The sequence below is a fragment of the Mesoplodon densirostris genome, chromosome 15 (genome assembly GCF_025265405.1).
Source record: "Mesoplodon densirostris isolate mMesDen1 chromosome 15, mMesDen1 primary haplotype, whole genome shotgun sequence".
Classification (NCBI taxonomy): domain Eukaryota; kingdom Metazoa; phylum Chordata; class Mammalia; order Artiodactyla; family Ziphiidae; genus Mesoplodon; species Mesoplodon densirostris.
This window is the reverse complement of record NC_082675.1, coordinates 28,360,013-28,502,808: the sequence shown is the minus strand read 5'-3', so window position 1 is coordinate 28,502,808 and position 142,796 is coordinate 28,360,013. Positions and strand designations below refer to the sequence as shown.

General features: G+C 45.2%; 1 protein-coding gene, 1 long non-coding RNA gene, 1 other non-coding gene and 1 pseudogene across 14 annotated transcripts; 2 read left to right on the top strand and 2 right to left on the bottom strand.

Moving 5' to 3' along the window:
- The first annotated feature begins 36,477 nt into the window (after positions 1 to 36,477).
- On the top strand, positions 36,478 to 36,599 carry LOC132503359 (U2 spliceosomal RNA; annotated as a pseudogene).
- A 2,134-nt stretch (positions 36,600 to 38,733) lies between these two features.
- Positions 38,734 to 42,942, bottom strand: LOC132503022 (uncharacterized). The gene is made up of 3 exons (XR_009534546.1): positions 42,687 to 42,942; positions 42,349 to 42,607; positions 38,734 to 39,754 (listed from the first exon to the last, which is right to left on the bottom strand). It is a non-coding gene; the product is annotated as an uncharacterized LOC132503022 (long non-coding RNA).
- Positions 42,943 to 43,135: 193 nt separating this feature from the next.
- CEP192 (centrosomal protein 192) lies at positions 43,136 to 138,811 on the top strand. 12 transcript variants are annotated; one of them, XM_060119547.1, is made up of 44 exons: positions 43,136 to 43,228; positions 43,510 to 43,678; positions 49,240 to 49,410; positions 50,089 to 50,214; positions 58,994 to 59,169; positions 61,708 to 61,757; positions 63,926 to 64,046; positions 65,537 to 65,685; positions 69,532 to 69,892; positions 70,315 to 70,458; positions 73,845 to 73,909; positions 75,109 to 75,318; positions 77,721 to 77,844; positions 78,453 to 78,571; positions 84,856 to 85,684; positions 85,772 to 85,898; positions 91,730 to 91,901; positions 92,937 to 93,813; positions 94,767 to 94,915; positions 96,349 to 96,579; positions 97,946 to 98,071; positions 98,264 to 98,407; positions 98,511 to 98,574; positions 98,996 to 99,135; positions 99,235 to 99,327; positions 99,870 to 99,988; positions 100,899 to 101,075; positions 102,523 to 102,613; positions 102,782 to 102,958; positions 105,797 to 106,057; positions 106,315 to 106,430; positions 107,952 to 108,061; positions 110,731 to 110,881; positions 115,017 to 115,192; positions 115,801 to 115,924; positions 117,363 to 117,468; positions 118,136 to 118,340; positions 120,603 to 120,682; positions 121,555 to 121,650; positions 128,518 to 128,637; positions 129,017 to 129,138; positions 130,587 to 130,713; positions 131,168 to 131,226; positions 138,415 to 138,811. In XM_060119547.1, the coding sequence occupies exons 3-44, from the start codon at positions 49,244 to 49,246 to the stop codon at positions 138,551 to 138,553; spliced, it is 7,320 nt and encodes a 2,439-aa protein (XP_059975530.1). In that variant the 5' UTR covers positions 43,136 to 43,228; positions 43,510 to 43,678; positions 49,240 to 49,243; the 3' UTR covers positions 138,554 to 138,811. The 12 variants fall into 12 exon arrangements, with proteins under 12 accessions (XP_059975530.1, XP_059975529.1, XP_059975528.1 ...); XM_060119546.1 differs by having other exon boundaries at positions 130,584 to 130,713; XM_060119545.1 differs by having other exon boundaries at positions 96,349 to 96,585.
- TRNAV-UAC (transfer RNA valine (anticodon UAC)) lies at positions 104,095 to 104,167 on the bottom strand. Its single transcript has one exon. It is a non-coding gene; the product is annotated as a tRNA-Val (tRNA).
- Positions 138,812 to 142,796: the final 3,985 nt, after the last annotated feature.

The following is a 142,796-nucleotide window of genomic DNA, read 5'->3' as shown; positions in this document are numbered from 1 at the left end:
GTGACTCAGTTATACACATGTATAGTCTTTTTCATATTATTTTCCATTATGGTTTATCACAGGATATTGAATATAGTTCCCTGTGCTATACAGTAGGACCTTGATTTTTATCCATCCTATGTACCATAGTTTCCACCTTCTAATCCCAAACCCCCAATCCTTCCCTCCCTCACCCTCCCCTTGTCAACCGTAAGTCCTTTCTCTGTATCTGTGAGTCTGTTTTTGTCTCCTAGATATGTTCATTTGCACTTGTGCCTCCCTCAGAGGGACAAGAGGCGCCGCAAACTGGAAGTCTTGTAATCTTTTATAATTAAAATTAATGTTGGCTTCTTTCCTCTGCAAATAGTTCCCTTTCATCTTTCTTTGTTGGAAAAGGGAAGAGATGTATTCATGGAGTCCTTCTGCTTTTTTTAAAGCAGAATGTCACAGATTGCTCCAGGAGATGTCACATCCTAGAATTAAAGCTTTCCTTGTTTGACCCATTCCAGAAAGTTTGATGCCAAGCCCATACTCTTTTTTTTTTTTTTTTTTTTTTTTTTTTTTGCTGTACGCGGGCCTCTCACCGCTGTGGCCTCTCCCATTGCGGAGCACAGGCTCCGGACACACAGGCCCCGTAGCCATGGCTCGCGGGCCCAGCCGCTCCGCGGCACGTGGGATCCTCCGGGATCGGGGCACGAACCCGCGTCCCCTGCATCGGCAGGCGGACTCTCAACCACTGCGCCACCAGGGAGGCCCCCAAGCCCATACTCTTTAGGGGAGATATGTATGTAGGTGATTTGCCTAGGACTCTAAAAGTAAAAAAGTAGAAAATAAAAAAGAGATTTGCTGCATTAGAAAAGACTACTGTGTAGAGTGCGGGCTCCTGTTGTACACTCGGGATGACCTGGCCCCCTCCAAGTCAGAGGTGGGTGAGAAGTAGCAATTCCAACAGACAAGGATGATCCTCCCTATTTATCCCTACCTTGGGCTCATTTTATCCTGGGCTGCATCACTTAAACTCGAAACCCACTTTTACTATTCAGGGGTCAGTCCTTGTAGCCATCACATTGTGCTATTCTCCACACCCTATGCGTGGGTCCACAGGAAACTGTAAACAGGTCTGGCTTTCCACGTCACCACTCACACAAGCCAGTGCTTTTCCACACTTGATCTACAGATCACAGACACGTGAGGATTATGCAAAAGAACAAGAACAAAGCTTTATTATAAGTTATGAAGACAACACAAGGGTATCCCCTTGTTCCAGGACTGAAGGGGACGAGGCTAGGGCCTCTTGTTTACTGTCCTGAGGACTCTGACCGCTGGGACCATCCACCTTTGGGGGGAAGACTGCAGGCCGGGGGTGGGAATGGAATGCTGTATCTCTGGGTTCCCAGTTTGCTCCAGGATTACAGAGGTTAGGGCTAAGACATCCGTTTCACATCGAAACAGGGTCCACACGAGGCCCAGCCTGGGAGGACCCTCCCCGAACTTCTTGGCTCAGGCCAACTTTCTCCTCTTACACCCCAAGGTAATAATGAATCTCGGCCTGGAGGAGAATGACTTGGTCGATGGCCCAGTGGTCTTATGTCCAGCCAAGGGCCTTGCCCTAACAGCAAGGCGGCACCTTGCTGTGCCCACTGCGGAGGTGAGGCTGCTAGGAGTAGAGGCCGGAACCAACACGCCCCTAAAGGCAGCCTTGGCTGGGCATGGGCTGGGCCCTCCGCTGGAAGTAGGGGGGCCCTGCCTGGGTGTGCCCCCAGGGATGTGACTTAAGATGGGGGCAGTAGTGTCTTCAAACCGAAGCTTATTCTTATTGCTGGGTCCCGTGGTCACCATGGGGGTAGCTCTGGTGAGGAGAGGGCCCCGGAGTTCAGGCCCACGCTTCCCCCATTGCTGTGTGTGGTGCCAGGGGAGGGGGGCCCTGGTTCCTGCCGTAATTCTGAGAGCTGAAAAGATGCAGCTCAGATCTTGGGCAGCCGCTCTGCACCCAGCTGGGTGCTGGCATGGGTGCCCACGGTGGAATTTGTGGATGAAGCACCCCCAGAAGATGCTTCTGCGCGGCTGCGCTTAGCTGGGGGTGCTGGAGCACAGGCGAAGGCTGGAGCCTGCCGTTTCAAATGGGTGCCCACGGGGGAATTTGTGGATGAAGCACCCCCAGAAGATGCTTCTGCGCGGCTGCGCTTAGCTGGAGGTGCTGGAGCACAGGCGAAGGCTGGAGCCTGCCGTTTCAAATGGGTGCCCACGGGGGAATTTGTGGATGAAGCACCCCCAGAAGATGCTTCTGCGCGGCTGCGCTTAGCTGGGGGTGCTGGAGCCCAGGCGAAGGCTGGAGCCTGCCGTTTCAAATGGGTGCCCACGGGGGAATTTGTGGATGAAGCACCCCCAGAAGATGCTTCTGCGTGGCTGCGCTTAGCTGGGGGTGCTGGAGCACAGGCGAAGGCTGGAGCTTGCCGTTTCAAATACAGGGTTCCTCGCTGCTGCCAATCAGGCCCCCCAGAGATGGAGCAGGGAAGGGAAGCCGCAGCAGCGGCAGGAGCGGGCCAGTCAGGAGCCAGGCTTCCGAGGATGCGCCGGAGCGCTGCTTCCTTCTCCGCGTCTAGGTCTTCGGCGGTGACCCGGAAACCCAGCTGAGGGGGTGAGGGCAGCCTCAGAGGCTCCCCTCGCCTGTGCGGCAGCAGAGGAAACCTGCGTTTTGGGGGCCTGGAACTGTCAGATGTGGGGGAGCAGTTCCTCCAGGCCGGTTTCTGCCCTCTTGTTGCCTCTGCATCCTTGTCAGGCTGGCTTTTCCTCTGGGAAACCACCGGAGCTGCAGAGGGCGACGGAGGGCCCTCCTCGCTCCCTTTCTTTGAGGACTTCTGGGGCAGCCCTTGCGGTATGGCGGGACCCCTCCTACTGTTCATGGGCGGGAAACCTCGGGTGGAGCTATACGAGCTCGTGATGGCGTTTCTTTTAGGGCAGGAGCTCATACAGGAGGTGTGGCGTGTCCTGTTGGAACTGTCTTCTGCCCTCTTGGCGTGGAGGTTTCTCTGCAGAGGTCCAGGCCTGGGCACGAATAAAGTGACCCCCAGGGGCCTAAATGCAGATCGTGTGCCCCCGGTGCCATCGGGGCCGCTTCTCTGGTCGTTGTTCCCCCCTATGACTGTGGGGACGTCCTCCTGCTTGGCCATCCCTTTCCCGCTCTCTCCCAGGGCCCTCAACGCCGTCTGCTCTGTGCTGCAGTTTGGGACACAGCTGGGTGTCGTGGGCGGCACTGGCTGCCCCCGCGCCACACTGACAGTGTCTGTGTCCACTGAGGACACTGAGCTACGGAACATCATGGAGATGAGAGCACCCATCACCGCCTTCTTCCGATGGCCTCGGCTGCAGGTGGTCCTTATGGACCCCCAGAAAGGAGCGCAGGGCCTGCGGGATGGTAGAATGGGGTCTCAGAGACTCTGTGGCAAAGCCCAGATGCAGAGTCACTGGACACTTGTGGGCTGGCCTGCGAGTGGATAGCTGGCCATAGACAGCTGGGTGACCCGGGCCGGCCACGGGAAGTCTGTGGGCGCGGGGAGCGGGCTGGGGGCAGCCGAGCCCTCCTGGCAGGTGCTGGTCCCCCAGTGCCCGGGGCGGGGGTGAGGGGCAGGGCCTACCTAAGTAACAGCCCGTAGGGGACTTGGGTGAGATCGGTCCCTGGATAAGAGGCTGGGCGCCGAGCACTCTCCTTCAGCTGCCAAGTCGGCCAAAAGCAGAGTGCGCACTGTTTGGCCTGTTGCTGGTATTTATAGCCCTGCAACCTGTGAGCGAACAATGGGCTTGCGTTTGCGGGACGCAATAAAGAGGTTAGCGAGGGGTGGCGCATGCGCAGAGCACACGTCACGCCCTGGGGCGCACAGGTGAGGATACGCGCCTGGACCGTCTAGCGCTTCTGAATCTCCCGGGGTCTGAGGGCTGGAGGTGTTTGCCTTGAGGGTGATGAGCTTCCTGGCAGGACAGCTGGCCCTTCTCCCCTGGCCTGGCCCCAGTGCTGTCGGGGGAACTAACCGTACTGGACGGGGTCCCTGCCCAGCAAAGTGGAGCAAGGTTGCTGGCTGTGCAGCTCCCACAAGAGGCGGCAGCTTTGGCAGCAGCGCCTCTGCGTCCTCCTGCCCTTTCCCCTGGCGGCACTGGAGGGGAGAGCCGCTAAGAACGGAAGTGCCCACACCACCCAGATCCTGCTGGGGTGACACCTGAAGTGGTGGCCAGGGCTGGCTGAGAGGGCCATACTTACCATATGACCCCAAAGCCCACTCCTAGGCAATTAACCAAGAGAAAATCCTTTCACAAAACACGTATGTGAATGTTTTAGCTATCTTGTCCACAATTCCTAAATATAGGACTATTGAGGTGATCCAATTTTCTTGAGTTTGTCATTTTTTAATTGTTCTTGGAATAACACTATGTATACGTCCTGTTTCACAGTCTAGAGTTAATATTTTACCAATTCAATAAAATCCAGAAGCCTTACATCCATATAGATTCTTTTACCTTCCACTCTTTGTTATAGCTGTCATATGGGTCACCTTTCTATGACTTGAACGCCACCCTCTGAGACTGTGGTATCCTTCTTTCATACGTATACAGGGAATTCCCTGGCGGTCCAGTGGTTAGGACTCAGCACTTTCACTGCTGGGGCCCCGGGTTCAGTCCCTGGTAGGGGAACTAAGATCCCGCAAGCCACGCAGGTGCGGCCAACAAAATAAAAAAATAAAATAAAAAAATCATACATATATAAAATAATGTAAGAGGATCGCTTTTCCAGATACGTGCCGTTGTTGTTGCCCTTCCTTTGTTCCTGAAGTTGCAAGCTAGCTTCTTTCTTGTGTCATTTCACTTCAGCCTGAAGAAGTTCCTTTCATGTAATATTTTTAGAGCAATTTGTCTGGTGATGAATTCTCTTAGTTTTCTCTCATCTCCATCAGCCTTCGTTTTGGCTTTTGTTTGGCTTTCAGTCTTTAAGGATATCCCTGCTTTAAGGATATAATATCCTGGTTTGGTCTTTTCCTTTAATACTTTAAAGATGTTATTCCATTCTTTTCTGGTCTCTATGTTTTCTGATGAGAAACCACAGTCCTTCCAGTTGACATTCTGTGATGTATAACAGGTCGTTTTCTTTTGTCTTTTCACTTTCTTAATGGTGTCCTTTGAATCACAACAGTTTTACATTTTAGTGATGTGTCATTTATGCATAAGGGAGTCTTACTGGCTGGGAATTATTTAGACATTCAATCACATCCTCCTCAGTATTTTGGTTCTATAAATTAAAAGCTAAATGTGAAAGGGTTAGGGAAAGATTTGAATTCGTTCATTGCAAACTTTGCTATAGATGCTAAAGAACTCGTCAGGGACATGTCATTCCCCTGTTCAAATATATCTATATTTTTTCTTATTTACAACGTTGTGTTTAATTTCTGCTGTACAGCAAAGTGACTCAGTTATACACATGTATAGTCTTTTTCATATTATTTTCCATTATGGTTTATCACAGGATATTGAATATAGTTCCCTGTGCTATACAGTAGGACCTTGATTTTTATCCATCCTATGTACCATAGTTTCCACCTTCTAATCCCAAACCCCCAATCCTTCCCTCCCTCACCCTCCCCTTGTCAACCGTAAGTCCTTTCTCTGTATCTGTGAGTCTGTTTTTGTCTCCTAGATATGTTCATTTGCACTTGTGCCTCCCTCAGAGGGACAAGAGGCGCCGCAAACTGGAAGTCTTGTAATCTTTTATAATTAAAATTAATGTTGGCTTCTTTCCTCTGCAAATAGTTCCCTTTCATCTTTCTTTGTTGGAAAAGGGAAGAGATGTATTCATGGAGTCCTTCTGCTTTTTTTAAAGCAGAATGTCACAGATTGCTCCAGGAGATGTCACATCCTAGAATTAAAGCTTTCCTTGTTTGACCCATTCCAGAAAGTTTGATGCCAAGCCCATACTCTTTTTTTTTTTTTTTTTTTTGCTGTACGCGGGCCTCTCACCGCTGTGGCCTCTCCCATTGCGGAGCACAGGCTCCGGACACACAGGCCCCGTAGCCATGGCTCGCGGGCCCAGCCGCTCCGCGGCACGTGGGATCCTCCGGGATCGGGGCACGAACCCGCGTCCCCTGCATCGGCAGGCGGACTCTCAACCACTGCGCCACCAGGGAGGCCCCCAAGCCCATACTCTTTAGGGGAGATATGTATGTAGGTGATTTGCCTAGGACTCTAAAAGTAAAAAAGTAGAAAATAAAAAAGAGATTTGCTGCATTAGAAAAGACTACTGTGTAGAGTGCGGGCTCCTGTTGTACACTCGGGATGACCTGGCCCCCTCCAAGTCAGAGGTGGGTGAGAAGTAGCAATTCCAACAGACAAGGATGATCCTCCCTATTTATCCCTACCTTGGGCTCATTTTATCCTGGGCTGCATCACTTAAACTCGAAACCCACTTTTACTATTCAGGGGTCAGTCCTTGTAGCCATCACATTGTGCTATTCTCCACACCCTATGCGTGGGTCCACAGGAAACTGTAAACAGGTCTGGCTTTCCACGTCACCACTCACACAAGCCAGTGCTTTTCCACACTTGATCTACAGATCACAGACACGTGAGGATTATGCAAAAGAACAAGAACAAAGCTTTATTATAAGTTATGAAGACAACACAAGGGTATCCCCTTGTTCCAGGACTGAAGGGGACGAGGCTAGGGCCTCTTGTTTACTGTCCTGAGGACTCTGACCGCTGGGACCATCCACCTTTGGGGGGAAGACTGCAGGCCGGGGGTGGGAATGGAATGCTGTATCTCTGGGTTCCCAGTTTGCTCCAGGATTACAGAGGTTAGGGCTAAGACATCCGTTTCACATCGAAACAGGGTCCACACGAGGCCCAGCCTGGGAGGACCCTCCCCGAACTTCTTGGCTCAGGCCAACTTTCTCCTCTTACACCCCAAGGTAATAATGAATCTCGGCCTGGAGGAGAATGACTTGGTCGATGGCCCAGTGGTCTTATGTCCAGCCAAGGGCCTTGCCCTAACAGCAAGGCGGCACCTTGCTGTGCCCACTGCGGAGGTGAGGCTGCTAGGAGTAGAGGCCGGAACCAACACGCCCCTAAAGGCAGCCTTGGCTGGGCATGGGCTGGGCCCTCCGCTGGAAGTAGGGGGGCCCTGCCTGGGTGTGCCCCCAGGGATGTGACTTAAGATGGGGGCAGTAGTGTCTTCAAACCGAAGCTTATTCTTATTGCTGGGTCCCGTGGTCACCATGGGGGTAGCTCTGGTGAGGAGAGGGCCCCGGAGTTCAGGCCCACGCTTCCCCCATTGCTGTGTGTGGTGCCAGGGGAGGGGGGCCCTGGTTCCTGCCGTAATTCTGAGAGCTGAAAAGATGCAGCTCAGATCTTGGGCAGCCGCTCTGCACCCAGCTGGGTGCTGGCATGGGTGCCCACGGTGGAATTTGTGGATGAAGCACCCCCAGAAGATGCTTCTGCGCGGCTGCGCTTAGCTGGGGGTGCTGGAGCACAGGCGAAGGCTGGAGCCTGCCGTTTCAAATGGGTGCCCACGGGGGAATTTGTGGATGAAGCACCCCCAGAAGATGCTTCTGCGCGGCTGCGCTTAGCTGGAGGTGCTGGAGCACAGGCGAAGGCTGGAGCCTGCCGTTTCAAATGGGTGCCCACGGGGGAATTTGTGGATGAAGCACCCCCAGAAGATGCTTCTGCGCGGCTGCGCTTAGCTGGGGGTGCTGGAGCCCAGGCGAAGGCTGGAGCCTGCCGTTTCAAATGGGTGCCCACGGGGGAATTTGTGGATGAAGCACCCCCAGAAGATGCTTCTGCGTGGCTGCGCTTAGCTGGGGGTGCTGGAGCACAGGCGAAGGCTGGAGCTTGCCGTTTCAAATACAGGGTTCCTCGCTGCTGCCAATCAGGCCCCCCAGAGATGGAGCAGGGAAGGGAAGCCGCAGCAGCGGCAGGAGCGGGCCAGTCAGGAGCCAGGCTTCCGAGGATGCGCCGGAGCGCTGCTTCCTTCTCCGCGTCTAGGTCTTCGGCGGTGACCCGGAAACCCAGCTGAGGGGGTGAGGGCAGCCTCAGAGGCTCCCCTCGCCTGTGCGGCAGCAGAGGAAACCTGCGTTTTGGGGGCCTGGAACTGTCAGATGTGGGGGAGCAGTTCCTCCAGGCCGGTTTCTGCCCTCTTGTTGCCTCTGCATCCTTGTCAGGCTGGCTTTTCCTCTGGGAAACCACCGGAGCTGCAGAGGGCGACGGAGGGCCCTCCTCGCTCCCTTTCTTTGAGGACTTCTGGGGCAGCCCTTGCGGTATGGCGGGACCCCTCCTACTGTTCATGGGCGGGAAACCTCGGGTGGAGCTATACGAGCTCGTGATGGCGTTTCTTTTAGGGCAGGAGCTCATACAGGAGGTGTGGCGTGTCCTGTTGGAACTGTCTTCTGCCCTCTTGGCGTGGAGGTTTCTCTGCAGAGGTCCAGGCCTGGGCACGAATAAAGTGACCCCCAGGGGCCTAAATGCAGATCGTGTGCCCCCGGTGCCATCGGGGCCGCTTCTCTGGTCGTTGTTCCCCCCTATGACTGTGGGGACGTCCTCCTGCTTGGCCATCCCTTTCCCGCTCTCTCCCAGGGCCCTCAACGCCGTCTGCTCTGTGCTGCAGTTTGGGACACAGCTGGGTGTCGTGGGCGGCACTGGCTGCCCCCGCGCCACACTGACAGTGTCTGTGTCCACTGAGGACACTGAGCTACGGAACATCATGGAGATGAGAGCACCCATCACCGCCTTCTTCCGATGGCCTCGGCTGCAGGTGGTCCTTATGGACCCCCAGAAAGGAGCGCAGGGCCTGCGGGATGGTAGAATGGGGTCTCAGAGACTCTGTGGCAAAGCCCAGATGCAGAGTCACTGGACACTTGTGGGCTGGCCTGCGAGTGGATAGCTGGCCATAGACAGCTGGGTGACCCGGGCCGGCCACGGGAAGTCTGTGGGCGCGGGGAGCGGGCTGGGGGCAGCCGAGCCCTCCTGGCAGGTGCTGGTCCCCCAGTGCCCGGGGCGGGGGTGAGGGGCAGGGCCTACCTAAGTAACAGCCCGTAGGGGACTTGGGTGAGATCGGTCCCTGGATAAGAGGCTGGGCGCCGAGCACTCTCCTTCAGCTGCCAAGTCGGCCAAAAGCAGAGTGCGCACTGTTTGGCCTGTTGCTGGTATTTATAGCCCTGCAACCTGTGAGCGAACAATGGGCTTGCGTTTGCGGGACGCAATAAAGAGGTTAGCGAGGGGTGGCGCATGCGCAGAGCACACGTCACGCCCTGGGGCGCACAGGTGAGGATACGCGCCTGGACCGTCTAGCGCTTCTGAATCTCCCGGGGTCTGAGGGCTGGAGGTGTTTGCCTTGAGGGTGATGAGCTTCCTGGCAGGACAGCTGGCCCTTCTCCCCTGGCCTGGCCCCAGTGCTGTCGGGGGAACTAACCGTACTGGACGGGGTCCCTGCCCAGCAAAGTGGAGCAAGGTTGCTGGCTGTGCAGCTCCCACAAGAGGCGGCAGCTTTGGCAGCAGCGCCTCTGCGTCCTCCTGCCCTTTCCCCTGGCGGCACTGGAGGGGAGAGCCGCTAAGAACGGAAGTGCCCACACCACCCAGATCCTGCTGGGGTGACACCTGAAGTGGTGGCCAGGGCTGGCTGAGAGGGCCATACTTACCATATGACCCCAAAGCCCACTCCTAGGCAATTAACCAAGAGAAAATCCTTTCACAAAACACGTATGTGAATGTTTTAGCTATCTTGTCCACAATTCCTAAATATAGGACTATTGAGGTGATCCAATTTTCTTGAGTTTGTCATTTTTTAATTGTTCTTGGAATAACACTATGTATACGTCCTGTTTCACAGTCTAGAGTTAATATTTTACCAATTCAATAAAATCCAGAAGCCTTACATCCATATAGATTCTTTTACCTTCCACTCTTTGTTATAGCTGTCATATGGGTCACCTTTCTATGACTTGAACGCCACCCTCTGAGACTGTGGTATCCTTCTTTCATACGTATACAGGGAATTCCCTGGCGGTCCAGTGGTTAGGACTCAGCACTTTCACTGCTGGGGCCCCGGGTTCAGTCCCTGGTAGGGGAACTAAGATCCCGCAAGCCACGCAGGTGCGGCCAACAAAATAAAAAAATAAAATAAAAAAAGTCATACATATATAAAATAATGTAAGAGGATCGCTTTTCCAGATACGTGCCGTTGTTGTTGCCCTTCCTTTGTTCCTGAAGTTGCAAGCTAGCTTCTTTCTTGTGTCATTTCACTTCAGCCTGAAGAAGTTCCTTTCATGTAATATTTTTAGAGCAATTTGTCTGGTGATGAATTCTCTTAGTTTTCTCTCATCTCCATCAGCCTTCGTTTTGGCTTTTGTTTGGCTTTCAGTCTTTAAGGATATCCCTGCTTTAAGGATATAATATCCTGGTTTGGTCTTTTCCTTTAATACTTTAAAGATGTTATTCCATTCTTTTCTGGTCTCTATGTTTTCTGATGAGAAACCACAGTCCTTCCAGTTGACATTCTGTGATGTATAACAGGTCGTTTTCTTTTGTCTTTTCACTTTCTTAATGGTGTCCTTTGAATCACAACAGTTTTACATTTTAGTGATGTGTCATTTATGCATAAGGGAGTCTTACTGGCTGGGAATTATTTAGACATTCAATCACATCCTCCTCAGTATTTTGGTTCTATAAATTAAAAGCTAAATGTGAAAGGGTTAGGGAAAGATTTGAATTCGTTCATTGCAAACTTTGCTATAGATGCTAAAGAACTCATCAGGGACATGTCATTCCCCTGTTCAAATATATCTATATTTTTTCTTATTTACAACGTTGTGTTTAATTTCTGCTGTACAGCAAAGTGACTCAGTTATACACATGTATAGTCTTTTTCATATTATTTTCCATTATGGTTTATCACAGGATATTGAATATAGTTCCCTGTGCTATACAGTAGGACCTTGATTTTTATCCATCCTATGTACCATAGTTTCCACCTTCTAATCCCAAACCCCCAATCCTTCCCTCCCTCACCCTCCCCTTGTCAACCGTAAGTCCTTTCTCTGTATCTGTGAGTCTGTTTTTGTCTCCTAGATATGTTCATTTGCACTTGTGCCTCCCTCAGAGGGACAAGAGGCGCCGCAAACTGGAAGTCTTGTAATCTTTTATAATTAAAATTAATGTTGGCTTCTTTCCTCTGCAAATAGTTCCCTTTCATCTTTCTTTGTTGGAAAAGGGAAGAGATGTATTCATGGAGTCCTTCTGCTTTTTTTAAAGCAGAATGTCACAGATTGCTCCAGGAGATGTCACATCCTAGAATTAAAGCTTTCCTTGTTTGACCCATTCCAGAAAGTTTGATGCCAAGCCCATACTCTTTTTTTTTTTTTTTTTTTTTTTTTTTTTTGCTGTACGCGGGCCTCTCACCGCTGTGGCCTCTCCCATTGCGGAGCACAGGCTCCGGACACACAGGCCCCGTAGCCATGGCTCGCGGGCCCAGCCGCTCCGCGGCACGTGGGATCCTCCGGGATCGGGGCACGAACCCGCGTCCCCTGCATCGGCAGGCGGACTCTCAACCACTGCGCCACCAGGGAGGCCCCCAAGCCCATACTCTTTAGGGGAGATATGTATGTAGGTGATTTGCCTAGGACTCTAAAAGTAAAAAAGTAGAAAATAAAAAAGAGATTTGCTGCATTAGAAAAGACTACTGTGTAGAGTGCGGGCTCCTGTTGTACACTCGGGATGACCTGGCCCCCTCCAAGTCAGAGGTGGGTGAGAAGTAGCAATTCCAACAGACAAGGATGATCCTCCCTATTTATCCCTACCTTGGGCTCATTTTATCCTGGGCTGCATCACTTAAACTCGAAACCCACTTTTACTATTCAGGGGTCAGTCCTTGTAGCCATCACATTGTGCTATTCTCCACACCCTATGCGTGGGTCCACAGGAAACTGTAAACAGGTCTGGCTTTCCACGTCACCACTCACACAAGCCAGTGCTTTTCCACACTTGATCTACAGATCACAGACACGTGAGGATTATGCAAAAGAACAAGAACAAAGCTTTATTATAAGTTATGAAGACAACACAAGGGTATCCCCTTGTTCCAGGACTGAAGGGGACGAGGCTAGGGCCTCTTGTTTACTGTCCTGAGGACTCTGACCGCTGGGACCATCCACCTTTGGGGGGAAGACTGCAGGCCGGGGGTGGGAATGGAATGCTGTATCTCTGGGTTCCCAGTTTGCTCCAGGATTACAGAGGTTAGGGCTAAGACATCCGTTTCACATCGAAACAGGGTCCACACGAGGCCCAGCCTGGGAGGACCCTCCCCGAACTTCTTGGCTCAGGCCAACTTTCTCCTCTTACACCCCAAGGTAATAATGAATCTCGGCCTGGAGGAGAATGACTTGGTCGATGGCCCAGTGGTCTTATGTCCAGCCAAGGGCCTTGCCCTAACAGCAAGGCGGCACCTTGCTGTGCCCACTGCGGAGGTGAGGCTGCTAGGAGTAGAGGCCGGAACCAACACGCCCCTAAAGGCAGCCTTGGCTGGGCATGGGCTGGGCCCTCCGCTGGAAGTAGGGGGGCCCTGCCTGGGTGTGCCCCCAGGGATGTGACTTAAGATGGGGGCAGTAGTGTCTTCAAACCGAAGCTTATTCTTATTGCTGGGTCCCGTGGTCACCATGGGGGTAGCTCTGGTGAGGAGAGGGCCCCGGAGTTCAGGCCCACGCTTCCCCCATTGCTGTGTGTGGTGCCAGGGGAGGGGGGCCCTGGTTCCTGCCGTAATTCTGAGAGCTGAAAAGATGCAGCTCAGATCTTGGGCAGCCGCTCTGCACCCAGCTGGGTGCTGGCATGGGTGCCCACGGTGGAATTTGTGGATGAAGCACCCCCAGAAGATGCTTCTGCGCGGCTGCGCTTAGCTGGGGGTGCTGGAGCACAGGCGAAGGCTGGAGCCTGCCGTTTCAAATGGGTGCCCACGGGGGAATTTGTGGATGAAGCACCCCCAGAAGATGCTTCTGCGCGGCTGCGCTTAGCTGGAGGTGCTGGAGCACAGGCGAAGGCTGGAGCCTGCCGTTTCAAATGGGTGCCCACGGGGGAATTTGTGGATGAAGCACCCCCAGAAGATGCTTCTGCGCGGCTGCGCTTAGCTGGGGGTGCTGGAGCCCAGGCGAAGGCTGGAGCCTGCCGTTTCAAATGGGTGCCCACGGGGGAATTTGTGGATGAAGCACCCCCAGAAGATGCTTCTGCGTGGCTGCGCTTAGCTGGGGGTGCTGGAGCACAGGCGAAGGCTGGAGCTTGCCGTTTCAAATACAGGGTTCCTCGCTGCTGCCAATCAGGCCCCCCAGAGATGGAGCAGGGAAGGGAAGCCGCAGCAGCGGCAGGAGCGGGCCAGTCAGGAGCCAGGCTTCCGAGGATGCGCCGGAGCGCTGCTTCCTTCTCCGCGTCTAGGTCTTCGGTGGTGACCCGGAAACCCAGCTGAGGGGGTGAGGGCAGCCTCAGAGGCTCCCCTCGCCTGTGCGGCAGCAGAGGAAACCTGCGTTTTGGGGGCCTGGAACTGTCAGATGTGGGGGAGCAGTTCCTCCAGGCCGGTTTCTGCCCTCTTGTTGCCTCTGCATCCTTGTCAGGCTGGCTTTTCCTCTGGGAAACCACCGGAGCTGCAGAGGGCGACGGAGGGCCCTCCTCGCTCCCTTTCTTTGAGGACTTCTGGGGCAGCCCTTGCGGTATGGCGGGACCCCTCCTACTGTTCATGGGCGGGAAACCTCGGGTGGAGCTATACGAGCTCGTGATGGCGTTTCTTTTAGGGCAGGAGCTCATACAGGAGGTGTGGCGTGTCCTGTTGGAACTGTCTTCTGCCCTCTTGGCGTGGAGGTTTCTCTGCAGAGGTCCAGGCCTGGGCACGAATAAAGTGACCCCCAGGGGCCTAAATGCAGATCGTGTGCCCCCGGTGCCATCGGGGCCGCTTCTCTGGTCGTTGTTCCCCCCTATGACTGTGGGGACGTCCTCCTGCTTGGCCATCCCTTTCCCGCTCTCTCCCAGGGCCCTCAACGCCGTCTGCTCTGTGCTGCAGTTTGGGACACAGCTGGGTGTCGTGGGCGGCACTGGCTGCCCCCGCGCCACACTGACAGTGTCTGTGTCCACTGAGGACACTGAGCTACGGAACATCATGGAGATGAGAGCACCCATCACCGCCTTCTTCCGATGGTCTCGGCTGCAGGTGGTCCTTATGGACCCCCAGAAAGGAGCGCAGGGCCTGCGGGATGGTAGAATGGGGTCTCAGAGACTCTGTGGCAAAGCCCAGATGCAGAGTCACTGGACACTTGTGGGCTGGCCTGCGAGTGGATAGCTGGCCATAGACAGCTGGGTGACCCGGGCCGGCCACGGGAAGTCTGTGGGCGCGGGGAGCGGGCTGGGGGCAGCCGAGCCCTCCTGGCAGGTGCTGGTCCCCCAGTGCCCGGGGCGGGGGTGAGGGGCAGGGCCTACCTAAGTAACAGCCCGTAGGGGACTTGGGTGAGATCGGTCCCTGGATAAGAGGCTGGGCGCCGAGCACTCTCCTTCAGCTGCCAAGTCGGCCAAAAGCAGAGTGCGCACTGTTTGGCCTGTTGCTGGTATTTATAGCCCTGCAACCTGTGAGCGAACAATGGGCTTGCGTTTGCGGGACGCAATAAAGAGGTTAGCGAGGGGTGGCGCATGCGCAGAGCACACGTCACGCCCTGGGGCGCACAGGTGAGGATACGCGCCTGGACCGTCTAGCGCTTCTGAATCTCCCGGGGTCTGAGGGCTGGAGGTGTTTGCCTTGAGGGTGATGAGCTTCCTGGCAGGACAGCTGGCCCTTCTCCCCTGGCCTGGCCCCAGTGCTGTCGGGGGAACTAACCGTACTGGACGGGGTCCCTGCCCAGCAAAGTGGAGCAAGGTTGCTGGCTGTGCAGCTCCCACAAGAGGCGGCAGCTTTGGCAGCAGCGCCTCTGCGTCCTCCTGCCCTTTCCCCTGGCGGCACTGGAGGGGAGAGCCGCTAAGAACGGAAGTGCCCACACCACCCAGATCCTGCTGGGGTGACACCTGAAGTGGTGGCCAGGGCTGGCTGAGAGGGCCATACTTACCATATGACCCCAAAGCCCACTCCTAGGCAATTAACCAAGAGAAAATCCTTTCACAAAACACGTATGTGAATGTTTTAGCTATCTTGTCCACAATTCCTAAATATAGGACTATTGAGGTGATCCAATTTTCTTGAGTTTGTCATTTTTTAATTGTTCTTGGAATAACACTATGTATACGTCCTGTTTCACAGTCTAGAGTTAATATTTTACCAATTCAATAAAATCCAGAAGCCTTACATCCATATAGATTCTTTTACCTTCCACTCTTTGTTATAGCTGTCATATGGGTCACCTTTCTATGACTTGAACGCCACCCTCTGAGACTGTGGTATCCTTCTTTCATACGTATACAGGGAATTCCCTGGCGGTCCAGTGGTTAGGACTCAGCACTTTCACTGCTGGGGCCCCGGGTTCAGTCCCTGGTAGGGGAACTAAGATCCCGCAAGCCACGCAGGTGCGGCCAACAAAATAAAAAAATAAAATAAAAAAAGTCATACATATATAAAATAATGTAAGAGGATCGCTTTTCCAGATACGTGCCGTTGTTGTTGCCCTTCCTTTGTTCCTGAAGTTGCAAGCTAGCTTCTTTCTTGTGTCATTTCACTTCAGCCTGAAGAAGTTCCTTTCATGTAATATTTTTAGAGCAATTTGTCTGGTGATGAATTCTCTTAGTTTTCTCTCATCTCCATCAGCCTTCGTTTTGGCTTTTGTTTGGCTTTCAGTCTTTAAGGATATCCCTGCTTTAAGGATATAATATCCTGGTTTGGTCTTTTCCTTTAATACTTTAAAGATGTTATTCCATTCTTTTCTGGTCTCTATGTTTTCTGATGAGAAACCACAGTCCTTCCAGTTGACATTCTGTGATGTATAACAGGTCGTTTTCTTTTGTCTTTTCACTTTCTTAATGGTGTCCTTTGAATCACAACAGTTTTACATTTTAGTGATGTGTCATTTATGCATAAGGGAGTCTTACTGGCTGGGAATTATTTAGACATTCAATCACATCCTCCTCAGTATTTTGGTTCTATAAATTAAAAGCTAAATGTGAAAGGGTTAGGGAAAGATTTGAATTCGTTCATTGCAAACTTTGCTATAGATGCTAAAGAACTCGTCAGGGACATGTCATTCCCCTGTTCAAATATATCTATATTTTTTCTTATTTACAACGTTGTGTTTAATTTCTGCTGTACAGCAAAGTGACTCAGTTATACACATGTATAGTCTTTTTCATATTATTTTCCATTATGGTTTATCACAGGATATTGAATATAGTTCCCTGTGCTATACAGTAGGACCTTGATTTTTATCCATCCTATGTACCATAGTTTCCACCTTCTAATCCCAAACCCCCAATCCTTCCCTCCCTCACCCTCCCCTTGTCAACCGTAAGTCCTTTCTCTGTATCTGTGAGTCTGTTTTTGTCTCCTAGATATGTTCATTTGCACTTGTGCCTCCCTCAGAGGGACAAGAGGCGCCGCAAACTGGAAGTCTTGTAATCTTTTATAATTAAAATTAATGTTGGCTTCTTTCCTCTGCAAATAGTTCCCTTTCATCTTTCTTTGTTGGAAAAGGGAAGAGATGTATTCATGGAGTCCTTCTGCTTTTTTTAAAGCAGAATGTCACAGATTGCTCCAGGAGATGTCACATCCTAGAATTAAAGCTTTCCTTGTTTGACCCATTCCAGAAAGTTTGATGCCAAGCCCATACTCTTTTTTTTTTTTTTTTTTTTTTTTTTTTTGCTGTACGCGGGCCTCTCACCGCTGTGGCCTCTCCCATTGCGGAGCACAGGCTCCGGACACACAGGCCCCGTAGCCATGGCTCGCGGGCCCAGCCGCTCCGCGGCACGTGGGATCCTCCGGGATCGGGGCACGAACCCGCGTCCCCTGCATCGGCAGGCGGACTCTCAACCACTGCGCCACCAGGGAGGCCCCCAAGCCCATACTCTTTAGGGGAGATATGTATGTAGGTGATTTGCCTAGGACTCTAAAAGTAAAAAAGTAGAAAATAAAAAAGAGATTTGCTGCATTAGAAAAGACTACTGTGTAGAGTGCGGGCTCCTGTTGTACACTCGGGATGACCTGGCCCCCTCCAAGTCAGAGGTGGGTGAGAAGTAGCAATTCCAACAGACAAGGATGATCCTCCCTATTTATCCCTACCTTGGGCTCATTTTATCCTGGGCTGCATCACTTAAACTCGAAACCCACTTTTACTATTCAGGGGTCAGTCCTTGTAGCCATCACATTGTGCTATTCTCCACACCCTATGCGTGGGTCCACAGGAAACTGTAAACAGGTCTGGCTTTCCACGTCACCACTCACACAAGCCAGTGCTTTTCCACACTTGATCTACAGATCACAGACACGTGAGGATTATGCAAAAGAACAAGAACAAAGCTTTATTATAAGTTATGAAGACAACACAAGGGTATCCCCTTGTTCCAGGACTGAAGGGGACGAGGCTAGGGCCTCTTGTTTACTGTCCTGAGGACTCTGACCGCTGGGACCATCCACCTTTGGGGGGAAGACTGCAGGCCGGGGGTGGGAATGGAATGCTGTATCTCTGGGTTCCCAGTTTGCTCCAGGATTACAGAGGTTAGGGCTAAGACATCCGTTTCACATCGAAACAGGGTCCACACGAGGCCCAGCCTGGGAGGACCCTCCCCGAACTTCTTGGCTCAGGCCAACTTTCTCCTCTTACACCCCAAGGTAATAATGAATCTCGGCCTGGAGGAGAATGACTTGGTCGATGGCCCAGTGGTCTTATGTCCAGCCAAGGGCCTTGCCCTAACAGCAAGGCGGCACCTTGCTGTGCCCACTGCGGAGGTGAGGCTGCTAGGAGTAGAGGCTGGAACCAACACGCCCCTAAAGGCAGCCTTGGCTGGGCATGGGCTGGGCCCTCCGCTGGAAGTAGGGGGGCCCTGCCTGGGTGTGCCCCCAGGGATGTGACTTAAGATGGGGGCAGTAGTGTCTTCAAACCGAAGCTTATTCTTATTGCTGGGTCCCGTGGTCACCATGGGGGTAGCTCTGGTGAGGAGAGGGCCCCGGAGTTCAGGCCCACGCTTCCCCCATTGCTGTGTGTGGTGCCAGGGGAGGGGGGCCCTGGTTCCTGCCGTAATTCTGAGAGCTGAAAAGATGCAGCTCAGATCTTGGGCAGCCGCTCTGCACCCAGCTGGGTGCTGGCATGGGTGCCCACGGTGGAATTTGTGGATGAAGCACCCCCAGAAGATGCTTCTGCGCGGCTGCGCTTAGCTGGGGGTGCTGGAGCACAGGCGAAGGCTGGAGCCTGCCGTTTCAAATGGGTGCCCACGGGGGAATTTGTGGATGAAGCACCCCCAGAAGATGCTTCTGCGCGGCTGCGCTTAGCTGGAGGTGCTGGAGCACAGGCGAAGGCTGGAGCCTGCCGTTTCAAATGGGTGCCCACGGGGGAATTTGTGGATGAAGCACCCCCAGAAGATGCTTCTGCGCGGCTGCGCTTAGCTGGGGGTGCTGGAGCCCAGGCGAAGGCTGGAGCCTGCCGTTTCAAATGGGTGCCCACGGGGGAATTTGTGGATGAAGCACCCCCAGAAGATGCTTCTGCGTGGCTGCGCTTAGCTGGGGGTGCTGGAGCACAGGCGAAGGCTGGAGCTTGCCGTTTCAAATACAGGGTTCCTCGCTGCTGCCAATCAGGCCCCCCAGAGATGGAGCAGGGAAGGGAAGCCGCAGCAGCGGCAGGAGCGGGCCAGTCAGGAGCCAGGCTTCCGAGGATGCGCCGGAGCGCTGCTTCCTTCTCCGCGTCTAGGTCTTCGGCGGTGACCCGGAAACCCAGCTGAGGGGGTGAGGGCAGCCTCAGAGGCTCCCCTCGCCTGTGCGGCAGCAGAGGAAACCTGCGTTTTGGGGGCCTGGAACTGTCAGATGTGGGGGAGCAGTTCCTCCAGGCCGGTTTCTGCCCTCTTGTTGCCTCTGCATCCTTGTCAGGCTGGCTTTTCCTCTGGGAAACCACCGGAGCTGCAGAGGGCGACGGAGGGCCCTCCTCGCTCCCTTTCTTTGAGGACTTCTGGGGCAGCCCTTGCGGTATGGCGGGACCCCTCCTACTGTTCATGGGCGGGAAACCTCGGGTGGAGCTATACGAGCTCGTGATGGCGTTTCTTTTAGGGCAGGAGCTCATACAGGAGGTGTGGCGTGTCCTGTTGGAACTGTCTTCTGCCCTCTTGGCGTGGAGGTTTCTCTGCAGAGGTCCAGGCCTGGGCACGAATAAAGTGACCCCCAGGGGCCTAAATGCAGATCGTGTGCCCCCGGTGCCATCGGGGCCGCTTCTCTGGTCGTTGTTCCCCCCTATGACTGTGGGGACGTCCTCCTGCTTGGCCATCCCTTTCCCGCTCTCTCCCAGGGCCCTCAACGCCGTCTGCTCTGTGCTGCAGTTTGGGACACAGCTGGGTGTCGTGGGCGGCACTGGCTGCCCCCGCGCCACACTGACAGTGTCTGTGTCCACTGAGGACACTGAGCTACGGAACATCATGGAGATGAGAGCACCCATCACCGCCTTCTTCCGATGGTCTCGGCTGCAGGTGGTCCTTATGGACCCCCAGAAAGGAGCGCAGGGCCTGCGGGATGGTAGAATGGGGTCTCAGAGACTCTGTGGCAAAGCCCAGATGCAGAGTCACTGGACACTTGTGGGCTGGCCTGCGAGTGGATAGCTGGCCATAGACAGCTGGGTGACCCGGGCCGGCCACGGGAAGTCTGTGGGCGCGGGGAGCGGGCTGGGGGCAGCCGAGCCCTCCTGGCAGGTGCTGGTCCCCCAGTGCCCGGGGCGGGGGTGAGGGGCAGGGCCTACCTAAGTAACAGCCCGTAGGGGACTTGGGTGAGATCGGTCCCTGGATAAGAGGCTGGGCGCCGAGCACTCTCCTTCAGCTGCCAAGTCGGCCAAAAGCAGAGTGCGCACTGTTTGGCCTGTTGCTGGTATTTATAGCCCTGCAACCTGTGAGCGAACAATGGGCTTGCGTTTGCGGGACGCAATAAAGAGGTTAGCGAGGGGTGGCGCATGCGCAGAGCACACGTCACGCCCTGGGGCGCACAGGTGAGGATACGCGCCTGGACCGTCTAGCGCTTCTGAATCTCCCGGGGTCTGAGGGCTGGAGGTGTTTGCCTTGAGGGTGATGAGCTTCCTGGCAGGACAGCTGGCCCTTCTCCCCTGGCCTGGCCCCAGTGCTGTCGGGGGAACTAACCGTACTGGACGGGGTCCCTGCCCAGCAAAGTGGAGCAAGGTTGCTGGCTGTGCAGCTCCCACAAGAGGCGGCAGCTTTGGCAGCAGCGCCTCTGCGTCCTCCTGCCCTTTCCCCTGGCGGCACTGGAGGGGAGAGCCGCTAAGAACGGAAGTGCCCACACCACCCAGATCCTGCTGGGGTGACACCTGAAGTGGTGGCCAGGGCTGGCTGAGAGGGCCATACTTACCATATGACCCCAAAGCCCACTCCTAGGCAATTAACCAAGAGAAAATCCTTTCACAAAACACGTATGTGAATGTTTTAGCTATCTTGTCCACAATTCCTAAATATAGGACTATTGAGGTGATCCAATTTTCTTGAGTTTGTCATTTTTTAATTGTTCTTGGAATAACACTATGTATACGTCCTGTTTCACAGTCTAGAGTTAATATTTTACCAATTCAATAAAATCCAGAAGCCTTACATCCATATAGATTCTTTTACCTTCCACTCTTTGTTATAGCTGTCATATGGGTCACCTTTCTATGACTTGAACGCCACCCTCTGAGACTGTGGTATCCTTCTTTCATACGTATACAGGGAATTCCCTGGCGGTCCAGTGGTTAGGACTCAGCACTTTCACTGCTGGGGCCCCGGGTTCAGTCCCTGGTAGGGGAACTAAGATCCCGCAAGCCACGCAGGTGCGGCCAACAAAATAAAAAAATAAAATAAAAAAAGTCATACATATATAAAATAATGTAAGAGGATCGCTTTTCCAGATACGTGCCGTTGTTGTTGCCCTTCCTTTGTTCCTGAAGTTGCAAGCTAGCTTCTTTCTTGTGTCATTTCACTTCAGCCTGAAGAAGTTCCTTTCATGTAATATTTTTAGAGCAATTTGTCTGGTGATGAATTCTCTTAGTTTTCTCTCATCTCCATCAGCCTTCGTTTTGGCTTTTGTTTGGCTTTCAGTCTTTAAGGATATCCCTGCTTTAAGGATATAATATCCTGGTTTGGTCTTTTCCTTTAATACTTTAAAGATGTTATTCCATTCTTTTCTGGTCTCTATGTTTTCTGATGAGAAACCACAGTCCTTCCAGTTGACATTCTGTGATGTATAACAGGTCGTTTTCTTTTGTCTTTTCACTTTCTTAATGGTGTCCTTTGAATCACAACAGTTTTACATTTTAGTGATGTGTCATTTATGCATAAGGGAGTCTTACTGGCTGGGAATTATTTAGACATTCAATCACATCCTCCTCAGTATTTTGGTTCTATAAATTAAAAGCTAAATGTGAAAGGGTTAGGGAAAGATTTGAATTCGTTCATTGCAAACTTTGCTATAGATGCTAAAGAACTCGTCAGGGACATGTCATTCCCCTGTTCAAATATATCTATATTTTTTCTTATTTACAACGTTGTGTTTAATTTCTGCTGTACAGCAAAGTGACTCAGTTATACACATGTATAGTCTTTTTCATATTATTTTCCATTATGGTTTATCACAGGATATTGAATATAGTTCCCTGTGCTATACAGTAGGACCTTGATTTTTATCCATCCTATGTACCATAGTTTCCACCTTCTAATCCCAAACCCCCAATCCTTCCCTCCCTCACCCTCCCCTTGTCAACCGTAAGTCCTTTCTCTGTATCTGTGAGTCTGTTTTTGTCTCCTAGATATGTTCATTTGCACTTGTGCCTCCCTCAGAGGGACAAGAGGCGCCGCAAACTGGAAGTCTTGTAATCTTTTATAATTAAAATTAATGTTGGCTTCTTTCCTCTGCAAATAGTTCCCTTTCATCTTTCTTTGTTGGAAAAGGGAAGAGATGTATTCATGGAGTCCTTCTGCTTTTTTTAAAGCAGAATGTCACAGATTGCTCCAGGAGATGTCACATCCTAGAATTAAAGCTTTCCTTGTTTGACCCATTCCAGAAAGTTTGATGCCAAGCCCATACTCTTTTTTTTTTTTTTTTTTTTTTTTTTTTTTGCTGTACGCGGGCCTCTCACCGCTGTGGCCTCTCCCATTGCGGAGCACAGGCTCCGGACACACAGGCCCCGTAGCCATGGCTCGCGGGCCCAGCCGCTCCGCGGCACGTGGGATCCTCCGGGATCGGGGCACGAACCCGCGTCCCCTGCATCGGCAGGCGGACTCTCAACCACTGCGCCACCAGGGAGGCCCCCAAGCCCATACTCTTTAGGGGAGATATGTATGTAGGTGATTTGCCTAGGACTCTAAAAGTAAAAAAGTAGAAAATAAAAAAGAGATTTGCTGCATTAGAAAAGACTACTGTGTAGAGTGCGGGCTCCTGTTGTACACTCGGGATGACCTGGCCCCCTCCAAGTCAGAGGTGGGTGAGAAGTAGCAATTCCAACAGACAAGGATGATCCTCCCTATTTATCCCTACCTTGGGCTCATTTTATCCTGGGCTGCATCACTTAAACTCGAAACCCACTTTTACTATTCAGGGGTCAGTCCTTGTAGCCATCACATTGTGCTATTCTCCACACCCTATGCGTGGGTCCACAGGAAACTGTAAACAGGTCTGGCTTTCCACGTCACCACTCACACAAGCCAGTGCTTTTCCACACTTGATCTACAGATCACAGACACGTGAGGATTATGCAAAAGAACAAGAACAAAGCTTTATTATAAGTTATGAAGACAACACAAGGGTATCCCCTTGTTCCAGGACTGAAGGGGACGAGGCTAGGGCCTCTTGTTTACTGTCCTGAGGACTCTGACCGCTGGGACCATCCACCTTTGGGGGGAAGACTGCAGGCCGGGGGTGGGAATGGAATGCTGTATCTCTGGGTTCCCAGTTTGCTCCAGGATTACAGAGGTTAGGGCTAAGACATCCGTTTCACATCGAAACAGGGTCCACACGAGGCCCAGCCTGGGAGGACCCTCCCCGAACTTCTTGGCTCAGGCCAACTTTCTCCTCTTACACCCCAAGGTAATAATGAATCTCGGCCTGGAGGAGAATGACTTGGTCGATGGCCCAGTGGTCTTATGTCCAGCCAAGGGCCTTGCCCTAACAGCAAGGCGGCACCTTGCTGTGCCCACTGCGGAGGTGAGGCTGCTAGGAGTAGAGGCTGGAACCAACACGCCCCTAAAGGCAGCCTTGGCTGGGCATGGGCTGGGCCCTCCGCTGGAAGTAGGGGGGCCCTGCCTGGGTGTGCCCCCAGGGATGTGACTTAAGATGGGGGCAGTAGTGTCTTCAAACCGAAGCTTATTCTTATTGCTGGGTCCCGTGGTCACCATGGGGGTAGCTCTGGTGAGGAGAGGGCCCCGGAGTTCAGGCCCACGCTTCCCCCATTGCTGTGTGTGGTGCCAGGGGAGGGGGGCCCTGGTTCCTGCCGTAATTCTGAGAGCTGAAAAGATGCAGCTCAGATCTTGGGCAGCCGCTCTGCACCCAGCTGGGTGCTGGCATGGGTGCCCACGGTGGAATTTGTGGATGAAGCACCCCCAGAAGATGCTTCTGCGCGGCTGCGCTTAGCTGGGGGTGCTGGAGCACAGGCGAAGGCTGGAGCCTGCCGTTTCAAATGGGTGCCCACGGGGGAATTTGTGGATGAAGCACCCCCAGAAGATGCTTCTGCGCGGCTGCGCTTAGCTGGAGGTGCTGGAGCACAGGCGAAGGCTGGAGCCTGCCGTTTCAAATGGGTGCCCACGGGGGAATTTGTGGATGAAGCACCCCCAGAAGATGCTTCTGCGCGGCTGCGCTTAGCTGGGGGTGCTGGAGCCCAGGCGAAGGCTGGAGCCTGCCGTTTCAAATGGGTGCCCACGGGGGAATTTGTGGATGAAGCACCCCCAGAAGATGCTTCTGCGTGGCTGCGCTTAGCTGGGGGTGCTGGAGCACAGGCGAAGGCTGGAGCTTGCCGTTTCAAATACAGGGTTCCTCGCTGCTGCCAATCAGGCCCCCCAGAGATGGAGCAGGGAAGGGAAGCCGCAGCAGCGGCAGGAGCGGGCCAGTCAGGAGCCAGGCTTCCGAGGATGCGCCGGAGCGCTGCTTCCTTCTCCGCGTCTAGGTCTTCGGCGGTGACCCGGAAACCCAGCTGAGGGGGTGAGGGCAGCCTCAGAGGCTCCCCTCGCCTGTGCGGCAGCAGAGGAAACCTGCGTTTTTGGGGCCTGGAACTGTCAGATGTGGGGGAGCAGTTCCTCCAGGCCGGTTTCTGCCCTCTTGTTGCCTCTGCATCCTTGTCAGGCTGGCTTTTCCTCTGGGAAACCACCGGAGCTGCAGAGGGCGACGGAGGGCCCTCCTCGCTCCCTTTCTTTGAGGACTTCTGGGGCAGCCCTTGCGGTATGGCGGGACCCCTCCTACTGTTCACGGGCGGGAAACCTCGGGTGGAGCTATACGAGCTCGTGATGGCGTTTCTTTTAGGGCAGGAGCTCATACAGGAGGTGTGGCGTGTCCTGTTGGAACTGTCTTCTGCCCTCTTGGCGTGGAGGTTTCTCTGCAGAGGTCCAGGCCTGGGCACGAATAAAGTGACCCCCAGGGGCCTAAATGCAGATCGTGTGCCCCCGGTGCCATCGGGGCCGCTTCTCTGGTCGTTGTTCCCCCCTATGACTGTGGGGACGTCCTCCTGCTTGGCCATCCCTTTCCCGCTCTCTCCCAGGGCCCTCAACGCCGTCTGCTCTGTGCTGCAGTTTGGGACACAGCTGGGTGTCGTGGGCGGCACTGGCTGCCCCCGCGCCACACTGACAGTGTCTGTGTCCACTGAGGACACTGAGCTACGGAACATCATGGAGATGAGAGCACCCATCACCGCCTTCTTCCGATGGTCTCGGCTGCAGGTGGTCCTTATGGACCCCCAGAAAGGAGCGCAGGGCCTGCGGGATGGTAGAATGGGGTCTCAGAGACTCTGTGGCAAAGCCCAGATGCAGAGTCACTGGACATTTGTGGGCTGGCCTGCGAGTGGATAGCTGGCCATAGACAGCTGGGTGACCCGGGCCGGCCACGGGAAGTCTGTGGGCGCGGGGAGCGGGCTGGGGGCAGCCGAGCCCTCCTGGCAGGTGCTGGTCCCCCAGTGCCCGGGGCGGGGGTGAGGGGCAGGGCCTACCTAAGTAACAGCCCGTAGGGGACTTGGGTGAGATCGGTCCCTGGATAAGAGGCTGGGCGCCGAGCACTCTCCTTCAGCTGCCAAGTCGGCCAAAAGCAGAGTGCGCACTGTTTGGCCTGTTGCTGGTATTTATAGCCCTGCAACCTGTGAGCGAACAATGGGCTTGCGTTTGCGGGACGCAATAAAGAGGTTAGCGAGGGGTGGCGCATGCGCAGAGCACACGTCACGCCCTGGGGCGCACAGGTGAGGATACGCGCCTGGACCGTCTAGCGCTTCTGAATCTCCCGGGGTCTGAGGGCTGGAGGTGTTTGCCTTGAGGGTGATGAGCTTCCTGGCAGGACAGCTGGCCCTTCTCCCCTGGCCTGGCCCCAGTGCTGTCGGGGGAACTAACCGTACTGGACGGGGTCCCTGCCCAGCAAAGTGGAGCAAGGTTGCTGGCTGTGCAGCTCCCACAAGAGGCGGCAGCTTTGGCAGCAGCGCCTCTGCGTCCTCCTGCCCTTTCCCCTGGCGGCACTGGAGGGGAGAGCCGCTAAGAACGGAAGTGCCCACACCACCCAGATCCTGCTGGGGTGACACCTGAAGTGGTGGCCAGGGCTGGCTGAGAGGGCCATACTTACCATATGACCCCAAAGCCCACTCCTAGGCAATTAACCAAGAGAAAATCCTTTCACAAAACACGTATGTGAATGTTTTAGCTATCTTGTCCACAATTCCTAAATATAGGACTATTGAGGTGATCCAATTTTCTTGAGTTTGTCATTTTTTAATTGTTCTTGGAATAACACTATGTATACGTCCTGTTTCACAGTCTAGAGTTAATATTTTACCAATTCAATAAAATCCAGAAGCCTTACATCCATATAGATTCTTTTACCTTCCACTCTTTGTTATAGCTGTCATATGGGTCACCTTTCTATGACTTGAACGCCACCCTCTGAGACTGTGGTATCCTTCTTTCATACGTATACAGGGAATTCCCTGGCGGTCCAGTGGTTAGGACTCAGCACTTTCACTGCTGGGGCCCCGGGTTCAGTCCCTGGTAGGGGAACTAAGATCCCGCAAGCCACGCAGGTGCGGCCAACAAAATAAAAAAATAAAATAAAAAAAGTCATACATATATAAAATAATGTAAGAGGATCGCTTTTCCAGATACGTGCCGTTGTTGTTGCCCTTCCTTTGTTCCTGAAGTTGCAAGCTAGCTTCTTTCTTGTGTCATTTCACTTCAGCCTGAAGAAGTTCCTTTCATGTAATATTTTTAGAGCAATTTGTCTGGTGATGAATTCTCTTAGTTTTCTCTCATCTCCATCAGCCTTCGTTTTGGCTTTTGTTTGGCTTTCAGTCTTTAAGGATATCCCTGCTTTAAGGATATAATATCCTGGTTTGGTCTTTTCCTTTAATACTTTAAAGATGTTATTCCATTCTTTTCTGGTCTCTATGTTTTCTGATGAGAAACCACAGTCCTTCCAGTTGACATTCTGTGATGTATAACAGGTCGTTTTCTTTTGTCTTTTCACTTTCTTAATGGTGTCCTTTGAATCACAACAGTTTTACATTTTAGTGATGTGTCATTTATGCATAAGGGAGTCTTACTGGCTGGGAATTATTTAGACATTCAATCACATCCTCCTCAGTATTTTGGTTCTATAAATTAAAAGCTAAATGTGAAAGGGTTAGGGAAAGATTTGAATTCGTTCATTGCAAACTTTGCTATAGATGCTAAAGAACTCGTCAGGGACATGTCATTCCCCTGTTCAAATATATCTATATTTTTTCTTATTTACAACGTTGTGTTTAATTTCTGCTGTACAGCAAAGTGACTCAGTTATACACATGTATAGTCTTTTTCATATTATTTTCCATTATGGTTTATCACAGGATATTGAATATAGTTCCCTGTGCTATACAGTAGGACCTTGATTTTTATCCATCCTATGTACCATAGTTTCCACCTTCTAATCCCAAACCCCCAATCCTTCCCTCCCTCACCCTCCCCTTGTCAACCGTAAGTCCTTTCTCTGTATCTGTGAGTCTGTTTTTGTCTCCTAGATATGTTCATTTGCACTTGTGCCTCCCTCAGAGGGACAAGAGGCGCCGCAAACTGGAAGTCTTGTAATCTTTTATAATTAAAATTAATGTTGGCTTCTTTCCTCTGCAAATAGTTCCCTTTCATCTTTCTTTGTTGGAAAAGGGAAGAGATGTATTCATGGAGTCCTTCTGCTTTTTTTAAAGCAGAATGTCACAGATTGCTCCAGGAGATGTCACATCCTAGAATTAAAGCTTTCCTTGTTTGACCCATTCCAGAAAGTTTGATGCCAAGCCCATACTCTTTTTTTTTTTTTTTTTTTTTGCTGTACGCGGGCCTCTCACCGCTGTGGCCTCTCCCATTGCGGAGCACAGGCTCCGGACACACAGGCCCCGTAGCCATGGCTCGCGGGCCCAGCCGCTCCGCGGCACGTGGGATCCTCCGGGATCGGGGCACGAACCCGCGTCCCCTGCATCGGCAGGCGGACTCTCAACCACTGCGCCACCAGGGAGGCCCCCAAGCCCATACTCTTTAGGGGAGATATGTATGTAGGTGATTTGCCTAGGACTCTAAAAGTAAAAAAGTAGAAAATAAAAAAGAGATTTGCTGCATTAGAAAAGACTACTGTGTAGAGTGCGGGCTCCTGTTGTACACTCGGGATGACCTGGCCCCCTCCAAGTCAGAGGTGGGTGAGAAGTAGCAATTCCAACAGACAAGGATGATCCTCCCTATTTATCCCTACCTTGGGCTCATTTTATCCTGGGCTGCATCACTTAAACTCGAAACCCACTTTTACTATTCAGGGGTCAGTCCTTGTAGCCATCACATTGTGCTATTCTCCACACCCTATGCGTGGGTCCACAGGAAACTGTAAACAGGTCTGGCTTTCCACGTCACCACTCACACAAGCCAGTGCTTTTCCACACTTGATCTACAGATCACAGACACGTGAGGATTATGCAAAAGAACAAGAACAAAGCTTTATTATAAGTTATGAAGACAACACAAGGGTATCCCCTTGTTCCAGGACTGAAGGGGACGAGGCTAGGGCCTCTTGTTTACTGTCCTGAGGACTCTGACCGCTGGGACCATCCACCTTTGGGGGGAAGACTGCAGGCCGGGGGTGGGAATGGAATGCTGTATCTCTGGGTTCCCAGTTTGCTCCAGGATTACAGAGGTTAGGGCTAAGACATCCGTTTCACATCGAAACAGGGTCCACACGAGGCCCAGCCTGGGAGGACCCTCCCCGAACTTCTTGGCTCAGGCCAACTTTCTCCTCTTACACCCCAAGGTAATAATGAATCTCGGCCTGGAGGAGAATGACTTGGTCGATGGCCCAGTGGTCTTATGTCCAGCCAAGGGCCTTGCCCTAACAGCAAGGCGGCACCTTGCTGTGCCCACTGCGGAGGTGAGGCTGCTAGGAGTAGAGGCCGGAACCAACACGCCCCTAAAGGCAGCCTTGGCTGGGCATGGGCTGGGCCCTCCGCTGGAAGTAGGGGGGCCCTGCCTGGGTGTGCCCCCAGGGATGTGACTTAAGATGGGGGCAGTAGTGTCTTCAAACCGAAGCTTATTCTTATTGCTGGGTCCCGTGGTCACCATGGGGGTAGCTCTGGTGAGGAGAGGGCCCCGGAGTTCAGGCCCACGCTTCCCCCATTGCTGTGTGTGGTGCCAGGGGAGGGGGGCCCTGGTTCCTGCCGTAATTCTGAGAGCTGAAAAGATGCAGCTCAGATCTTGGGCAGCCGCTCTGCACCCAGCTGGGTGCTGGCATGGGTGCCCACGGTGGAATTTGTGGATGAAGCACCCCCAGAAGATGCTTCTGCGCGGCTGCGCTTAGCTGGGGGTGCTGGAGCACAGGCGAAGGCTGGAGCCTGCCGTTTCAAATGGGTGCCCACGGGGGAATTTGTGGATGAAGCACCCCCAGAAGATGCTTCTGCGCGGCTGCGCTTAGCTGGAGGTGCTGGAGCACAGGCGAAGGCTGGAGCCTGCCGTTTCAAATGGGTGCCCACGGGGGAATTTGTGGATGAAGCACCCCCAGAAGATGCTTCTGCGCGGCTGCGCTTAGCTGGGGGTGCTGGAGCCCAGGCGAAGGCTGGAGCCTGCCGTTTCAAATGGGTGCCCACGGGGGAATTTGTGGATGAAGCACCCCCAGAAGATGCTTCTGCGTGGCTGCGCTTAGCTGGGGGTGCTGGAGCACAGGCGAAGGCTGGAGCTTGCCGTTTCAAATACAGGGTTCCTCGCTGCTGCCAATCAGGCCCCCCAGAGATGGAGCAGGGAAGGGAAGCCGCAGCAGCGGCAGGAGCGGGCCAGTCAGGAGCCAGGCTTCCGAGGATGCGCCGGAGCGCTGCTTCCTTCTCCGCGTCTAGGTCTTCGGCGGTGACCCGGAAACCCAGCTGAGGGGGTGAGGGCAGCCTCAGAGGCTCCCCTCGCCTGTGCGGCAGCAGAGGAAACCTGCGTTTTTGGGGCCTGGAACTGTCAGATGTGGGGGAGCAGTTCCTCCAGGCCGGTTTCTGCCCTCTTGTTGCCTCTGCATCCTTGTCAGGCTGGCTTTTCCTCTGGGAAACCACCGGAGCTGCAGAGGGCGACGGAGGGCCCTCCTCGCTCCCTTTCTTTGAGGACTTCTGGGGCAGCCCTTGCGGTATGGCGGGACCCCTCCTACTGTTCACGGGCGGGAAACCTCGGGTGGAGCTATACGAGCTCGTGATGGCGTTTCTTTTAGGGCAGGAGCTCATACAGGAGGTGTGGCGTGTCCTGTTGGAACTGTCTTCTGCCCTCTTGGCGTGGAGGTTTCTCTGCAGAGGTCCAGGCCTGGGCACGAATAAAGTGACCCCCAGGGGCCTAAATGCAGATCGTGTGCCCCCGGTGCCATCGGGGCCGCTTCTCTGGTCGTTGTTCCCCCCTATGACTGTGGGGACGTCCTCCTGCTTGGCCATCCCTTTCCCGCTCTCTCCCAGGGCCCTCAACGCCGTCTGCTCTGTGCTGCAGTTTGGGACACAGCTGGGCGTCGTGGGCGGCACTGGCTGCCCCCGCGCCACACTGACAGTGTCTGTGTCCACTGAGGACACTGAGCTACGGAACATCATGGAGATGAGAGCACCCATCACCGCCTTCTTCCGATGGCCTCGGCTGCAGATGGTCCTTATGGACCCCCAGAAAGGAGCGCAGGGCCTGCGGGATGGTAGAATGGGGTCTCAGAGACTCTGTGGCAAAGCCCAGATGCAGAGTCACTGGACACTTGTGGGCTGGCCTGCGAGTGGATAGCTGGCCATAGACAGCTGGGTGACCCGGGCCGGCCACGGGAAGTCTGTGGGCGCGGGGAGCGGGCTGGGGGCAGCCGAGCCCTCCTGGCAGGTGCTGGTCCCCCAGTGCCCGGGGCGGGGGTGAGGGGCAGGGCCTACCTAAGTAACAGCCCGTAGGGGACTTGGGTGAGATAGGTCCCTGGATAGAGGCTGGGCGCCGAGCACTCTCCTTCAGCTGCCAAGTCGGCCAAAAGCAGAGTGCGCACTGTTTGGCCTGTTGCTGGTATTTATAGCCCTGCAACCTGTGAGCGAACAATGGGCTTGCGTTTGCGGGACGCAATAAAGAGGTTAGCGAGGGGTGGCGCATGCGCAGAGCACACGTCACGCCCTGGGGCGCACAGGTGAGGATACGCGCCTGGACCGTCTAGCGCTTCTGAATCTCCCGGGGTCTGAGGGCTGGAGGTGTTTGCCTTGAGGGTGATGAGCTTCCTGGCAGGACAGCTGGCCCTTCTCCCCTGGCCTGGCCCCAGTGCTGTCGGGGGAACTAACCGTACTGGACGGGGTCCCTGCCCAGCAAAGTGGAGCAAGGTTGCTGGCTGTGCAGCTCCCACAAGAGGCGGCAGCTTTGGCAGCAGCGCCTCTGCGTCCTCCTGCCCTTTCCCCTGGCGGCACTGGAGGGGAGAGCCGCTAAGAACGGAAGTGCCCACACCACCCAGATCCTGCTGGGGTGACACCTGAAGTGGTGGCCAGGGCTGGCTGAGAGGGCCATACTTACCATATGACCCCAAAGCCCACTCCTAGGCAATTAACCAAGAGAAAATCCTTTCACAAAACACGTATGTGAATGTTTTAGCTATCTTGTCCACAATTCCTAAATATAGGACTATTGAGGTGATCCAATTTTCTTGAGTTTGTCATTTTTTAATTGTTCTTGGAATAACACTATGTATACGTCCTGTTTCACAGTCTAGAGTTAATATTTTACCAATTCAATAAAATCCAGAAACCTTACATCCATATAGATTCTTTTACCTTCCACTCTTTGTTATAGCTGTCATATGGGTCACCTTTCTATGACTTGAACGCCACCCTCTGAGACTGTGGTATCCTCCTTTCATACGTATACAGGGAATTCCCTGGCGGTCCAGTGGTTAGGACTCAGCACTTTCACTGCTGGGGCCCCGGGTTCAGTCCCTGGTAGGGGAATTAAGATCCCGCAAGCCACGCAGGCGCGGCCAAAAAAAAAAAAATAGTCATACATATATAAAATAATGAAGAGGATAATTTTTCCAGACACGTGCCGTTGTTGTTGCCCTTCCTTTGTTCCCAAAGTTGCAAGCTAGCTTCTTTCTTGTGTCATTTCACTTCAGCCTGAAGAAGTTCCTTTCATGTAATATTTTTAGAGTAAATTGTCTGGTGATGAATTCTCTTAGTTTTCTCTCATCTCCATCAGCCTTCGTTTTGGCTTTTGTTTGGCTTTCAGTCTTTAAGGATATCCCTGCTTTAAGGATATAATATCCTGGTTTGGTCTTTTCCTTTAATACTTTAAACATGTTATTCCATTCTTTTCTGGTCTCTATGTTTTCTGATGAGAAATCACAGTCCTTCCAGTTGCCATTCTGTAATGTATAACAGGTCGTTTTCTTTGACTGCTTTCAAGATTATTCTTCACCTTGATTTTTTTTTATCAGATTGTGTGTCAGGGTGAGGCTTTCTGAGCTTAGATCTGTGTCTCTAAATCAGTGATGTTTTCAACTATACTTTTACTCATATATTTTCTTCTGCACCTTTCCCTCATATCCTCCAACGGCACAAAAGGTAGAACTTTCAATATTGTTTCACATGTCTCTGAGACTTAATTTTTTCTTCAGTCATATTTCCTCTTTGTTTTTCAGATTGTGCCATTTCTATTGATCCATAAGTTTTCTGAATCTTTCCTCTGTTTTCTCTGTTCTGTTATTCAGCCCATTCAGTGAATGTTTGCTTTTGGATATTGCATGTCAAGTTCTAAACTTTCCATTTGCTTCTTTTTCATAGTTTTTACTTCTCTGTAAAGAACGTGTTTCCATTAAATTCAAGAGGATTTACCTTTACCTCATTGATCATAGTTGTAATGGATGCTTTTTCTGCTAATTCCTCCATGTGGGTTCTTTCAGGGCTGGGTCTATTGATTGCATTTTTCTCTTTAGAATTGGTCACATTTTCCTAGTTCTTTATATACTCTGTTGTGTGATTTTGTGTGGTATCCTGGAAAGTTTGCTTATTATGTTTGAAGACTCTGCTTCCTATTAAAATCCTCTGGAGATTGTTACTTTTTCTTTTTCTGTTGTTTTTATTAAGCAATTCATGAACCTATGGTCCCACAGGTATTGTGCCTTGTCTTCTGAGTTGTTCCAGTCTTGGTGCAGTTTTCAGGACACTGCTGTGCTGTTTGTGTCCACATGGTGCACGTACCACTCGGGGGTTAATGTGGGAAGTGAGTGGCAGTTTATACTGTAGTTCACTTCTGCAACCCTCTACTCTGCCTCGTTGGGTCTGTCTGTGCATGAGGCTCAGGGGGATCCCAGGACTTATGTTGGCTCATACACAGACCTAAATAGTCTCCTCCTCTAGCTCTCTCCTCTTTGGGCTTCTACCCACATTCTCAGGCTTCAGGGGCCCCTCCTACATGTTCCTCAAAGTGTTTCAGCCTCCATGCTGTCATGCAGTTCCCTATGGCCAGGTTGACCTTTCAGGTGAAATAGCAAGAGAAAAGAAAGGAAAATAATGAGCATTCCCCCACACTCTTCAGACAATAGGAGCCTCTTTACTTGTTCCTTTGTCCAGAGACACAGGCTATTTCTCAGTGAAGGCCTCTGCCATCACTGAGGTTGCAGGGGAGATGTGGTAACTGGGGAGAAAAAGACCAATGGGGATGACCCCCTTACTCCTCAACATACAAGTCCCCCACTTTCTCACCTATCTGGCTAGAAATAAAAGGTTGACCCCATGGTTTTAACTTTCAGCTGCTGCTGGACTTTGTGTGCCTTGCGTAAGCTGGGAGACAGAGGCAGGAAAAAAACCACCATAATCACCCTGTTACGGGCTGTTATTCAACTTTGGACTTCCAGGCCCCATCTGCCTGTTAGTGTTCACTTCTTAGAGTTTCAAGTTCATGCTTTTTGTCCTCTATCTTGTTCCATGCGGCTCTTGACCCCTTGTAATATGACCACATTTCTCGTGACACATGTAAAAATTCTAACATTTTGCAGATACTGAATTAAAAATCTATTATTTACATTGACTTCACCATTTTCATTTTCCTGGTGTGTTCATTAGAAAATTCAAAATTACATATGTGCCTGGCATTATGTATTTTTTGGTGAGCAGTGATCCAGAGGATGGAAATGTATGCCTCCTTTGACTCCTTAAACTCAACCCCACTCTGGGGCAATGTCCCAACCAGGCAGAAACTGCAGGAGGAGCTGGAGACCTTGAAAAGTTTGGCTATACTTCCAGCTCAGCCCAAAGCCCAAGGATGATCCTGGACTTTCATTCTGACTCGTGCATTTCAGATCTTTCTGGGTTTCGACCTGGTATATATGTCCCTCCCAGCCCGCCCTGCCTGCCCCTTCAGTTGTCACCCCAGAAGGATCGGGGTGGCTTGGGCACTTCTGGGTTTTTTGTTTTTGTTTTTGGTTTTTTGCACTTCTGTTCTTAGCAGCTCTCCCCTCCAATGTTACCAGGTGGGAGGGCAGGCGGACGCACAGGCGCTGATGCCAAAGCTGCCACCTCGGGCAGCGGCTGCTGAGCCAGGTACCCTCCTCTCCAGCTTTCCCGCTCTGGTGGCCGGGGACCCATCCTGTACAGTTAGAGCCGGCCGGGGGAGAAGGGGCAGCTGCCCTGGCAAGCAACTCATCACCCTCAAGGCAAACACCTCCAACCCTCAGACCCCAGGATATTCAGAAGCGCTAGGTGGTCCAGGCGCGTATCCTCACCTGTGCGCCCCAGGGCCTGACGTGTACTCTGCGCATGCGCCACCCCTCGCTAACCTCTTTATTGCATCCCGCAAACGCAAGCCCATTGTTCGCTCACAGGTTGCAGGGCTATAGATACCAGCAACAGGCCAAACAGTGCACACTCTGCTTTTGGCCGACTTGGCAGCTGAAGGAGAGTGCTCGGCGCCCAGCCTCTATCCAGGGACCGATCTCACCCAAGTCCCCTACGGGCTGTTACTTAGGTAGGCCCTGCCCCTCACCCCCGCCCCGGGCACTGGGGGACCAGCACCTGCCAGGAGGGCTCGGCTGCCCCCAGCCCGCTCCCCGCGCCCACAGACTTCCCGTGGCCGGCCCGGGTCACCCAGCTGTCTATGGCCAGCTATCCACTCGCAGGCCAGCCCACAAGTGTCCAGTGACTCTGCATCTGGGCTTTGCCACAGAGTCTCTGAGACCCCATTCTACCATCCCGCAGGCCCTGCGCTCCTTTCTGGGGGTCCATAAGGACCATCTGCAGCCGAGGCCATCGGAAGAAGGCGTTGATGGGTGCTCTCACCTCCACGATGTCCCGCAGCTCAGTGTCCGCAGTGGACACAGTCACTGTCAGTGTGGCGCGGGGGCAGCCAGTGCCGCCCACGACACCCAGCTGTGTCCCAAACTGCAGCACAGAGCAGACGGCGTTGAGGGCCCTGGGAGAGAGCGGGAAAGGGATGGCCAACGACCAGAGAAGCGGCCCTGATGGCACCGGGGGTGCACGACCTGCATTTAGGCCCCTTGGGGTCTTTTTACTCGTGCCCAGGCCTGGACCTCTGCAGAGAAACCTCCACACCAAGAGGGCAGAAGACAGTTCCAACAGGACACCCCACACCTCCTGTATGATCTCCTGCCCCAAAAGAAATGCCATCACGAGCTCATATAGCTCCACCCAAGGTTTCCCGCCCGTGAACAGTAGGAGGGGTCCCGCCATACTGCAAGGGCTGCCCCAGAAGTCCTCAAAGAAAGGGAGCGAGGAGGGCCCTCCGTCGCCCTCTGCAGCTCCAGTGGTTTCCCAGAGGAAAAGCCAGCCTGACAAGGATGCAGAGGCAACAAGAGGGCAGAAACGGCCCTGGAGGAACTGCTCCCCAACATCTGACAGTCCCAGGCCCCGAAAACACAGGTTTCCTCTGCTGCCGCACAGGCGAGGGGAGCCTCTGAGGCTGCCCTCACCCCCTCAGCTGGGTTTCCGGGTCACCGCCGAAGACCTAGACTCAGAGAAGGAAGCAGCGCTCCGGCACATCAACAGTGCGCTGTGGGGTGAGATCTAGGCCATCGGGGGCCTGGGCGCCAGACAGCCTTCCTGTCCCTTCCCGCTGCCTGCCGCAGGGTCTGCTTCTCCGCAGAAAATGTTTCATAGTTATTTCTATTTTAATATGATCATGGTACATTAAAATGTGTTAGTGCTTGCCTGTGAACACTAAAGTCACTTGATTTGTAATTTTCTATATTGTTCTATATTTTTGTGACTAAAGGCATTACTTGGGGGAATTAAAAGAATATCTTGAAGCGATTTTGGCTTTTGATCTGCCACTAGTTCCTATTTAACGTTAATTCAGGGGTCGGATTCTTTGACCCAAGGAAACAGAATAGTATAAAAAGAAAGAATGTGAGTGTCAGATGGTGGCAAGAGATGCATGCCTTTGCAAGAGATGCCTTTGCAAAAGTTACTGTTGGTTCCAGAAGACTCTCACTTAGCTGTGTGACCCTGGGCAAGTCACTTCACCTAAATCTCTGAACTATAGGGCTGTGGTGATGATTTAAAAGTGACTTGGCACAGTGGACACTCGGAAATCCTGGGTTCTCAATAAAGCCACTGCCCTGCTCCTTGGTCCTTTGGAATTACTATATTAGTAAAATTTATACTTGACGGTAATTTCAGCTTAAAGTTTATTTTGTCTATTTCATCTCAGCCTTTTGGCTAAGATCAAGTGTAGTATCTGTTCTTGTCAATTTAAAGTTTAGTTTCTCTGATATCATTGCAGCTGTTCCCACTTTTGCTTTCCACTTGCATTGACTATCTTTTTCCATCCCTTCACTTTGAGCCTATATGTGTCCTTAAAGCTGAAGCGATTCTACTGTAGGCAGCATACAGTTGCATCTTTTTTTAAAAATCTATCCATATGCCTTTGGGTTGGTGAATTCAATCCACTGAATTTAGAATTATTGAGAACTTACTAATGCCATCTTACTGTTTTCTGGTTGTTTTGTATTCCCGTTGTCCCTTTTCCCCTCTGTTTCTGTCTACCTTTGTAAATTGGTTATTTTCTGTGGTGGTGTGCTGTTTCCCCTTTGTTTATCTTCGGTGCATCTGCTCTAGATTTTGCTTTGTGTTTACCATGAAGCTTATGTAAGACATCTCATAGATTTAAATCGTCCATTTTTAAGCTGACAGCATCTTAACCTCAATTGCCTACAAAAACTTTACCTTTTTACTCCCCACTCTTCATGGTTTTTATGTCGTTATTTACATCTTTTTATATTGTGTGTTTGTTAATACATTACAGTAGCTATAATTATTTTAAACTCTTTTCCTTTGACTTTTATAATTAAGTGGCTAACACACCTTCCTGTTACAGATTTAGAGTTTTCTGATTGTATATTTACCTTTACCAACGTGTTGTATACTTTTATACATTTTCATGTTGCTGATTACTGTCTTTTCATTTCAGCTTGAAGAGTTCTTTTCAGCATTTCTTTCAAGGCAGGTCTAATGGTGATGAACTCCCTCAGCTTTTGTCTGCCTAGGAAAATCTTTATTTCTCCTTCATATCTGAAGGATAACTTTGATGGATAGAGTATTTTTGGTTGGCATTTTTTTTCCTTTCAACATGTTGAATATGTCATTCCACTCTCTCCTGGCCTGTTGGGTTTCTCCTGAGAAATCTGCTGATAGTGTAATGGGGGTTCCTTTGTAAGTTAAAATCTTTTTTCCCCTGACTGCTTTTAGAATTCTTTATCCTTTGATTTTTGACAATTTCATTATAATGTGTCTTGGAGAAGGTCTTTTGCATTGAGATAGTAGGATGCTCTTTTAGCTTCAAGAACTTGGATGTTGTTGAGATTAACCTGGTATAAATTCAAGTTAGAGTGTTTTAATTTTAGGATGTTAAAGGTAATCCCCATGGTAAACACAAAGAAAATAGCTATAGAATATACCCAAAAGGAAGTGAGAAAGTAATTTAAATATTTTACTGTAAGAAATCAGCTAAACACACACAACGAAAGATAGGAATGCAGGAAATGAGGGGCAAAAAGCTTTGGGCATATGGAAAACAAATAGCACAATAGCAGAAATAAGTCTTTTTTTTGTCAGTAATTACTTTAAATGTAAATGGATTAAACTCTCCAATCAAAATACAAAGATTGGCGGAATAGGTAAAAACATATAATCCAACTATATGCTGTCTACAAGAGACTCACTTGATATCAAAAGACTCAAACAGGTTTAAAGTTAAAGGATAGAAAAAGGAATTCCAAACTCAAATTCCAAACTGTATAGTAACCAAAAGAGAGCAGGAGTGTCTATACCAATATCAGACAAAATAGACTTTGAATTTAAAATGGATCAAAGACTTAAATATAAGAGCTAAACTATACAAATTTCTGAAGAGAAAAAGGGATAAATCTTCATAGTCTTGGATTTGGCAATGAACTCTGAAATATGATAGCAAAAGCACAAGCAACAAAAGGAAAAAGAAATAGGACTTTATCAGAATTAAAATCCTTTGTGTTTCAAAGAACACCATCAAGAAAGACATAATACAACCTTCAGAATGAAGGAAAATGTTTGCAAATCATATATCTGATAAAGCTTAGTATTCAGAATATGTAAAGAACACTGACAACTCAACAATAAAATGTCAAATAACCAAATTTTAAAAATGAGAAAAAGAGGGCTTCCCTGGTGGCGCAGTGGTTGAGAGTCCGCCTGCCGATGCAGGGGACACTGGTTTGTGCCCCGGTCCGGGAGGATCCCACATGCCGCGGAGCGGCTGGGCCCGTGAGCCATGGCTGCTGAGCCTGCGTGTCCGGAGCCTGTGCTCCGCAACAGGAGAGGCCACAACAGTGAGAGGCCCGCATACCACAAAAAAAAAAAAAAAAAAAAAATGAGAAAAAGAATTTGCATAGATACTGCTCCAAGAAAGAGACACAAATTGCCAATAAGCATAGGAAAACATGTCCAAAATTATTAGTCAAAATTATGCAAACTGAAACCACAGTGAGATACCACTTCACACCCACTAGTATGCATATAATTTTTTTAAAAACAAGGGTTGGCAATGATGTGGGGAAATTGGCACTTTTAAGCATTGCTGGTGCAAATATGAAAAAGAAAATAGTTTGGCAGTTCCTCAAAAAGTTAAACACAGAGATACAATATGGCCTAGGAACTCCACTCCCAGGTATATGTCCAGGAGAAATAAAAAACATATGTTCACACAAAAACTTGTACATGAGTGTTATATTGTCGTATCATTATTCATAATAGCCAAAAAGTGGAAACAACCCAACTATTTGCCAACTGATGAATGGAAAAATAAAATGTATTATATCCATACAATGACTATTATTCAGCCATAAAAAGGGTGAAGGATAGATACATGCTACAACCTGGATGCACCTTGAACACATTTTGCTTACTGCAAAAGTCAGACACAGAAGTCTGCACATTGTGTGGTTCTATTCCTATGAAATGTCCAGCACAGGAAAATCAATAGAGACAGAAAAACCCAGGGCTGGGGTGAAAGGGGAGGAGAGAATGAGAATGACTGATACTAGGTATGAGGTTTCTCTTGGGGATGATGAAAATGTACTGGAATTAGAGATGTTGATTGCAAAACCTGAGTACACTAAAAGCCGCCGAATCACACAGTTCAAAAAAAAAATGTGAATTGATGGAATGTGAATTATATCTCAATAAAAAGATAATATGACAACATTTTTATAGTCATTACTCTTGATCAGTTTCATGATGGAATTCCCACAGTGACTTCAATGGAGTGGCTTGTATGGGATGATATTTGAGGTTCAACCCTTTGGGACTAGATGTTCATTTTGAGCTGTTGAATGACGGTGAGGGCCAGCCAGTATATTTTCTTCACTGAGGATCAATCCCCATATGTATTCTTGGTTTGAATCCTTGTCTTTTTCTCTTCATATTCCTGAAACGAGTTCCTAGGAAATACATTCACAATAGCAAGAGGTGTTGACATCTTCCTGGCAAAAGTCTTAACTAATTCACAGGTCAAACTTCAGATCTCCTTATTACTAGCTGCCCGGGGAGCCCCCTGAATCAAAGTAGGGCTTACGAAGATGGACCTTGCATTTTAGCGTGCACTTAAAATACCCAACAGGCTGATCGCATGGGGAAAATAACTTTATTTACATGAGACAAGTACAAAGTCAGCACAACACAGTGAGGGAGAGTATGGGTGCTGGTGCCTGATGGCCTGAAATCAAATCCTATTTGAAAGCCACGTGTACCTGGGAAGGTTAGTTACTTAGCCCTTCTGTTTCTCAGTTCCCTGGCCAGTGATATGGAAATATTAATAGGATCTGCTTATTTGTATTATGTTCTGAGGCTAAAAATTAGTAAATACAAAGCCTGAAGAAAAATGATGGGTACTTCATAGGTGCTACCTAAGTGTTCCAATAGTAAATGTCTGGAAGAATCAGCAAGAAATGTAGTAGTGCTGCCTCCAGAGAGGGGACCTGGATGCCACAGGCCAGGGCAGCGGGGAAGGTTATGGGTGTGATGCTTTAGAGCTTGTGAAGAATATCTGTTATCATCTCCTGTGATCCCCACATCAGCTCCGTGGGGAACTCACGGCAGGTGCTGTGATCCATATTTAATGGTACATGGCACTAAAATGTTGAGAGTTTAAGTGATTTTCCCAGAGTCGCAAAGCTGATGACAGATGGATGTGGGACAGGAATGTAGTTGATTCCCTGGGACAGAAATCCCTGAACCCCTGAATCCTCTAGATGGTGCCCTGGACTCCTGAGCCCAGGGCTCCCCTCCCTCCATCCCCCCAATCCTCCTGCCTGCCCCATGGTTGCTCCAAGGGCAGGAGGGGTCTGAGCCAACAGGAGGGCCCATGCCTGACCCGCTGCCTCCTTTACATGTTGATCCCTGATCCCACAGTTGTTAAATATCCCTGAAAGAAGGTCCCTTGAAGGATCAGGGGGTCCCATCTACGTCCCTCCTCCCTCAGCATCTTCACACACTGGGTGAGCCTCCTGGTGGTCTGACCAGTGGTCGGCTTGTCTCCACGTGGCTCAGAGCCCTGGTCTCTCCAAGCCAGCTGCCCACATGGCACGTCTCTCACAAATGAGCTGGGTCTTCAACAACCAGCCCTGGATGCACAGTTAGTGCTGATTAATGAGGACAGTGGCCTGCTGGGCTGTGCTTGGTGGTTTAGTGGGTGAAGCTGGCGTGCCCCACTGTCGCCTGACTATTGATGTGAGCACCGTCTGAGTAGCCTGGGCTACGGCCTGGCTGGGGAGGGGCCGTGGCTGCACTGGCTCTGAGGGCGCACCTTCCCTGCTCCTCCTTCCTCATCAAAATCCAGCCCCTACAAACTCCTCCTCCATCCCTAGACCCTGCAGTGGCACAGGAGAGAGGCCCATGTCTTCCTAGAGGGACCCCGCCATAGCCACAGCCTAGAGATCCCATCCCAGGACTGTCTCTGAGGATGACCCAGGCCCTCCTAATCTCGGTCACCAAATGTTCATTCCACTAACCGGATGGCACTGTCCCTTCTCTCCACGTTCCCAGGCAGCGCCCAAACACCCAGTGATCCTGTCCACATCAACCACTGGAAATACCGCCATGAAATCCCAGTTTCCTTCCTTTCTGAAAACCTCTAGATTTACCCTGCTAATATTTGCTTTTGGATTTTGACATCGACATTCAGAAGTGTTTAGCCTGTGATTTCTCCTGTCCTGTAATATCTGCTGCTGGTATGACATCAGTATTCTCCTGGTCCGATGAAAGCAGTGTGGGTGTGTTCCCTCTGTATCTGTTCTCTGGAAGAGTGTGTAGGAGACAGGCATCATTTCTGTCTTAAATGTTTGGTAGAAATCAGAGGAAGCCACCTGGGCCTGAAGTTTGTTTTGTGGGGAAATTTTTTTTGCATCTCTTTCTAATTGAAATTTACTTGGTGTATTGTACAGGGCACAGATCTTAAGCGTAGAGCTTCATGGTTTCTTGTAAATATAGACACATCTGTTACCAACACCCAGTTCAATATACAGGACGTCCCCAGCACCCTGGCAGCCCCCTGTAGAAGGGGAGAAGAATAAGTGCTAACTTATTTGGTTATAAGAATGAAATCAGTTACTCCATGTATATTCCAAGTGCAGTGATTTACACACAAACAACTCAAAATTAGTGTGGCAGCACAATCAGAAAGTAGTGGAGGGCGCTGGAGGGCTGGAAGAATCCAGTCCCTTTGGGATTTCCACTGTGGAGGTCTGGGGCCAGAGTAAGGAAGCTGAGAGGAGCTCCTCAGAAGCATCTGGGCCTTTACAGAGGGAAAAACTACTGCTCCCCAGAGTGGAGCGCCCATTGTAATTCACTGAGCCCTCCCTTTGCGGAGGGTGCTTTTCTATACTTGTGTGTTATTTTACATAGAAATGTTTAAAAAATAAACCAAGGAGGAGATCAATTTTGCTTGATGTAAGAGCCTCCAGTGTTAAAAATAAAACATATATCTAAAATTAATGCTAAATCTGTACAGCTCAGACAGGAAGTAACCGGCACTCACTAGCTGACTCAGGAGCGGAGCGGGAGCAGAGAGGCGGCCCTCCTTCCTTGGCCTCGTGTCTCATTTAAGCTGCCAGCCGCTGCACAAGCTCCATCCCCTCTGAGTCTCAGGCTGAAGCCTCCAGGTCAAGGTCTTCACAAGTGTCAGACCAGAACCTGCCACACAAAGGCAGGGACTGGAGTCCTGTGAAAGGTGTGGTTTCAGTAAAGCAGTAGTTAGGGCCTCGTGGTGAGCAGGCGTTGGTGACGGGACTCGTGGCCTAAGGAGAACGGGAAATGGAGGAAGGTAATTAGGGACGCACCGTCTCATCTCCTCGCCCCTCTTCACCCGGAACCAACCTTACTACGCCCCATGGGCGACTTCGTGTGGCGCGGACCCTGGGGATGAATTTCTAACCGCAGCACTGTCGGTGTAAACGTGCGGCACGTAACTACACGTCAGCATCCGCTCCCCTAGGCACAGTGCCAACACTTCCGAACTCGGGGTGTGTCAGATGCCTGGTCCACCCGAAGTAGTTCTCTGTGCTCTAGGCGAGTGCCGCTGCTCTGCAGCACCAGGTAAGAGAGGCGTGGCGTCCTTCAGTGGGCGAGGCGCCAGGCGCGGCGCCTCTGGGCCGGGCGCGGCTTCCCGCTTCAAATCCGGGATGCCCGCCCTCGTCCAATCAGCGGGCTCGCCCCTTCGCGCCGTCCAATCCAAAGCCGGCGTGGAATCCCCGCCCCTCGGTCCCTGTAGCGAACCGACGTAAACCCTAGGGGCGCACCGTACGGCCGCCCGCCGTGTGGGGACGCGCGCACGCGCACTGGTGGAGGCGCTGGACGCCGGAGCATTCTTCTGTGGACCTTCCGCGGGCTGGGCGCTCGCGGCTGGCGTTGCGGGCTCGGTGAGGGGTCGTTCGGGGGGCGGGGGGCGGCGGGCGGGCGAGTCGGGCTGCCTTGAGAGCGGGGCCTCCGGGACTCGGGTCTTTTGTCCGGGGCCTGGTCCCTCTTTCCCCAACGCGGCGCTCCCCGCTCGCGGGCCGGGCTGGGCGGGGGTGACGCGCTGCTGACCGGCGGGTGCGGCCGGGTCACCGTGGCTCCCGGCCTCTTGCGGGTCGTTTCACGGAAAAACGGGAAAGGTGACAGTGTTTGAGGTCGCTTTGCTTTTGTTTTCTCCCGACGGCAGACTTTGTTCGCTGAAGCATGAGGTCCCTTTCGAGGCCCTCGCCTGGAGGACAGCTGTTTTCTTGACAGTGTTTTCATTCGCTGTTACCATTTGGAGGTAATTCGACTGGAATTTTTACTGCTCCAAGGTCAACTTTTTCTCCGGATTCCAGTTTTTAGGGCAGTTTACGGTAAGCTTTGAAAACTGTTTTGCTAGATGCCTACCTAATGGTAAAGCGTATCTTAGAACGTTGGGGAAGTTTGACTTTGGCTTTTTCCCACAGCTCATACTTTTAAGTGTGTTCAGTTGTGCACATAGGCTTCCAGTCGATAACTACAGCAGATGATATTTTATGTATCCAAACATGAAATGAAAGCAATTAAATATCAGTAAACTCGAGCAGGATTTTTTTTTTTTTTTTTTTTTCCGGTACGCGGGCCTCTCACTGCCGTGGCCTCTCCCGTTGCGGAGCACAGGCTCCGGACGCGCAGGCTCAGCGGCCATGGCTCACCGGCCCAGCCGCTCCGCGGCATGTGGGATCCTCCGTGACCGGGGCACGAACCTGTGTCCCCTGCATCAGCAGGCGGACTCTCAACCACTGCGCCACCAGGGAAGCCTGAGCAGGATGTTTTGAAGTTACTGCTTTAAGGACATACCAAGAGAAATCCCAGAGCTGGCTGCTTAGTTCAAATGCAGTAAAAGGAAAGATAATATTGTATTGTCCATAGATGGACATTGGCATGTCCATAGATGGCTTAGAACAAGTGTAGTCCTTTCTGGAAAAGAGAAACTGGGCAGTAGGTTGCATCTGGAGGAATCTTCCCCTGGATTGTGTTACTGTTACACCCACAGCAAAGCTCTATTCCTGCACTTAGCACTGTATCATAGTGGGTAGGGATTGTCAGCTTTCTGAGGGGAGCCACCTTATTGTTGCTTCACACAGCCAGGCAGAGTGTCTTTCACCGTTTGTTTTTGATAATGATTGTTGCATGAATGATCTTTGCTTAATATCTGGATTTTCTTGGATTTGATTCTTTCTAAGTGGAGATAACCCTTAAAGAGATGGTATACATTTTGATGTGGTATATATATTTATAAGTGAATGAGTAACTTAGTAACTACAAGACTAGATGTGAGAAGGTTACTTGGAAGACTTGTGTAGGAATTTATTTTATTTTTTAAAAAAATTATTTATTTATATATTTAGCTTCACCGGGTCTTAGTTGCAGCACGCGGGATCTGGTTCCCTGACCAGGGATCGAACCTGGGCCTCCTGCATTGGGAGTGCAGAGTCTTAGCCACTGGACCACCAGGGAAGTCCCCTGTGCAGGAGTTTGAAGATTGATGGACAGATAGGCAAAGTTTCTGCTCTTAGGGAGAAATCTTTTTAGTGGAAGAAGACAGACAAATACAAAAACAGACAGTGATCAGTGCTCGCAGAAATTAAAATGACTATGGACTCTGGGGTACATTTGACTTCATGATAAGGGATCACCTCTCTTAGAAGGTGAGCTTTGAATTGAGGTGAATGTCAGGAAGGAGCTAGCTGTGCAGACATCTAGAATAGTATTCTAGGCCCCGAGGTGGGGATGGGCTTGAGTATTATAGGAACAGAAAAGCCGTTATGTGGTGAGTGAGGCTGGGGTGTGCAGATGAGGTGGCTCACTGAAGTTTTCAGGAAGAGTATGGTACCTGGCTTATGGTTTACGATCCCTTTGATTGCCATGTGGAGAATTAATTGTAGAGTGGCAAGAATTGGCCTGTGAAGACTGGTTAGGAGGTTTTTCAGTAGGGTAGGATGGTAGTAGAGTCAGAAAGATGTAGAATGACTCAGGGATTGTTTTAGACAAGGCCTGTTTTGCCCTCAGGAATAGGCTCCACTAGATGTGTTTTGATTGACAACAGTGTTTTTACTGTGTTTAAATGGGTTCAGGTGGAGTCTGTATTTTCCTGTTGTCTGACGGTGCATGTTCCTGAAGGCATTTGAGTTTGAGATTTGTCTGTATAAGATGTGCACTGCGTGATGGAGCTGAGGTCAGGATCCTGGGTGTCCCTAACATGGAAGGGGAGGCTGTCAGGTGAGATGCTTGGCTGTGGAGAGAAGGTGAGAAGGTGGTGCAGAGGTGCAAAGGAAGGGTGGGGACAGGTTTTCCACCTCTTGTGTCCCTAGTGTGGGAGAGTTTGAAAGTGTTTGTAGAAATCGAGAAGAGGAAATGTAGATAGTTAGACATGTCGAAGAGAGGAAAACACTGGGCTGTGGTCTGAGAGGATGGTGCTTACGTGATAGCTGGTGATAAGTTTGCTGGGTTTGACCCAGTTTGAACATCTTCATTCATTCAGCAAATTTATTGAGGGTCTACTCTGTGCAAGGCACTGCTCTAGATTCATTGGTAGAACAGGTCAAGTCCCTGCCCTCATGGCACTTACATTCTAACGTGGGGTGGGGAATAGTTAAACTGGTGAATTATATAGCACTACAGAAAAAAGGAAGCAGGGCAAGGAGATTGGCATGCTGAGCCTGACTGTACACGCTGGTGGGAAAGTGGACATTTATACAAAGACCTGAAAGAATTGAAGGCGCAGGAGCCTCCGTGGGTTCCAGGGACGGCAGCGAGGTCAGGGTGGCTGGGGTGGAGGGTGCGAGGGAGAGGAGCAGGAGGTCCCAGGTCAGAGTTACTCAGTCCCCCGTTGCCAGCAAGACTGACTTTCTCAGTGAGATGGGAAGCCAGTGGAGTGTTCTGAGCTAAGCAGTGAATGTTTGGCTTGTTTGACTGGGTAACCTGAGTGTGTGGAGGGTAGTCTGGGGAGGAAGATAGAGGCTCTTGCAGGGAGGGTCCCGGTCGGAGAGGGTGTGGCTTGACCATGGCGGTAGCAACCAGGAGTCGTGAGAAATGGCAGGTTCTGGTTATATGGTTGTGGTGTAGCCATTGGGATTTGCTGAGGGATTGCACACTGATGGTTTGGTCTGAGCAACTAGAGAATGGACTTGTTTTCTCTGTGGGGAAGATTGAAGAGCAGGCTTTTCTTGAGGGGGTTGCAGTGAGATGGAATCAAGATTGATGTTTTAGGTGCTTGTTAGATACCTAAGTGAAAATGTCAGGTAGGTGGTTGAACATCTGAGGTTCAGGGGAGAGACCCAGGCTGGAGATACAAGTTTCATATGGGAATTAAAACTTTCAAACTGAGAGCACTCATCCAGAGAGGCTGGGTAGATGGAGGAGACCCAGGAGCCAGCCCTGGAGCCCTCGCTGTGTGGAGGTCCGGGAGAGAAGGAGGAGGAAGAGCCGACAGTGGTGCTTTGGAAACCAGATGAAGAAAGTACTTCTGTGAGGAAGGAGTGTGAATTCGATTCTGTTAGGTCCAAGACGAGGAGGACTGAAAATTGATCGTGGAGTTATGGGTTTGGCAACAGGAAGATCAGTGGTGATGTTGACAAGCCCTTGGTTAGGGCGGTGGGACGGAAGCCAGCTGGGAGTGGGCTTGGATGAGGGGTGGAGCTGGGGGGCCGGTAGTGACTCATATTGGAGGTCTGGGTGGTAGAGGGAGTGCGGATGTAGGTGGTGGTAGCTGTTGGGGGATAGCAGGGCTGAGGTTGAGGAAGGCTTCTTGTGCTCATGGGGAGGACTGCCCCGAGAGATGCAGCAGTGTCGAGGAGGAGAGGCGGGTGTTGGAATGGGAGGGCTAGGCTTCTGCCAGGAGTGTGAATCCTTCATCTGTGATCAGGTGAGTTTAGTAGGTTTCTAGTGGTCTTAAGGCTTTTCCTACTTTGTAGAGTAAATTAGCCCATAATATCTAAACTCACACGTCAGTGATTTGCCACCGACCCCAGCACAGTCCTGCATTGTCGTCTGTCTCATCAGTAGTGGCAGCTTTTAGAATATCCATCCAGGCGCTAAGCCCTCTCCCTTCCTCTCCTTTCAGCTGATGGAATCAGGCCAGACTTCCTAATACACCATTTAAGGCTTGTAGGATCTGGCTCCGTGGTTTTACTCACCCGTTGCCCAAATATGGTGGAGCACCTGCTATGGCCACCACATCCTCAGAACTTAGAGCAGAGTTTGGAGTCATACCTGGGCGCGAATCTTATTAATTGCACAACCTTGGGTCAGTTTAGCTAGTTTAGTCTCTGAGTTTGTTTCTTCTTTTGTAAAACGAGGATAAGTGAGTTAAGGTAGTAGGTATGCAATAAATTTTAATTCTTTTCCACCATTGCTTATGTTCATTTGTCACCTTTAACAGCCCTCTTATCTCATACTTTGCCTGAAATGTCCTGCTCATTCTTCAAGGTATAGGGCCAATATCCTCTCATCTCTTGAGTCTTTCCTAATTTAATTATTTTCTTCACTGAATTCCACACAGCCCTTACATGATAAGCACTCTGAAATATTTTTAAAATTGAGTAACGTCTCCTGAGTTCTGAGATCAGGGTCCATCGAACGAGTGGCCAGCATGCACTGTAGGTTCTCTATCAGTAGTACAGACTGTGCCAGTGTTTTCCAGACTTAGCCTTTGTGTGCCACTTTTACCATTTTTGCCTTGTCCATGTGCCAAATATACTTTCTTTTTATCTTTATTTATTTATTTATTTTTGGCTGCGTTGGGTCTTCTTTGCTCCGTGTGGGCTTTCTCTAGTTGCGCAAGCGGGGGCTACTCTTCATTGTGGTGGCTTGTCTCCTTGTGGAGCACTGGCTCTAGGTGCGTGGGGTTCAGTAGTTGTGGCATGCAGGCTCAGTAGTTGTGGTGCACGGGCTTAGTTGCTCCACAGCATGTGGGATCTTCCCAGACCAGGATCGAACCCTTGTCCCCTGTGTTGGCAGGTGGATTCTTAACCACTGTGCCACCAGGGAAGTCCCCAAATATACTTTACGTAACTTAAATTTTTTCTTTGAACAGACTCACTTTTTTTTTGATGTTGTTGGCTGCACCGCACAGCTTGTGAGATCTTAGTTCCCTGACCAGGGATTGAACCCGGGCCCTCGGCAGTGCAAGCACTGAATCCTAACCACTGGACCGCCAGGGAATGCCGTAGACTCACTTTATTTATTTATTTGTTTGTTTGTTTGTTGAATTTTTTGGCTGCGTCGGGTCTTCGTTGCTGCGTGCAGGCTTTCTCTAGTTTCGGCGAGCAGGGGCTACTCTTAGTTGTGGTGCAGGGCTTCTCATTGAAGTGGCTTCTCGTTGTGTAGCATGGGCTCTAGGCAAGCGGCTTCAGTAGTTGCAGCACTCGGGCTCAGTAGTTGTGGCACACGGGCTTAGTTGCTTCAAGGCATGTGGGATCTTCCCCGGCCAGAGATTGAACTCACGTCCCTTGCATTGACAGCCAGATTCTTAACCACTGCGCCATCAGGGAAGTCCCTAGACTCACTTTTTAAACCATTTACTCATCCTTAATCTTTGAAATCAGGGACTAGATTTTGCTAGTTCTATTTATTCTATTCCCTGTTAGAATGTGTGCCCAGCTTGTATGATGTCCAGAAATTGTCTGTATATGCCATTAGTGTTGTGCCTTCTTCGATTCTTTATTCAATAAATTCAAAATCCAAGAGTAAATTAAGCTGTTGTGTTTCATTATTATGTTAATTATAAGAAGATAGTTTGATGTTTATATTCTCAGCTATAGTATCCCCTCTTAGAGCTGCTCCAAAAAAAGGATTTTATCAGTTTTCTAAGATTTATGGGACTTGTACTCTTAATCGTTTGAAAAAGTTTTATGGTAATATATGATTTATAAGAATACTTTTATTGTTGCAGTGAGATGGAAGATTTTCGAGGTATAGCTGATGAGTCATTCCCAAGCTTTTTAACCAATTCATTACTTGGTGGTAATAGTGAGATTTTGGAAAATGTCACTCTTTCTTCAAATCTTGGCTTGCCTGTTGCTGTTTCAACGCTTGCTAGAAATAGATCCAGCACTGATAACAGGTAAGAATTGTTTGAACCGACGATTTTTTTTAGATTCTTAAAGCCTACTATATACTGATACTTCTGTGAAATTTTTCAGCCAATCTTGAGCTTTAGCTTTCTCTGAGGCAGATGACCATTTATATAAAATCAACATAGAAGATAAAACCATCTCTTTGCTGTTCTATCGCCTTATCAGTGGTGGGTGGGTAGGTTTGGGATTGAATGCCAGTGACCTTTTGGCCTACCAATGGTCCTTCTGTCCGTGGTATATTGGCTTTGTATTAGTTCAGCCTCCTGGTGGCTGGTGATTTGAGCTGCACCCCCAGATGTGATGGGTATAGTTCACTCATCTTGTGTAACGTGTAAAGTTTACCTATGCCTGAATATCTAAACACTTTCCCGTCCTCCTAACCTAAACATTCTGTATGGAGCACCATCTTTACCTTTGGATTGAAGGGGTTTGGATTAACTCTTTAAAAACCTTTAGCTTTAAGATTTCCACGACTCTTGTTTAATACACACATTCTGCTGCTGCACAGGTTTTCAGTGCTTTCCACATGGTTTTGAACCTTGGGGACCCTATTTGTTTTTACCCCCCTGGTGGTTGGTTTTACAGTCATACAGTCCTGTGTCATGGTGAATTTTAAATGTGTATAATTTAGTTATTAACAATTAAAACAGAATTTTTGTGTGTAGGAATTCTGATGTCCAGGCATCTTATTTAGTGGAAGGGAAGTTTTCAATTCCATCAGAGTCGTCTCCCAGTAGCCAGAGTGAAGCTGAACCAAGAGAGAGGTTACAGCTTGTCTTCCCGGATGATGAGTGAGTTCTTACTTCATCTTGCTTTCACTGTGTTAAGAGTGAGTCTCACGTAGTCTTGTGGAAAATGAACACGTGATTGTGTCTCTGATCGTTTATAAGAATTTTAACAGTTTTCTTTGTATGATATTAATCGCAAACATTTTTAGTCTTTCAAAATCTTTTTCTGATTCCAAGAGTAAAACATGCTCATTGAAAAAATTATAAAATACAGGCAATTATAAGGCAGACAACAAAGACCTGTCATCCAGTAACTGGAGAAGAGACATTGATTATCTTTTTATTTAGTCTGCTAGACTATTTTCTATGCACATGTACATATGTATTAATTTTTAACAATAATAGGATTAAACTGTACGTACTGTTTATAACCTTCAAAAATTAATGATTGTGTCATCTTTCCATTACAATTAATGTAGGTATGTATCATAATGTTAATGGCTGCACCACGTTAGACACTTAGATGATTGGAATTTTACTATTATAAATTTAGTGAACTTCCTTATTATACATACATTTTGCATCTAGTAGGTTATTTTATTCAGATAAAATCCTAGGATCAAAATAGCTGAGTTAAGAATATTTAATTTTAAAGACCACTGCGGATTACCACATTGCTCTTTGGAAGATTTGTACCAGTTTACATTCCCATTAGAAGATGTGCATGAGAATGCCTGCTTCTCTGAGCCATCCCTGACATTTGGTGGTGTTATTTTTGATCCTCGATTTTTAATTAATTAATTAATTTATTTATTTATTTATTCCTTTTCTTTCTTTCTTCCTTTCTCCCTCCTTCCCTCCCTCCCTCCCTCTCTCCCTCCCTTCTTTCATTGGGTCCTTATTGCTGGGCTTTCTTTAGTTTCAGTGAGTGGGGGCTACTCTTCGTTGTGGTGTGCAGGCTTCTCATTGCGGTGGCTTCTCTTGTTGCGGAGCATGGGCTCTAGGTGCGCGGACTTCAGTAGTTGTGGCTCGCGGGCTCTAAAGCACAGGCTCAGTAGTTGTGGCAGACGGGCTTAGTTGCTCTGCAGCATGTGGAATCTTCCCCGACCAGGGCTCGAACCCATGTCTCTTGCATTAACAGGCAGATTCTTAACCACTATGCCACCAGGGAAGCCCCTGATCCTCAATTTTAGAAGTAAAAGAATTTATACACGTGCCTAAGTGAATAGAAGAAAGTCTGGAAGGCTTTACACCAAAATGTAAATGGTGGTTATGTCTTGATGGCGGTATTACAGGCAGTCTTAAAGTACTCTGTTTGAATTCATAATCGAGGATTTATGGGATTGAACATAATTTAATGTTTATTCATTACTTATATATTTGTTGTGAATTACCTCTTGATGACATTTAGATATAAGCACTTTCTATATGTTAAAGTTGTTAACTCCATATTCATTTTCTCAACGTGTTTTTTTGTTTTCGTTTTATTTATTTATTTTTAACATCTTTATTGGAGTATAATTGCTTTATAGTGTTGTGTTAGTTTCTGCTGTATAACAAAATGAATCAGCTATGTGCATATGTATATCCCCATATCCCCTCCCTCTTGCGTATCCCTCCCACCCTCCTTATCCCACCCCTCTAGGTGGTCGCGAAGTACCAAGCTGATCTCCCTGGGCCATGCAGCTGCTTCCTACTAGCTAGCTATTTTACATTTGGTAGTGTATATATGTCAGTGCTACTCTCTCACTTCATCCCAGCTTACCCTTCCCTCTCCCCATGTCCTCAAGTCCAGTCTTTACATCTGTGTCTTTATTCCTGTCCTGCCCCTAGGTTCATTAGAACCATTTTTTTTTTTTTAGATTCCATATATATGTGTTAGCATACGGTGTTTGTTTTTCTCTTTCTAACTTACTTCACTCTGTATGACAGACTCTAGGTCCATCCACCTCACTACAAATAACTCAATTTCGTTTCTTTTTATGGCTGAGTAATATTCCATTGTATATATGTGCCACATCTTCTTTATCCATTCATCTGTCGATGGACACTTAGGTTGCTTCCATGTCCTGGCTATTGTAAATAGAACTGCAATGAACATTGTGGTACATGACTCTTTTTGAATTATGGTTTTCTCAGGGTATATGCCCAGTAATGGGATTTCTGGGTCATATGGTAGTTTTATTTTTAGTTTTTTAAGGAACCTCTGTACTGTTCTCCATAATGGCTGTATCAATTTACATTCCCACCAACAGTGCAAGAGTGTTCCCTTTTCTCCACACCCTCTCCAGCATTTATTGTTTGTAGATTTTTTGATGATGGCCATTCTGACTGGTGTGAGGTGATACCTCATTGTAGTTTTGATTTGCATTTCTCTAATGATTAATGATGTTGAGCATCCTTTCATGTGTTTGTTGGCAGTCTGTATATCTTCATTGGAGAAATGTCCATTTAGGTCTTCTGCCCATTTTTGGATTGGGTTGTTTTTTTTTTTTTGATACTGAGCTGCATGAGCTGCTTGTATATTTTGGAGATTAACCTTTTGTCAGTTGCTTCATTTGCCAATGTTTTCTCCCATTCTGAGGGTTGTCCTTTTGTCTTGCTTATGGTCTCCTTTGCTGTACAAAAGCTTTTAAGTTTCATTAGGTCCCATTTGTTTATTTTTGTTTTTATTTCCATTACTCTAGGAGGTGGGTCAAAAAGGATCTTGCTGTGATTTATGTCATAGAGTTCTGCCTATGTTTTCCTCTGAGAGTTTTATAGTGTCTGGCCTTACATTTAGGTCTTTAATCCATTTGGAGTTTATTTTTGTGTATGGTGTTAGGGAGTGTTCTAATTTCATTCTTTTACATGTAGCTGTCCAGTTTTCCCAGCACCACTTATTGAGGAGACTGTCTTCTCCATTGTATATTCTTGCCTCCTTTATCAAAGATAAGGTGACCATAGGTGCGTGGGTTTATCGTCAGCTTTCTGTCCTGTTCCATTGATCTTTATTTCTGTTTTTGTTCCAGTACCATACTGTCTTGATTACTGTAGCTTTGTAGTATAGTCTGAAGTCCGGGAGCCTAATTCCTCCAGCTCCATTTTTCTTTCTCAAGATTGTTTTGGCTATTCGGGGTCTTTGTGTTTCCATGCAAATTGTGCAATTTTTTGTTCTAATTCTGTGAAAAATGCCATTGGTGGTTTGATAGGGATTGCATTGAACCTGTAGATTGTTTTGGGTAGTATAGTCATTTTCACAATGTTGATTCTTCCAATCCAAGGGCATAGTATAACTCTCCATCTGTTTGTATCATCTTTAATTCCTTTCATCAGTGTCTTTTAGTTTTCTGCATACAGGTCTTTTGTCTCCTTAGGTAGGTTTGTTCCTAGGTATCTTATTCTTTCTGTTGCAGTGGTAAATGGGAGGGTTTTCTTAATTTCACTTTCAGATTTTTCATCATTAGTGTAGGAGAATGCAGGAGATTTCTGTGCATTAATTTTGTATCCTGCTACTCTACCAAATTAATTGATTAGTAGTTTTCTGGTAGCATCTTTAGGGTTCTTTGTGTATAGTATTACGTCATCTGCAGTGACAGTTTTACTTTTTCTTTTCTGATCTGTATTCCTTGTTTTTCTTTTTCTTCTCTGATTGCCGTGGCTAAAACTTCCAAAACTATGTTGAGTAACAGTGGTGAGAGTGGCAACCTTGTCTTTTTCCTGATCTAAGAGGAAATGGTTTCAGTTTTTCACCATTGAGAATGATGATGGCTGTGGGTTTGTCATGTATGACCCTTATTATGTTGAGGTAGGTTCCTTCTGTGTCTAATTTCTGGAAAGTTTTTATCATTAATGGGTATTGAATTTTGTCAAAAGCTCTTTCCTCATCTGTTGAGATCATCATATGGTTTTTATCCTTCAGTTTGTTAATATGGTGTATCACAATGATTGATTTGCATATATTGAAGAATCCTTGCATTCCTGGGATAAACCCCACTTGATCATGGTGTATGTTGGATTCTGTTTGCTAGTATTTTGTTCAGGACTTCTGCATCTATGTTCATCAGCGATATTAGCCTGTAGTTTTCTTTTTGTGAGATCTTCACCTGGTTTTGGTATCAGGGTGATGGTGGCCTCGCATAATGAGTTTGGGAGTGTTCCTCCCTTTGCTGTATTTTGGAAGAGTTTGGGAAGGATAGGTGTCAGCTTTTCTCTAAAAGTTTGATAGAATTTGCCTGTGAAGCCATCTGGTCCTGGGCTTTTGTTTGTTAGAAGATCTTTTTTTTTTTTTTTTGCGGTATGTGGGCCTCTCACTGCTGTGGCCTCTCCCGTTGCGGAGCACAGGCTCCAGACGCGCAGGCTCAGCGGCCATGGCTCACGGGCCCAGCCGCTCTGCGGCATGTGGGATCTTCCCAGACCAGGGCACGAACCTGTGTCCCCTGCATCGGCAGGTGGACTCTCAACCACTGCGCCACCAGGGAAGCCCTGTTAGAAGGTTTTCTTTTCTTTTTTTTTTTTTTTTTTTTTTTTTTTTTTTTTTTTTTTTTTTTTTTTTTGCGATACGCGGGCCTCTCACTGCTGTGGCCTCTCCCGTTGCAGAGCAAAGGCTCTGGACGCGCAGTCTCAGCGGCCATGGCTCACGGGCCCGGCCGCTCCGCGGCATGTGGGATCCTCCCGGACCGGAGCACAAACCCGTGTCCCCTGCATCAGCAGGGGGACTCTCAACCACTGCGCCACCAGGGAAGCCCCTGTTAGAAGTTTTTTTTTTTTTTTTTTTTTTGCTGTACGCGGGCCTCTCACTGCTGTGGCCTCTCCCGTTGCGGAGCACAGGCTCCGGACACACAGGCTCCGCGGCCATGGCTCGCGGGCCCAGCCGCTCCGCGGCATGTGGGATCTTCCGGGATCGGGGCACGAACCCGTGTCCCCTGCATCGGCAGGCGGACTCTCAACCACTGCGCCACCAGGGAAGCCCAGAAGATTTTTAATCACAGTTTCAATTTCAGTCAATATGTGTTTTTGACTGAGTGCCTACTGTGTGCCAGCTACCTCTTCAAGGGCTTGGGAAATAGCAGTGGACAGAACAGACATCACACAAAAAGACACCAAAATACACCAGTTTTACAGTATATTAGAAGGGGAAAAGTGATAGGAAAAAACAGAACATGATAAGGAGGGAAGTTAGGAGGGCTGAAAGGTGTTGTCATTGTGAGTCTCCTTGAGGAGGTGTGAGTTCAGAGCAGAGACTTGAAGGAGAGTCAGCCCCATTGGCCTCAGGAGGAGGAGCCTTTCAAGGGGAGGGTGCAGCAGCGGGAGGGCACTGAGTGAGAGCATCCCTGGTGTGTCCATGAGCAGGAAGGAGGCGGCATGGGGTGGGCAAAGCTTCTGACTCCGGGTGAAGTGGGAAACCCACCAAGGGTTCCATCTCAACTCTGGTTTGATTAGCCCCCTCTGGCTACCAGTGGAGAATAGACTGCTGGGAAGCAAGACCGTAATCATGATGACCACTCGGGAAGGTGGGTTCTCAAGGGGCCAGTAGGTGGAGGAGAGGAGGGGAGAGGAGAGGAGAGGAGAGGAGTGGAGAGGAGTGGAGGAACAGAGATCAGAGGTAGGGAGCACACAGCCTGGCGGGCAGGCTGGGGTCTTCGGTAAGTGCCAGGTGTTCAGTGTGGTGTTCTTGGCCACTCCACTCTGCACAGGCGTTTCTTAGGCCTTATCTGGAGAAGAGCCTTCTTCCTGGGTGCACAGGGTCGTGTTGGCACTGCTGATGTATGTGGGTGGGTTGGGGAGCAGAAATGGAGGGCTCTCTGGGACGGTTGCCTGAAAGACTTGCTTAAGATTTAATTTGAAAAATTTTGATGGGCCTTTAAAAACAATGATAGCTGTAGGTTTGAGGAAGTTGAGTTTTGCAGGGGGGTGATGGTGGTGGTTAATTTAGAGTGCCCTCAACTGTCTCTGTTGTCCTAAAGTTTTAATGGTCACACTACATGTCTTTCGGGGGGTGGGGAGTGGCAGGGGGAGGTTTAAGATATGAAAATTAACTAAATGTCCTGACTTCTTTATTTCATTTTACCGTCTTGCTCCCCCCCCCACCACCCCTTTTCTTAAAAATATGTTACATAGGGACCTTTACTGTCTTTTTGTTTCCTCATATTCTCATTTATTTATTTGTGATATAATTGACATGTAACATTATATTAGTTTTAGGTGTACAGCTTGATTTGATGTTGGTATACATTTGGGAGATGTCACCACCATATGTCTCATTAACATGTCACCTTACGGAGTTACAAAAAAATTTTTTTTCTTGTGAGGAGAGCTTTTAAGATCTACTCTCTTAGCAACTTTCAAATATACAATACAGTATTATTAACTACAGTCACCATGCTGTACATTACATCCCTCAGGACTTATTTTATAACTGGAAGTTTATACCTTTTGTCCCCCTTCACCCATTTCTCCCCCAACCCCAGGCTCTGGGAACCACCAGTTTGCTCTCTGTATCTATGAGCTTGGTTTTTTTGTTTGTGTGTTTTTAGATTCCATTTATAAACAAGATCGTACAGTATCTGTCTTTCTCTGTCTGACTTAGTTCACTAAGCTTAATACCCTCTAGTTTCATCTGTTGTGAATGACAAGATTTCATTTTTTTATGGCCGAGTGCTATTCCATTGCGTGTATGTGTACACACACACAGACTACATTTTCTTTGTTCATCTATTGATGGGCACTTAGGGTTGCTTCCATATCTTGGCAATTGTAAATAGTGCTCCAGTGAACATAGAGGTGCATATATCTTTTCCAGTTAGTGTTTTCATTTTTAGATAAATACCCAGGAGCAGAATTGCTGTATCATATAGTAGTTCTATTTTTTATTTTTTGAGGAACCTTCATGCTGTTTTCTATAGCGGCTGCACCAATGTACATTCCCACAACAGTGTAGGAGGGTTCCCTTTTCTCCACGTCCTCATCAACACTTGCTGTTTGTTGTCCTTTTGATGACAGCCATTCTGACAGAACCACATTCTCATTGTGGTTTTATTTATTTATTTATTTTAAATTATTTATTTATTGACTGCATTGGGTCTTCTTTGCTGTGCACGGGCTTTTTCTCTAGTTGCAGCCAGCGGGGGCTACTCTTCGTTGTGGCGTGCGGGCTTCTTATTTTGGTGGCTTCTCTTGTTGCAGAGCACAGGCTCTAGAGTGCAGGCTCAGTAGTTGTGGCTCACGGGCTTAGTTGCTCCGCAGCATGTGGGATCTTCCTGGACCAGGGCTCGAACTCGTGTCCCCTGCATTGGCAGGCAGATTCTTAACCAGTGTGCCACCAGGGAAGTCCCTCATTGTGGTTTTGATTTGCATTTCCCTGGTGATTAGCAGTGTTGAGCATCTTTTCATGTACCTGTTGGCCAGCTCTATGTCTTTGGAAAAATGTCTCTTCAGGTCTTTAGCCCATTTTTTAATCAGGTTGTTTGTGTTTTTGCTATTGAGTTGTATGAGTTCTTTGTATATTTTGGAAGTTAGCCCCTTATTAGGTATATGACTGACAGATATCTTTTCCTATTCAGTAGGCTGCCTTTTCATCCTGTGGTTTCCTTTGCTGTGTACCACCCCCCCACACCTCTTTTTCTGTTTTCTTTACCACATGACTTTGTATCCATTTATAGCCTTTCCACCCGCCCCTGGCTTTTGTTTTTTGTTTTTTTTTTAAATAAATTTATTTATCTTATTTTTGGATGCATTGGGTCTTCAGTTGCTTTGCGCGGGCTTCCTCTAGTTGCGGCGAGCAGGGGCTACTCTTCATTGCGGTGCGCGGGCTTCTCGTTGCGGTGGCTTTTCTTATTGCGGAGCATGGGCTGTAGGCACGCGGGCTCAGTAGTTGTGCCTCGCAGGTGCTATAGCACAGGCTCAGTAGTTGTGGCTCACGCGCTCTAGAGCACAGGCTCAGTAGTTGTGGCACATGGGCTTAGTTATTGTGTGGCATGTGGGATCTTCCCAGACCCGGGCTCGAACCTGTGTCCCCTGCATTGGCAGGCGGATTCTTAACCACTGCGCCATCAGGGAAGTCCCCTCTACCCTCTGTTTTACTTACTTCTGTTTGATTGGGGTGAAGCTTTCCTATACCTGCCTGCATATGCACCTTTGGATTAAGTGGTTGGCTCTCTGTGTATTACAGCCGCAATAAAGAGGTGGAGAAACTGGGAGGCAAGTTAGAGTTTGCCTCAGGGGCAGAGGGTTAGGACTTGGAGTCTGTGTAAGAGCCATTTTCATTTCATTCATCCTGGCCAGATTTAAGTCTGGCCCTGGGTTTGTCACATGATGAATTTGTTGCATTTAGCAGCTTTTTCCTGAAGTTCCATCTGCTGGTGAAATGCCTATGGTGAGTGGGGACAGACCCAAGAGCTTTTGCAGTAGGTTGGGTGGAAAGTTGCGTTTAAGGAAGAACCTTTCCATCCAAATGGAAGATGATGATAGAACAGTGGCAGGGGCTAAAGTACAGCTTCAAAGCATTTGTAGTTCCAAGCAGTAGCTATTTGGCAAATATACAATATCCTTTAAGTCTGTCTTGTTTTTTGAAAAGCTGAGGTTTTCTCTAGATGTGGTAGATTCACAGATACTTACTTGGGAAAGAAAAAACTCTGCCTCTTATCACTTGAGAGGCAGACTAGCAATATATTTGACTTCGGTAGATGTACATCACTGGACCCAAAATGATGGTATTGTCCGCAGGACGCCTGGCTGGTTCCAGAAATGTTTCTTTTCACTGTATCCATTTTTTCTTTTTAAGAAATAACTGATTAATGGATACTTTATAGATATACCTAAGATAACTAATATTTCATTATTATTCTGTTCCCTAATTTAAAAGTTCTGTCTCTAAGAAAAAGAATCAGACAGAAGGTCGACATTTGTCAGGTGCTGTCCTCAAAGAGTCAGCTTTTCAAAGTGATAGAGGAAGAACGGAAGAGGGGCACGTTAGAGCTGCAAAACCCTTTCAGAGCCAAGATCCTTCTGATGGGATTTCACCACTGGAGCAGGAGCGAGGTACTGAACTATTAGAAATCATTCCTTAATGTATATATTTTAATTTCCTTTTTAAAAATCTTTTTTTAATTGACGTATAGTTGATGTACAAAATTACAGAAGTTACGGGTGTGTAGTATGGTGATTCACAATTTTTAAAGGTTATACTCCATTTATTATAAAATATTATAAATATTGGCAATATTCCCCATGTTGTACAATATATTTTTGTAGCTTATTTTATACCTAATAGTTTGTTCCTCTTAATTCCCTACTCCTGTAATGCCCCTCCCCCTCCTCTCTCCCCACTGGTAACCACTATTTTTTTCTCTTTGTCTGTGAGTCTGCTTCTTTTTTGTTATATTCATTAGTTTGTTATATTTTTTAGATTCCACATATAAGTGATATCAAACAGTTTTAATCTCCTTTCTTATTTTTTTGTCTGTGGACCAGTGTTTATCTTAAACTATGATACCATAAACTGAAAATGCTTTGGTTTGACACTTACCTATTAATACCATGTTTATAATACTTTTATAGGAAAGGATCTCTTAATGAATCTCTTAATTATCCATACTGATTAAGCTGAAATCTCCTTTCCTGTGGAAAACATGCTGTCTGATGGTCACAGCACACTTCATGTTCAAGACAAGGAGGCTGTTTCTAATACACCTGTCACATTTGCCCTACCAATTAATTTGTATTCTTGTCATCAGTCATTTTTGTTCCTAAGTTAAAATTTTTACAGGATGTTTGTATTTCTCTTGATGAAAAATGTCGTATGTGTGTGAAAGTAGACTAGATTAACTCCTCACACAAGAAATGAAAGAAAGTAAGACAAATTGGGCTTATTCAAAATTGAAAACTTCTGTGCTTCAAAAGACACTTTTGAGACAGTGAAAAGACATCCCAAAGATAGGCGAATATGTTTGCAAATCATATGTATCATATGTATATGATCAGGGACCAGCATCCAGAATATGTAGAGAAGTGTTATAGCTCAATAAAAAGACAGATAACCCAGTACTGTAAATGGCAGAGGCTGTTCAGTAGACATTTCTATAAAGAAGTTGTACAGATGGCCAATAGACACATGAGAAAATGCTCAACAGCTGTAATCATCAGGGAAATTCAAAACCATGAGAGATCAATTCACACCCACTGGAATTACTAGAATCAAGAAGATGGGAAATAGCAAGTATTGGTTGGAAACTGCGACGCTCACCCATTGCTCGTCGGGATGTAAAATGGTGCTGCTGCTGTAGAAGATAGTTTAACGTTTCCTCAAAACTTTAAACGTAGCATTACCCTATGACCCAGCAAGTCCAGTCCTAGGCATACACCTAAGAGAAATGAAAACGTGTGTCAACACTAAAACTTGTGTACGTGAATGTTCATAGCAGCATTAGTCAGAGTAGCCAGAAAGTGGAGACAACTCAGATCGCCATCAGCTGATGTATGGATAAATAAAATGCAGTATGTCCATACAGTGGAGTGTTGTTCAGCCATAAAAAGGAGTGAAGTACTGATACCTGTTGTAATAGGATGACCCTTGAAAGCATGCTGAGTGGAAGAAGACAGACTCAGAAGGCCCCATGCTGCGACTCCATTTATCCGAAGGTGAATCTGTAGGTACAGGACAGGCAAGTCCACTGAGACAAAGTAGATTAGTGGTGCTAGGGCCTGGCGGGCAGGGAGAATGGGGAGTAACTGTTTATGGGTACAGGATTTCTTTCTGATATGATGAAAATATTGTGGAATTCGTGATAATGGTTGAACAACTTTGTAAATATACTAAAAACCACTGAATTGTATACTTCAAAAGGGTGATTTTATGGTATGTAAGTTTTATATCAGTTTAAAAAAAACCTCCCCATATACCTCTCTCACAGTTTCAGTTAGTACAAGATTTTGTCACACTTGCTTAATCTCTTCTGTTTTTCTATTACCTTTTTTCCTGATATTAAAAAATTCCAGACATCATTTTATTCCTACATATTTTAGCTTACGTCTCTAAAAATACGGGCATTTTCCTACATAACCATAGTGATGTTAATACTGTTAACCAAAATAATTCTGTTATTATCATATAGTACTCTGGTCCATATTCAGTTTACTAATTATCTTGGTTGGTTTGCTTGGACTGGGGTTCAAGGAAGGTTCCATTGTATTTTGCTCCATCTGTCGTGGTGTCTCTTAGGTCTGTCATTCTGGAGCTGTCCTGCTGTTTGGCATTGTCTGTTTGATCACTCGTGGTGTCATTTTTCTTCTCTCTTCCCCACATCCTCTGTAAAGCAGAAGTTAGCTTTAAAGCCTTGTTAGATTCCTATTCAGGTGTTTTTGGCATATGTATAATTTTTTAAGCTTCCCCACCCTAACAGGTTTTTAATTTAACTGACCACTGCTGGGCTCCTATACCATCATTTAAAAGTCCTCTATTCTATTTAAAGGGAAAAAATGTATAGTTCATTAATTTGCTATTTTTGAGTGTTATTGGGTATTTAGTTGATAAAATATTAATAATTTGGTCTTAGTTTTTGTTTTTGTTTACTTTAACAGACTTGCCTATTGATTTTTGTTCACGATCCTGGATGAATAAGGAGAACAAGGTAATCTTTTCTATGTTATCAATTTCTAGTATTAGGAGAGTGAAAGTACCTATTTCACAAATATGAATGCTAAGTAGTATTAATATTAGCTAGAAGTCTTCCACTTGTAAATAGCAGAAATCCACCTTACTGCTACGAGTAACCGGGAAGCTGACAGTAGGGCTGGTCTGGGGCTTCCTGTGTCTCCAGGGCTGTCTGCACCTCTGCTCTGCTTCACTCCATGCCGACTCCTCTGGAATGTTGGTCCCGTGGAGTGAGGGTTTCTCTTTGTTTCATGTATTGCATCCTGAGTGTCCAGCACATAGCTGGCACTTGATAATCTGTTGAATGATAGGGAAGCTGAATTCATTTGTAGGCAACCCAAGTGTTCATGATCAAAAAAAACAAGAACATGAAAAAGAAAAAAAACAAGAACATGATCTTTCTTTTAGGGTAAATTTTTAAAAAAAAAGCACAGTTCTAATGAGCTCACTTGGGTCTGTCCTCCCCTCTGTAAATCACTGTGCCAATGGGTGGGTTGGGATAAAACTCTGATTTATGATGCTGGACCCTACATCCGCTTCTGTGCGTGTGTGCATGTGTGTGCATGTGTGTGCATGTGCATCAGTGCATATATGTGCATAGATAGAGGGATGTGACTAAAACCACCCCCACCCCACCCCCCGGACCACATGAAGTGAAAAGAGACGGGCTCCTCAGAGGACAGGCACTGAGCAGATAAACAGTTTGTGTTCAACATAAACGGTCTCATATTTATGAGAGTTGTTTATAAAGTATGAACCAAGTATTGATACTTTTAAAACTTACAAAAAGGAAATGCAATTTTTATTTTATTTTACTTTCGTAAGAATTTTTAACATTATTTTTGTCAAATGATTAAAAGAGGTCTAAAGTAAGAGTTGTTTCTGTGTGCCAGGGGTTGGTACACTCTAGCTCATTGCCCACATCCAACCTGCTGCCTGTTTTTGTAAAGTTTTATCAGAAAGTAGCTGTGTCCATTTGTTTCTATATTGTTTATGGCTGCTTTTGTGCCACAACAGCTGAGTTGAGAAGTTGTGACAGAGATTGCATGGCCAGAAGACCCTGAAATGTTTACTGTCTGGCCCTTTGCAGAGAACGTTTGTTGACCCCTGCTCTGTACACTGCTCCCTCTATGTAACCACTAGTAACTTATATATGTGAGTGATGCTTTTTAGAGGAACTTCAGGTGTAGTCAAATTGAAATTCAGTCAGAAGGCTTGATTTCTTGAACACTGAGAAAAATGGTTTCTAAGAGAGAGATCATAACTTTTCCTGTGATAGGTAATTTTATTTCCTTAGGATGGTTGAAGAATTAACTTCCTAAAAGTATTAGAAATCATTGATAACAAAGAGAAGGACCATAAAACTAGAAAGCAGGAAGACAAGTATAGACACATGAGATACTTGATACAAAAGATGAAGAAGTAAGAGCAGGGTGAAAATAAATACACTAGAAAACCTAGACCAGTGGGGCCACCACTGCATTGGCCTTGGGTTTAGCGTGAGCTGTCCTGGCAGCCATGGCAGCGAAGGTCTCATTGTCCAAACTGAGTGCATAACTCAGCACTGTGCTCTACAAGTGTGTAAATGGGTTGAGAGCCCGTGTTTTTTCCCAAAACGTTAATGTGCATTTTTCAGTCTTAATTCTTGAGATGGTATTATTTGATATATATTTAATACGATGGTGAAATAAGATTGACACTTGAGGAACTTCACATTTTATTCTGGGCTTTGAAGTGTCCTAGCAAACTGCCATGTGCCTTGTGGCCCCTAGTTGGAGCAGGGACGTCCACTGTCCAGGGTGGGCTGCAGAGTCCAGCTTTGCTGTTACCTGCACCTCCTGTCCAGGCCTTGAGCTGCCCCAGTTCATTTGTGTGTTAGTACACGAACTATATTACCAGGTCCTTAGAGCACGTGCACACAGTGTGAAACCTTGGAACTTTAAGGATGTCTCATTGGGTGGGTCAGGGGAGGGGGGTGGCATGGGGGCAGGAAGAAAGTTATTAATACGTGCAAAACAGGTAGCCCTTCATTGCCTGAACTGTGAACCACAGACCTTGAGCACATTGATGGGCCTTTCTGCAGCCTGTGCTGTGGTCTTCACAGTAGTGAGTGTGCTGCTCTCATTACAGTTTTATTTCTTATAGGTTGTTGTTCCTGATGCTGGAAAACATTTTGAAGAAAGGAATCCAAACAATGACTTAAGCCATAATAGTTTCCTAGAAAATGAGAAACTGATGTCACTTGCCAGCTTGGAAGATTCTTCTGGTAGCATCACAAAACACAACTGGTGTTTTCCTTGTCCTGACCTTGCCACTCCATGTATCTCTGCTGCTTTGTTGCCGTAGTTACTATGCACCTTTTTGTTTCTCTGCCTTCTCCTTTACCTCTTACTTACGAGCACTCAAGTGGCCACTTGTGTTAAGTGATCGGATTTTAAACTTATTTCTCTATAGCAATCCTGATAGGATTATGCTTATCCCTCAGTTGAGTATCATTAAGGTATAAAGTATAAAGCACTGTGTTAAGAAATTAGGGGACAATGAAATATTTAGCCCCTGCTCTCTGAAAGGACTGCATGTGGCAAGAGAGATGCATAGTTGACCTCCGACTGTGTGAAGTGTATCTCAATGGTATAAGTTGTGTGGGAGTCATAGGAGGGTGACAAGTTAATTCTGACTGAGGAAGGTATCTGTGAGGCTTTATTTAAAGAGGATGCGATTCTTCCTCCTTGAAAAGGAGGCCTGTGATAGGCCCTAATGTAGATACCAGAAGAGAAGTACATTCAAAAAGCAGGAACAGCTTCAGCAAAGGCACTAAGGTGTGGGCATATAGACCATGTTTGGAGAATAGCCAGTGCTTTTGTGTGGCAGGTTTATAGCACCTGTAGGAGTATGAATTGGGGAATAAACCCAGAAAATAGGCAGAGACCAAATTATCCATGGCTTTGAAGGCCAGGCTGGTGAGCCAAGTGGGATAGATAGAAGCTATAAAATCAGGGCAGGTTTTGCTGCTAGTTTTTAGGTATTTTTAGATTATGGAATTGTTGATGAGGAATTGTTGACCTGAATTTATGCAGATCCTTGTTTTAGTAGGCTAGATTCTCAGAGATGATTGGAAAATTATCCTCTTGAAAAGGCTTACAATACTGTTATAAGTGATTGAGTGTTCTAGTTTTATCCTCCCTTGCCCGGCTGGGTGTTAGAACCATGAAAAGCACTGCCATTATTGTTTTATTTGTCTATTTGCAACTTTTTGGTTTTCGTGGAGGTGGAAAAAATTTTTATCATATCTGTGAGTATTCAGCTTTGTTATATCTTTTTTTTTGTTTCTTCATTTTCAAGATCAGATACTGTTTGAGGTTTCATTTTACAATTAATCATTAATTCACCTGGAATTTGGTTTTACTTCTATGGCAGGCTTATCTTTTCTTTTTTGACAGTTACTCACTTGCCACAGTACTTTCTGAATAATCTGCCCTTTTCCATTGCCACACTTACTATATTCTAACTTTTGATGTATGCCAGGACTTGCTTCTGTGCTGTCTTCTCAATGAAGGTTAAATATTAGTTTATATTAGAATGCTCATGATGACTTATAGACTGAAATTACAATGGTTTTTTTCATGTCAAATGTTAAGACAAAATCACATAGACTATTGACCCATATGTTTTATCAACCTTTTTGATTATATATTACTTACAGTTCAGTCACTACTTTAAAGCCTGTCCTATTTCCTCCTCCATTTTACCAACTAGATGATGATATTGATGATGAAGAGTTTTATGATGATCATTTGGAGGCTTATTTTGAGCAACTGGCAATTCCAGGAATGATGTATGAAGGCCTAGAAGGACAGGAATCTCCAGAAAATTATTTTAAGTTACCTGCAAGTGATCCTAGTCAGGTATATTCCAAACTTCATGGTTTTTCAGAAATTTGACATTAGAAAATCATTACTGGACTCAGTGGATATTAATAAAACTTAAGCTTTTGGTTTTATTTGGACTCTGTTTTCCCCAGATACAAACTGATGAGAAATACCTTTCCTGTCCTTTCCTGCTGCTGCTTACCTTTCCCTCACCTATAGAAAAATTAAAAGAATGGTACACTGAACATCTGTATACCCTTGTCCAGATCAGCCAGTTGTGAACATTTTTTGCCATCTTTGTGTTTTCTTTGTCCCTCCATAAGTACTTTTTTACTGAGTCATTTAAAAGTAAGTTGCAGGGCTTCCCTGGTGGCACAGTGGTTGGGAGTCCTTCTGCCAGTGCAGGGGACATGGGTTCGAACCCTGGTCCAGGAAGATCCCACATGCCGTGGAGCAACTGGGCCCGTGTGCCACAGCTGCTGAGCTTGCGCCCTAGAGCCCGCGTGCCACAACGGCTGAAGCCCGCGCGCCTGGAGCGCGTGCTCCACAATGGGAGAGGGCACCGCGGTGAGAAGCCTGTGCGCCACGGCGGGAAGTGGCCCCCTCTTGCCACGGCTGGGGAAAGCCCACTCCAGCAACAAGGACCCAACACAGCCAAAACTAAATAAATAAAATAAATTTATTTTTTAAAAAAAGTAAGTGGCAGATATTATGACATTTCACCCTAATACATCAGCATTTACCTCCTGTGAATAAGGACTTTTTCCTACATAATCACAATTCTCTTATCTAACTTTGATATTGTGATTTAAATTAATATACAGTACATATTCAAATTTATCCACTTGTCTCCAAATGTCCTTTACTTTTGTTGTTTTTGATCCAGGCTTTAATCAGGGATTACACTTGTATTTGGTTGCCATGACTTGGAGTTCTTTCGTTTCATTAAACTTTTTTGTAAAATCTAGGCCTGTTGTTTTGTAAAATGACCCATATGGTAGATATAGCTGACTGCTTTCTTCCTCTTGATTAGATTGAACATTTTCCCCTTGAACAGATTGACTCTAAACAAGCATTGTTGTATACTCTGTGTCCCATTGGGAGGCCTGTCAGCCCACTTGTCTCCTGTTGGTGATGCTGTTTGACCATCTTGATGAATATGGTGTTGGCCAGATGCCTCCTTGTCCCCCTTTTTTATCAGGAAGTAGTCTGTGGGATTTCAGGTACTTTCATTGCCTCCTCCTGAAACCCCACCTCCTAAGAGACCTTTGGATTACTGTTATTTTTTCCCTTCTCCTCACATTTCTAACTCTCAAGTTTTGCTGAGTTACACTGTCCAAGTGTAGACAGAGACCTATTTTTATTTTTTTAAATTTATTTATTTGGCTGTGCTGGGTCTTTATTGTTGCTGCGTGTGGGATCTTCCTTGCAGCATGTGGGATCTCTAGTTGTGGCACTTGGGATCTTTAGTTGCAGCATGAGAACTCTTAGTTGCAGCATGTGGGATGTAGTTCTCTGACCAGGGATCGAACCTGGGCCCCCTGCATCGGGAGCATGCAGTCTTAGCCACTGGACCACCAGGGAAGTCCCAACAGAGACCTATTTTGTGTTGAGGTTTCAAAACTATCAGAGCAGCTGTATTCCCCCGACCCCCCCCCCCCTTTTTTTTGGACAAACCCTTGTGACTTTCAATAGCAGCGAGGGGGCTGCTCTGCTCTGTAGGAAACCCTTACCTAGAATTGGTCGCCAACCAGTGGCTTCACTCCAGGTTTCCTCTGCCTCCACCTGGGAGGGTTGTCGCATGGCCATGGTCAGTCACAGTCCCACAGGTGGTAGCTTTGCCCTGTTGGCCCGCAGAGCACATAGATTGTCTGACTGCATTCTTTATTCAGTGTTCAGGCGCTTTGCAGAGGAGAGAGCTGGTTTCCTACGTTCTGGTTCTTTTTAATCTTTGTTAGTATCCTACATGAAAAATAGTTGTCTAATTTAAATGTCAGTTCTTTGTCTCCTTTGTCTTTTTTTCTATTGGGATATTCATATTTTAACTCTTGTTTTTATAAGCTTTCTGTGTTAAGGAGATATTTTGATCTTTATGGACTTTATTTTTTTATTTTGTTTTTTGGCTTGGACAGGAGACATGTATCTCCTCACAGTTCTGGAGGCTGGGAGTCCGGATCTAGGTGTGAGCAGGACTGGTTCCTCCTGAGGCTGCTCTCTTCAGCCTGGAGATGGCAGCTTCTCCCTGTGTCCTCACAGGGTCTCCCTTTGCTGGTCCTCATGTATTTCAGGCTTTAGTGTTTTTGTTAGTTTCTGAGGCCTGCCAGAACAAATTACCAGAATTTTGCTAGCTTAAAACAACAGAAATTTATTTTCTCACAATTCTTGAGGCCAGAGTCTGAAAACAAGGTGTTGAAAGGGCTAAGCTCCCACCAGAGGCTCCTTCCTGCCTCTTGTAGCCTCTGGGGCTCTGGTGTTCCTTAGTTCAGGGCAGCGTCACTCCAGTATCCGCCCCCATCTTCATGTGGCCTGTCCCTCTCTCTCTGTGTCCCTCTGAGGTCTTCCTCATGGGGTTTAAGGCCTGCCCCAAATCCAAGATGATCTCAAGATCTTTAACTTAATTGCATCTGCAAAGACCCTGTTTCTGAATAAGGTCACAATTTGCAGGTGTCACCTGGGGGTAAGACTTGGACACATCTTTTTTGGGAGATTCAATTTAACCCACAGAAGTTTTATACTATGAAGATATTATTCACTGAAGAATATAGAACTATCCATCTGTATTTCCTCCTAGTACTTTTACATGTAAATCTTTTAAGTCATCTGGAGTTTATTTTGAGATAAGGTAGAGATGGTTTATTTTTTGTATAACGTTGTTGCAAAATCACCCGGTTAATAAATGGTGGCACTGGAATTTAAGTGTATGATCTTATTTCAAAGTCTGTGTCTTGTCTTTTGTATAGAGCTACCTCCTTTTAGTATTCTGACTTTGAAAAGCCTTGCCTGTGAGGCTGTTTTTGTTGTTACACATCTTATAGCAGAAAAGACTGCTGTTTTAAGGCTTCACTGGCACTTGAGATAGTGGTGGCTGTGTGTCTGAGAAGAGGGTTGTGGGCATGCGAGTCCCTTTCAGCAATTGTTATTTTAGGAAAGAGTGAGCAGTGCCCTTTGGGAAGCTATGTTGGAGAGCGTGGTTTTGAGGCACTGGCTTAATCTGCCGTGTTTGAGGCAGTTGTTCTTGAACTCCTCAGGGTCTTTTGTAGTATTTGCTGTTTACTCCTATTAAAAGTTATTAAGGGACTTACCTGGTGGTCCAGTGGTTACGACTTCATGCTCCCAATGCAGGGGGCCCAGGTGCGATCCCCAGTCAGGGAACTAAGATCCCACATACCACAGCTAAGCCCGCATGCCACAACTAGAGAAACCTATGCGCCACAACTAAGAGCCTGCGCAGCCAAAAATGAATGAATGAATAAATAAATAAAATAAAATAACTTAAAGTTATTAATATTTGTGTTTTCAGGGTCTGTTAATAATATTAGTTTTATGAGTCTGGTCACACTGATGGGCTTCCCATCCTTTTAGAGACTTTCAGTGATAATTACAAAAGTTAAACTGACATTTCTAACATCCTGTGCCGTAGTGAGCATATTGGCCCCACTTTTGGTATCTGAATCTGTTGGTGTGTGTTTGCCATGACCACATTTTGAATTTTGGTTTTGGTAAGTTCCTTACGATTGGTTCACATATAGTCTGGAAGAATATTGTGTAGTCGGTTCCTTTCTAGAATAAATATTTTATGTCAACTGTATAACTTTTTTGGTTTTTTTGGAAGGAGTTATGAAAAACAAAACTTATTTCTGGTCTGTTATTTAATTTTTAAAGGAAAGCGGAAGAGAAGAAGTTCTGGTGAAGACTCTCAGGGCTGCTAATGCGAAACTTAACCCTGTTTACTTTCACGACACAAATGCCAGTAAAGGTGATTTTGGCTTGATAGACCCTTTAAAGCTGGATGCAGGATCTCCTCATCAAAATAAGCATTTGGCATCAGACTCAGAAACAGTTTTGCCTGTGGATAGATTTTTGGACACTGAGATGCCTCAAGTGTCCATTCAAAAAAATGTGGATGTAGCATCTTTGAAGTCTGTTAGTGACAATGCATTTAATTCTGCTGATGCTCTGTGGTCACCCACTAGTGAAAGGCAAACGTGTGAATGTTATGAGTCCGTTGGAAAGAGCAAGGACCGTAAGTGGGCCTTTTTTTTTTAATGTAAGAAATATGTAAAATGCTTATACACATTTTGAATAGGATATATTTCCAAGTGAAACTTCCCTAATCTTTCATATTAAAATATTTAAGTGTTCTGTGGATTAAAAAATGGTGTCTTTATTCACAGATCTGGTGGAAATGTGCCTTTCTAAGTATTAGTCATCTTTTCCTTCCTCCCTCTCCTCCATGATGGACTTTTACTGTGATTAAGGTTGGATTTTTCACCATCAGAGAGATACTTTTCTTTTGGGGAAATGGATTTTCCTTTAACTAGTTTTGGGCAGATTTCAGTACTGTTGATAACTAAGATAAGTCAACTAAATAAAATTATTTAAGAATATTGTATCATTTTATTTGTTGCTTGTGTCATTGGATGTCTCTGGAATTTTATTTTCTAGAATCGGATCTATCACAGAGTGTGGTCTATCAGAACGAGGAGGGCAGATGGGTCACTGATCTTGCCTATTACACAGCTTTCGATAAAGAACAAGATGTAAATGTGTCTCTAAGTGATGAGATGAATGAAGACTTCAGATCTGGCTGTAAGTGTATTGATAGCCTCTGCTCTGAACCATTTTCATTTTCTGATGGTGTTCTGAGATTACCCTGTACATCTTGGTTGGCCACATCAAATCCCTTCTGGATACATACTTAGCACTTCACTTGTTTCTCTAGGAACAGAGGCTTGAGTCAGTCATTGCTAATCACTGTGGACTGAGCTGAGCCTTTCCCTAAGGACAGCGAGTCACTTTAGAGCATGTGTGTTGCAGTTAGTAGCAACTTAGGCTTTACTTTCTCACTTTATAAATTGTCTTGAACAAAAGAACTATTCTGATAAATGAGCAGTTACAAAAGCCAATCCATTTTAGAGTAAAAGCTCAGTAATGAAGAAATGGGAGAAGAGTGTCGAGGAAGATAAATGAAATCTTAGAGGATGAGAGCATTAGGAACCTCAGTTAGATTTGTTAATTAGCAGAATCTCTGACAGTGAAAGGGAAATGCTGCAGAACGCACGGCATTGTGAGCCTTGGCCTGTGGACATTTGCTGTGCCGCTGAGGCCTCTAGGGCCTGAGCGCCTCTAAACCTGGAATGAGGAAAGACAATGAGGAGCCAGTCTTATTTATTTATGTATGTATGTATGTATGTATGTATGTATGTATGTATGTATTTATTTATTGCGGTACGTGGGCCCCTCACTATTGTGGCCTCTCCTGTTGCGGAGCATAGGCTCTGGACGCGCAGGCTCAGCAGCCATGGCTCACGAGCCCAGCCGCTCCACGGCATGTGGGATCCTCCCGGACCGGGGCACGAACCCGTGTCCCCTGCATCGGCAGGCGGACTCTCAACCACTGTGCCACCAGGGAGGCCCTAAGAACTCTTTATTGAAGCAGAATGTACCTATACCTTCTGCATTTAGAGCTATGTGGGCATGTTACTATTAAAGGAGAAATATGATAAAATAGATAGTGGAGGAATTCCATGAAACCATCTGTGTGGTTAGGGAATGAACAGAAGTTGGGTAGGAAAGGATGACTAGCACTGGTGGTGAGGAAATGGAGAAAATGATTATTGAAAACTATGGAAAAGTTTGATGGAAGGAAAGAAAGGATGAACTAGTCAAGGGGAATTGGGCTGGGGGAGCGTGAATGGAATGGGAGACTTTATACGAAGGGAAAAGAAATGTAAGAGGAGATACTCAGAAGAGGAAGCTTGGACCAAGGGCATAATTTTATAATAACAAGACAGTTTTATTTATTTATTTATTTATTTATTTATTTAATTTTTTTTTGCGGTATGCGGGCCTCTCACTGTTGTGGCCTCCCCCGTTGCGGAGCACAGGCTCCGGACGCGCAGGCTCAGCGGCCATGGCTCACGGGCCCAGCCGCTCCGCGGCATATGGGATCCTCCCAGACCGGGGCACGAACCCGTATCCCCTGCATCGGCAGGCGGACTCTCCACCACTTGCGCCACCAGGGAGGCCCAAGTTTTATTTATTTATAAGTGAATAATTTTAATTTTTTTGGCTGTGCCGTGCAGCTTGTGGGTTCTTAGTTCCCTGACCAGGGATCGAACCCATGCCCCCTGCAGTGGAAGCATGGAGTCCTAACCACTGGACCTCCAGGGAAATCCTCAAAGTAGTTTTAAATGAATACTTAAAACTTCCCCGTTCCCACTTCCCCATTTCTGCCTCCTCCTTTCTGACAGCTCAGCCATGTGAGCTGCTACTTCTGCTTGTGGCCTAGGATTTAAACATGGGGGAGGGGATGGGGAACGGTATTGCTGCTTCAGAATTTAACAACAAAAGAGTTCAGGTTGCACTGGAGAGGACTGTGGTTGCAGATTTGGCAAAAAATTGGGCAGAGATTCTTGTAAGAAATGAAGTTCTGCTTTTTCATAATCTGTGAGTGATTTCTGATGAGCATACGTGGTAACAATGTCACTGTAGACTTTTCTTTAATTGAAGAGTCTTAAAGTCCAGAGAAAAAGTACTCAGGAGTATAATAAAATAGCATTTGGAGCTGTTTAGTTAATGATTTAAAAAATACAACATTTTAACTCATTGAAGTAAATTAAGTTTATCTGGGTTACCTTCTTATGATCCTATTTACTATTTACCCTCTCCTGGCTTTTAGATTTGGTTGGCTGATACTTTTCACACTTTAGAGCAGTGGTTTTTAACTTACTTTGAGTCATAGACCCCACAGAGAATCTTCATAGAAAAATTTTTCCTGTGGAAGATAACTGTTTTGCATGTGACTTCCGGAGCTTCCTGGCCCTCCCGATGCTCGTTCATAGACTTGTAGGCTCAGAACCTGTTTATGTGGGAGGTGGTGGGATCGCAAAGTAAGGAACCAGCACTACCCTGACAAGTCAGAATCCTGAGCTACTTCTGGTGCTCTGCTCTCCAGGCTGGAAACAGCCTCCTGTATCTGTTCTCATTTTGTCTCTCAAGGTGTTAGTGTTGGGCCCTCAGGGCTTCCAGAAGGGTAGTTTCGATTGGGTTAGCCCCTGATGGACTCATGAGAGTAGGGACATCTCTCTTGTTTGGGCCATGAGTGGACTGTCCCTTCTGGGTTGCTGTTCACTCCTCCCCTTCCAGCCACTGTCTGGAAGCACCAGGCAGAGGCAGAATGGGCAGCAGATGGGAAGTCCAGAGTCTAGCCTGCAGACTTTTCTGATTCAGCCAACATGTTTAAAATCCTTTTAAATTCTAATGCCTTGGGCAGGATCATTTGCTGTTCAGCCTGCCTCTGTCCTCTCTCCCCATTGTGTTACACCTGGCCCTCTGCTCACTTACCCCAGCCTTGTGGCCTTGGCCTAGAGATGGAGGGCTGCGTGCCCATTGGTTTCCCTAAGATGAACTGAGTTGTTCAGTCGGAACTTTGAGGGCAGATACTTGGTGAACACTTGTCCCTGTTTGCCCAAGCTGTGGGGTTTGCTGGTATGTGGGATTTTTCCTTTCAAAAACTAGGACAGTCCCGGGTGTTGGGACAAACAAGTAGTTGGCACCGCAGCAGACATCTTCATGACAAATTTACAGAGTGGCTTGTCTGTCTGATGTTCCAGATGAAATTCCATGGGTATTCATGGGCAGGTACCTTAACTCATGTGTGCCAAACTGCAAGGCTGAAGTTAATGTGAATCTTTTATAAAAAGCTTACATTATAAAGCCCCGTTAGTAAGTTAGGGCAAGTTAGTACCTGATGAAATCAATCACAGTAGGGTGTTTATTACCAAAAGTTTCAGGACACATGCTCTTAATGTGCTTAATACAGATGCATCAGTTCTGTGATGGAAGCTTTCACATACTTCTTTCAGTTTTATTTATTTAATATTTCATTTTCCTAACTAGCTACGTTGTATTTATATGCTAGTATTTAATTAGGCATCAGTGCAATATAATTATAAAACTTATTCTTTTTTAAGCTGATGCATTGGATTTGATTGCACAAGATGAAGAAGAATTTAATAAAGAGCATCAGTTTATGCAGGTTTGTATTTTATTGACATTAACCAAAGTTTAGAATTTTTCTTGTATTTAAATGTAGGCAAAATGTTCATTTCTTTCTGAATAGATATATAGTGAGTATAGAATTATATCTTGATTTTTCTCATGTTTAGACAATTTCTGCCTTTTCCTTCAGACTCTAAATTATTAATTGAAAAAAAGCTGGCAGGGCTTCCCTGGTGGCGCAGTGGTTGAGGGTCTGCCTGCCAATGTACAGGGCGCGGGTTCGTGCCCCGGTCCAGGAAGGTCCCACATGCCACGGAGCGGCTGGACTCGTGAGCCGTGGCTGCTGGGCCTGCGCGTCCGGAGCCTGTGCTCCGCAGCAGGAGAGGCCACAACGGTGAGAGGCCCGCATACCGCAAAAAAAAAAAAAAAAAAAAAGCTGGCATACTGAAATAGTGTTTATTAGTTCACTTAAAATTGCCTTAATAGGCTTCAAAGATATAGTTGTTTTTTGTTTGTTTGTTTTTTTGCGGTACGCGGGCCTGTCACCATTGTGGCCTCTCCCGCTGCGGAGCACAGGCTCCGGACGAGCAGGCCCAGCCGCTCCGCGGCATGTGGGATCTTCCCAGACCGGGGCACAAACCCGTGTCCTCTGCACCGGCAGGCGGACTCTGAACCACTGCGCCACCAGGGAAGCCCCAAAGATATCGTTTTTTACCATGTTTTAAAATGAGGTAGTGCTATTCGTTGTTATTTGAAGATGTACTCCTTTCTAAAGATTTGTATTAATAACAATCAGTATTTGATTTAAGCAATATGTTAAAACAATGTATATCATAACTAAGGGATTAAAAAATTTCTCTTTTTCTGGACTTCATTACCTTTATTAGCTGCTTCAGCTTGAATTTGTCCACATTTTTTTTTTTTGCGGTACATGGGCCTCTCACTGTTGTGGCTTCTCCTGCTGCGGAGCACAGGCTCCGGACGTGCAGGCTCAGCAGCCATGGCTCACGGGCCCAGCTGCTCTGTGGCATGCGGGATCCTCCCGGACCGGGGCACGAACCCGTGTCCCCTGCATCGGCAGGTGGACTCTCAACCACTGCGTCACCAGGGAAGCCCTGTCCACATTTTAAAATTTTTTAAATATTTAAATTTCCTTAGTGAAATTTGTATTTTTATATATTAGAAAAACAGAAGGCTTGCTGGAGAAATAAAATGAAATGATGACTTTCTTCCTAGGAAGAAAATATAGATGCCCAGAGCACTTCAGTTGCCCTAGGGGATACATCGTGGGGAACTTCAGTCAATTATGGTCTGTTGAGGAGATCACTTAGCACATCAGATTTGGACAAAGGCGATGCCACTTATTTACGTCTGTCTTTAGGAGAGTTCTTTGCTCAAAGGTCTGAAGCTCTCGGTTGCCTTGGTGGTGGTTACAATGTGAAAAGAGTAAGTACCATGTGTGCTAGAAGTGGTTAAATTCACTTGCCCTTACGTTTTGAAGGTTATGATGGTGTAGCTAGATCAGAGTATCTTTAAAGCAGAGACAGGATAGGGACTCTGTGGTGGAATAGTGGTAAAAAGCTTCGGTTTTTTCGTGGCTGTACCCTGACTGCAGTCCTAGCTCTGTCTTTTAACTAGTTCTGTGGCATGGAACAATGTATTTAACTCCTCTGTGCCTTGATTTTCCAATTTCTAGAATGCAGTACTGTCTTACAGAGTTTTTGGGGGGGTACTGTGATGGTGCGCGTACAGCGTTTAGCACGGCCTCAAGTGCATTAAGTACTCCATCCCTGTTAGTTGCTGTTTCATTGGTTGCTGATGTTATATCATTGGTTGTGGGAAGAATTCAAAGATTCATTTTTTAAACCTCTGGTCTAAAAACATGTTTTGAAATATAGGAGTGTTTTGGTTTTTTAAGATGTACATGTAAAAAGTTTTAAATGCAAGTGATAGTGGTAGATTGTATGAAGGAGTGAGGAGAAGCTGTGTCGCCTGTGGGGGTCAGAGTGGTGTCTGAGGAGGGGCACCGGGGTGGTGCCCGAATGGTGGAGAGGAGGCAGCATGTTCCCAGAAAAGTCTTGGAGGTGGGAGCTGGAGGGCATATTGGAGGAGCAGAGAGCGGGCCCACAGCTCGTGTGAGTGGGCTTTGGGTCGGTGGTCTGATGGCAGAAGTACACAAGGGCCAGGTCATGAGGGGCCCTTGCAGGGCTCGGGTTCATCTCAAGGGAACTGGGGAGATGTGCTTGGAGGCAGGGTGCCCGGCCCATCTCCAGATGTGACAGGAGCCGGGTGGAGGAGGTTCCTGAGCCTCAGAGGAGGAGAAGCAGGCAGAGGCTTAGCACGTGGAGGAGGTGCCATGAAGGCCGAGGCCTAGGATGGCAGTATGGAAACAGAAAAGTTCTGGGGTTCAGGATTTCCTCTGCAGGTAGAGTCGAAGGACCTGTTGGTGAATTCCATGTAGGGACATAGTGCTGTTGGAGGGAGTGTATATTAAGATAGGATTTCACTAAGAGTATAATTTTAAACAGCTAGGGTGTTAGAAGTTGACTTACAGGAAAATTTGAAACTGAACTGTGGGTCCTGTCTATGCAGAGAATTAAAAAATGAGAGTAAATACTTAGGCCTGGATGGATTGGTTTTGACATTATAAGAGAAGTGAAGCGTAACTGAATTCCTTTCTGAACAGCTGGACAAAACACCGCACGGTGCAAAGATGGATCTGTCATTTTGTATTAGTTATGAAATGTTCCTTGGTTCATGTTGTTGGATCAAGGGAGGAAATCCTCGAGTGAAGATTGATCGAAAATTGAGTGCATTAGTGAATTTGCTTTTCAGGTCTATCGTGAGAGCTCTGGAAGGAAGCCAGGTGGGAATTCCCTGCCCTTGAGCAAGGTCCTTGAATGTGACCTTCTGAACGCTCATCTAGGGCAGTAGGAATGTATCTCATCTTAATACAGATTTTCAAGGACATATTTATTGTGTAAAATAAAATACCCTTGTAAGTACTGTAAGTTCCAGGAAGGCAGGAAGTTTTATATCTTTTTTCTCACTGACATGTCACTGATGATTATTACCAGTGCCTGACACATAGCAGGTGCTCAGTAACAATTACTGGAGGAACAAAGTGTCATTTCTGGGTTGTTTTAATTTGGATTTCTTAGTAAGGGCAAATTATTTGACAATATTCATTCTGATGGTTAAAGATAGCTAGCAGTAAGGAAATAAAAGGTCCTGTCTGGACTTGGAAAGTTCATTTCTAGTAATTTATGTTATTTATTATTTTTTTTGCGGTACGCGGGCCTCTCACTCTTGTGGCCTCTCCCGTTGCGGAGCACAGGCTCCAGACGCACAGGCTCAGCGGCCATGGCTCACGGGCCCAGCCACTCCGCGGCATGTGGGATCTTCCCGGACCGGGGCACGAACCCGTGTCCCCTGCATTGGCAGGCAGACTCTCAACCACTGCGCCACCAGGGAAGCCTAATTTATGTTATTTTTTGTTTGTTTTTTTGTTTGTTTGTTTTTGGCTGTGTCGGGTCTTGATTGCGGCGCGCGGGCTTCTCTCTAGTTGCGGCATGTGGGCTCAGTGGTTGTGGTGCAGGGTCTTAGTTGCCCCATGGCATGTGAGATCTTAGTTCCCTGACCAGGGATCAAACCTGTGTCCCCTGCACTGGAAGGTGGATTCTTAACCACTGGACCACCAGGGAAGTCCCAACTTACGTTTAAATGGAAAAATCAGAATCATTTTGTTGAAATCATTTTAGCTTGGTTACCACTATTAGGATAAAATAGTCTAGAATTTCTCAAAGCAGTTGAAAATTAAGGAAATAATTGGCATGTTTATTTTGTAGCCATCATTTGGTTATTTTATTAGATCACCAGAGAAGAGAGAACCTATTGCTCTAATAAGAAAATCAGATGTATCAAGTAATTTGGAAAAAGAAATGGCTCGTCTTAACCATGGTCTATTTTCAGGTAATGGATTAAATGAAGTTTTTTTTTTAACCTGTAAGTTAGTGGTTGTGTGATCATGTTCTTTATGTGGAAGAAAGTAATGTATATACCACTTTGAATTTTTTGAGTATTAGTTACAGATTTGATTTTTATATAACTTCACATTGCCTTTTCAATCTAAAGTAGAAACAAGTCAGCCAAAATTCACCTAAATCCTTTTGTAAAAACAAAAGTAAATGAAATATAATCTGTTCAAGTGGTTGGGTTAACTTTGGCCTATTAAACTACTGAGTTAATGAATTATAGCTATTATATTTATTATTTAGGTGGACTTTTAAAGAGAAGTTTTCAGATTTGGACTGTGGTAGTATAAATATAAATATCTGTGATGAATATTTAAAATCAGACGTTCTTGGTTAACATAACAATTATCAAGCAGCTACTTTTTGCTAGTATAATGCCTCATGCATTGTATCATGAAATTGTATAAAATGTGCTTTAGTCCTTAAAGAGCCTATATTCCAGTGGGGGGTGGGGGTGGGGTTGGGATATTTAGTGGTCCTTATCCCACGGATTGTTTCTGTGAGATAGTGTATAGATGTAAGTTGAATATTACATATTTTCTACAGGAGATTTAAAGGCACAGCTAAGTGAAGGATCAGTTACACTTCAGGCTGAAGAACTGGAGACTGTTTCACAAGTGGATGAAAATGATGTGACATTAACTGCCAATAAAGGGAAAACAGAGGTATTTTAAGCCTTTCATGAAGGAAAGCTAAAACCTCGCTGTCATAATTCTCATACAAGGTCAAGATAAAGTCACATGTAAAAAATGCATAACTTTTTTCTTACTCAATTTTATTACAAGTATCCTTTAAATATTATCAGTGTACAATAAATGTATGAAGAGTTTATAAAACAAACTTACGGTCAGTGAGTTATCACAGCTTATACACCCATGTACTCCCAGGTCAGGAAAGAGAGCATTGCTCACAGCCCAGGAGCCATTTTTTTGTTCCTCCTGTCTGACCTATGACACTGTATCAGTTTCACCCGTTTGTGAACTTTATATACAAGAAATCATGTAGTACCATATATATATATTTTTAATATAAATTTATTTATTTGTTTATTTTTGGCTGCATTGGGTCTTTGTTGCTGCGTGCGGGCTTTTCTGTAGTTGCAGCGAGCAGGGGCTACTCTTCGTTGCGGTGAGCGGGGGCTACTCTTTGTTGTGGTGCGTGGGCTTCTCATTGCATTGTGGTGGCTTCTCTTGTTGTGGAGCACAGGTTCTAGGCGCGTGGGCTTCAGTAGTTGTGGCTCGTGGGCTCTAGAGCGCAGGCTTAGTTGTGGCGCACAGGCTTAGTTGCTCCGTGGCATGTGGGATCTTCCCAGACCAGGGATCGAACCTGTGTCCCCTGCATTGGCAGGCAGATTCTTAATCACTGTGCCACCAGGGAAGTCCCAGTAGCATATATTTTTCTTCATTTTTTTCCACTTAGCGTTTGCGAGATACAACTGTGATAAGTATAATAGCTAATTTTCATCGCTGTATAGTATTCTATTAGGAATATTCTGTCATTGATATATTCACCCTACTGTTGATGGATATTTGGGATCTGTCTTATGTCAATATGACACTGTTAAAATAGTGTAGTTTTATAGTAGTTCTTGATATCTAGCAGAATAAGTCTTCCCCTCTTATTTTTCTTTAAAAGTATCTTGGCTGTTCTTGTTCTTTACATTTCCGTATATATTTTGAAGTCAGATTGTCACCTTTCACAACCAACTAGCAACCCTGCTGAGCTTTAAGTTGGGATTGTGTTTAATCTATAGAACGGTGAAATTGACATCTTTATAATATTGAATCTTCGAATCCAAGAAGATTACGGGTCCCTCCATTTAGGTTCTAATTCCTCTCTGTATTTTTTATTTATTTATTTATTTATTTATTTTTGCGGTACGTGGGCCTCTCACTGTTGTGGCCTCTCCCGTTGCGGAGCACAGGCTCCGGACGCGCAGGCTCAGTGGCCATGTGCTCACGGGCTTAGCCGTTCCGCGGCATGTGGGATCTTCCCAGACCGGGGCACGAACCCGTGTCCCCTGCATCGGCAGGCAGACTCTCAACCACTGCGCCACCAGGGAAGCCCTCCTCTCTGTATTTTATGGGGCTTTTTTATGCAGAGATTTTAACACATCATTTGTTAGATTTCTTTCTGAATTGTTTGAAGTGGTATTTCAATATTATCTTTCTGAACTTAATTTTTCCTTTGTTGTGGCTAAACAGAAATACATGTTTTTTAATAATACTCACCTTATATCCAGCAAGTGTGCTAAATTCATTTTTATTTATGGATTCTTTGGATTTTTCTGTATATGCACTTACATTATCTGAGGATAACAACAGTTTTGTTCCTTTCTAATTTTTTTTTTTTTTGCGGTATGCGGGCCTCTCACTATTGTGGCCTCTCCCGTTGCGGAGCACAGGCTCCGGATGCGCAGGCCCAGCGGCCATGGCTCACGGGCCCAGCCGCTCCGCGGCATATGGGATCCTCCCAGACCGGGGCACGAACCCGTATCCCCTGCATCGGCAGGCGGACTCTCAACCACTGCGCCACCAGGGAGGCCCTCCTTTCTAATTTTTATACCCTCATTTCTTTGTCTGGCCTTACTTGACTGCATCTTAGAACAGTGAATAGAAGTGGTGATGTTGGGTTTCTCTGACTCAGAGGGAAAACTTTTCAATAGTATTTTGTCTTTAAATTTGATGGATGCTCTAGGTTTTTATTTATCATCAGATTTTTAAAATTCCCTTCTAATATTTGTTTGCTGGTTTTATTTTAATTTGTAAGGAGGTTGAATTTTGTCCAGTGCTGTTTTGCATCTATCTAGATGAACATGAGTTTTCTCTTCTTTTGGTGATGTGGTGAGTTACATTACATGGTTTTGAATATTAAAGCTGCTTTTCTCCACTTGGGTCATGATACATTATCATTTTTATAGATGGTTGGATTCAGTTTGATAATAATTTATTTAGAATTTTGCATATCTGTTCACAAGTGGGTTGATGCTCTTTCTTATAATGTCCTTGTTTGGTTTTGGTACCAAGGTTTTGCTGGTCTCATTTTTCTTATTTTCTGGAAGGTTTTTGTAAGACATACTATTTTTTTTTTTAATTAATTATTTTTGGCTGTGTTGGGTCTTCGTTGCTGTACGCTGGCTTTCTCTGGTTGCGTTGAGCAGGGACTACTCTTCGTTGTGGTGCACGGTCTTCTCCTTGTGGTGGCTTCTCTTGTTGCAGAGCATGGGCTCTAAGCACGCAGGCTTCAGTAGTTGTGACACGTGGGCTCAGTAGTTGTGGCTCGCGGGCTCTAGAGCGTGGGCTCTAGAGTACAGGCTCAGTAGTTGTGGCGCATGGGCTTAGTTGCTCCGCAGCATGTGGGATCTTCCCAGACCAGGGCTCTAACCCATGTCCCCTGCATTGGCAGATGGATTCTTAACCACTGCGCCACCGGGGAATTCCCTGTTATATCTGATATTGGCTATTTTGCCTCTCTCTCTCTCTTTATCTTGGTCAGTCTTAAACCAGGTATTTCTCAAACTTTATTAATTTATCAATTTTATTCTGTTTTCTATTTCATAGGCTTTTTTCAATATTTTTTCTGTTTCATAGTTTTTTAATCTTTATTTCCTTCCTTCTACTCTCTGTGGATTTAATTTGTTGTTTTTCTAACTTCTTGAAATGAATGCTTAGCTTAATTTTTCTGTCTTTTTGCTTTTCTTACATAAGCATCTGATGGAATAAATTTCCTTATTTTTAGCCACGCCACACAGTTTGCGGGATGTTCCCTGACCAGGGATTGAACCCGGGCCACAGCAGTGAAAGCTCCAAATCCTAACCAGTAGACCACCAGGGAACTCCTAAATGTCCCTGAAAGCAGGGATTTTGTGGCATCCCCTACTTTCTTTTTTCATCTCATACGTTTTGATGTCATATTTTCATTATTCTGTTCATTGTATTTTCTAATTTCTCTGGCCCATCAGTTTTTGGAAGTGTATTGCTTAGTTTCCAAACATTTGGGGATTTTCCACATTTAAAAATATTGACTCTAGGCAGTTGTACTGTAGTCAGAATTTTTAGTTTTAGTCCTTTGAAATTTGTTGAGACATGATATATGGCTCAGCATTTGTTCAGGTTTTGAAAATGTTTTCTTTGCACGTGAGAGGAATGCCTGTCATGTAATTGTATGACATTTAGGTGAAATTTATTAAATCATGATGATTAAACTGTAGTTTTAAATTGTTGTGTTTGTTCTTTCAGTTACTTAGGTATTAAAATCTCGTGCTGATTGTGGATTTGTCTTTTGTTTATTATAGTCTGCCAGTATTTGCTTTAAAATTTTTGAGGCCGTATTTTTCAAGGTACAAGCGTATTAGAATTGCTCTCTTCCGGTGCATCAAACCTTTTATCATTGTGCATGACTGCGTTTGTCTGTAGTGGTGCTTTATGCCTTAAGTCTAGTCTGATATTAACATAATTAATACCAGCTTTCTTTAGTTAGTGTTTGCATGTTATATCTGTTTCTGTTATTTTACTTTTAACCTTTCTGTAGCCTTGTATTGAATATTTTAGCTGTTTCTCTTATTAAAACATAGCATTGGATTTTATTTTTCAGTTTCTCATAATCCTTCTTTCCACTTATATTTACTGGAGCTACCAATATATGGGGATTTAAACCTGCTCTCTTTATGCACTTTATTTCACCTAGACTTTGGTATTTTTCTTTTTTGTATTCTTTTGTATTGTTGAAGTATTTTATATTATTCCAATTTTCTTCCTCTATTAATTTGGTTATTATATGTTTTCCTATTATTTTGGTTACCCAAGAAATTATAACCTGTCTCCTTCATTTACTAATGTTTAATAAAAATAGGGTTTTTTTGGTTTTCTTTACCTCTTCCTTAACATTACAAGGACCATAAAACATTCAGTTTACTTCACTCTAGTCTTATAAGCGCCTGTTGTTTTACATTTTAATTCTCTATTTAAACACCATAAGACATTATGATGATGTTGATGGTGATTACTATTATTACATACAACCAATATATATCTCTGACCTTCCATTTAAGATTAGTTTTCTTTTGCTTGAAGAATACCCTTACAATTTCGTTTCCTAAGAGGCTACTGGTAATGAATCCTCCGCTTTTGTCATTCTGAAAATATCTTTATTTCACCTTTATTTTTGAAGCATATTTTATATGGTGTATATTCGTTAACAAGTATGTTAGACTTTCTCAGTATCTTTTATGTTTTCTGTTCTGTTGTGTTTTTTGTTTCTCTTTCATTCTGGGTATTTTTTTCAGACTTCTCTTCCAAGTCTGATTCTTTTTTCAGTTGTGTCCAATTTGTCATTAAACCTGTCCATTGGATTCTTTTTTTTTTTTTTTTAATTTATTTTTGGCTGTGTTGGGTCTTCATTGCTGCGTGCAGGCTTTCTCTAGTTATGGCAAGTGGGGGCTACTCTTTGTTGCAGTGCGTGGGCTTCTCATTGCGGTGGCTTCTCTTGTTACGGAGCACAGGCTCTAGGCACGCGGGCTTCAGTAGTTGTGGCTCACGGGCTCTAGAGCGCAGGCTCAGTGGTTGTGGTGCATGGACTTAGTTGCTCCATGGCATGTGGGATCTTCCCGGACCAGGGCTCAAACCCGTGTCCCCTGCATTGGCAGGTGGATTCTTAACCACTGCGCCACCAGGGAACCCCCTGTCCATTGGATTCTTAATTTTTTATTGTATTTTTTAATTATAGATTTACATTTAGTTCTTTCTTGATAATTTCTAGTCTTCCGTTGAGTTCTCAGTGTTGTTTTTAATTCCTTAAGTATGTTTTAGATTTAGATGTGTTTTAGACTCTGATAATCCATTGTCTGCATGCCCCACAGTTGTGTTTTTCTGTGATGTGGGCCACATTACCTTGGAACATTGTGTGTCATTCATTGATAGAGGAGTGGACTTTTACAGGAAAAGTTGCTGAAATATTTGAGGCCATGGGAGATCTTCCAGACAGGATTTTTGGCTGCTTCTGAGCGAGGAACAGTAGCAGTCTCAGGTTGCTTTAATTCAGTTATTGGGATTGAGCTGATTGGAGCTGGGCCTCCGGTCCTCCTGAGGGCCACCTTTACTCCTAGGGAGTAGCCCTCTGTGGTCTCGTCCTAAAGCATGGATGTTTACCATGGTCACCACCTTCCCCTCATCACTGGCAAACTCTGAACCTGATTTTTGTACCCTTACTCCCATAGAGCAGCTTTTCTTAGCTTCTTTTTAAAAATTTATCATTTAAAAAAAATTTTCTTAGCTTCTTAAGCTTCCTGATGTCTTAGCAATAGCCTCTTCCTGAAGCAGCTCCCCTGGGGCGGAGCATCCCCGGGACTGGGCTCACCTCTATGGGATTCTCTCTTCTCTTGGATTTTGGCCCCATAGTTTTTTATTCCTTTTTTGGCTCTCCAGCGCCTTCTAAGAGATGTTTTCGGATATGCTGTCTAATTGCTGTCAGCAAGAGTTGTTTTGCATCACTTAGTCTATTACTAGAGGCAGAAGTCTTAATTTGCATTTTTAAAGTATTGCTTTGCTGTTGGTTCCATTTCATTATTTTACCCCTGGTTTCTATTTGTGTCTTGCTTATAAATAATTCTAACAATTGAATGAAATTACCAAGAATCATAATTGCAGTCACTGTGGCTCAATGGCTTCTCAATTTCAGTATTTTAATTTTTTGGTTTTAAATTATTTTCTGATTCAGTTTTAGCATTTCTTTAACTCCTGAAGGGTTTTTTTGGAACAACTGATGATCCGATTTTCTAAGTGACCAAGTACTCTACAAATCAAGTTGATAGCAGCTGTCTTTCTTCATTAGGAGGTTTAACTGGTATACCATTAATTTCTTGCTACAGTCAGATCTTATGTAGCACTTACAAATAAAGCTTAAACTAATATGTGCTTGTTCATGGAACTGATGTGAACTTTCTCATTTCTAGGACACTTTCCTCATCAACAGCAAACCCCAGAGACATACAGGCGAACTGCCTAGCGGTGGTGATTCTGTGCTGAGGATAAGCACCATTGCTTCTGCCATCGCAGATGCATCAGTGAACGCTGACCCCTCCCAGCTCGCCGCCATGATCAAGGCACTTTCAAATAAAACCCGAGAGAAGACTTCTCAGGACGATGGTAAACAAAAGCACTGTTCGGCTGTGTCTCATTTCTTACCTAATGAGCTAGAAAAAAGTAATGGATCCAACGCATTTGATATGGAGAAATACCTTAAAAAAACAGAAATCAGTAGATATGCAAGTGGAATGGACAACTTTTCAAGAGCTGATGCGTCTGATATTTGGGATTTATCTTTGTCCAAAGAACAGACTACACATGACATCCATGCAGTGGACCTGGGTGCTACTAGCATAAGTGTAAGGGAGCCAGAAGAAGACACAGCAGCTGGTTTTTATGGTGAAAGTGGAGAGAGCGTGGACCAGGCATCACCGAGAACGATAAACTCTTCAAATTCAGTTCTTACAAATACGGGAGAGAGACAGGGTGCAGGGGTTGATGTGAAGACACATTCCATTGACCATAAATCACCAGATTCTGGTGACGGTGAAAAAGCTGCCTCCGTATCCATTCCAGCCCTTGATAGCTCATTAGTCAGGAACCCCAGGGTAGCATCCCTCTGGCTGTCAGAAGAGCATGAAGACACACGGAATAGTAGAAAATATCAGAGGCAAAATGAGTATGTTAGTGAGACAAGTAACAGTGAAAAGCATGTGACTTTTCAAAACCATTCCATAATCTCACCTGAAAGTGTTGGTAAGTGTCAGAGTAATTGGTCATGTTCAAAAAATTACACAGTGGTTTTTTTTTCTGTTCTCATTGGAAAATACACCTTTCTGGTAGATTTGAAAAATCCCTCTCCTGAGTGTGGTGGACATGGCTCGGAGGACGACCAGGATAGCTTCCGACCTTCCACTTCTCCACTGAGTCATTCTTCTCCTAGTGAGATTTCTGGAAATAGTTTATCAGGGTAGGTGCTTAACCTTTTTTTTTTTTTTTTAAAGTAATAAAATACATGCTCAGTGTAGGAAAATTGGAACAAAGTGTAAAGAAAATTAGTCATCTATAGCTTCATCTCTCAGAGGTAACTGTTATAAATATTTTGTGAATTTCTTTCAAGATATTTTTCTTTGCAAATTTTCATACCCTGCTTTTTTCACTTATTAAAATAATTCCTGCATTTAAAAGAAAATTAATGTTACAGACTGCATAATTAATCTGTCACAGTTTATTTGGTGCTTCTGGTCGATACTGGTGATAATATACTTTACCTTTTTTGTTTGTTTGTTTGCCATTTTAATGATATTGAGATGAACAACTTTGCTTATAAAATTTTTCCTGTGTTTTAACTGATTTCCTCAGAAGTGAAATTACCAAGTCAGGGATAAGAATATTTTCAGGCTCTCTGGATTAGCAAACTATTTTCTAAAAGAGTCTTAAAGACTTGCACTCTTACCACCCGTGTTTGTTGAAGGTGTGCATTCTACTGTTTTCTTATCAGCATTTTAAATAACTTTTAATTTTGGATTTTTTTTATCTTACAGTATTAATTTGTGTTCTTAATACTAATGAGATTATAAGTGCTTTTTCAAAGGTTAGGATAAGAATCCTAATATTTTACATGTTTTCGCACAACCTGTAGGGTAACTTAAGCTTCAAGTTATAAGACATTTTTAATTTTTCAGAAATGCCTTAAGTCAACATTGTTTCAAAAGTTTACACATATACAGGTATATGTGTGTCTCCATAGAACTTTGAACAGTGTGAATGTAATGCTTCATCAGATGTGTCTGTGTATTTGTGTATAAATGTGCACGTGTGTGTGTTTCCCTCCATTAAGCTCTTTGTCTGCCTCGTTCTCCAGTCCTCTCACTGGGAGCTGCTGTTGCTGGTTTCTTAGGTTTCCTTCTGGTCTTTGTTTGTGCACATACACAGATATGAGTGTATATTCTTATTTTCATCCCTCTTTATAGTCAATAGAGGATCCTTTACACACTTTTTATGTTTTGCTACACAAGGTTACTTATCCCAGCCTTATCTGTATCACTTTGCACGCATGCAGATGTATTACAGGATAAGTTCTTGGAAATGAGATTGTTGGGTCGAAGAGTATATGCATTCACATTCCTATTTAAATTAGTACAACTCCTCTGTAGAGGTTGTGTTAGTTTAATTTTCCACCAACAGTTTAGAAAAGAGCTTGTTTCCCACAACCTCACCAACAGAATGTTTATCAAACTTTTTGTTGACAGTCTGATAGGTGAAAAAAAACTATTTCAGTATAACTTTTATTTCATTATAACTTTAAATCATAAGTGATGATGAGCATCTTTTCCTTTATATTTCCTTTTGTATCATATTTATTCATGTTTGTTGCCCATTTTTCTCATGGACTGTTAGTCTTTTTTGTCTCCATTTCTCGGAGCCCTTGACATATTAGGGAGAGTGGGTAGCCCTTTGTTTGTGACATGAGTTATATAGTTCCTAGTCTTTAGAAGGTTTTTTCCTTTCTTGTATATTTTCCTCTCCCGGATACTTAGCTCTAGCTTACCCACACCATTTCTGATGAATATGCAAAATCCAGGAGCAGCTTGGGAAACACATAATAGGTAACTTGGATATCAAATATAATTTCAATTTGTTTCAAAATGTTGAACATTTATGATAATTTCACTGCTTAGGTAAAATTTTCTGCTTATTAAAATCTTTCCATAGAGGAACAGATAAAAGATCTTTTATAAAGCCATAAAAGAAAATATCCATAGATTTAATAAAATAAACTTTCTGTATGGCAACAGTTTTTGCCTCAGAATTGACTTGATCTTTTTGTAAGCTTTATGCCAAAGATGCTTTCAAGTCTAATAAGATCTTTCAAGTCTAGTAACCTTGTTAGGCTATGTCTCTATGTTGACCTCATGGCCACCTTGCCTTGTCACACAGCACCCTTTCAGTATGTGGAGTCAAGCATTCTTTTATTTAGGAAAGGTTTTTTTTAAAATTACTTATTAAGATATTGGTCCTGGGCTTCCCTGGTGGCGCAGTGGTTGAGAGTCCGCCTGCCAATGCAGGGGACGCGGGTTCGTGCCCTGGTGTGGGAGGATCCCACATGCCGCGGAGCGGCTGGGCCCGTGAGCCATGGCCGCTGATCCTGCGCGTCCGGAGCCTGTGCTCCGCAATGGGAGAGACCACGACAGTGAGAGGCCCGTGTACCGCAAAAAAAATAAAATTAAAAAAAAATAAAAAAAAAAAAGATATTGGTCCTGACCCCAGGAACTTTAGTCTTGCATATGTGGGATCTGCATTTATTTTCTTTGTAATCCTTTCTTTAAAAACTTACTTTAGAATAATTGTAGATCCACGGGAAGTTGCAAAGATAGTATAGAGAGACCCCATGTCCCTCCCCAGCTCCCCCAGATGCTGCACAGAATCACCACTTGTGCAATCACTTGTCCTGGGCAGGGCAAATGGGTAGAATTATGTCATTTTATCACAGGTGTGAATGTGTGTAACCACCTCTCCAATCAGACATAGAACTTTGCCATCACCACAGTGACCTGCCTCTTTCTTACTTTTTCATTTTGTTTGCATTTCACATTTCTGATTTCTAGATTCCTTATAGTATTTTCTTTTTTGTTTCTTAACCCCCATGTACTTTCCAATTTTATCTTGTTTTCTATGATCTTGACATTTAAAAAAATTGTATATGAAGGCATTTAATAACAACTGTAAGTGCTCTATAAAGACATATTGTTATGATTTTTTTTCCTTCACCTGCCCTTTACTACATAATCAGAGACAGAATGCTGGGCTGGATGGTCTCAGTTTTGGACCTACCTGTTTTTCTTTTGCTCCTAAGAAAATACACTTATTCATTAAGTGTAGGAAACATATCTTAGGGGGATACTGAACTTTTTCATGAACTTGGTCAGATATTTTGAATGAGAGCGTCACATTGACCTTTCTAAAGTGACTGTTGGTGGGTTTCCTTCTCCCCACGGGTCAGCCACCTGCACCCACACCCCCACCTCTCAGCCACCTCCAGACTGCAGGCTTAGGGGGAAAGAAGCTGGACACCAGCAGGTTCTGAGGTTCGTTCTCCTGTCCCTTCTCCTGCTGCATGATAGGCGTTCCTGCCGAGGCCGAGCATCCAGCTCCATTTTATCTTCCTGCTTTCACTCATCTCCTTTTTTTCTCATCAACTTAAATGAACATGCTGGCGTCTTGTGGCTGATTTTCCTGTGCACAGTTCTCTCTTCCACTGAGGAGGCTGTTTCCTGTTGCCTGTGACTCCCTCCTCCTCCTGCACTCAGCAGCTGGTACTCCCTCTCTGGGCATCCATGCCTGTTTTCTTTTTCCTCATCTTTGTGCTTTTTGGGGGGGGGTTCTGTTTGTTTAAATTTTTTAATTTTTTAATTTTCTGGCTGAGTTGGGTCTTCGTTGCGGCACGCGGGATCTTTCGTTGTGACATGCAGGCTCTTCGTTGTGGCGTACGGGCTTCTCTCTAGTTGTGGCAGGCAGGTTTTCTCTCTCTAGTTGTCTCGCGCGGGCTCGCATGGGCTCTGTAGTTTGCGGCACAGGGGCTGTCTGGTTGAGGCACACAGGCTCAGTAGTTGTGGCACGCAGGCTTAGTTGTCCTGAGACATGTGAAATCTTGGTTCCCTGACCAGAGATAGAACCCGCATCCCTTGCATTGGAAGGCAGATTCTTTACCACTGGACCACCAGGGAAGTCCCTCATTTTCGTGTCTTTATGTGTTCTCCCTGTGTTGCGGGGTAGCCGAGCTGTTCAAGTGTTTATCCTTGGTGTCACTGATTTTCTGTAGCATCAGCTATGCTTTCATGGCTTCCAATGTGGACATTCATTTTGTATTCATTTCTTTTTATTGAAATCCTTCTTGTCCTTTTTTATTGTGGTGAAATGAGTTTCATGTTTTTATTTTTTTCAGGTTTTTCCAGTTCATTAAGTTTTTTATTTAATTTTTTAAAATATTTATTTATTTATTTGATTCTGCCGGGTCTTAGTTGTGGCAGGTGGGCTCCTTAGTTGTGGCATGCGAACTCTTAGTTGCAGCATGTGGGATGTAGTTCCCTGACCAGGGATCGAACCTGGGCCCCCTGCATTGGGAGTGTGGAGTCGTAACGACTGTGCCACCAGGGAAGTCCCATATTCATTAAGTTTCTTAATATTCACAGTGAAATGTTGGTCAGAATGTTGATTTGTTGAGTGGCCACATCTTTCTGGTGAGAGCCCTTTATCTGCTGAGTTTGCTGCTCACCAGTTTTCTTCTGGCTGGTCTTCCAGTGTCCAGCCAGCTTCCAGCAGGTCCGTAATGCTGATTTAGAGCTTCTAATTCCAGAACTGCCTTGAGGTTCTGTGTGGCTGGCACCTTGGCAGTTTTTGGCTTCCTTTGGAGTCTGACATCGGACTGAAGTTTCTCTTCTTTTGTTTGTGTGTTCTTAAAGTTCACTTCTTATTGCTTGAAGTAATACAACCTAAATGCATTTGTTCATTTCAACCAAAGGAGCTGGACTCAGCACGTACCCCAGTACCCAGAACTCTTTTCCTGCTGCCCCATAGTGTCTGTGTGAGTATGTGTGTGCGTGTGTGTGTGCGCATGTGAATACAGAACCCATGCAGGTGCACGTTATTCAGTGACTAAAGAGGGCCTGAAGCAATTTGGTTAATATTTTGTCTCCATTGGTTAGAGATTCACTAACTAGTATTGTGTCAGGGCTGTCTTGATTTGGTCCTTTTAAAAATCCAGAATTCAAAATAGGATTTTCTCTCTGTGTCCGTTGGCCACCTGAGTATTCTGAACTTTGTGCACAGAAATGATGGGTAAAATTCAGTCAGATTAAGGGCTGACTTGAAACTAAATGGTAGAGTATTCAGGGGGTGCGGCAGCTGTTTCCAGAGGCGGCTGTGACGGTGTTTCCCACCCAGTGTGACTTTTCACTCTGCCTTGAGGGGCAGCTTGGCCCTCTCCTCTGTTGGGCTGGCCTGCCCTGTGCTGGGGACTGACTGACAGAATATGGCACATGTATTAAATAGATGCAGGAGCTTATTATTTATTGCTTTATAACTTTTTTTTTTTACTTAATATATTCTGAACATCTTTCTGAGTCAATGGTTAGTAGTCAACAGCATGATTTAAAACAGCTGCATAGTGTTTTATTGTGTGTCTGTGCCATAATTTCAATAGCCTCCTTTCTCCTACATGATGTTTAAGATTGCCTACTTTATTATTGATAGTGATATATGATGTATCCTTTTAGCGAATCTTTATAATTAGCACTAATTTTTTTCTTAAGATTAATCTCTAGATGTATAACACCTGAGTCAAGGGGCTTTTGCTATGCATGCTTGATAGTTCAGCCGAGAGTTGCACTGCTCCTATGGTGTGGCTCTTCCCATCTCTTTGATTGTTTTCATCTTTGCCCTTTGAGGGCAGGAATTGGCGAGTGCTCTGCTCATTGCTCTATATTAGGTATTCAGTAAATTTTTGTTGAATGAACAGCTAACATTGTTATGTGACTGTATATGGAATTTATTAATGAAACTGCCACAACATTTTTCTTTTTCAGTAGCTTACCAGATACTTCATTCAGTAGGACTATGATTTACAGTTTTAGATAATTAAGGGTGAAAAGAATGAGTCTAGCTTGAGTTGTATATGGCAGCTGGGACAGACGGTAGTGCAGGTTGACAGGGTTGTAGGCAAGCAGGAAGGGCTTTCTGCCAATGTAGACGATGTTAAATGAAGGGATGGACAAGTCCAGGCACAGGTGTTCTCTCTTCCAGGTGTGCCCTGGAGTCTTTCAGTTCAGCAGCTCATCTGCAGAAGCACCCCTGTGAGAGGGAGTCATCCCAGCTGACGTGTCCACAGGCCAGCATCAGCAGGCTGACTTACATGTCTGAACGAGAGAGCACCTGTCCCGCCATGGCCTCAGATCGTGGCCTTAAGGACCACCAGGTGGGAGCACTTCTGTTATTTCTTTACTCAGGCTTCTGGAGCTGAAGTCTTACTGATGTAGGACTCAGACTCGAGTTCAGGCCTAGTTTCTGTTGCTCTTTTAACTTTAAAATAAGTGTGTGTGCGTTTTGCTCGTGCTGGGTAGGCACTACAAGTACAAATATTTTAGCATCTGCCATCAAAAAGCTCTCAGACTGGTGGAGGCCGTGCAAGACACGCCGTGTAGTGAAATGCACTGTGAGAGAGATTCAGGAGGCGACTGATAATCTGACCAGGTGGTGAGTCCAGTGAAGCTTGGTGGGAGGACTGTCTGGAATCAGGCATGGGGGAGGCAGGGAATTGCAAAACACGCTGCATTTGAGGGCCCCCAAGAAGTTTGGAATGGCTTCGGTGAATCGTGTACGTGGAGAGAGGAGGGGAGGCCAGACCACGACATCGTGGATGTAACATTTGGGAGTTTGAAGGCTCTTAAGTAGGACACAGACCTGCTCTGTGTTGATGTTTTGAAAGCTCCTTGCAGTGGAGGCGGCACTGGGGGGTGAGGTTAGAACCAGGAGGATTTGACACCAGGCGGCTGGAGTTGTCAGGTGAGGGGCAGCACAGGCTCAGGCCAGGGTCATGGCCATGGGGGTGGGAGGGAAGCAGAGAGGTCTGAGAGATTTGTGTGGGAGAAGCTAGAATTTTACTACCTAGGTGTGTTTTGTGAACGTGACAGTGTTCAGTTTGTAATGAGCTGCATATGACTTGCGGTGTGCAGTGCAGGCCTCCTCTGCTAAGCTGTGCCTAAACCTACCCACTAAGTTACTAGACAAAACCACTCGTTTCTTGTCCTGTAAATTAGGAAGAACAATGAGTGCAGATTTTCTAACTTTTAATCCTGAATTTCACAGCCACCGAAGTACTTTGTATAAGCCATCCTTTTTTTCAGAGGTAACATTATGTAGATCTCTATTCTTTGCGAGTATATCAGCATGGTTTGCATTTGTAATACTCACTTTATCTGTGGATAATTTCTAAACATTTTTTGTCACACAGAGTGATGTCACCGGTGCGTTGAGCACCACAATTATTCAGGCCAGTCCAGTTCCGTCTCAGGAGCAGGCTCCAGATAAGTTGAGAGAAAAAAGTCCATTTCAAAGTAGAGGAAAAGGAGCGTTACCGTATATTATCCAGAAGAACTTGGACACAGAAAAAGAAACTGAAACTACTTCTCTGAGTAGCGAACTTAAAGATGTAAAACCGAACTTTAGATCGAGAAGAGAGCTTTCCTCCAAAAGTGAAGATCTGCCAGAAACCACTGTGGCAGGTGTGACCTCAAATCCCAGTGAACTGGACCAGGTCAGCCTGACTCTGCCAAGGGAGTTTGGCCTCAGCCAGTGGGCCCTGCCAGCCACGCCGCGCCTCCCCGTGTCCCGCCAGGGGCCTGTGCCCGACAGTGGATGCGTGACTCCTATAGACACGTCTGCTGCCGACAGTGCGTTTGTCGGCCAGGGCCCTCCCCAGACCTCCTTCCCCAGCACCGAGGGCTGCGGCCCTGTTCCCTCAAGGCAGCACATGCCCACCTCGGGCCCCGCACTCTCAGCACACCGTCCCCTCACCATGGCTCCCTGTGCCCAGCCGAGCTCGGGAGCACTGCCTTGGTGCCAGGCCGGCAGCGCCACAGCCTGCGGGCTCCCGGGAAGCTGTCATCCTGCTGTCGTCACAGGAGAGCACGTCCAGAACTCCGTGCCCATGGGCCTTTGTCTTGGACAGAACATCAGCTCGGAGCTGATGGCTGCCTCTTCCCTTTGTAACCCGTATTCTAACGCCTTCAATCAGAGTCTTCTAAGTACAGCCAAACCTTTTACTGTGCAGTCTCTTGGTCCAAACTGTGGAATTGATCCATGGGATTCAGGAGTGATGTCAGGATTTGGTAAGATGCTTTTTCTCTGCTACTGCTTGTTGTTGGTTGCTGCTATTTAAAAACTGAATTTTCTCAACTGGGACCATAAAACTAGTTTGTTTCAAGGAGATACTGATTAGCCTGAATTTCTTGTAAACTTTTCTCTTTATCCTGAATTTGGAACACAGACCATAACGTATTTCTGTGCAAGTGTCCCTGAATGGCCTTAGAAAAACATAAAAACTTAACGCAGGTAAAACTCCCACTGCCTTTGTCTTTCTGTTTCTCTCTTGTGCTCCAAACTTGGAATTCTGTTGTTGTTTCAACTAGGAAACGTCTAGTATAGAATCACCCGCCTGAAAGAGGGAGTCTCCGGCCAGCTTTTAAGTCTTCAGGGGTGACTCGTGTAGGAGTGAGAGGCAGCACCCTTCCACTCCCGCCCGTAGTGGCTGAGCTGCCTGTGCTCGTGCTGATGGTCACTCTTGGGAGCAGAGCTCGGTGCTGTGCTTTCCTGACACGGTGCTCATGGCCACTGCAGCACGATCAGTTTTGCCTTCTTTTTCTTCAGAAGGAAATTCCACAGTGACCCCGTAAGAATGGTGAAAATCTTGGTCACCATGTTAAAAATCAGTTAGAGCCTCTGTCATTTCTCATTAGGTTAGGCAGTGGCTTATATTTATAGGAGAAAAAGGGAAGAGATTACTGATAGCAATAACATCTAAGAGTTGATTAGCTGTAAATTTTTTAGTTTGATCAATTTTGATTGTTTTTCCTCATGGGCTGGTTGCCTCAGGAGAAAATTAGTGACCAGTCTCTGCTGAGGCGTATGCAGTGTTGGGGACTCCTATTTAGATCTGGGGCACTTTATAAAACCATAGCTCTCGGTGTCAACAGGTAGTCTTCTGTAAAAATTTCCATTTAACCAGTTGTGCTTTTGATGGGGTGTTGGGTATGCATTTTGACTCTGCTTTAACTCTACCCAGGGAAAGTAAGAGTGCCTGAGGAGTTGAAGTTTCCTCATGCTTGCTGTATCGGCATCGCGTCACAAACCTACCTTAGTGTCCTGAATCCCGCCGACCACTGGCTGCAGGTCAGCATCGGGGTCCTCAGTGTTAGTGTCAACGGTGAAAAGGTGAGCTTTCTGTGTCTTTCTCCTCTGACTTAGCGATTGCAGTACGATTAGTGCTGGAGCTCTCCTTTGCCTAGTATTAGTACTTCCTTTTATACCAGGGGGCATGTCCACCACCATATACTTTGCACAGAATTGTTGGAATCATATCTTTTTCTTGGTTCCCCTTTTGTTGCATTACTTCCAGTGAAAGTGAAATCTGAATGTGTTTCTCATATTTCATCAGGTGTTAACTATTTATTAATTAACCATTATGTTTCATTGTTAACTTGTTTATAAAATCATGTAAATGTGCTTTTTGTGCTGTTGGCTTAAACCACTGACTGGAGCTCCAAGTTTCTGGTCTCTATTTGTTGGTTTTGTTAAATGTGATTGAGTATAAGTTATTGTCGTTTATTCCAAAAGAAAAAAAAAAAAGAAACAAGTTACTCTTGCAACCTATGCCTTCGTTTAGTAAGTTAATTTATCTGATCATGTTCTTACATGATCTTTTGAAATACCTGGAAACTCAGTTTTAACATTAGAGCAGGGGTCTCTCGCATGATCAGTTACAGCTGCTGAGGTTCTAGACTCTAGACCCTGCGGGCCTCGGTTAGTAGGGAGAGTGGGAAACAACGTCAGCAGCTTCTTGCAGACAAACATTGGTGGACGGGTTTACTCTCCCCTTTTACGTCCTAGTGATAACCTTGATTTACCTGATAAAATGAGACTGTCTTCTCTCCCTCTCCCTTTCCCCAGCTTTTCCCCTCTGATCCTGAGGGTAGAGGAAAGGCAGGTGGTTGGAGGAAAGGGTTGAGGGTGAAAGGTGGTGAGATTGGAGGCCTTTTTAGGAGCATGTAGGAAGTAATGATGTCTCTGGAAGTGGGAGTAGAAAAGAAGATCCCTGTTCACAGTGAGGAGGGAGGGATTGGAGTGAGTCAGAATCGTAGACTTGGAGGCCTGACAGTGAATCTTGAAGATCAGTCTAACCCTCTACGTTACATAGCTGCAGAGACCAGGTCCCAGGTGATGTCCAGGGTGGGAGGCAGGTCCCAGGGTGATGTCCAAGGCTGGAGGTGCTGCCATTTTCAGCACCCTTTTCAAAAAAAGTGAAGGTAAAAATAATGTATCTTCAAAAGTCTTTATGGGAGTTCCCTCGTGGTCCAGTGGTTAGGACTTGGTGCTTTCACTGCCGTGGTCCAGGTTCAGTCCCTGGTTGGGAACTAAGATCCCACAAGCTGTGTGGCATGGCCAAAAAAAAAAAAAGTCCTTATAATTTTGACTAACTGTATTTTCCAGGTAATGAGTTATGAGGCCTGGGTATTTTTCAAGAGCTAACATATCTAGATTTGGTAGTTTGAGTGACTATGAAAAGGGATCTTAAACTAGTTGGTTCTTCTTCCTGATTTTCATTTGTGAAGTTATTTCTTAACGGACCATGTGGCTCTTTTTTTAAGGTGGATCTTTCAGCTTATCCTTGTTTAGTTTTCAAGAATAAAGTCATCATAAGACCTCATGCCACAGAAGAGATAAAAGTGCTCTTCATACCGTCTGATCCTGGGATTTTCCGATGTATATTCAGCATTGCTTCTTGGCCGTTTTCAGCTGACACAGAGACAGTGGCACAGGCAGAAGCACTGGCAAGCAGGGTTGTCCTCACTGCCATTGCCGAGACCCCCGTGATCGAGGTGACTGTAAGCAGGTCTTTGTCATACCTGGCATTTTAATGAGGCTGTTCAACCTTAGAAGTAAAATTTGGGTAAAGTGAATTTGTGGATGAATGTGCCAGAAAGTTATAATTGAGCTAAACATTGACTCTTAATATTTTCTTATTCCAAAATTTAAAATTATTTCAGGAATTCCCTGACGGTCCAGTGGTTAGGACTCTGCACTTACACTGCTGAGGGTGCGGGTTCAGTCCCTGGTCAGGGAACTAAGATCCGGCAAGCCGCACAGCGAGGCCCCCCCCCCAAAAAAAAAAAATTAAGATTATTTCTTTTGTTTTATAGAAGCGCAGATATGCTTGCTAAGATGTTTGTAAGCAAAGTATAACGTTTAAACGCTATTTTCCAGCTGGTTTCCGTCGTATAGTTTGATGTGCGTGGAGGAAAACACCAGATTCAGATTATCCTCTCTTTTCTGTACCTGAAGACTCTGCTCGCTGAAAAATTTCCTCTTGTATAGTTGCTTATTTTCTGGAAGTGAAAGAAATTGGGTCTAGTCAGGTTGGGGCAACAAAATGCTTGTGGGATTGCAGGCCTCTTTAGGACACTGGCTGTCAGCCCTGGCTACACATCGGAATAACTGGGGTTTGTTTTTTTTAATTTTTTTACTTTATTTATTTTTTGGCTGCATTGGGTCTTTGTTGCTATGCACGGGCTTTCTCTAGTTGCGGTGAGCGGGGGCTACTCTTCGTTGTGGTGTGTGGGCTTCTCATTGTGATGGGTTCTCTTGTTGCAGAGCACGGACTCTAGGCGTGCAGGATTCAGTAGTTGTGGCACAACAGCCTCAGTAGTTGTGGCTCTCGGGCTCTAGAGCACAGGCTCAGTAGTTGTGGCACATGGGCTTAGTTGCTCCATGGCATGTGGGATCTTCCCAGACCAGGGCTCGAACCCTGCATTGGCAGGCGGATTCTTAACCGCTGCACCACCAGCGAAGTCCCTAGATATCACTGTAAACATTTTCAGTATTGTCAGAGTTTGGACTAAATCCAAAAATGCCTGCATATGTTTTGGAGGGAATTGAGAAGTCGATAGTGTAACAGTAGAGCTAGTGGAAGGGAGACTGTGTGTTTTGTAAAGTCGTCAGTTTGTCTTCTCACAGTAACGCAGCTAAGCTATTGCTTTGTTCTGTAGTATATTTGGGTACGTGGACTACCTCAGAAAAATAATTTACTTGTGTAGAAAATAGAAATTGTAAAATAGCCCCAGGAGTCTTAGGTAAGTTTACCTTTAATGTTGACTATTTGTGGCTGGAAAGGGCAGTGATGTGAACATAAGCTGTGATATTTATTAATATATTGTTTTTATAAATCCCTTTTTTCCCATAATTTAGGTAGAAACAGAAAAGAAAGATGTTCTTGATTTTGGTGACTTGACTTATGGAAGCTGGAAAGCTCTGCCTTTAAAGCTGGTAAACAAGACGCACGCCAACATCCCTATTAGACTTATTATTAATGCTGTAAGTACTGTGCTCGGGGAGGAAGCCTTTACAGAGCACACTGACTTAGAGTTGTAGATGTAGCTAGTAGCATCCTTGGTTAACTTCTCTTAGGAAAGTAGATATTTTTGTTAAGGATCTGTGAACAAATTTAGCATCATACCAACATGACACCATTGGCTCTACTGAAGCGGCTTCTCCTGTTTCTGACAGAACGCCATAGCCTGGCGCTGCTTCACCTTTTCCAAGGAACCCATCCACGCAGCTCTGAAAGCTGTTCCTTATGCCCATGCGATTGCTCAGCTGGCCGCCCCCTCGGTGATCAACCATATGATGCCTGCCAGCGATGACGGACAGGTGAGCTGGGGGATTGAAGGACTGTTTTAGAATTAAGGAGGAAGTTAAGTTTCCAAACTACTTTTCTTTCACTGTGTATGAAAAAAATTTTTTTATTTTACAGGATCCAGAATTTCTGATAATTTGGATTCTTTTCCATAGTCCAAAGAAACAGATGACTTCTTCAGGTATCATGTTTACGTCTTATGGGATTTTCTTTACTCCGTAGCTAAATAAACTACAAAGTTGAGACTTATTTCTCCTGTCAGTAAATTGTCAAATATTTATTGTAATTTGTCAGATATTTTATGTTGTTTTAAAGCTGGGCAGAGAGCATGCTATTTTGGGTCAAACCCATCCAATTATGGATAACCCAAGCAAGTACCACTGAAAACGTTTTGGGGTCTTTTTTGTTAATTGATGTTATCTCATCTACCAATTAGATGTTTTCTTCCTTTTTCTCCTCCACTCATTTCTGTTCCTCTCTGAGTTCTTTAAACAGTCATTGTAAGATTTTTTTGTGCCCCCTGATGGCATAGTGTTGGACCATGTGTGGCATTTAGAATTAAATAACTCTGGTGTCTGAACTAAAAGAATGACCTTTTATAGAGATTCTAGACTCAGCAGAAGAATTCTTGGCAAGAGTTGATATAGAAGTTGATAGTCCAAACCCTACACCAGTCATTAAAAGTATCAATCTTCGAGCAAGAACAGGAATAGCCAGGATACACGCTCCGAAAGACCTACAGGTACCCTAAACTCCTCACTTTGCTGTTACTTTATGTTCAGGTTGATTTCATTCCAAGTGTGACATTTTTAAAGAATGCCTGTTTTACCCCATCCTCTAGACTATGCACTTGTTTGCCAGTGTGGCTTCCTCAACAAGGCAGTACTTACCTTTGAAAAATGCTGGGAATATTGATGTCCACTTGGACATCAAGGTAAGAATTTGTGTCGGAGGCTGTAACTTATTTCCTTGGGCTGAGACTGTGAGTGTCTCCTTGGGTTATGAAGGTTGCTTTGCTGCTGACCTTGTTCGAGGGCTGCAGGGGTGGTCAGACAGAAGAATATGAGCCCGGGCTTTCAGAGCTGGTGTTACATGAGCATAAAACAGATGATTAGGAAGTTCAGCTGCGATGTCTAATGTAATAGGTACAAGAACCAAGCTCTAGATTAGTTCCTGAAGACCGAGTCATCCTGTGGCTGGGTGAAGGAGAGGGAGCCACACGTGTAGACATCATTTCTGAGTTGTGTGGCTGAGTGAGGGGGTGTTGGTGGCCAGGAATTAGGGATGGGGCAGGGGATAGTTTGTTATGGAAGAGAAGAAAGACGTATCCTTTCCAAGAAAGGAAGATGGCGGGTCATTGCTGGGCAGGGAGGGAGTAAAATACCCAGTTGTGGTCAGCGAGGGAGACAAGGCGTGTGAGTGTGTGAAAGCCGTGTCTGCAAGTCAGCGTTGACTTATAATTATGTAAATACTTAGATCCCAGATCAAGGAAGTCACTTTTCAGTGGATCCAGAGAAACTATTCCTTAAACCTGGAGAAGAGCACGAAGTTATAGTTTCATTTTCTCCAAAGGATCCCAAAGCCTGTGAGGAAAGGTAATGTAGGACTGTTGATCATGGCGAATTTGTGCTTATTTAGATGTGCTCCGGTCCACAGCCTGAGTGACAGAGTACACGCTTCACCTCACCTGTACAGCTCCGCTTCACCTCTTTCCTTTAGCCTCAGATCTTTCTGCTTACTGAAAATCTCCTTTTAACCCAGCTAGCTGACTAGAAAGTAAGAAATCACTATTTTCAAATATATTCTGACAAAAGTAAATAATAACACGTCAATCTTGATGTTTCTCACTAACTTCTTCTCTCTCACCAAGGAAATCATCAGTTGACCTTGTCAGTTATTAAAGCTACTTTTCCCCACCCCTTTTCCAGGCCAGTGACTTTTTGGCACCCAAATCATAAGTGAATATTACTTTACAGTGGTCGGAGCACCCTTGTCACCATCTTTTGAACTTGCTTGATAAATGTAGCTTAGCCTGCTGTCCTCAGACGCACGTAGCCCATCCCTTGCCTGGTTGCTGAGCCCCCTGCCTGGTTCCTGAGCCCCCGCCTGGTTCCCGAGTGCCTCACTGTCCTCCGCCTGCTGGGCCCTGGGTGCAGAGGTGCTGGCTGCTCGGACGCGAACACTTGTGCCGGGAGGACTCGCCCACCCCTGCCCGCCGGGGTAGCGCCCCCACCCAGGAGGCTTTCCTCATCCCTTCCCAGATCCCTCCCTGTCTCCCGTGGCCCATGCACTTCTCTCCCACTGTGCTCGTGGTGTGGACCTGTGGCATGTACCCGTCTCCTTCTCTGTCTGTTTTCTCCTCTGGAATGTAAGCTGTGAGGGTGAGAATGCAGTGTAGCCTCAGCACCGACCAGCTCAGTCTCTTGGACGAAGGAAGCACATAGGGCAATAGTTGTCGAAAGAATTGAATTCTGAATATTGAACTTAGATGGTTTTCTTTGTTAGGATCTTGAAAATATTTGTGCAGTCGTTTGGCCCTCAGTATGAAGTGATGTTAAAAGGTGAAGTAGTTTCTTCAGGAAACAAGCCTCTGACGCCTGCATCTTGCTGCTCAGATATTCCTTCGATTTTATCCAACAAGCAGTTCCTGGCATGGGGAGGTGTCCCCCTGGGCAGGACACAGTGAGTATACACCGTAGCCGTTATCACCTAATGCTACTCTTCTCTGTGTTGATGATGACCATGTTAATGTTTTTAGAATTGAAATAAAACTATCATATTCATTATTCATCCTATCATGAATACAAATATTTTAGTAAAATTTTTACCTATTTTTAAAATACAAGCCAAAAAAATTAGGTTTCAGTTTTTGGTTTTTTTTTTTCAGCCGCTCCGCGGCAGGTGGGATCTTCCCAGACCAGGGCACGAACCCGCGTCCCCTGCATCGGCAGGCGGACTCTCAACCACTGCACCACCAGGGAAGCCCTAGGTTTCAGTTTTCTTAAGCTCTCTGGTGAATTCTGTGCTGATGACCAAACTTAGGCAATTAAGTGTGTCTTCATTCCTTCTCTGGAAAGCCCTGGGGACTGGTGGGAAGAAGAAATAATCAGAGACGTTGCATCTATTTAAGGAGTTAGAGTCTAGTTGATGAAGGGGCACGTGTTCTTTACGCAGCTCTCAGTGAAGACCCCTCTCAGCTAGACTCCTGAAATGTCCTGCATGGCTGTGAGTTTGAGGAACTGTGCCCTCCTCAGTAGCTCCTATGCCCGTGCAGTCAGTCCATCTCTAAACATTGCACTTGGTTTTAATTGGCTTTGTTTTTATGAAAAAAATATTTTTCAGAAAGTCTTTCCCAACCATTGTACCTGTGGAAGGCTTTTCTCAGGTGTGCTGATAACCAAAGGTCTTTGATTTTATTCTGAGGTTAAACTCAGCAGCCTTTCCCTTTTAACACAAGGTGCACAAGGCATAGACCACAGCTTAAATAATTTAACTGCCAGTCTTCAAAATTTGAGTAAAATGGAGATTTATTCATGTATTCTGTATTCTCCAATGAAGAGAGTAGTCATATATTTTCAAAGACTGAAGGATTTTCATCCTGCCAGCCAGTTGCTATTCATACATCCATTCTACTTGCACTGTAAGTTTTTTTAAAGTAAGGTTAGTTCAGTATGCTGTTTAAAAGACTACTTTGTGCAAATGAGTCTCTTAAAGTAAAAAATCTGAGCAATGTGCTTAGGACCCTTGTTTCCACGAAAGATAGGTTTTGGAGCTGAGGATGGTATTGACTAATGACTTAATGAATTTGGTAATCTGAATTTTCATTGATTACTATTTTATAAGACAGACAATTCCTATACATAGAGTATGAATAATAAGGGCAGCTAAGGAGCTATAACAGGAGAGAGATTAAACCCAAAATCTTCTCTGATAAGGTGAGTCTTGAGCATATGTTCTCACAAATGTAGAGTTGAGTTCTGGGCCTGTGGAGGCACTTCCAGGCTGCTCAAGGGCCCTGTGCAGTCAGTCCATCTCCAAACACTGCAGGCAGTTTTAATTGGCTTTGTTCTTATGATTGTAGCAATATCCATGGAGGAAAACCACATTTAAGATGTGTCATTGTTTCTAGGCTTCAGAAACTAGCTTTAAGAAATAATTCTACATCTTCAGCCCAACATTTACGACTGCTCGTTAGAGGACAAGACCAGGACTGCTTTCAGGTTTGTGGAGTGCATGGCTCTGTTCTGTTTCATGTTCTGTCTAGATCCAGGACACTTAACACGTGTAGGCCATCTTGTGTTCTTAGTCTTCGAGGAGTTCATGTTAATGGTATGTTTTATTTGTGCTGCTGCTCTGTTTTACGCAGAGATTTTTTTTTTTAATTGTAGTTTCAGCACACTTTTGGTTCAGAAGAGCGATTGACCAGTAACTGTGAGATCAGGATTCGTCCAAAAGAAGACATTTACATCTCTGTGTTATTTGCACCTACTCGATTATCTTGTATGTTGGCCAAACTAGAAATTAAACAACTTGGAATTCGATCACAACCAGGCTTTAAGTTCACAGTAAGATAATTTTATAGCTTTCTTTCCCTTCCCATGGAGTTTATGACATGTTGTAACTATTGGTTAAATATTGGTAAATTACATATACTCTGCTTTTTATAAGTCAAAATATGTGATTACCTAGATTTACAAACAAGTTAGGGAGTAATTATATACCTTGTAGGATTACCCTATTTTAAAAGCAGCCACTATAGTATTCCTGTAAGTAATGGTCTTGTCTAATGCTTGTAAGTTTCATTTCAGTTTGAAAATTTTGAAATGTACTCAACTTTTCAGAAATCCATTTTTTGGTAAATCCAGATGGAAATGTTTAAGATGTTGACTTTCCAAGTAAATTTTATTCTTTCAGTTCAGCAGAGTATCTGTTGACGTCATTTGTTAGACTCTGTTCCGTACACCAGGGATGCAAAGACAAGAGCTTTTCTATTTTGTTTCTTCCCAGCATAATTTCAAAAGATTTCAAGTCATTTCTTTAGCTAGATTCAGGGCACTAAGAGAGAAAAGTGATGAATCCTGGAGGAGAGGAAAGAAGGACAGGGTAGTCGGATGAAGCCTGAGCTCCCTGAAAGTAGCTAAAAACCGAGCAATTAGTTGGCAGTGGGGCTGGGACTACGATGTTGGTCATTTCTTAGTGTCAGAGTGGACATGTGATAAATTACAAGATTAACAACACCTAAAAGTTTTTTTTAAAAGGATGGATATTTATGGCAAATTTACCTTTATTTGATGCTGGAGCTGGACACACTCTCTGTGGAACTCTTCACATGGCCCCGTGAGCTTTGGTGAGGAGAGGTCTTAAAAGGTGTAAATGGCCATTTTCAGAATGAGGCCTGCAGAGCAGCAGTTCTCAACCAGAGACCGTTTCACCATCCAGGGGATACTTGGTAATTTCTGGAGACATTTGTGGTTGTCACACTGGAAGTGGGAAAAGGTGTAACTGGCACCTGGTGAATAGAGGCCAGGGGTGCGGCCAGATACCCACAGTGCACAGGGCTCCCCATGTCAAATGGCCCAGCCCAGGGGCCATTGTGCCGAGGCGGAGAAGCCTGCTCTAGATAGATTTTATTTTATTTTATTTATTTATTTTTATTATTTTATTTTATTTGTGTTACGTTACGAGGCTTGCGGGATCTTAGTTCCCAGACCAGGGATTGAACCCGGGTCCCCGGCAGTGTAAGTGCAGAGTCCTAACCACTGGACCACCAGGGAAGTCCTTGAGAAGCCTACTCTAGAGCAGCGGTTTCTCTGGTTCAAACTTTGGGTCAGTGGGCATTAGTCAGATTTCATTTTATTTAATCATTCTTTTTCTTAACCTCTTAGTCAGTAATTATTTGTGACTCCTTAGACTTTTTTTTTAAATTTATTTGTTTTTATTTTTGGCTGTGTTGAGTTGTCATTGCTGTGCGCAGGGCTTTCTCTAGTTGTGGCGGGGGGGCTGCTCTTGTTGCGGAGCACAGGCTCTAGGCGCACAGGCTTCAGTAGTTGTGGCACGTGGGCTCAGTAGTTGTGGCTTGCGGGCTCTTGAGCACAGGCTCAGTAGTTGTGGCGCATGGGCTTAGTTGCTCCACGGCATGTGGGATCTTCCTAGCCCAGGGCTCGAACCCGTGTCCCCTGCATTGGCAGGCGTATTCTTAACAACTGCGCCAACAGGGAAGCCCCCTCCTTAGACTTTGAAAATATAGGAAGAATACTGATTTTGAGTGTTTTCAAAAGCTGACTTTCCCTGTTACTTTCTGTTTTTTTGCCTAAGATTTGCTTGCAGATCTCTGTGGGAAAAGAAAAATTAGAAACACTTTTGGCTCTTGAAACTGGCAGAGCTCACCCTGAATGAGGTGGGATTTGCAGGAGCTTCACATCTGAAGCCCTTTAAAAATGCTTTTAATTTGTACTAAAGGGCAAGCAATACTGATTTTTGATCAGCCTGAATTTAATTTTTCAAAATGTTACTTAGTACATAACAACTTGAAATAAGCTACTGATGTTTTTAAGTTTGCAAAGGATTCTTTGGAACTTATTTCAATAATTAGGAATGAAAGCTCATTTTTAAGGGAATGCATGTCAAAGGGTATGAAACGTTTGTTTCCTAGCAGGGTACCTATTTCTTACATTCCTATTCATAGAGTCTGTTCTGTGAATCCTTGTTTCCTGGTAGTGCTGAGCCCCATGGGAGCCTTGTAGCTCAAGGGTGGCCCTGGTCAGCACTGGAGCCTCCACTCTGCCCCTCACTACCGGGTTGGCTGTGCTCTGAGGCTTGTTTGAGTTCTGGGCTTCTCTTTGGTCCCTTTGGCACAGTCCTCTGACTCTGCTAGACTGGAAGTTAACAGGATTATATGCTCATAGATTTTTCTGCCCCCAAAACTTTTCATATTGAAAATTCAGAATTATTGGGTATTTGAAAGAATTACATGGTGAACACTCACATGCCCTACCACTTAGATTCTACAGTTAACATTGTGCTGTATTTCTTTTATCACATATTTAACCATCTATCAATTTATTTTATGCATTTCAGAATAAATTATAAATACCAGTGTTTTTCATGCTGAACACTGCTTAAGCAAACATATCAATATTAATCTTTTTATTGTTCCTTTATCATCTAAGCTTGGCATATTGGAAGGTAAATAATTTTGCAGCTCTTTGATTTGTTTTTCCCTTAAAACATAGTCCTTACTATAAGGCTAGAGATTGACTGTGGGGAAGCTACTAGCCAAAGTACACAAAGGTTAATAATTTTAATTGTAGTAAATCTATTTTTATTGTCTTCTCTGACCGTAATGTAATTTCTATTTTCTGCTTACATAAAAATACTTGAGTGTATGTGTTCTGTATTTTTAGATACCTTTGTCTGGATATGGAGGCACAAGTAACCTGATTTTGGAAGATGTTAAAAAGTTATCTGACAGTTACATGGTAACAGTGAATGACTTAGTGCCTGGCAAAGAAAGTAGAATTGTTTTTTCTGTTCGTAACACTGGCTCTCGAGCAGCTTTTGTTAAAGCTGTAGGTTTTAAGGATTCTCAGAAAAAAGTTTTGCTGAATCCTCGAGTATTAAGGATTTTTCCAGACAAATTTGTGCTCAAGGAAAGAACACAAGAAGTAAGTATGAAAGTCTCTGCACTAAAAATATGAGCTTATTTTTAGGTTAAAGTAATAATTATGTATTTTATGGCAGAGAGCTAAAATCATATTTGAAAGGAATGTAGGAGTGGAAGGACTTATCTGATCTTGGAAATGCTCTTCATGTGCATCTTTGTCTATAGTGACTGTTTGTGTCCCTGTGACAGTTTATTCAGAGTGAAATGACTTACTCAGAAATATTTAATATTCACTCCTGATTTTTTTCTTGGCATCAGGATGTTACTATAATATATAATCCATCAGACAGAGAAAACAATTGTAAAAACACCACAGAACTGTCAACTATATACTTTTTTGGTGGAGATGAAATTTCAAGACAGCAGTACCGAAGGTGGGTCACTTACCTTACATGACGGTGGGGACCATTCAGTGGAAATAAAGAGGCTGTGACAGTGGTTTGGGATTTGGAATTTATAGAAGATGTTTCACTACTTTTAGTGAACTGGCAGATGAAAAATCTTGGTAAAATTTTTGTGACCGATAAGCTACCTGTAGGAGAAATACAGGTAGAAATACCTGTAGGAAACTCGTCTGCAGGTTTACTTGCAGTATCTTTTTCTGGACGTACATAGTGGCCTCTGCTCCTTTGCTCAAAGAGGACTTTGGACTTCATCGTAGGACCGTCTTTGTAATGATGGCAGATCAGCTTCAGAAAAGATTTAAGAACTACTGAAAGAGTATATTGTGTAAACGCACCTGCCTTGGAACATTTCTGGGAGTGTTGAGAATCATTTCAAAGGATCAAGCCGTATTTTAGACATGTGTAGGGTGTCTAACTCTAGCTACTTAAGCTTGTACTTGTAAAAAATTTGGTACATCTGATCTAAATGTAGTTTAATATGCTGGAATGTTGTCAAATTTATATTTAGGTCTAGGTGTGATTTAGACATTCTGTGTGTTGAATTCAGAGTTCTTGTGTCACAAAATCTCTTTTCCTAGCCTAAAGCTGAGTATGAGGTAAGTGAAACTCCTGCCAGTTCATCATTCGCAGGAAGTCATTGCCTCCCGGGAGGGCGGGCGTGTGCGTGGGCCAGTCTTTCCTTCTTCCAGTCCTTTGTGCTCTGCTGTGTTTTATTCTGATACACGGTTCAGGAAACTGTTCTATTTTAAATCTGTGGAAGACTGTTAGAATGTTTAAGAAGAGTTTAGTGATGAGTTGCTACATGATGATAGCACAGACCTGAAGTGAAGAGCTCAACTTTGAATGTGGTTTTTTCTTTCAGTTGAGTATTTTAGAAATAGAAACTGGCATTTAGAAAAATTAGATCACAAGGTTTTTTGGGTTTTTTCCTTTCTCTCTATTGGGATACAGAAATCAGCGTACTCCTTTATAACTCCTTTTTGCCATTAATTTATAGTAATGAGATTTCTTTCGTTTGTGAACATCTGTGTTTTATAGAGAAATTTACTTTTTAGTTCTCTCACCTCAAAATTCTCTAGAAAAGGTCAAAGTAACAGAATTACATGGTAATTTAAATATTCCCTTCTGATGTTTTATTTGTATCATTTTCTTGGCATATTTTTTCTGAGACAAATTTCTAACTGACCAAATTATCACAAATAATGAAAATGTATGACCTGAAAAGAATCTAATTTTATCTTCTTTCTACTCTTCTGTTAGGAAGTTGTTGATTTGATGTGTTTAACTGAAACTGATGATTGTACTACCATGTATAACTTTTAAGGGAATTTCCAAAACAAGTTTTTTTTTTTAATTATATTGGGATTTAGGACATAATATCTATGAACTAATGTATCGTGATGTTAGTGGGATTTTCCAGATGCATGAATAAAATCTAATTAAGGTTACTTTGTACGTAAAATGACTTCTGAATAAAATCTCTACTGGCAGAGCCATGCTGCACACACCAGGGGTGAGAAAGCAGGTCCTTCCCACCGAGAGCATGATGCAGAACATTGACTTCGCGGAAGCATTTCAGGACGAGCTGCTTGTAACTGAAGGTAGGAATTTCAATGTATTTTAAATCTTCTGGGCCCAGTGTGTGAGGAGGAAGAGTGTTAGCTTAGATGTGGTATCAGGCTGAATTTGAGTCACAGCTATGCTGTATGACTTTGGACAGATTGCATCACTGAAATTCATTTTCCTTAGCTGTAAAATGAGAGGAATAATGTCTGTGTTCTCTACACAGAGTTCTTGTGAAGATCAGATGAGAGGGCTTTGCCTTGTAAATGTTAGATGTTATTAATATGTTATTGCACCTAGTCTTTGGGTGGACTTGTGAATAGAGGGGGAGAATGGTCATGATTAAACTCAAGTTATTACTGTTTAAGATTTCACGATTGCAAACTTACACTCATTTTGAGATTTCTCTGCTCTTGAGACTGCTGTGCAATTTATGGAGGATGTGATAGCGGTAGTGTGACTCTAATCTAGATGTTTAGCCCTATTTGAGCTGAGCAATTCAGGTGTTTAATGGTATCTATGACTCATATAAAATATAAGAATGGAAACATGCAAATTGTATAAAAATATGTGTACAGATTTTCACCACAGTATTGTTTATAATAGGAAGAAGTTAGAAGTAACCTAAACGTCCAAGAGTAGGGGATCATTTAATTACGCAATAGAATATTTTGAAGGCATTCAGACAGTATGATTCTATATTAAATGACATGGAAAGCTCCTCAATTGATTAAGAAAAGAATTATTTAAAAATTTTGCATATAAGATCACCTGTCTCCCCCTTGGCCTGTGAGCCCCTAGAGGCAAGGGCTGCACCTTCTACCCCTGTGACTCATGCCCTGCACTCCCCACCAGCTCATTTGGTAAAAATAATTTAATGTCTTATTTATAGTTACCTAGGTAAAATTGCAGGAGTATACACACCAAAATACTAAGAGTGGTTATATTCTGGTGGTAGAATTTGAGGTGGTAGTGTCTTTTCCCCCCATTTTTATTTTCTAGTTTTTTAATGATGAAATACACACTCCTTCTGAAGTGGGAAATGATAAGGGAAAAGGATATTTATGCCTATGTAGAGGTGATATAGAATAGTTTATGATCTTTTCAGCAAACTGGGAGTCTAGATCATCTGCTTCAAGGGTGGGTTAGTTAAAAATAATGAGAAGATTTGAAATGGTTGGAAAGAACGTTGGATTTGGAGCTGAACCTCAGTTCATAGCCCATCTCTGCCACCTCAGCTCCTCCGAGCTTCACCTTCCATATCCCTTCCTCAGAGGAAGGATCCACGTGAAAGAGTTAACCTGAACTGAGCTGTGGAGATGGACCCACACACGTAGCAGCAGCAGTGAAAGCTAATGAGAACTAGGCAGTGTGAGTGTGCAGCCCTCGCAGCTTCACGTCTCTATGGCTGAGTGGACTTGGTGGGGAGTGCAGGGCACGAGTCACAGGGGAAGAAGGTGCTGCCCTTGCCTCTAGGGGCTCACAGGCCAAGGGGGAGACAGGTGATTGAAATACAGCATGAAAGTGCTGTGACAGAACTGTGCTTAGGGACCTGGGGGCCACGGAGAAGGGGCACTCCGCTGAGAAAGCGGGGAGGGGGTTGACAAGGAGGAGAAGGTGTGGACCAGGGTGGGGGAGGGTATTCAGGCAGAGGGAGCTGCATGTGCAAACATTCAGGAAGTGGGTGTGTTACGGGTTGTGTTGACAAACCTGACCAAGCACTCAGGTGACGTGCTGAGACCCCCCTGTGATGGGGTTGAGTGGGGGCTTCAGGTGGGTCCTTGGGGCCAGGTTGCACATCAGGGAGTATTGGGCTCCTGGAGGTGGTGTGCGTGCTGTCCAGGTGAGGGGAGGAAGCAGCCCCACTTGGTTTCGTGCTGGTTGGTGTAATGGATCCCTATAAGAATGTTGCGGTTGAACTTTTTACATGATTATTTTGAAAAACATTTGAGCGTATTACTATTAACAAGCATTCATAGTGATCTTACTTTTGTAAAATTTGTAATTACTGTGGCAAATAATTTCACAATTAAACTTTTATTGTCAGATGTATTGTTTAATATAAATTTTAATTTACACTTCCTGTGTTCTGAGTTTCCATCTTAAAAATACTTAATTCTTAATATCTAATTTATACGTAGAATACAAGCATGTTCTCTAAAATTTCTTGTATATATAAATTCAGGTAGGTTTATCTTTGGATAAACCTTGAACACTGTCTGATCAATCTAAATACATGTAGTTATATAATACTGCCTGTTTCTGGATTTACTTAAGTTTTTATGAGACTGCCACTTATGAAGTGTGTGCTCTCAGCCTCTGTGTTTTGGCCCCTCATTTGGGGTGGAGGTGATGATGCCTCGGAGAGCTGTGGAAACTGACCAGGTTGGTTTATGTTGGGGGTCAGAACAGTGCCCACAGCCCTGAGAGAGGTTACTCGTACTTCCCGTGGGGAGACTGAGGCTCGGGCTGGTGAAGGAAGCTGCCAGAGGTCCCAGGCTGAGCGTTGGCGTGGCTGTAATCCAAATCCAGGGCCAGAGACTGAACTGCCAGTGATTGATGCTAATCCGTAATGTTAAAAATCCAAATGTCACCTACCCCCAACTAAGAAGATATAAGAAAATATGTAAATATATGAGTGCTTCTGTTACTTGGTGGTGTGATTATGTGCAGATTCATGTATTTCAAACATTATTTTCTATTTCAGTATATGACCTTCCCCAACGGCCCAATGATGTCCAGCTCTTTTATGGAAACATGCGTAAAATTAAACTTTCAGTAATTGGAGAATTTAGAGATTCTATTTCTAACAGAGAGTTTCTTCCACCTTCTTCCAGACCTAGCTTGGAATCTAAAAGGTAAAACTAACAAAACATCTTTCATCTGAGTTCAAGATTATTTGATTCACAATAGAGCTGATCTTTTACCTTGTACTTTGTTGGGTTTTTGTCTCAAGCTGTTTATTTCATCTTTATTTTTAAGTTGAAATAATTCCAAATTTACAGAAAAGTTTAAAAACAATACAGAGGGACTTCCGTGGTGGCGCAGTGGTTAAGAATCCGCCTGCCAGTTCAGGGGACAAGGGTTCGATCCCTGGTCTGGGAAGTTCCCACATGTTGCAGAACAACTAAGCCTGTGCCACAACTACTGAGCCTGCACTCTAGAGCCTGCGTGCCACAACTGCTGAGCCCATGTGCCACAACTGCTGAAGCTTGCACGCCTAGAGCCCATACTCCACAGCAAGAGAAGCCACTGCAATGAGAAGCCCATGCACGGCAATGAAGAGTAGCCCCCACTCGCTGCAACTAGAGAAAAGCCCACGTGCAGCAATGAAGACCCGACGCAGCCAAAAATTAATTAATTAATTAAATTAATTAATTATAGAGAACTCCCATATGCTATCTGCACTGAGATTTCGCAGTTGATAACATTTTACCACATCTACCTTATGGTCTTTCATGTATATACAGGCTTTTCTGAACCATTTAGGAGTGACTTGCAGACATGATGACCAGTAGCCCTGAATTGGCTGTAGATGCTCCCCCTCATAGGCACGGCAAGCCCGTCAAGGTTAGGACACTGATGCGGCGATACAGGACCACCATCTGGTCCACGGAGTCTCCCAGTGATGTCCTGTGTAGTTAAGGCAAACAGCAAACAAGATACTGCCTCTTTCCACTTCCTCTTTGGTCCAGAAGCTAATCTGAGATCACACGTGCGTTTGGTTGGCTTGTCCATTTACTCTCTTTCAATAAAGAGAGCTCCTCAGTCTTGCACAACAGAGAAAACACACAGGGTTTGCTTATCAAGTACGATCCACAGAATCAAAGGTATTTTCCAGAATGAAGCTTCAGTACTAATTTGGGGTGAAACACAGAGAAACCTGGGGTTGCCCATGGTACTTTCTAGATCTACTTTGTAACATCAACACTCCCCTCTGGCTTAGATTTAACACAAGGTCCAAAGTTGTGGGTGTGGTGCGTCACACAAGAGACTATTTTGATCATGAAAGGTATTTTATACTTTGATAACTGTGTAACTTATGTGATGCTTTTCAAACAGCTGTGCCACATAAATTAGTAAGTTTCAGATTTCTTTACCACAAGCAACGTGAGACAGACCAGGTGCTGCCTGTTTTAAGGACCCGAGTGCATTTGCTGTGGTATCCGGCATTTGCAAGATTACAAGGCAATTTGACCAAGCCATCTTTCTTTTTTTTCTCTGGTCGTTTCTGGTAAAAAGAGAAAGTAGGCTGCAGGCCAGCTAGCTGCTAACTCTTTCTTACCAGGTACCTTGATGTTTTTATAGAATACAGGCCAGTTACTTTGTAAAATATTCTCGATTTCAGTTCACAGCTTCAGGACACGCAGAATGATGCTGTTTGTTTCTCAGCGAAGCTTTCTCAGTGGTGAACAATGCTGATTTGTCCTGCTACTAGCAATATTTTCATCACTTCGTTTAAGTGGTGTTTGCCAGGTTTCTCTACTGTGAAGTTAATAAATATCTTGAAGGGATATTATAATACACAACTTGGAGACAATGAATGATCTTGTTTCTCGTGAAACTTTGAGCACCCAGTGAGGATTCCTTCCTGAATCATATTATGTCTGTCTTGGTTGCTAAATGGTGATTTTCTGATCCCATCTTTCTGCATTTATTAGTTATCTTTCTACTTTGAGGAAGGAATTTCCTTTTCCTTCTTATTCACATATATTAGGGCCGACTCGTGGATTCAAGATTAATCCTTGTTGTCATTATTTCGTCCCCTGGCCTGCTCCTTGGTCCTTTGCCTGTGCCCACAACACCTCTGGGCACCTCCTTATTCACAGGCACAGCAGGATGGTCGAGGCTCGTCCTTCACTTGCCTGTCCAGTCTGGAAATGAGGACACGGGCAGCAACGTGCTCATTGCTATTGAGGTGTCCTTGCTTCTAGGCCCACTCAGTGGACAGAGCTAGGAAATATATGAGTTTATATACAAATCCACGTGCAATTTATATCTACTTCTGTTTATAAATGTGTTAAAATCTTGAGTTTACACTGATACCACCAATTCTAATCTAACATAACACATGGATTCCTTTCCTCCTTCCCATAATTGTACCTTTTTTCTCCAGTACTGAGAAGCCTGGCCCCATTATTTTCAATATGTTTACGTTTTACTCATTCCCCCTGTTTCAGCCAATCTTGTCTTCACATGGTCTGTCTCCCTGGGCCCAGTGTTGCCAACTCACACCAGCAAGTAAGTCTTAGTGGCATCAGCTGAGGGCTGACTCCCCCCATTACCATCACCCTAGTGCCTCTGACTCACGCCAGCTTGGTTTCTTTAATCCTTATGCTGTTCATGTTAATTTTTTTCTAAGGTAGTCAAAGATAGTATTAACATGTATTAAAACTTACCTTGACAGTTACTTCAGTTGTGAGGAACTTGTTCTTAGGAAGCTAAAAAAAACAGTAATCAACTTTGTTTTTTAAATTGTTTTCTGATGTTTGGCTGGTGTCCCCTTTGTTTCTCTGGGGTGGTATAGGTCTGATTGGAAAGGGGGGCGGTGAATTAGGGGTGAAGAGAGGGATTTCTCTCTGTCTGCCAAGTGTTGACTGGAGTCCAGGTGTAGCCCCGCTGTGTGATAGGTGAACTTGGTCACCACACCAGTGAACTTCAGTTGTCATGTGTTCACGTGATTACGAAATTTAATTGAATTACAATTTTTTAGTAATCTAAGGCTTATTAGAAAACCCAATTTCAACACTTAGTAAAAAAACTTCCTAAACTTTATTAGCATTTCTTAACTGTAGTTTTTTGCCAAGAAGATTTTGTTTTAAAGTTTTTTGGTGTTAGCGTTGCAAAGCCAGTTATTATTCAGTTATAGATACTTGAAGAGCTTTGTTGTTTTTCTTAAATTCTTAATATTGGGTAGTTTTTTTTTTTTTTTTTAAGGAAGGAAATTCTTTTATTTATTTATTTATTTATTGACTGTTGGGTCTTCGTTGCTGTGCGCAGGGTTTTCTCTAGTTGTGGTGAGCAGGGGCTACTCTTTGTTGCGGTGCGTGGGCTTCTCATTGTGGTGGCTTCTCTTGTTGCAGAGCACAGGCGCTAGGCGTGCGGGCTTCAGTAGTTGTGGCACGTGGGCTCAGTAGTTGTGGCTCGCGGGCTCTAAAGCCCAGGCTCACTAGTTGTGGCACATGGGCTTAGTTGCTCCGAGGCATGTGGGATCTTCCTGGACCAGGACTCGAACCTGTGTCCCCTGCATTAGCAAGTGGATCCTTAACGATTGTGCCACCAGGGAAGCCCTGGGTAGTTTTCTAGTAAATCTTTTCTTAAAAACATTTATTTATTTATTTGGCTGCGCCGGGTCTTAGTTATGGCACGCAGGATCTTTAGTTGTGGCATGAGGGATCTAGTTCCCTGACCAGGGATCGAACCCAGGCCCCCTGCACTGGGAGCACGGAGTCTTAGCCACTGGACCACCAGGGAAGTCCCTCTAGTAAATCTTTTAAGAGACCTCAGATGGCATGCAGAAGTCAAGGCAGGAAACAAATCATTGCAGATTCTAATTAAAGATTAGTAATATTTAACCTATACTATACTTTACTTTTTATACACTTCTTTAAGAAAACCCCAATGTGAAGGATTCTTATTCACTGAAAAATATATAATGCACTTTTATTTTTATCTAAGTGTTTTCAGATTTATGAATAATTAATATAAAAATGTGACACATGGGCTTCCCTGGTGGCGCAGTGGTTGAGAGTCCGCCTGCCGATGCAGGGGACGCGGGTTCGTGCCCCGATCCCGGAAGATCCCACATGCCGCGGAGCGGCTGGGCCCGCGAGCCATGGCCGCGGAGCCTGTGTGTCCGGAGCCTGTGCTCCGCAACGGGAGAGGCCACAGCAGTGAGAGGCCCGCGTACAGCAAAAAAAAAAAAAAAAAAAAAAAAAAATGTGACACAGTCTGCTTTATCATTTTTAATTTCTTTTCTCTCTCTCTCTCTAGTGAATCTGGCAGTTGTGGGACACATGGTGGTAACATTTCTTTGGATGTTTTACCAGTGAAAGGTCCTCAGGGGTCTCCACTTCTTTCACAAGCTGTTCGCCCACCTCAAGATAAATCGGCCTCGGAAGAAGTGTGGGCTGTCCAGCCTGAATGCTTGATTTTAGTCACCCCTTCTTGTGAGTATGTCCTCAACGACAGGACAGAAAGTCCCTCTGGGGCCTGGGCTCTACTTGCTCTGTGCTCAGGGCTCTCGTAGGACAGACCTGGGCTCTGTGCAGATGTGGCTGGTGGCTTGCCCAGGCCTCCCCTGCCTACTACAGACCCAATCAGAGTGTCGTCCTGACACGAGGCCTCGGACCCCAGGCCAAGCTTCCGTGTGGCAGAGCTGCCCATCCGGGGGTCTTAATTCCTGTCCCCTGCCCCCCCATCCCCCACTGAGAATACAGTTGGCACTTGGCCTCTTTTACCCTTAACTTTGATACTCTTGGTCCAGAGTAGGAACAAATCTAGTACCTATGTCTGTGCCCAAGACAGGGAGTAACAATTACCAGATTTCCTTTTCCTTCTTTGTTCATTACTAAACTTTGTTCAGTGTCTTTGTAGTTTCCAAGAGTAAATAAAGGTCTTGCTTTACGAGGAACTTGAAATTTCTGTAATTGGGCAGTTGGGAAAACAAAATGAGTTAGTATGGTAGTGTTTTTATTTAGGATTTATTTTTACTATTTATTACCCTTTGTCTTTTTCACAAGTGCTAAATGTAAGTAACATTTATCTGTTGTCATAGGTGATATGGCAAAAACTGGACGTTTCCAGATTTTAAACAATTCTGTTAGGTTACTGAAATTTGAGCTGTACTGGCCAGCACATTGTCTTACAGTGACACCACAACATGGGTTTATCGCACCAGAGTAAGTATGATCTCCCTTTCCCCTGGGTGTTATTTAGATGCTTTAGCATGGTGACTTTTTAAGGATCAAATAATAGGCCATTTTAATTTATTCAGTAGAATTTTGCAGTGTGCTGACTCTGTAAAGAGCACCATGCATGGTTCTGTGGGACCACAGTGAGTTCAAGACTCATGCTTCTTAGCGGGTGGAGACCATGTCCACAGCCAGTTGCGGTATCGACCTAACAGGGTGGAGAGACGTGTGAGGTGGGGGAGAGTTGCTGATGTAGCTCTGCCTACAGAATTACAGCACAGGGATACGGCTGTGCATGTGATGAGGGTAGTGGTCTCCAAAGCCCCTGTGGTCCTGCCTTTGTCACCTTGGGTCTAGCAGCTTATTCTGCTGGTTTTCTCTAAGGACATTTTACAGACACAGATTCCTGGTTTCTGATATGTCTGAGCCATAATCTAGCTTACCGTTTTCTACAAAGGATATTTTAAGGTAAAAAGAAGTCTTTGGGGGCCAGATGGTGATGAGCAGCTGCCCTCTCTGTGCAGCTTAATTATTGGGATATAGCCTCAGCTCTGCAGCTTCTCAGGGACTGTGTCTAGGTTGGCACAGAATACGCACATCTGAAATTTGCTTCGCATTTGGGAATAGCAACTTTGCACAAGAGCATCATGAAGTTTATTTGCTTTTGCAAAATGATGGTGTATGCGTTTCAGGAGAGTTTATTTGACCAAAACTGGGTTAAGGTGTGGTTGGGGACACTCCAGAGAAAGGTTCCTAGGACCAAAGCAGTCAATTAAATGTTTGTCCATTAATGGGTGAAAAGCCGGGAGATGACAGGACAGGTTGTTCACAGAGACTTGTCCATCACCCTGCGTGTTGAGCTTTTAACAGTGGGAGGTCATCTTGCTCGGCCATTTTGGACATGGGTACTGACCTCTCTTTATAACTGGTGGTTTCTCTTAAGTTACAAATCCAGTTACATCATCCACATTTAAGTCTTTGACATCCCATAGCTCTTGAAGAGAACAGTGAGCACAGAAAACCTGACCAACCCCCTTTCCCACCCTCTCTTCCCTTCCAGTTACGCTGTGTGACCGTAACGGCTCGTTCTGTATCATCGTCGGCTCAGAGCCTTTGTGTTACTGGTCTTTTGCTCCAGAAATGTTTAACTTGAATTGCTGTTTAGATGGCATTTCTGTGATGTGGTCCATTTTCACATGAGCTTTGCCCTTGGGTTCTTGGCTTCACACCACTCAGCTTTTTGTCAGCCGCTGGGTTGGGGTTGAGGCCAAATCAGATGTGCCTGGTAGCTTACCTCTGTTTTCTGCTCTTTCTGAGCAGTGAGGAAATAGTTGGTGACTGACAGGACAGTGTTTGTAACTCTTGTGGTTACTGCTGTTCCAGTACAGGGTATTCTTGGTTCTCAGTGTTCAATTCTTCTTTTAAGGAGCAAGCTACAAATTCTTGTGAGTCCTAATTCCTCCTTATCCACAAAACATTCATTGTTCCCGTGGAGTGGCTTGATCTATGTACACTGTGACAATGGACAGAAGGTAATTTTTTAAACATTTTTTTGATCAACATTTCTCTTTTTTTGCAGTTTAAGTTTTGTAATCCTCACTGATAGCACTTACATTTCAGAAATCGAATTGAGGTGTCCTTTCAGCCCAAATAGACTTATTTAAATAGAGTATTTAGTGCAGAGTTTTTCCACTAATGAGCTGAACAAGTGTCCTGGGTGGGCAGCAGTGGAGAGTGGGGCCTGGAAGCCATCATTAACTTGAAGATTTTGCTTTGGAAAAAAGAGGTAAGTTGGGAGAAAGGATAAAGTCAAAGAGCTACTTTGGGATCTGAATGGACTTTAATTTCTAAATTCGCCAGTGTTTCATTTGTTTGGCATTACTTTTTTTTTTTTTTTTTTTTTTTTTTGCGGTACATGGGCCTCTCACTGTTGTGTCCTCTCCCGTCGCGGAGCACAGGCTCCGGATGTGCAGGCTCAGCGGCCATGGTTCACAGGCCTAGCCACTCCGTGGCATGTGGGATCTTCCCGGACCGGGGCACGAACCCGTGTCCCCTGCATTGGCAGGCGGACTCTAAACCACTGCGCCACCAGGGAAGCCCTGGCATTACTTCTCTACCATAATTTAAAAGTAGGAATTTTTTTTTAAAAAAAAACAACAGCTTCACTTGCATCTTATCCCTTTGTTTGGCTCATTTCAGAAAATTGTGAAGGTTCAAATTCGAGAAGACTTGACCCAAGAACTTTTCACTTGTTTAACCTCCAGCCCATTTGGAATCCTTTCCCCAGAAACAGAGCCTTCAGTTAATCATCTGGTAAAACCAGTGACAAAACCACCTTCCACAAGAGTTGAGATAAGAAATAAGACTGTTACTTTTCCTACAACAGAACCTGGTGAGACTTCAGGTATTGTATCACAGGGTTACGTAATTCAGACTTCTGCTAGTACATTGGATCTAACGCTCTTAGTTAACTGTAGTTTGTGATAGGTGCAGATTTCCCGCTACTTCAAGAGAAAATCAAGTAGTCACTGGAAATCGTTTCAGTTATGAGCTGGATTTGCAGATGCTTAAAAATTGTACCATGTTGAATTTAGGCCTTTAATAACTCTCTGTTCCAGGAGGCTTAGATTTTTTTTATCAGAACCATCCTCCCCGACTCTCACTAGGTCTTTGACCAGAGTTGCTACTAAGTTAGTGGCTGGAGAGGAAGGTGGGTGGAGCCTGGCTCTGTCAGTTACTCTGTGACTGCAGGCTCCAAACCTGCCCAGCCTCCCCAGCTGTGATTAACACCCACCACCCAGGGCCTGGGGATGGTGACGCGGTGTGTGAAGCACCTCTGAGCTTTCTTGGGCCGGAGTAGTGCTTTCTTCCCCTGTGGGCGCTCTCCCCGCGGCCTCAGGGTCTAGGATTGCACATGGACAACTTAGATAGGGTCTGGGGCCACCTGTCGCCTGGCCCCCCAGCTCCTCAACTCCCGTGGTGTGTCTTCCACTGCAGCTCAGTCTCCTGCCCTCAGGGTCCCTCCTGGATCTCGTCGGCACCAGGATCTGTACCGTGTTTTCACTCAGTTTCAAGCCTGTCACTTCTGCCCATCACCCACTCTGGCTCTTCCCAGCTCACTAACTCCAGGGGTCAGCAGTTGCCTGACCACATTCAGACCTCCAGGCCTTTCCCCTGCCCATCGCCCCACCCACAGCACACTTCTCCCCTATCCCTCCTCGACTTCTGTGCTCTGTCTCTGTAACTCCTCACAAACACTCGTGACTGCCTTGTGCCCCTCGCCTTCTGCATTCCCGTCTGGCAGAATCCCAGCCCTGGTTAAACCCGACTGTCTCCCCGGCCCTGTCTCTGCCCCTGAGCACTGCGCGACTTGGGCCTCTAGATGCCCTGAGCACAGGCTTCCCCAGCGGCCCTTGCAGCCCTCCTCCCCTCTTGACCCCCCCCCCCCCCCCGCCCAGCAGCTGAGGCCTGTCTCTTGCAGCCCCCGCTGCTCCCTCATCCCTGCTTCTGCTCTTTCCGGCTCTTGCCTTTGCCTCACATAGTTGAAAATCTAGAGACCATCCCAGGTGACCCTTGCGCTGGCAACCTGGGCCCACCTGCTCCTGCCATCTCAGGCAGGGCTCCCTCGGGCCTCCTACCCCCTTGTCAGCATTTCTTCCTCTTTGCCGAAGTGTCTCCTTCAGGACGCAGCGTGTCTCCGTCAGGATGCAGCCTGCCTGCCGTCACCCATGGGCAGGGTGCCCTCGGGCCCTTGCCTTGCTGCGGCTGCCCTCCTCCCTGGCCCCTTCCTGCCAGGGTTGTGCTTCCACCCTCGCTTCCTCAGCAGCTTAGCTGCTGCCACCACCAGGTCCTTAACTTGCTCCCATCAAGGTCACTAGAAAGCTTGATTTTGCCAAATCCAGGGCATCTTTTGTGTGTCTGTGTCAGTTTGACCTTAGCACTGGCAGCCACTCCTTCCCCCTTGGAGCAGCTCTCAGGGCTCACCTTGCCTCAAGGCCCCTCCTGAGCTTGTGCTGCTCCCTCCTCCTCTTCCGGCTCCTAACTCCTGCATCCCGTTCCTTCTCTGCTCGCCCTGAGCCCCAGATGTGCACCCCACACATCCACGAAACCTGCTTCTCCAGCCTTTCCCATGTCAGCAGTGGCACCACTGCCTGCGCACTTGGTTGAGCCAAATCCCTACAGTTGATGTCTCTTCCCTTCTGTTCACCCGTCCCATCCATCAGCACATCCTTTGCAGTCTGTCTTCAGAATAAACCCCACATCTGCCTGCTGACTTTCTTCCCTTGGCCACCACCAGGCCTGATGCATGCAGGTCACCTCGTGTGGCATCTTGGCCAAGGGCCGTAGTGACATGGGCCAGGCTCTGCCTGCACTCTGACCCTGTGCAGCCTCTTACCTGCGCAGCACCAGGGGTTCATGCATGGTGAAGACCCTGCTGTAGTTCTTCAGTAGCTTTTTGCATTGCACTTCCATTAAGTACAAGATAGGGCATCTGTCAAACAGGACTTTGTTAGAAAATAATGTTATTCCTGTTGGACTCCAAGGGATCTAAGTGTATTTTTTCCCTGTGATGAGGTCAACACAGTATTTTCCACACATTATCCCACGAATCTGCTTGTTTATTTACCCCTCAAAGAGTTTGAGTTGTTAAATGTGTTCCTTTTAGGAAGTTACCTGGAACTTGAGAATCACGGTGACATGGAAGTGAGGTGGCACCTGTCATCCTTAGCCCCACCTTATGTCAAGGTCAGTAATAATTGCCTCAGCTATACTCATTTTAATGTTTAACTTTATGCAGGATGTTTAAAAATCTGAATTATGAGCATACGTTGAGATTACTGGTTTTTTGTTCCCCTGCTTCATTTACTTGATTATCTTTGTAAGTGGGGCTAACCTGCCCAGTCGTGTTGACAAGGTGGTTTTGAGAGTCAAGTGAGAGAATGTATGTGAAAATACATGCTTGCTCTGTTTCATGCTCTCTCCTGCAACCCTGCTTTTTATCTGAAATAACTATTTTGAAAAATATATAAAAGTTTTATACCAGGGCGTTGTGTGTGTGCTTTTCTATCCTGAGTTCCAAGTGCTGCTGTGTGTTTTCAGCTAGTGGGAGCAAGTGCAGGAGATGGGATTGAACCTTCCTTGCCAGTGAGTCTTAGCCTGTGTGCCCTGCAAGTGGTGTCTGCCACTGGGCACCACCCGAGCCAAGTGTGTGGTCACGTGTGATGTGGCCACTGCCCTTTTCTTGGTTTGACCATCATGGTTGTGAGCTATAATGTTAACAAGACGTGTGTAAAAGATAGTGCTGGGCCCACTGACAAGAAATGAAGCACAGGTATCGTATGGAGTGTTGAAACACATGCTCAGCAGGGTCTTCAGGGTCTTTGAGGAAATGGCAGTCCTCCAATGCGGGAACAGCCTCCTACAGAGCACTGCCGCCAGGGGTGGGATGAGGGTCTGCGTCAGGTGAGGCCTGGTGTGAGCCAAGCCCAGGGTGCTCCTGGCCCACCATGAAACAGGCTGGTTCGACCTCGATGACCGTGAAGGCAATGGTGTCACTGGAATAGATCCGCTTACTTTTTTGTTTTTTTTATTTGATTGTTTAAATGGTGTCTTTTTAGGGAGTTGATGAAAGTGGAGATATTTTTAGAGCTACCTATGCAGCATTCAGATGTTCTCCTATTTCTGGTGTACTGGAAAGCCATGGAGTCCAGAAGGTGAGTTCTGACACCTTTTCACAGCTGTCTGGTAAGAACACAGTGTTGGCTGGCCAGGAGTGCCTCGTTGTTTCCACCCAGAAGAGTTCGCTCCACCTGGACCAGTGCTGCTCACAGCCAGGCTGCTGCAGGAGCAGCTGCAGCACAGGTCAGCGCTCTGCTTCTTCAATGGGACATCTTGTGTGAAACAAAACACCGTGCTTGGTGGTGTGGTTGGTTTACATTCTGATGTAAGCACTTCAAGTGGCCTCAGGTTGCCAGTGCTTAGAACACGCTTCTGGTAGCGCAGAAAACTCTACCAGTGTTGCAGACCACTCAGTGTTCATGTGGGGTCAACAGTGTGTCTTCAGGGGCAAGTGTGACAGGTCCCTTTAGTACCACAGCCCTGGTAAGTTCTGGTTTGTTTGTAGCCCTGACCTGGCCTCTTCATGTATTTCACAGGGATGCTAGTTGTTCATGTGGCCTCAGTAATACACTTTTCCTTTTTCATTCTAATAGCCAAAACTCATTTAAACTATGGCATTTACTTGATATGGGTCCAGTTCCTCAGAGATTCAAACTTGTAATAAGGTTTAGAACATAGTTGTGAGCTCATAACTGACCATGAGAGAATCTTTGAGCAATGACAGAGTCACAAACTCTGTGTGCTTCACTGGGTCTGTGTAACAGGCTTCCAGAGGGTTTCTGACTTTCTTGTAAAGACACAGAGTTCTACCAGCGTAGTTTATTTCACACAAGCAGCCGAGCAGGGAGCACACGTTGCTCAACAGAAGTTCTGCATCTGAAAGGAAGGTGCAGAGAAGCCCCAGCAGGAAAGTTGTCATCTGTGCATGGATCAGAAGACCTGACGGTATTAAAACAGCAGTGCTCCCTAAACTCATCTATAGGTTCAGCACAGTCCCAGTGAAAATCCCAGCTTGTTTTTAAGAGATTGACAGGCTGGTCCTAAAATTCATGTGGGTGTGCAAGGGACCCAGAATAACCAAAACAATCTTGGAAAAGGATAAAGTTGGAGGTTTCACACTTCCCATTTTCAAAACCTACAAAGCTACAGTAATCAAAACAGTGTGGTATTGACATAAAGATAGACCTATAAAATATGTGATATAGATGTGAAAGTCCCAAAATAAATCGTCATATTTATGGTCAGTTGATTTTTCAATAAGGGACAATTCAACAGGGAAAGAATGTTTTTCAACAGTGGTGCTGGGACAGCTGGATATCCACGTGCAAAAGAATTAAATTCAACCCTTACCTCACACCATATATAAAAATTAACTTGAAGTGGACCATAGACCTACGTGTAAGAGCTAAAGCTGTAAAACTACTAGAAGGTAACTGTTGATCTTCACGACCTTGGGTTAAGCATTGGTTTGTTAGATGTAACACCAATAAAACTCAAGTAACAAAAGGAAAAATAGATGAGTTATCAAAGTGTAAAACTTTGTACATCAAAGGACACGATTAAGAGTGTGAAAAGAAAACCCAGAGTATGGGAGAAAACATTTACAAATCACGTATTTGACAAAGTACTTGTATCCAGAGTGCATCAAGAACTCTTACAACTCAATAATATAAAGACAAATACCCAGTTTAAAAAATGGGCAGAAACTCTGAATAGACATTTTTCCAAAGAAGATATACCAGTGGCCAGTAAAGACATGAAAAGATGCTTAGAATCACTAGTCATTGGGGAAATGCAAATCAAAACCACAGTGAGATCACTTCATACTCACTAGGATGACTGTGATTTTAAAATAATAATAATAACAAGTGTTGACAAGGATGTGGGGAAATTGGAACCATCATACACTGCTGGTGGGAATGGAAAAGGGTGCAGCCACAGTGAAAACAGTTTGACAGTTCCTCAGTAAGTTAAAGGTAGAGTTACCATATGGTCCAACAATCACACTTCTGGATAAATACTCAAAAAAATTCGAAACCAGTATTCAAACAAACTTGTACACAAATGTTCATAGCAGCCTTGTTTACAATAGCTCAAAAAGGTGGAAATAATCCAAGTGTCTATCGAGTGATAAGCAAAATGTGGTGTGTCCATACAATGAAATTTTATTTGGCAATAAAAAGGAATGAAGTACTAATAACATGCTATCACGTGGATGAACATGCCAAGTGAAACCACAAAAGGCCAGGTATTGTAGGGTTCAATTTATGGGAAATATCTAGAATGGTAAATCTGTAGAGGCAGAAAGTAGATTACTGGTTTCTGGGGCTGGGAGCGAGGTTGGAGAATGGTGGGTGACTGCTCGTGGCATGGGATTTCTCTTGGGATTGTTGAGAGTATTTTAAATTAGATTGTGGGCATGGTTGCACAGTTCTGGAGATACACTAAAAACCACTGACTACACCTAAAATGGGTGAATTATGTGGTATACCACATAAATGAAAAGAAAAATGAAAAATGAAAAGAAAAATGAGGACTAGATTGTCTCCCAGGAATTTCTCCTCATATAATAGTTGACATGGAAATGTAACCTCCGTGAGGTCTCTGGTTTTTGTTTTGTGCATCACTGTGTATCCTGGACTGAAGTCGCTGCTCATCACATTGTCAGATCACATCTCTCAAATGCGCTCTAGGTCTGGATACTTAATTTACGTGCACAGCACATCACCCTGGGACCCTTTAGGGAAGTGTTACCAAAGAGCACAATCGTGGTTGTATAGAGTACTGATTCAGAAGGAAAAAATTAGTTCCTTACGACTGAGACACACACCATAATTGTGTGAAACATTGGTCAGTGTGAGATGAGACTAAATGAACCTAAGGCATGTTAGGGCCTGGTGTAGAACATGCAGTAGTGGGTTTTCCCTCCTCTGTTTTTTATTCATTGGTGTTAGAGGAAGTGTAAGTGGGGTTTGTAGGAAGTGTGGTGCTGTGGTTCCGGTGGCTCCAGATGGTTGTGTGCTTTCACCATTCAGGGCATGGTTGTATCCATCCTTTCTGAATCCTTCCATTGCCCTGTCATCCATGTCCCCCACCCCGGTAGCTCCTGCCTCTGTGCTCCCAGCCTGCAGGCCCAGTTGTTTCTTAGATTCCGTGTCCACAGAAATTAGGCCAATGAAGCATTTTAATGTTAAGTCCAGACTCAAAGATACTGATTTATTGTTACCCTAACTAGGGATCAGTATTTTTAACACTAAACGTTTAATTAAAAAGCTCTTAACGCTGGTAAAATTTATAAAATACTGTTTTAAGATACTTCAACTTCCTCATTGTTGACCTTTGACATGCTGCACACACAGATTTCGTGTATTTGACTTGGAGCTGTGTGGTCGGGGTGATGTTCTGAAGTGAGTTAGGGTAAGAGCTGCTCTGGTGGGCACAGCGTCTTGGCTCCTCTGCCTCTGCTCCCACACCCACCCCTTCCTGTGGACCCTCTCGTCCCCTGCAGTCAGTGAGGTGTGAGGCCTTAGTCCTTCACCACTTGGCCAGCAGTGGTCCCATAAGCATTTCCATGGAAGTCTGCATTGTGTTTTGGGGGGGGTCAGACCTTCCTCATTTAGGTCTTGTACTCTAGAATTTTTTAATAACTTTTTTTTAAGAATTTGCATTATTTTAACATTTTATTTCTATTTTTTTAAGTATTGTACAATAGCATATAAGTTACAGGTGTACAATATAATGATTCACAATTTTTAAAGGTTATACTCCATTTGTTATTGTGCAATATTGGCTATATTCCCCATGTTGTACAGTATATCCTTGTAGCTTATTTATACGTAAAGAGTTATTACCTCTTAATCCACTACCCCTATGTTGCCCCTCCCCGCTTCCTTTTCCCCACTGGTAACCGCTAGTTTGTTGCCTACATCTGTGAGTCTGCTTACTTTTTATTTGTTGCGTTTTTTAGATTCCATATATAAGTGATATCATACAGTATTTGTCTTTCTTTCTCTGACTTTTTTCACTTAGCACAATGCCTTCCAAATTCATGTTACTGCAAATGGCATGATTTTATTCTTTTTCATGGCTGAGTAATATTCCATTGTGTGTATATATGTGTGTGTGTGTGTGTATATATATATATATATATATATATATATATATATATATAAATACACACGCACGCATGTATATATTAGTACATCTTCTCTATCCATTTGTCTATTGATGGACACTTAGGTTCCTTCCATGTCTTGGCAATTGTTAAGTAGTGCTTCTGTGAACATTGGGGTGCATGTATCTTTTCAAATTAGTGTTTTTAGTTTTTATTTTTTTAGGTAAATAGGAGTGGAATCGCTGGGTCATATGGCAGTTCTATTTTTAGTTTTTTGAGAAACCTCCATACTGTTCTCCATAGTGGCTGCACCAGTTTACATTTCCACCAACAGTGTACTAGGGTTTCCTTTTCTCTACATTCTCGCCAATATTTGTTATTTATGTTCTTTTTTTGATGATAGCCATTCTCCCAGGTGTGAGGTGATATCTCATTGTGGTTTTGATTTGTATTTCCCTGGTGATTAGTGATGTTGAGCATCTTTTCATGTGCCTGTTAGCTATCTGCATTTCCTCTTTAAATAAATGTCTATTCAGTTCTTCTGCCCATTTTTTAATCAGTTGTTTGATTTTTTTGATGTTGAATTGTGTGAGCTTTTTATATATGTTGGATATTAACTCCTTACTGGTCATATCATTTGCAAATATTTTCTCCCTTTAGTAGGTTGTCTTTTCATTTTGTTGATGGTTTCCTTTGCTGTGCAAAAGCTTTTAAGTTTAATTAGGTCCTATTTGTTTATTTTTGCTTTTATTTCCTTTACCTTAGGAGACAGATCCAAAAAAAGTACTGCTATGATTAATGTCAAAGAGTGTTCTGCCTTTGTTTTCCTGTAGCAGTTTTATGGTTTCTGGTCTTTAATCCATCTTGAGTTTATTTTTGTGTATGGTGTTAAAGAATGTTCCAATTTCATTCTCTTACATGTAGCTGTCCAGTTTTCCCAGAACCACTTACTGAGGAGACTGTCCTTTCTCCATTTTATACTCTTACCTCCTTTGTTGTAGATTAATTGACCATAGATGGGTGGGTTTATTTCTGAGCTTTTTGTCCTGTTCCATAGATCTATGTGTCTGTTTTGGAGCCAGTACCATGCTGTTTTTGATTACTGTAGCTTTGTAGTATAGTGAATTCTACCAAACATTTAGAGAAGAGTTAACACTTCTCCTTCTCAAACTATTCCAAAAAATTGCAGAGGAAGGAACACTTTGTAATTCATTCTATGAGGCCATCATCACCCTGTTATCAAAACCAGGCAAAGATATGACACAAAAAAGAAAATTACAGACTAATATCACTGGTAAACATGGATGCAAAAATCCTCAAAAAAGTACTAGGAAACTGAATCCAACAATACATTAAAAGGATCATACACCATGATCAAGTGGGATTTACCCCAGAGATGCAAGGATTTTTCAATATCTGCAAATCAGTTAGTGTGATACACCACATCAACAAATTGAAGAATAAAAACCATATGATCAGGGACTTCCCTGGTGGCGCAGTGGTTAAGAATCCGCCTGCCATTGCAGGGGACGCGGGTTTGATCCCAGGTCTGGGAAGATCCCACATGCCGTGGAGCAACTAACTAAGCCTGTGTGCCACAGCTACTGAAGCCCACGTGCCTAGAGCCTATGCTCCGCAACAAGAGAAGCGACTGCAATGAGAAGCCCGTGCACCACAACAAAGAGTAGCCCCTGCTCGCCGCAACTAGAGAAAGCCTGCGCACAGCAACGAAGACCTGAAGCAGCCAAAATAATCAATCAATCAATCAATTAATTAAAAACAAAAAAATATCATCTCAATAGATGTAGAAAAAGCTTTTGATAAAGTTCAACATCCATTTATGATTTAAAACTCTTCAGAAAGTGGGAACATACCTCAACATTATAAATGCCGTATATGACAAACCCACAGGTAACATCATACTGAACGGTGAAAAGTTGAAAGCATTCCCTCTTAGGTCAGAAACAAGACAAGGATGTCCACTCTCGCTACTATTATTCAACATAGTTTTGGAAGTCCTAGCCACGGTAATCAGAGAAGAAAGAGAAATAAAAGGGATCCAAATTGGAAAAGAAGTAAAACTCACTGTTTCCATATGATACGATACTGTGCTTAGAAAATCCTGGAGATTTTCTATACCAGAAAACTAGAGCTTATTAATGAATTTGCTAAAGTTGCAGGATACAAAATTAATGTACAGAAATCTGTTGCATTTCTGTACAGTAACAACAAACTATCAGAAAGGGAAAAGGAAACAATCCATTTACCATCACATCAAGAAGAATAAAATACTTAGGAATAAACCTGCCTAAGGAGGCAAAAGACCTGTACTCAGAAAACTGTAAGACACTCATGAAAGAAATTAAAGATGACACAACAGATAGATATACTGTGTTCTTGGATTGGAAGAATTAATATTATTAAAATGACCAAACTACCCAAGGCAATCTATAGATTCAGTGCAATCCCTATCAAATAACAATGGCATTTTTCACAGAACTAGTACAAAAAATTTTTTAATTTGTATGGAAACACAAAAGACCCCAGATAGCCAAAGCAGTCTTGAGAAAGAAAGATGGAGCTGGAGCAGTCAGGCTTCCTGACTTTAGACTGTACTACAGAGCTACAGTAATTAATAACTTTTTTTAATTAAAAAATTTAAATTTTGAGGAATATGTTACTTAAAGCCTTAAAGAAAAGTATACTTGGATCTGATTAGTGGCAAAATTAGCCAAAGCAAGGACATTTTTCCCTTCAATTTTTTCATACCACACTTTGAATTGGTAATCTAACTGCATGTGTGTAAGGTTCAGTGTCTGAATTTCTCTCCTGGATGTGTTGTTTGTAGGTCTCCATCACGTTTTTGCCCAGAGATAGAGGGGACTATGCCCAGTTTTGGGATGTTGAGTGTCACCCTCTTAAAGAGCCTCACCTGAAGCACACCTTGAGATTCCAGCTCTCTGGACACGTGAGTGTTACACTGAATTTAAGTATATTATTGGATGTGTTTTAAAGACACCAAGGGAAACTGGCATGAAAAACTGGCCTGTTGTTTTTGGTATTATTGTAATCCCATTGATTCTGTTATAGATTCTTATCATCTTAGTTTTCTTACGTGTCTTTATTGATTGGCTCTATGAAATTTGTTTGCCTTAATTAGGTAAGATTGTGTTTGTGTGTGAGAAAGAGAGAGAAAGAAACAGTGCAAGATAAAGCATTTTGTGATTAAAGAAATTTAGAAATCCTAAATCTCCTTTTTAAAAATTAAGAAGGAAGTAGTAGAATTCAAATAGGTAAGTGTCCATATGTTTATTTCTCCTCCTCCACCCTGTGATTTTTTTATACAGAGTGTCAAAGCAGAACGTGAGCTTGAAAATTCACGCATTTCCACAAAGAGCCTCATTAAAATAGATAATTTACTTAAGCCCCGAAGACAACCTGTATCAGAGGCGTCTGCTCTCTTACCTGGGTATGTTGTTTCTGTCATTCTCATGAATTTTTCCCAGGGCTTTATTGAGGTTTTATTACATTCAGTAAAATGCCCAGTGGCTTACCTGTGATTGACGTATGTCACCCCCACTGCAGCCAGGTAGAGACCGTTTCTCTCTCCTGGAGCCTCACATGCATGCCTCTCTGCAGCCACCCCCACCTTCACCCAGGATTTGTTCTGTTCCTGTGTGTTGCCATAGTTCTGTGGAATTTCATGCACATGTGCACTCAAGTTGTGTCTGGCTTTCACTTAACGTAGTGATTTCGGGATCATCTGTGTTGGTGAGTGTACCTATGGTTTGTTCCTTTTGTTGTTGAGTTCTCATGCCTCATCATAGGAGCACATCACGATTGTTTCATTTTCCTTTTAGCATTTGGTGGCTTCTGACTTGGAGCCCTTGTGAATGAAGGTGCAGTGAATATTATTATATGTGTATTTTTGTGGACATATTTTTTCATTTCTTTTGGGTAAAAATATCTAAGAGTAGAATTGCTGGGTCATATGGTAGAAATTTATTTAACCTTAAACTGCCAAAGAATGTTCCCAAAGTAGTGTTCCAATTTACATTCCACAAAACAGTGTATGAAAGTAGATTCTTAAAAACTTTGAAAAATGTATGTTATACCTGCAGCTTACAAAGCTTTAATGATAGTATGTAAATGTTTTACCTAATGAAAAAAAAATTTTTTTTTTCAGGGATGTGTTTTTTTTTCCTTAACTTTTTTTAAAATTGAAGTATAGTTGATTTACAGTGTTGTATTAATTCCTGCTGCACAGCAAAGCAATTCAGTTATACATATATATACATTCTTTTTTTAATATTCTTTTCCATTATGGTTTATTACAGGATATTGAATATAGTTCCCTGTGCTATACAGTAGGACCTTGTTCTTTATCCATTCTCTCTATAAAAGCTTACATCTGCTAACCCCAACCTCCCACTCCATCCTCCCCCACCCCCCTCCCTCTTGACCACCTCCAGTCTGTTCTCTATGTCCATGAGTCTGTTTCTGTTTCTTAGATATGATCATGTGTGTCATATTTTAGATTCCACATATAAGTGATATCATATGGTATTTGTCTCTTTCTTTCTGACTTACATGAAAATGTTTCTTATAATCCTTAGTTAACTAACATTTAGGTCTAACTTAGTTGTGGAGGAAGGTGCTTGTAAGGAAAATATGTTAAGTTCCTCTCAGGGAGGAGGAGGCGCTACTGCTGTCTCAGCTGCTTCCCCGCACCCCTGGACGCTTCCTGCTGCCAGCAGTTTGTCTTAACACACATTAGTCAGTCGCCTTTACAGAGCTACTTTAACTGAGTTGCGGGAGAAAACAAATTAAAGCCACACTTCATAATGTAATATATACAAATAGTTTAAGTTACTATGGATTTTAAATAGTTAACCTTCAGACCTATCTCCATAGCAGGCAGCTTGACCTCACCCACCGTGGAGTTTATGCCCCAGAAGATGTGTATCGGTTTCTGCCAACGAGAGTTGGGGAGTCAAGGACGTTGAAAGTCAATTTGCGAAATAATTCTTTTATTACACACTTGGTAAGTTGGAAATCCTGCTGTGGGTTTTGAAAAAGTAAGTGTAGTCTACTATTTGATAAACATTTTCCTGATAATTAGAAGCTTGTTTTATAGATTAAGTTATAATAGTTAAGTTTTAAAATGGCTTAATACCGTATTTGAAAAGAAACTCAGGGGAAGTTCATGATCCTTTACCTGAAAATTGAAAATTATTTAGTATTTGTTTTCATATTTTCATTTTTTAATTTTTCCTCTTGTTTTCTTCTGTACTATCACACCAACATATTTCTGGATAACATTTACTCCAGTTAGAACTAGAATAAACTCATTAAACTTCCCTTAAGTGTTTTCATGAGCATTTATCATTTTACCTCATTTTGTGGCTATATGTAAGCAAATGTATGGTATGTTGATTTAAGTATGCACAAATATCTAACTTGTATAACTTAATAAAATGTTTCATATTAAATTCCAGCTCAAGTTTTTAAGTCCCAGAGAGCCTTTCTACGTCAAACATTCAAAATATACTTTGAGGTGAGTTTATCATAAACCAAAATGTTCTCATTCTAGTGCAGGTCTTTGTGTTCAGGAGCCTGAGATTGCTCTTGGGGGTTAGAACTGTGACGTCTCTCTCTGTTGCAACCCCTCATCCTCCTCACCAGCACCACAGAGCACCAAGCACGTGGTGAAGGAGACAAGGAACCTGCTAGGGAAACAGTCCGTGACCTGTGGGTACGTGTGGCAAGTAGCAACTCAAACTTGCGCAGTGTTTGGACTTAGTGCGTGACTCCTGTTTCCCAGTATTTTGACAGCCATATACTTACATAGAACCTTAATTATTTTGTGATTAACTTTAGAGTGATTTCTGCATCACATGTTATTTTCACTACACTGAGAATCAAGGATTTAAATTTTTACTAATTAGGACAAAAACCTTCCCAGATTAATTGGCAAAATTTTATTATCCTATTTTCCAGTTGTCCAGTTCTTCAAATAACCCTGTATTGTTCTTAAATCAGGGCTTCATTTTCTTGTCGTCCTTGCTTATTTTCTTTTTTTTAAAATGTGTTTGTTTTTATTTATTTTTAAGGTTTATGTATATATATATATATATTCTCTCAGTTTTATTGACATAATTGACATACAGCACTGTGTAAGTTTGAGGTGTACAGCATAATGATTTGACTTACGTACATGATGAAATGATTATCACAGTAAGTTTTGTGAACACCATCATCTCATGTAGATACAAAATTAAAGACATAGAAAAAAATTTTTTTCCTGCGATGTGAACTGTTAGGATTTATTCTCTTAACAGCTTTCATATATAACGTACAACATGTTCAGTATATTTATCGTGTTGTACATCACATGCCTGGTACATACTTAACCTTACAACTGGAAGTTTGTACTTTTTGACTGTCTCATCCAGTTCTCCCTCCCCCAACCCCCTGCCTCTGGTAACCACAAATCTGATCTTTTCTATGCATTTGTTTTTGAAGTATAATTGACCTACAACACTGTTAGTTCCTGTATTTCTATGGGTTTTTGTTTGTTTGTTTGTTTGTTTTTTCTGGTACACGGGCCTCTCACTGTTGTGGCCTCTCCCGTTGCGGAACACAGGCTCCGGACACACAGGCTCAGCAGCCATGGCTCACGGGCCCAGCTGCTCCGCGGCATGTGGGATCCTCCCATACCGGGGCATGAGCCCGTGTCCCCCGCATCGGCAGGCGGACTCTCAACCACTGCGCCACCAGGGAAGCCCGTATATGTTTTTATTTCTATACATTTGAAACTGATCACCACACTAAATCTAAGATGATACATCACCACACAAAGATATTACATAGTTACTGACTGTATTCCCCATGCTGTACGTTTCATACCTGTGATTCATTTATTTTGGAGCTGGACGTTTGAATCTCTTAATCTCCCTCACCTATTTCTTTCTTCCTCCTACCCCCATCCCCTCTGGCAACCACCTGTTTTGTCTTTGTATCTATGACTCTATTTCTGTTTTGTTATGTTTGTTCATTTGTTTTTTAGATTCTATATGGAAGTGAAATCATACAGTATCTGTCTCTCTCTGACTTATTTCACTTAGCATAATATCCTCCAGGTCCATTCATGTTATTGCAGATAGCAAGATTTCATTCTTCTTTATGGCTGGGTAGTATTCCACTGTGTACCACATCTTTATCCATTCATCTGTTGATGGGCACTTGGGTTGCTTCCATATAATACCTTTTTCCATCCTCTCACTGTCAGTCTGAGTGTCTTTAGATCTTAAGTGACTGTGTGTGTGTGTGTGTGTGTGTGTGTGTGTGTGTGTGTGTGTGTGTGTGTGTGTGTGTGTGTGTGTGTGTGTGTGTGTGAGTGATGCGGACCTCTCACTGTTGTGGCCTCTCCCGTTGCAGAGCACAGGCTCTGGACATGCAGGCTCAGTGGCCATGGCTCACGGGCTCGGCAGGCAGACTCTCAACCACTGCGCCACCAGGGAAGCCCTTAAGTGGCTTTTGTAGCAGCATATATACGGGCCTTGTTTTTGTATCCATTCAGCTGCTCTTTTGACTGGAGCATTGAATCCATTTACATGTAAAGTAATTATTGATAGGTATGTACTTTCTGCCATTTTGTTAATTGTTTTAGGGTCTTGCTAATTTTCTTTCTCCATATGATGTACATAAAGGCTGAAATCTCAAACTGGGTTGTCACTGTTATTTAGAATTTTAACAGTAGACTTCTGTTGCCCTTAATACTGAAAAATAATTTTATCTTCATCTTTGAATCTTTAAACAATTTAATTATTATAAGATCTTTCATTTTAGCATCAAGAGACTGTCCCAGAAACATGTTATATTCTGTGTAAACTTGGCCCACTTGCAGGCGTTCAAGAGCTGTCTCTGAGTTACTAGCCCAGCAGCACTGACTCAGAAGCTTACACTTACCTTCAGATACTGGAAGATGAGTCGTGGGGACCGTTCTCTCCACCTCTCATCCTTTCTTCCCCTTCTCGTCCCCCCTCCCCCATCCCATGTGCTATGAAACCTGCCTCTCAGGAGCCCAACCTAAAGGCACGAGTTGTGCAGAGTCAGCAATGAATATACCTAGAAAGTTACCATGGACTTAACTTCTCTGAGCCTCAGTTTCCTAATTTGTGAAATGGAGATGAAAAGCCACTGGCAGCCTGGACTCATTACAGGAGTATGTGAGAGGTGGTCCTGGGGAGCCCCAGCAGGACCCACAACATCGATAGAGCATCACGGTTTCTGTCGGTGCTTTCCCAGCCAGTCCCTTCAGTGAGAACATGGATGAGAGGGACCTGGGTTTACAGCACTACTAAGTCTGAGCTTTCCCGCTTTTCTGCCCTGAGCTCTTGTCTGTGGGTCCCTCCCATGACGGCCTGAGACTGGTGACATTCCACAGTCGGTAGAGTAGGTTGGCTCTGCTGAACTGAGGCAGAGCTGCAGAAACAATTCACCTATTTAAAAATAGGTTGTTTAAATTCCCAGTTGTGACACTCTTTAGTAACAGAATACAAACTGATACTGAGTAAGTGATCTGTCCTGAACACCGTTATTATCTGAATTTGAAATTTATCCTAACGGCCTTATTAACTCTGCTTCCCATTTACTCTGTCTGGTTCACATCCCTGAGCTTGGTCAGCATTTTGCAGGTGTGTGTCTTTAAACGTGAAGCAGAGGGGGTGGAATACTTCTGTGTAAACCAGCGTATACCTGTCAGCTTACTGGAGGGGCTTAAGATTTTTGTTTCAAGGAGCTTTTATCTTTAAAAAAATCTTTTTTTAAAAAAAAGTTCAAGAAACCTTCAGATTTAAAAAAAATTCCCTTGAAGAGCCTAACAGCTTTTTAAAAAACAGTGTTTGCATTCAGCTCATCTACAGTTTTGGTAAGGACTCATTACTTATAATAACTTGTTAAATTACTTGGCTTTATGTCACTTGCCCATTTTATGGCTGAAGGATGATGCAGTCAACTTAACTGGAGATAAACATTCCTTTTCCAGCTTTCATCATTAAATACACTGTAGTTTCAAATTCTCTTCTGATGTTATGTTCTTTGCTTAATTTGCTTTCACAGATTTTTTAAAATTTAATTATATTTTAGCTGAAATTTGTAAATCAGCTCCTTCTTGATCCTTTGTAGAAAAAGAACCTGTTTGTGTTCAATCCCAATAGCATTACATGTGGCAGCCTCTGGCCTAGCAGGGCTGTAGGGACCAGCCAGCTGAGTGAGGCCCACAGGCAGTTTGTGGTCACCAGTGAGCTGTTAGACCTTCACAGGAGACCACACGACCTAAATTGAAATGTAATTTTGGCAGTTAACATGTCAGAGTATTTTCATAATTGCCACCTTCAGTTTCCTCCTCCTACCCCTGTGACCAGCGGGTAACGTCCTTCTTCCTCATGCGCCTGGGTGCCCATCTCATGTCCCAGCAGCACTTCCTCCTCCTCACGCACAGCTCCCTGCAGTGCTGTTGACGCAACAGGCGTGATGCTAAAGCATTCCTAACGAGGAACCTTTATAAATGACATGGCGTTTTGCTTAGTTTCAACTTGTCTAAAAGCCAATTTTAAGATATAAAATGTGTTCATTCTAGTAATCTAAAAGTAGACATTTTTATAGAGTTGAACTTGGTGACTTGCCATTCCAGTGATAGAACATTTTAAGCTGTCCTGAATTAGACACTCACCGCTTTTCTCTGCAGCCTAGGTCATGTCACAACATCTAAGAGAACTTAGAAACATGAGAAAATATTTTGTAATTAAGCAAAATTTGGGCAGTTTACATAAGCTAGCATTTAAAATAGCATCACAAGATACATTTTGTTTGCTTATACTCTTCAAGCATGTTATTACTTTAAAATGTTTTTAACTTTTTATACTTTGAAAAGAAATTTAAATAAGGTAATTTTATACTTTATTGGTGGCAGATACTTAAGTTATTCTGATGCATTTCATTAGGGAACTTAGGATAAATATGTAATGTTACAGATTCCAGCATCAACTTTAATAATTAGCAACTCAGTATAAACTTGATGAAATATGAATAAGAAAACCATGCGTGCAAAGCAGTAACTTTGATCTGTTCAACCAGGTGAAGTAAACTCTAAGTCGTAGAAAACTCTTCTCTTATGACATGTCCATAGGTTTAAGTCTTATGTAAAGGAAGGTCGGAAAGCTGGTGTTTTCATATGTAAGAATGACTTCTTTCTATTTCGGAGAAGTAGCGGTTTGCTCCCATAGCTCACCTGAGAATTCTCCTGCAAACTGGGGCAGGGGCTGCTGTCAGTGCAGGCGTGGAGGGCTTTGTACCTGTCCCGAGAACGAGACTGTTGGACCCTGGACGGGCTCGTGAGCTGTAGGGGGCCGGTATGGCGGCACTGGCCTCGGCAGGTAGACAGTCTGTGCCGAGGCTCCTGGGGAGCCCCTCCCTGTCCCCCGTGGTCACGTTCTCTTCCTCAGGGGCCACCTGCCCTGGGACCCGTGAATCCCACTCCCCGAGTAGTAGCGCGGCTTCCGTCACCGCAGGTCTGCCCTCCCAGGAGGCCCCTCTCCCGGGCTGTCCTCATGCGGTGGGGACTGTCAGCTGACTGCAGATCAGTAGGCGGGAGCCCCTCACGTCCTGGGGGTTTTGCCTTAGGTGGAGGTGCTGGGGGAGGGCGTGTGTTGGGCACGTTTATGTCGTCCACGGAAAGCGGTAGATTGTGAAAGAGCTAATGGAAAAGGAGCATCAATGAGCAGTTTTTTGGTAAAGGTTCTGTCTTGGGCTCTAGGTGATCATCTCTTTCTCATGTCTTTTTTTTTTTTTTTTTTTGCGGTACGCGGGCCTCTCACTGTTGTGGCCTCTCCCGTTGCGGGGCACAGGCTCCGGACGCGCAGGCCCAGCGGCCATGGCTCACGGGCCCAGCCGCTCCGCGGCAGGTGGGATCCTCCCGGACCGGGGCACGAACCCACGTCCCCTGCATCGGCAGGCGGACTCTCAACCACTGCGCCACCAGGGAAGCCCTCTCATGTCTTTTTAAGAAGAATTTGTTGTGTTCCCACTTAGCCCCGAAAGCATCCTCTGTTAACTGTTTGTTCAAGTCTAATTTCTGCTGAGACATTGCAGCTAAGGCCCCATCTGCTGGGCTCACAGCAGCGCATGCAGGTCCTGGTGAGCCAGCCCCTGTGGCTGAGCGGCCAGGCCCTGCTGTGTCCTTCAGAGGGAAGCCAAGGAGCAGCAAAGTGTTCGTTTCAAGTTAAAGAAAAAGAAAAATTACTGTTGCTGTAATTTGTAGGTTCACAGGCATGAGGGGTGAGGGGGGTTCCAGGCACCGTGCCAGCCCTGCCTCTGTACCTCCTGCTGCTTGCTCTGGGGCCTCTGCTGCAAAACTTGTCATTGGATGGTAGGAGGTTTTGAACTAGATCTCTGCGTTGTGTCTATGTGCTTTCCTATTATGTGTTCCTATTATGTGTGTGTGCGTGTGTATATGTGTGTGTGTGCATGTGGGGGGGTGTGAGTGTGTGCTGTGGCGGGGCTGGTAGTGTGCGTGTTTGTGTATGTGAGTGTGCATGTGTGTGGAGAGAGTGTAAAGCCCTCTTGGTAACAGCACAGTCACTGCTTCGCCGCACTGCTGGTGCTGGAGTTGTGTGAATCTGTGGTTCTTTTTAAGTTGCACCCCCCGTTTATTCAGTGTCTGTAAATCTAAAGCAGGGGATACATGTTTGTCATAATATGTTTTTCAACACCCTTCCTCAGTTAAATATGGGGTTCTTTATTCCGTGTTAGTAATGGGATCCTCTAGAGATTTACTTGGGGTATTTTAATGCTTTTAGTAATTCATAAGTTAAAAGGCCTCTTAGGTTGGCAGATTGTACTACGTCATTCTGAGGATTGAGATGCTAACATGAAAGAGAAAATTGTCCTTTGCCAGTGACGTCGAAAGGTACCAGTTATTTTAAAGGCACCTTAACTTTGATGTGGGGAAATGAGGTAAATGCACTGGGGGGAAATGACCCAGACTTTAAATATGTATATTCTGCATTATCAGTTACATGCAGGAAAAGGGCTTTGAAATACTTAGACTGTTTTCTGAATTTCTAGCCCACTGTGCTGGGTTCATCAGGAAACATGCTGGAAGCAAAAGCACAGGTCAGATCCAGTGGCTGATCCTGAACACGTGTGGTTGAGATCAAGGGCGGGACCCCTGCCCTCTGAGGAGAGTCTGAAAGCTGTAAAGTTTCACTCAAAAACGATTAAGACAGAAAGTTGGTGACATCACACAGGTGTGGGAAAGTGCCTTTGTCTAATTTCCTGGGAATAAAGGTGTATTTTTGAAGCTTTTGGGACCTCGTTTTATGAGCAATACCAACACCCCACCCCCGCCATGTACTACTTTTAAACACAGGGCGTTCATTACCTGCCTCGATAGAATCTGAAAATAAATTTTCAAGAAGACTTTTGGAAGGTTTCATATGAAATTTGGAGCAAAACCCACCAGCCCTGTAAACGTTGGTCCCGCTGCCACGGGGGCGGTCGGTGGCACGTGCTCCCTGACCTTTGGGGGGCCGGTGGCCTCCTGCTTCTACAGATGCAGCACCAGGCCCTGGGCCTCTTGGCTCCTGCTTCCTTGACCGTGTTCGCTCTCTGCCAGGCGTCGTGAGGCTGGAGGGGCTCCGTGTGCTGTGGCCTCAGTGTTGACACCCCTTTCTCTCTGCAGAGCCCAGCACTACATCAACATGCCTGTGCAGTTCAAGCCCAGGTCCGTGGGCAAGTTTGAAGCTTTGCTCGTTGTTCAAACCGATGAAGGCAAGAGTGTCGCCATTCGACTCATTGGTGAAGCTCTTGGGAAAAGTTAAATAGAGTCCACTTTGTGTAAAGTAAATGACATAAGTTATATTTTGGTGACTTCATTTTTTTCTGTACTACAGTTACGCCTTTGTATATATTTTGTATGATAAATTGGATGTCTATAACTATAGGTTTGTTCTTTTGAGAAGCTAATACTGAAGACCTGACTAAAACAATCATGTAACTATCCTATAGTATTGTATTTAACTTTTACAGGGGAGAAGAGAGTTCTATTTTTGCATTGATTATGATATTCTGAATAAATATGGTGTATATTTTAGTTGGTATATCCAGAAATAAACTTAATTTCCATTGAATTTGTTTTTTTTATATGCTGTCATGTAGACATTAGAATATCACTTTATTCTGCTAATTATTTCCAAGCGCCTTGGTCTGTTCTGTGATTTTTCTCCTCCATTACAGTTCTGTTTCCCTTAAGAAATTCCTTCTCAGTTCCTTTGTCTTTTAGCTAATTGCCCAGAGTAGAAAGGAAAGCTTCCTTTCAAAGAAATTGTCTTTCTCCGGAGTGGGGCAGGCGCCACGTTCTGTGCAGACACATTGGAGAGGTTGATGGTATATTTTAAGAGGGCGTTTATTGAAATTAAAGCTGGCGGGACAACTCCAGAATCCGGTGTAGAAGGGCACTGCCGTCAGGTACCAGAGGGACCCAGGGCACAGGGAGTGAGGGCAGTGAGCCACCCGAGGGGACAGAGCGCTCTCCTGCTGTGACGTTCCCTGGTTCTACCAGGAGAGACGTGTGTATTAATTGCTCTGTGGCCATTGCTGGTGAGTGGTTGTGCAGCAGCGTGGGGGTCGCAGCCGGGTATTATCGATGGAGCAGAAGGACCTCGGAGGGTGTGCAAAGCTGCCAGGAGGGCTCTAACCCCCAGCATTTACAACCGCGACAGAGAAACACTGTCCTTCCTGAGCACAGATTTAAGACAGTCTTACACGTCTGCCACATGGGTCAGTAATCACAGGTGAAGGGTAGAGGCAGTCCCACAACTGTTGATCCCTTTGTGATTAAAACTGCTCTCCTTCAGTATTAGCTCTCTTCAGTGTCCGCTCTCCTAAAGTGGTCACTTCCCTGTTTTGTTTCCTCTTTAGATTTTTCATTTCATGCCCAGGGAAAGATCTGGGACAGGGGATCCTGTAAGTCTTTAACTGTGCCCTGAGCCCACTGAGCACTGGGCCGTGTTCCCGTCTCCGACCCCCGTGGACGCTCGTGCAGACAGGAGGGATGCGGCGAGGACGCCCCGCGGGGGCAGGCACAACCTCGGAGCAGCACGGGCTGTGACACGAGGTGAGGAGAGGCCAGTGGTGAGAGTGCGGCTGGAAACGCAATCCTCCCAGGGGTGTTATAACCGTTACTTCTCCCGCGCCCGGTGTTGACCCCAGAAGGTGCACGGATGCATGTGGAGGCGATTGCGTGTTTGCTCCATGAGCAAGGCTGACCCAGGTCCAGGACCACTGTTGTGCTGACCTGCCCTCAGGTCGGTGGGAAGCCCCACGCTGCTCGCTTGAGGAGGTTCTCCCTGTGTTTGGGATGACCCATAAAATCGCTGTTCTGTGGGGTCGGCCTGAGGAAATGCCACCTTGTGGACTTGGCTGCATGTGAGACTTGCTCCCTGAGAGCTGTGAGGCCAGCAGGCACGACACAGACCCCGCCACGCCAGATGCCAGGGCACCACCCACAGCCGCCACCATTGCCCTTGTGCTTTTGGGCACAAGGGCGACTCTGCGTCAGCTTCTCTGGAGCCATCTTACTAAACTCAGGGGAGGCCCGTGTGCCACCAGAGCCGGGCCAGCTCGGATCCTCCTCCTTGGCCTGGTCCCCCCTCCCTTGTGCTTCCACAGGCCTGTCCTTCTTGGTGGGGGGAGGACCACCTTCCATACCTGCCTTCCGGGTGCTCGGGGAAGGTGCCCATCCGACTGACGGGCACCTGTGCCGAAGGCGGTTCACCTCTGAAGCCTCAGTGGGTAAAGTATGGGGGTGTGGGGGAGAGGGTTCATGCTTTGAACAAGTGGATGCATCCACTGAGCTTCTGTGTCTAATTATTTCCATGGAAATATCAAGAGCATATAGATAATATACTGTCTTACAAATGGATGACAGGTTGCTTCACACAATAATGTTTTTATATCTCAAGTCAAAAGCAGGTTGTGCGAATGGAGAAACGCTGGAAGGGCTGGTCAGGAGCAGGCCGGGACTGCTCAGCCCACTGCTGTATGAGGCACGGCCCTGGGGGCTGCCCAGCGGCCAGTGAGGTAGATAGGGAGGAGGTGAAACGCACAGGACAGTGATGTAATTGTCGACCTGGGATTCCAAGAGGGTTTCCTTTAAAGATCATAAAAAGAATTCGGTAATGTGACTGGATTACATAACTGATACACAAACATCAACAGTTTTTCTATATAAGAAAATAGTAATGGAAAAAATAAAACCCCTATGAATAAACGTATAAAGAAATGTGTAAAATTTACGTGAAGAAAACTTTAAAATCTCACTGGAGGTTACAGCAGGTTTGGGCAGGGGGTAACGTGCCCACATTGCTACCGTGTGCTCTGTAGCACGAATACCCCTTGAGATCCTAACGACAGGACTGCAAGTAGCCGGGTGAGACTAGCATGTACAGGATGGATCCAAAAGCCCCAAATACATACAGAAATTCAGTGCAAGGTAAAAGTGGCACCTCAGTGGGGAAAAGATGGGTTATCCCGGATTAGCTCCCGGGTGAATCATAGGTTAACAATGAAAGTATAAAAGTCCCAGGAGAAAATATGGAAAACAATATCAGTTATTAATTTCTAGTTTTGGAATAAAAGCTGACAGTCATATAAGGAAGAGATCAACTCAACCACATACAAATAAAAATTTTCTGGGTGGAAAAAGCATAGCCAAAATCAAATGACAAACTGGGAGTCTTAATGGACACATTGGCCATTTCAGTCTTTCTGCTGCAAACAGTGACACTAAAACTCTCCATCTGCAGCTGTCACTTCACGTATTTCCAAGGACACCTGTCGGGTAAAGCACTGCAGCATGGACAGCGGGTGGAAGGCAGGTCAGGGGCAGTATAATTTGAGTGGACATTGCTGACTTTTCTCCTGCCTGTTTTTCTACATCCTTGCCAAAACAACGTTAGCAAACTAACTTTTCCTACTCTAGTAAGTGAGTAATTGCATCTGGTCTGATGTGCGCTGGCTCTGACTCTGGGGGCAGAGCCCACCTAGGCAGGCGCAACGGGTGGCTGCCAGGAGCCACCCTTCCCCCGCTTCTTTTGGGAGCCTCCAGCAAAGAGGGTGGACCTGCCCAAGGCCGCTTTCTTGGGGTCCCCTGCAGCTGAGCCCTGAGGAGACCCCTGTGGGGGGGACCCACCTTCCTGTGAACACCAAAAGTGGACGGCAGATGGCTCTGGGAGGGGCAGGCAGAGGGTGACGCCCGGGCCCCCTGGGCTCTGTCCTCACAACCCTGCCCTGAGGCCGGAGGAGGCCTGCCTTCCACTGGACTGTCTCCACTTCCCACCAGGTTCAACTATTAACTATTTTTGTAATAAATGTTTTAAAGAGGTAAACATAACAAAGGAATTGTTTTAATAAGAGATTTAAAAATCCGACCATCACTTTTTCTGCCAATATTCAGTAAACTTAATGGAATGTGTCACTTATTAATTAGGGTATTGACAGTAGTCTTTCTCAGAAGGTTTTGAAATGACACCTCGCAGTAAAGTTCTACCTTTCCTTCTGAAGAAGCTCGGGCGTGGAGACCCTCGAGGTCCTTACAGGTGTCGCGGCCTCTCAGCAGAAGCTCCTCCTTGGCTTTGCTGTGACGTGTGTTTCAGTTTGGTGTCCAGGAAGCAGGGCCGGTCCCCCAGGGGGCCTTTGTGGGGGAGATGCCAGCGGGTCTGAGGTCTGAAGGTTTCCCGTCAGCCTCACCTGTAGGGCTGCTGCCCACACCTGCCCTGCTTCTGGGAGGAGGAGGGTTAACCAGCCCTGTGCCTTCTGTTCACTTGGGGTCACTTGGTCCCACTACAAGTTTGCTTTCCCCTTTGTTATTTAATGTCGATGTTAAAGCCACTAAGAGGGTTGCCTGTTTCTACACCGAAGTCACTGGACATGAAGAGAGCCCATTTTAATATTTTATATAAAATATATAACATAAATACGTATTTCTGTATTTTATAGGTTTATTTAAATATATTTTTAAAATCTATATATACACATACATATCAGGATAAAGCAAATACATTG

Bases quoted from the DNA above. Each gene is read 5' to 3' on its own strand.
- CEP192 (XM_060119540.1), top strand. From the start codon at position 49,244: ATGGAAGATTTTCGAGGTATAGCTGATGAGTCATTCCCAAGCTTTTTA. The intron at 75,319-77,720 runs GTAAGTACCATG...TTTATTTTGTAG, and splicing joins GTGGTTACAATGTGAAAAGA to CCATCATTTGGTTATTTTAT. The intron at 118,341-120,602 runs GTATTGTATCAC...TGTTCCTTTTAG, and splicing joins AGAACCTGGTGAGACTTCAG to GAAGTTACCTGGAACTTGAG.